The 138312-nt window shown below is 43.8% G+C and overlaps 13 protein-coding genes, 1 non-coding gene and 1 pseudogene across 28 annotated transcripts in view; 7 read left to right on the plus strand and 8 right to left on the minus strand.

Annotated features, from left to right (window-relative positions):
- Positions 1–3075: 3075 nt before the first annotated feature.
- On the plus strand, positions 3076–8114 carry cbx7a (chromobox homolog 7a). 2 transcript variants are annotated; one of them, XM_037477034.2, is made up of 7 exons: positions 3076–3227; positions 3337–3457; positions 4496–4539; positions 4712–4777; positions 4872–4938; positions 6097–6409; positions 6505–8114. In XM_037477034.2, exons 2-7 carry the CDS (start codon positions 3389–3391, stop codon positions 7071–7073), a joined length of 1128 nt encoding a protein of 375 aa, XP_037332931.1. In that variant the 5' UTR covers positions 3076–3227; positions 3337–3388; the 3' UTR covers positions 7074–8114. The 2 variants fall into 2 exon arrangements, with proteins under 2 accessions (XP_037332931.1, XP_037332932.1); XM_037477035.2 differs by having other exon boundaries at positions 3094–3457; positions 6097–6391.
- Positions 8115–8957: 843 nt separating this feature from the next.
- LOC119220793 (histone acetyltransferase p300) lies at positions 8958–39754 on the minus strand. 4 transcript variants are annotated; one of them, XM_062566109.1, is made up of 30 exons: positions 37611–39754; positions 35241–35830; positions 33501–33677; positions 32599–32896; positions 32070–32183; positions 31712–31954; positions 31149–31254; positions 30904–31032; positions 30265–30382; positions 28990–29173; positions 28648–28725; positions 28218–28297; positions 27945–28097; positions 26754–27770; positions 26220–26459; positions 25883–26072; positions 25254–25372; positions 23069–23308; positions 21846–21934; positions 20788–20868; positions 19726–19782; positions 19451–19528; positions 18938–19005; positions 18094–18244; positions 16825–17085; positions 16542–16707; positions 15238–15405; positions 14989–15150; positions 14221–14502; positions 8958–13998 (listed from the first exon to the last, which is right to left on the minus strand). In XM_062566109.1, the coding sequence occupies exons 1-30, from the start codon at positions 37702–37704 to the stop codon at positions 10597–10599; spliced, it is 9135 nt and encodes a 3044-aa protein (XP_062422093.1). In that variant the 5' UTR covers positions 37705–39754; the 3' UTR covers positions 8958–10596. The 4 variants fall into 4 exon arrangements, with proteins under 4 accessions (XP_062422093.1, XP_062422092.1, XP_062422091.1 ...); XM_062566108.1 differs by having other exon boundaries at positions 20788–20898; XM_062566107.1 differs by having other exon boundaries at positions 20788–20898; positions 23069–23311.
- A 1345-nt stretch (positions 39755–41099) lies between these two features.
- Positions 41100–50688, minus strand: xpnpep3 (X-prolyl aminopeptidase 3, mitochondrial). The gene is made up of 11 exons (XM_037475878.2): positions 50554–50688; positions 49932–50054; positions 47356–47543; positions 46962–47181; positions 45603–45787; positions 44971–45033; positions 44496–44609; positions 44277–44362; positions 43724–43907; positions 42531–42651; positions 41100–42250 (listed from the first exon to the last, which is right to left on the minus strand). Exons 1-11 carry the CDS (start codon positions 50621–50623, stop codon positions 42063–42065), a joined length of 1542 nt encoding a protein of 513 aa, XP_037331775.1. The 5' UTR covers positions 50624–50688; the 3' UTR covers positions 41100–42062.
- On the plus strand, positions 50609–56881 carry st13 (ST13 Hsp70 interacting protein). Of its 3 annotated transcripts, none has more exons than XM_037475880.2 (14): positions 50609–50745; positions 51409–51563; positions 51988–52132; positions 52608–52656; positions 52751–52841; positions 53455–53528; positions 53661–53727; positions 53820–53904; positions 54032–54142; positions 54406–54508; positions 54719–54835; positions 55194–55251; positions 55521–55609; positions 56234–56881. In XM_037475880.2, exons 3-14 carry the CDS (start codon positions 52023–52025, stop codon positions 56366–56368), a joined length of 1089 nt encoding a protein of 362 aa, XP_037331777.2. In that variant the 5' UTR covers positions 50609–50745; positions 51409–51563; positions 51988–52022; the 3' UTR covers positions 56369–56881. The 3 variants fall into 3 exon arrangements, with proteins under 3 accessions (XP_037331777.2, XP_037331779.2, XP_037331780.2); XM_037475883.2 differs by having other exon boundaries at positions 50628–50745; positions 51993–52132; XM_037475882.2 differs by lacking the exon at positions 51409–51563 and having other exon boundaries at positions 50610–50745.
- A 1260-nt stretch (positions 56882–58141) lies between these two features.
- On the minus strand, positions 58142–60238 carry rbx1 (ring-box 1, E3 ubiquitin protein ligase). The gene is made up of 5 exons (XM_037475884.2): positions 60119–60238; positions 59135–59213; positions 58882–58952; positions 58406–58491; positions 58142–58289 (listed from the first exon to the last, which is right to left on the minus strand). Exons 1-5 carry the CDS (start codon positions 60194–60196, stop codon positions 58277–58279), a joined length of 327 nt encoding a protein of 108 aa, XP_037331781.1. The 5' UTR covers positions 60197–60238; the 3' UTR covers positions 58142–58276.
- A 168-nt stretch (positions 60239–60406) lies between these two features.
- trnaq-cug (transfer RNA glutamine (anticodon CUG)) lies at positions 60407–60478 on the minus strand. The gene has a single exon. It is a non-coding gene; the product is annotated as a tRNA-Gln (tRNA).
- A 180-nt stretch (positions 60479–60658) lies between these two features.
- On the minus strand, positions 60659–63946 carry LOC119220559 (chondroadherin-like protein; annotated as a pseudogene).
- A 1033-nt stretch (positions 63947–64979) lies between these two features.
- rangap1a (RAN GTPase activating protein 1a) lies at positions 64980–72703 on the minus strand. 2 transcript variants are annotated; one of them, XM_037477145.2, is made up of 16 exons: positions 72593–72703; positions 71545–71656; positions 71307–71434; positions 70881–70940; positions 70499–70678; positions 70230–70364; positions 69986–70144; positions 69094–69207; positions 68873–68972; positions 68702–68786; positions 68307–68454; positions 67965–68081; positions 67325–67430; positions 66688–66776; positions 66383–66504; positions 64980–65767 (listed from the first exon to the last, which is right to left on the minus strand). In XM_037477145.2, exons 2-16 carry the CDS (start codon positions 71654–71656, stop codon positions 65686–65688), a joined length of 1737 nt encoding a protein of 578 aa, XP_037333042.2. In that variant the 5' UTR covers positions 72593–72703; the 3' UTR covers positions 64980–65685. The 2 variants fall into 2 exon arrangements, with proteins under 2 accessions (XP_037333042.2, XP_037333043.2); XM_037477146.2 differs by having other exon boundaries at positions 66340–66504.
- A 410-nt stretch (positions 72704–73113) lies between these two features.
- On the plus strand, positions 73114–84147 carry zc3h7ba (zinc finger CCCH-type containing 7Ba). 6 transcript variants are annotated; one of them, XM_037477129.2, is made up of 23 exons: positions 73114–73351; positions 73817–73884; positions 73980–74016; positions 74620–74817; positions 75446–75604; positions 76326–76406; positions 76763–76822; positions 76926–76980; positions 77138–77310; positions 77874–78435; positions 78694–78755; positions 78843–78936; positions 79256–79417; positions 80290–80504; positions 80849–80949; positions 81066–81247; positions 81384–81469; positions 81653–81810; positions 81956–82061; positions 82291–82399; positions 82616–82752; positions 82891–83060; positions 83354–84147. In XM_037477129.2, exons 2-23 carry the CDS (start codon positions 73826–73828, stop codon positions 83532–83534), a joined length of 3147 nt encoding a protein of 1048 aa, XP_037333026.2. In that variant the 5' UTR covers positions 73114–73351; positions 73817–73825; the 3' UTR covers positions 83535–84147. The 6 variants fall into 6 exon arrangements, with proteins under 6 accessions (XP_037333026.2, XP_037333025.2, XP_037333028.2 ...); XM_037477128.2 differs by having other exon boundaries at positions 73114–73347; XM_037477131.2 differs by having other exon boundaries at positions 73114–73347; positions 77180–77310.
- A 258-nt stretch (positions 84148–84405) lies between these two features.
- tefb (TEF transcription factor, PAR bZIP family member b) lies at positions 84406–92050 on the plus strand. Of its 3 annotated transcripts, none has more exons than XM_037475945.2 (4): positions 84406–84650; positions 88013–88606; positions 88916–89118; positions 89484–92050. In XM_037475945.2, the coding sequence occupies exons 1-4, from the start codon at positions 84548–84550 to the stop codon at positions 89697–89699; spliced, it is 1116 nt and encodes a 371-aa protein (XP_037331842.2). In that variant the 5' UTR covers positions 84406–84547; the 3' UTR covers positions 89700–92050. The 3 variants fall into 3 exon arrangements, with proteins under 3 accessions (XP_037331842.2, XP_037331840.2, XP_037331841.2); XM_037475943.2 differs by lacking the exon at positions 84406–84650 and adding an exon at positions 86684–87408; XM_037475944.2 differs by lacking the exon at positions 84406–84650 and adding an exon at positions 86685–87387.
- A 10795-nt stretch (positions 92051–102845) lies between these two features.
- LOC119220759 (protein Tob2) lies at positions 102846–108928 on the minus strand. The gene is made up of 3 exons (XM_037476988.2): positions 108664–108928; positions 106203–106277; positions 102846–106093 (listed from the first exon to the last, which is right to left on the minus strand). Exon 3 carries the CDS (start codon positions 106068–106070, stop codon positions 104853–104855), a length of 1218 nt encoding a protein of 405 aa, XP_037332885.2. The 5' UTR covers positions 106071–106093; positions 106203–106277; positions 108664–108928; the 3' UTR covers positions 102846–104852.
- A 1251-nt stretch (positions 108929–110179) lies between these two features.
- On the plus strand, positions 110180–125028 carry LOC119220655 (aconitate hydratase, mitochondrial-like). Its single transcript, XM_037476801.2, has 18 exons — positions 110180–110274; positions 114470–114612; positions 115012–115270; positions 115900–115992; positions 116184–116342; positions 116440–116590; positions 117566–117670; positions 118561–118652; positions 119211–119316; positions 119669–119826; positions 119993–120066; positions 120191–120302; positions 120450–120632; positions 120783–120878; positions 121456–121647; positions 123329–123461; positions 124223–124344; positions 124685–125028. The coding sequence occupies exons 1-18, from the start codon at positions 110203–110205 to the stop codon at positions 124814–124816; spliced, it is 2382 nt and encodes a 793-aa protein (XP_037332698.1). The 5' UTR covers positions 110180–110202; the 3' UTR covers positions 124817–125028.
- A 3041-nt stretch (positions 125029–128069) lies between these two features.
- Positions 128070–131392, plus strand: polr3h (polymerase (RNA) III (DNA directed) polypeptide H). The gene is made up of 6 exons (XM_037476803.2): positions 128070–128455; positions 129041–129137; positions 129526–129612; positions 129789–129852; positions 129950–130175; positions 130422–131392. Exons 1-6 carry the CDS (start codon positions 128345–128347, stop codon positions 130470–130472), a joined length of 636 nt encoding a protein of 211 aa, XP_037332700.1. The 5' UTR covers positions 128070–128344; the 3' UTR covers positions 130473–131392.
- Positions 131393–131438: 46 nt separating this feature from the next.
- csdc2b (cold shock domain containing C2, RNA binding b) lies at positions 131439–136490 on the plus strand. The gene is made up of 4 exons (XM_037476804.2): positions 131439–131843; positions 133272–133671; positions 134059–134181; positions 134833–136490. Exons 2-4 carry the CDS (start codon positions 133490–133492, stop codon positions 134993–134995), a joined length of 468 nt encoding a protein of 155 aa, XP_037332701.1. The 5' UTR covers positions 131439–131843; positions 133272–133489; the 3' UTR covers positions 134996–136490.
- A 323-nt stretch (positions 136491–136813) lies between these two features.
- The window catches only part of LOC119220656 (phosphomannomutase 1), a 7183-nt gene continuing 5684 nt past the window's right edge, over positions 136814–138312 (minus strand). The window contains exon 8 of the mRNA XM_037476802.2: positions 136814–137968. Within this exon, the coding sequence (XP_037332699.2) occupies positions 137846–137968 (123 nt within the window). The 3' untranslated portion in view covers positions 136814–137845. The remainder of the gene's footprint in view (positions 137969–138312) is intronic.

The following is a 138312-nucleotide window of genomic DNA, read 5'->3' on the forward strand; positions in this document are numbered from 1 at the left end:
TAATTGGTTCGCTGCTTATAAAGTATATGACAGTAGGTTGAATTGTATTCTGCAGTAACTACAGCTGTGTAGTGAGAGTAGTGGATTAATTCTACAATACTTCCGGGCTGAGTAGAATCTCTAAATTCTGCACCAGACCGAGCTGCACACTGGGAGAGTCAGTGAGAGGAAGCCTCCACTGAAAACCTGCTTAGTGATCATACATGTTGTCAGAAAAGAACCCTGTCGGACCCACGTGGTGCCGGGGATCTTTTTAATGTTTCCCTGCTGGATTTGGATGGTCTAATTTACCCAGATGTTGCACCTCTGTAACGCCAGGAAATGAACTGCGAGCCCGTCCGGGCAAGGGGCCCTAAATCAGAAACGCGCGGATTCCCGGTATGAGCCTGTACGTCTCCCCCTCTCCCTCTCTCTGTTATTATTCCGGGGAAGTGGCGCTGATCTTCTTACCGTCACGTTTAGTGAGTCACGCTTGAGTCATAGCACGTGGGTGGGAGTGAACGCGTTGATCCGGCCTGCAGTGTTGTTGTTTTTTTGCCGCTCCATCCACAGTTCGAATACTTTGCTACAGCAGTATCCGGGCAAATAACAAGTCATGTGATCGACGGGTTTCTTTTCCGAGTTGCTGCTATAACCTCCTCCTTACGGTAACAGTGCTGATCGCATCCCGCAATCCACGTTCAAAGGGGGCCCTGCTGGGGGGGATCTAACCATGGTTCAAACACTAAGCACAATGAGATCACATGTCTGCTTATAATTCACTGGAGCCGTGAGGTTGGGTTATTTTGAGCGTATTAAATAGCCACAGAGCACAGAAGTATCAATCAATTAATAATATAATACAACTCATGTAAGACTGTTAAGGGGGTAATATAGAATCAATTCATCAGGGGCATTTTATTTTTTAAGTCTACTCCGCATGAATAGTGTAGTGTTTGTGGAGTCCTATTCATCCTGGGAAAAATAACATTAGTATAATGTCTTCTCTGTATAGCTCGTCTGTAGTCTGACCCTGATCTCTTAGTGATGTCATCAGGGTTTATCTCGCTTTGGGCTTAAGGGGAGAAACTCTTAACTTAAAGTGTCTTACAAACTGGAGGTGTGAAGTTTGAGCGTAGGTGTTTGCCAGTTTATTTCATCTATCTCTACAAATCCAAGTTCATTCTGAATGTGACAGACTGAATCCCTTTGATTCCAGCACCAGTGAGGTGAATAAGCTGCTGAATATCCAGCTACACGGCGAGGCATTTATTTTAAGAATATTACAACATCACAGGAGATCAAACTGATTCCACCAACCATTTGCTTGGTTCTTCAGTAAAATTGACAGAAATAAACTAATTTCTGGTTGTCCACATTAGGAACTAAGTGAACTGATAATTTGGGGGGTTTGGACTGATGCAAGGGCCATTTTAATAGGTTTTGGATCATTTGAGGGGAATTGTATACAAGACAATTATCCAATAATTGAAAGATTAATTGAAGATTGAAGTAGTCCTTACTGGCCACGAATTATATCAATGTTAACAACTATACACACCTAAAAATAGATTTGTTTTGTTTTGTTTTAAAGCTTTTAATTAATCTAAAATTACTTTACTGACTGTAATACAACAGATTCTATATGTCGCTGTAAAAATATTGTCGGATCAATCGACTTTCTTTGTTTTAGTTGTTTACATAATCTCTGGATTTGGAGGTCAAAGGTCACAGCTTGGCCATAGCAGGCATATTCAGCCATGATCTGCTTGTTAAATTTTCTTTTTGTCTTATCATCATCAACATGCAGCTTTTCTGCCGTTGCCTTAGATACTGTTGCCATGACACCCAATGCCCGTAAGTGATGCAAGTGTTCCAGGTGCAGAGAGAAAGTGGACAACGTAAGTGTGTGTGTTTGGAGTCACAGCGCGTTTTACTGTAAACTGATCCACATCACCCTCAATGGACAATAATGGGAGACTAGCTCCGGGCCTTTTCTCCTTCTTTCCACAGCAGTCAAATTACCTTCATGAGCTGTCCCCACCTGGGGGGAATAGTACACTTTCAGGTGTGGGTTGGTGGATTAGTGTGTGTAATCAGTCGGTGTGAATAAACCACTGGGCAGGGGTTTTAAGAATCAGTCATCTCTAATAAATGTTGGCTGCAACATCTCAGCGGCCATTATCTTCACTGAGGTCTTTATCTGTGTTGCACTAGATCGTATTTCTTGTGCAGAGATTACTTAGCGTTTAGGATGTAAAATGTAGCTTACCAGTCAGTCTTCAGCTGTTTATTTCCATATTTAGACCGAACATGGGTGCAGTTGTGATCCTCTCCATCAAAGTGAAGCGAGGCTTTCATTTCCATTACAGATTCTGATCTTTCCAGCCTTTACCACTGTTACATAAAACTACACAAGCTCACACACGCATTCTCAGGCTGAAGTTTTGTGCTTTCAATGAACAAACTCACTTTACTGTATCTTACTTTTGAAATAGCAGAGAGTTGATCAAACAGAATAGTCCATAAAGCTGTGGTTGAATTGATGTGGCATTTTTGTTTTTTAATATCCCAATGGAATAGTTGGACATTTTGGGTAATGATTGTATTTGATTTCTCGTGGACTTTTAAGTCTACAACCCATTGATGGTTAGCTTAGTTTAGCATTATCACTGGAAACAGGGAAAGAAGTTCAATCGTCATGCCAAGCTAGGCTAACCAGCTGTCTGCTTCAGCTTTATACTGACTATAGACGTGAGAATGAGGTTCTAATCGGATTCTGAATTTCTCCAAATAAGCATATTTCCCAATAACACATTTTAGGGGTTGTAAAAGTTTGACAATTAATCAAATGAAAAATTGAGTCACTTTGGATCTTCCTGAATAGACGTATTTTTTTTTTACTTTGGCCCCGAAATCAAACCTGAGTTGGCTTTTCTTCCTCTGAACTTGTTTAATAGCAATAGTTTTAATAATGAAAACTCCCTCCCCCTGATTTCAACGTCACATAATAACCTTGACGCTTTGACCCGCCCCCTCCTCCTCCTCCTCTGCACTCTGCTCCAATTTGCCCGCGGGGCCGCGCACGCACAACGGGGCCCCGGCTCTACGCAATGGAAAGGCGGCGCGCTCCACTTAAAGGAGCCCGTTGTCCTGCGCTGTGATGTTGTGTCGCAGATTTTAAAAAGTGGGGGAGGCAGGCAGCTGGAGTTTAGAGTGAGGGAGGCGCAGAGACTCAGCGTTTCCAAGCAAGTGTTCTCACCTGGAGCAAAAAAAACAAGCTGGAACATAAGAGTTTTCGTTTTTGTTTTTGTCTTTCCGTCCCCTTAGATCAAGGCTATTTTTTTTCCTGTACAGCTGCAGGGACACAATTCGCGTCTTCTTTGGAGCGTGTGGAGCAGCGTGCGTGATGGAGCTGTCTTCAGTGGGAGACCAAGTGTTCGCTGTGGAGTCTATCACCAAGAAGAGAGTGAGAAAGGTAGAGAGCGATCACTAATACTAATATACTATATTATACTGATATAACTTATAACTTATTTACTAATGTTTGTTTGGGTCAATGCTGATGGACATTAACCAGAACCGGGTTTCTCACTTTCCTTATAGCTTCACACTAATCGGTGCTGTAAATGAACCGCATAGTTTAACAGTGTTTCGCAGCCCGGGTCTCGTCCTGTAACCTTCCCGTGCAGAAGCTGAGATGTTGCAGCAGTAAACGCGTTTTAAAGGGGACCTTTAGGCAGATGTAGTAGTATGAAAAGGGGGTGTGTTCCCTCAAAGCGGGATACGGATACGGCCAGTGTGCGCTGTGGATGGAGCGTTAAGAGTATCGCTGGGAAACTGCAGCGTAATGTCCCCGAATGCTGCCTTATGGTGACCACATTATTTATTTATTTTTATTTTGGATGTTTTCACAGTGGAGGGGGGATTTCGCCTCCCAGTAACTGAGTGGCACATTGTTGTTATTGACGCAGCATGTGCACACACAGCGCAGGCTGTTGTGCAATAGGAGATGACTTAGCGCGACACCCCTCTGGTGTGATCGCCGCTTCACGTGCCGTTATATAAAGTTCGGTTTTATATAATGACAAAATAAGGCGATAATTGTACGCACTAAACCGGGGAACGCAGTTTATTTTCTGTGATGATCATTCCAGCGCTCGCTGGTTGAACGTTGCGCAACTCCACGTTGTTTACATGTCCCCGTGGCCCCACCTATCGCAGCCCCCGGTGCAACGCGTTCTACAGAGGGCTCGTACATTCTGGAAAACCGGAAGGCGGAGCCATGTGTGGCTACGTCACCGCGATGCCAGAGAGAGAGAAAAAAGAGCCGCTGTCCCGCTGTCATTGACGTCATCTGGACATGTTTGAAAGAGAGAAGAATGTCCACGAGCCTCCCTCCTCACGCCGCACTTCCTTTCCCGCATCACACTGAACCAGGTTTAACATGTAGGTTGTGTCATTGAATTCGGCTGCATCTCCTCTAATCGTCCTCTCTCTCTTTGTGATTCTTCAGGGTAATGTGGAGTATCTCCTGAAATGGCAGGGATGGTCCCCAAAGTGAGTAAGCCTTGAGTCATCCTCCAGTGATCTCATCCTTCCAGCACAAACTTAACCGCCTTTTCAAAATATCCTCAATGATACTTGAGCACCATGACCGCTGAAGATGGACAGACAGACAGATGTATGGGTCCATAGATAGACTTATTTGAATTAATATTCATATTGGCAGGTACAGTACTTGGGAACCAGAGGACAACATTTTGGACCCGCGCCTGGTCCTGGCCTATGAAGAGAAGTGAGTATACATTTTTTTATGCTTGCAAAGCACTTTTTGTGTTATTCTTTGAGTTCCTCGGCTCACAGTCTGTTTCTTCTTCTCTCTCTTCCAGTCAGGAGAAGATCAGAGCGCTGGCCTACCGGCGGAAAGGTCTCCGTCCCAGGAGGCTTGTCCTGCGGGTAGCGACACTTTGCCTCTCTCCTTCGTCTCACGAGTTGTCACCAATGCTGTTTGCTCAGCAAGAAGTTTGTTTATTTCGAAAAAAGTCTCCGTCCTGATTGCTAGGCAGAAATGTCGTCTTTCAGGAACATCTCAGACCGGTGTCTTTTTGAGTTGAGGCATTTTGATTGCATTCAGAATGAGTCCAAATTAAAGCAGCAAAGGTTGAAAGGTCAGGCTAATTTACTGTGATGCAACTATATTGTATTTCACTTGACCCCAACCCTGCCTTCCCAACACCACATCAACTGTTTGTAATACAGGTTTTCTTTTTCAAAATCAACATCATTAAAGTCTAAAGCCTAAGATGAGGAAACCTGACACCATGAGAGTAAAATCCAGATCCTCAGGAGACATTATACTTATGAACTGTATTCATTAGTTGAGTGGCGCTCCCTGCAGCACAGGCCGCCGATGCTTGTTTCGGCAATAACAAGTGCTTTAATCGACTGAAATGAAATGAAGTGATGGGAGTGGAAGAAATAAAACTAAAACCGTTCTCAAACTGCTTAAGTTGTTGCAGACTATTTTTAGCGGATTACTACACTTTTTTTATGTTGGTGCGCAGCGGCACGGCAGTGTATGTGGGACGACCCAAAATAAACCACAGTGTTCATCTTCCTCAAGGAGCATTTCACCCAGTTAAACATTGAGGTCCAATCATGTGAATTTTCAAGTTTCTACTCTGATTTATGAACAAAATAATATGGAAAATGTGGCAAATATTAACAGACAAATATCAGCACGTCAACATCATCACTGTGAGCACGTTAACACACAACATTAGAAGGGAAGCTCAAAGGACAGTCGTGCTTGAGGACAGTCACACGAGCCGCTAGCACGACTCCTGTGGAGCTCCATGGCACAAAAGACTCGGCTAATCAGGCTTTTAGAAACACAGTCAGCAGCCAGTAGGATCAGTCCATTGTTGGTTTTGGTCCTTTTAATGGGATTTCCCGACAGTATAAACAATAGAATGTTACAAGATGCATATTTGAAGACTCCCCATAAAGGACCTGTGTGTCACAGTTGTCCATCCAACACATTTTGATGACAGACTTGTACTTGAACACATTTTGTGTGTTAACACTTTGCTCTTCACCTTCGCCTTCCCCCAGAACATTTTCGCCATGGACCTCCGCAGTGCAAACAAGGTCTCGGAGAAGCCCCCGCCTCGATTGCGTCTCTCCCTCACTCGCGCCATGAGTACGGACGTGGACCAGGGCGAGCGGGGCAGCCTGTACCGCCGTCTAGCCAGAAGGAAGATCAAGCAGAGGCTGTCCAAACGAGGCCAGCAGGGCCCCACCAACAAAACCCTCTTTCCGCGGAGGAAGAAAGAGGAGCCCATGGAGGAGGACTGGGGCACCAGTGAAGAAGAAAAACAGGAATCTGAGAGCACCGCCGAGGAGATACGTGAGGATAGTTTATACGGTTGGTGTCAAGTTGATCACCTCAAGAGCGATAGCTTGGTTGTGCCCTTTAACCTTAACAGATAAACTAAGTGTTTTTCGTTTTTGGACTTTAAGGTCTGTCCGAGTGCAGCTCCCCACCCTTGCTGGAGCGACAGGACTTGGTGATGGAGTTGGAGGAGAAGGCGGACGCCGACCTGACAGTGGTAGGTGCACAAACATGGACAGACAGACCAGGCGGGGGGACATCTGAAACCATACAGAACCAAATGTTTGCGCGCGACCAATCAGAAGCCAGTGCCTCAGCACCAGAGGCCGTACCGAAGGATGAGGTTTCCGCGGGCGACGGGTCGGATTGGGACAGAGAGGAGGAGGAGGATGTGGAGTCAGGGTCGGAGTGTCACATGATAGGGAGTGGTGTTTCTCAGAGCAACGACATGACCTCGGTGATAGTGAGCGCTGAGAAGAGCAGCGAGACCGCAGGTGACTGCGGCGCTACAGAGGAGACGAAGGTGGAAGTTAGGGGCGGCAATCAGGGTGTCACCATGACAACACCAGGTGGTCAGAGGTCTCCTGTTGCAGTACCACATCCCAAGAACGTGATATCCACAGACGTGACTGTCAACTTTCTGACAGTGACTTTTAAAGAAGCCTCGGTGGCTGAAGGCTTCTTTAAAGGCTATTGAATGATGAGAAAGAGAGATCGAAATAACCATGATTAGACTTGCCACTCATTTTGTACATGTAAATAGTTGTGTATGTTAGGTAATTTCTCATGTTTACAAAGCTACACTCATAACCTACTGAGTTCAGTGAAGACATTGTTGCCTTTTAAACAAAAAAACGAGTGGTCATTTTATCATTGTGGCTCATTTAGTTAAGGGTGAGAGGAAGCCAGAGGCCCCACATGAAAGTCCTCAAATGATCCATTCAATCCAGCAGACTAAAGGGTTTGTCAGGGGCAGGTTTTTATTCCCCCGGGGTCACTGGGTTCACTGAGAGCAGGAGACTCATGCTGACCCAGCAAACGTAACACTCCACATTATTACTTCCATGCAGCTATTTTCTCCAGACGTCCTCAGTGCTTTCCAGCCACAGATCGGTCACACACTCAAAACTGTTCTCGGGGCCTGTTTCAGTTGCTCCTCTTTCTTACGAATAATGTTTTGTAAAAATGTCGCTCTTTTTTCAGTATTTGCACAGAGATAGCTGCATGCCCTGTCAGTCTATGCCACACATGCACAAAGCCCTGTCCTGTAGTTTGTTGAAGAGGTTTATTTCTGTCACAAAAGAAAAGGAGCAAAGAGAAAGAATTCATGCCTTCCTGCTTAGATGAAGTTCTGTATTTCAAGGAGGCTGGATGCACAAAAAGAAATACACAGTTGTGTTTGCCGTCTGTCTGTCCTTTTACTTTTCAAGTATGAAATGCTACCTGGTTCTATTTTTGTATTACCAATTGATAGTCCGCTCTTTTCACTAGCCTTTGTGCGTTTCAAAAGACAATATCAGTTTACAGCGCTGCTGTTCTGCTTTGTACAAATGGAAGCAAATGTAACTTCGGTCAAACTGTAGTGAGCGATTATTTATTGCATGTCATATGTACGTATAAGCTAAAGTAATTTATGTCACTTATGTCTTTTTCTGAATAAGAAACTGTCAAACATGTCTTCTCTCTAAAAATGGATTTTTATTTTGACTGCATTTCCAATAAATATGTACAAAAATAACTGTCTCCTGGAGAATATTTATCGTGTTGGAAGTACTTTTAATACACATTGAATATGAAATAGTAGTTTGAGGAGACCTCACAGCACCACAAAGGCAGTTTTTCTTTTAAAATATGTTTCTAGTGTATTTATAATACAATGTATAAAGTGTATTGAAGAGCTGGAGGCAGTCCTGATATACAAATCCAGACATGTTTTCCTTTTAATGCATCCCACTTGCACTTGTTTCAAACAGTCACTGACTTTGTTTTATGGTCAACAGCGCCCCCAAATCCAGAAGTTACCAGTTGACCGTGTTAAGACCACATAAACCAAGACCAGGTTGTGACCAAGACCAGAGTGCCCCAAGACTGAGACAAGACCGTGACTTTGGGGAGGTTTCATGATATACTTTTATATATCAAACAGGTATCAGAAGTTTTTATGCTTTTTTTAGAAAAGAATACTATATATATATATACATATACATATACTTTTACACTAACAATTTAATTATGAATTCAAAGTCAATCATTAATGTGACTCAAGGAGGACAAAGAACTAGCATCTGAGCTCCAAGAGGGTTGTTAAGCGAGAGCATGGGGGGGGGGGCACAGGGCTGCTCCACATGAAACAGGTGTGGCCATCTTACTGTGACCCTCAGTCACGCCCACCTCCAGTACCTGTTGGAAAAGCCATTTACTCCAATAGTTCACAATGTGTTATGCGACTACTATTGACCATGTCTTAACTGCCGTGTGTCACCACTAGACAGGATGCTCTCAGGAAAGTGAAATTACTTTAAGTGACGCCATCAAGTGTAAGCTAATGGTCTCTGAATGCCTGCTGAATCATAGGCTCTATATGTCTGGATTAAAGTGGTGGTATTGCGAGGGAGGGTTTCACACTAACAAACATAATTTACAAGGCATTAAGCCATCAACAGGACCCTTTGGTAAACTAGCCCTACGTTTGTTAGTATTTGAAACCCTGCGTGGAGACGTGCGCAGAAAGTCATTTTTACTCATCCCCTTATTGTTCAATATGGGTGTCCCTTATGTGTGCAGCATAGGTTTCCATGGTGATGGAGCTAAATTAAAAGTGAGCCAGAATTTAGGTCTTGGAAATGCAGAGCCATGGTCTCTATAAAACTAGTTGTACTAGTCATTCATCAAATACTCAACATGCAGGACTCCTTGCTGTTCGTAATTTATTTTATTATAAAAAAACCTTTAAAAAAAACAGTATGAGTCCACAGTTTGTGTTTCCTTTGTACAGTAAAAAATATTAAATTAAAATCCCAAAGTTTATGCAGAAAGAGGATGGAGAAACTTCTCCCAGGAGAAGAGTAGGGAGGATATAAAGTCCAAGGAGAGCAGCAAAGGAGACGAGGCAGAAAGAGACGGAGTGCTCACAGCTCCTACTTTTCTCCTAATTTCTGTGCAACACAGTTCATTTGGATCAAAATCCTCTGTTTACTCCAAAACAGAAGAATCCTAAAAACACTAAAAAGGAGCCCATCCAACCCATTTTCTTCACATCCCAGCCCATGTACTCTAAATGTTTCAGGCACACAGGTATGCATTCCCCCTCCCCAAGCCTCCACTGCTCCATATGAAGTGTCTTTAAAGGAAGGAGTGCACACACATTCGAGGGAGAGGGCTAGCACGTTAGCGAGGGAGGAGTCCCTTCCAGCATGGTCCACGTCCGATTCAGAAGCTGGCCATGGCGTCACAATAAGTCCGTTCAACATCTCAATTCACAGCAGAGCCCCAACCACTGCAATACAATACTGACAATTCATTGTTCCCACCTGGACGGACCCAACTAAAGACATCTAACGTGAAATGAAATATTCACTACCCCAGTCAATAACAAAAATATATTTCTATACGAATTATAGCAGTCTCGGTGCACATAAACCCCCCCCCCCCCCAAGAGAAAATAAATAAGTAAACCCAAACATTTAACAAAAAAACCCATAAGGATATGCATCATGTTTGGATTTACATTAATAATAATCCACATTAATTTGCCAAATAAAAATATTTACTGACTCACGGGGAAACAATAGTTATTTGCATTAAATCATTTCCACTTTAATCCATGACCACTTTTTTATTCCTAAAAACATTTCTTAAAAAAAAAGGCAAGAACTCCTATTTACCCCCCAAAAATATCACCTTCGTAGTATTCAGCGAGAGGTGGAGGTGAGGGAGTGAAACCGCCCCCCTATGTCCACAATTGGCAAAAAAAAAATATATTAACAGCAATAACTTACATTTAATTTATTCTAATTTATTTAAGGACTGCTTGATTTATTGTTCATCTCCCATAGGAAGTTCAGTTCAATGCATCTTTATTGAAAACATTTTAAATAACATTTAATAATGGTATAAAAAAGAAAGGCTAAGTAATAACAATAACACTGTCCTGGGTGAGTGCAGTTCGTGTGAAGAATCACTGAGCCTTTCAGCTCCACTCAACACGCTAAGTAGAATTCCTACATGATGTCTAAAGGATTGTGATTCATATTCTGGCTCAACTGGTCCTGACCGTTGCCCCCCGGCCCATGTAGACCTGCCATGCCACTCAGCTGGGACAGCATGGCGCTCGGGTCCGACCCAAACTGCTCCATAGAGTTCTGTTGCTGCTGGGTCGTTGGCTGCTGTTGTTGAGGAACTACCATGCCCGGGTGGTGCTGGTTTAGGTGGCCTGGGTGTGGGGACCCCGTCTGCATCTGGGGGGAGATGTGATGTGGAGAGGGCTGGGGCTGCATGCGCGGGGAGGGGCTGGAGTGTGGCGGCTGGGACTGGGGTCTGGGTGAAGGCTGTGGGGATCGCACCTGGTTGGCCAGCGATGTGGACAGCGCCTGGCCCTGCAGGTGTGGGGATTGTGCCATCTGCTGCGGGCTCATGGGATTGCTGTGCTGGGCTGGTGAACCCCCAGGGCCCAGATGCTGATGCTGCTGCTGCTGCTGCTGCTGCTGCTGATGATGATGCTGGTGTTGTTGTTGCTGTTGCTGTTGCTGCTGGAGCAGCCTCTGGTGGAGGGCCTGTTGGAGCATGGCCTGAGGTTGGGGTCCACTTTGAGTGGGCTGAGGGCCCTGAGGTGGCTGCTGAGGACCTCCTACACCCCCTCCGCCTGGCCCAGCATCACCCCCTGGCAGGCCAGCCATGGTATTCTGCTGCTGCATCTGAAGATGGTGCTGGAGCCTCTGCTGGATTGCTGCCTGCTGTTGGGCCACCGACCCTGGGTAACCTTGGCCCTGCTGGCCTGGGGGACCACCAGGCTGCGGAGGGCCAAGAGGCAGACCTCCAGGTGGGCCCTGTCCCACTGAGGGAGGCTGCATCCCTGGCTGTGCCATGTAGCCCTGCCCCTGTGTTAGCTGTGGTTGCTGGAACTGAACGTGATTTACTCCCATTTGTTGATGCTGCTGTTGCTGCTGCTGCTGCTGCTGGAGATGTCGTCTCATGAGCAGGTCTCTGAACTGGGGACTGTTGAGATTCCCCATCTGTGACCCCTGGCCCTGTACACCTCTTACGCCACCTTGCTGTTGTTGTTGCACCTGCTGTTGTTGTTGTTGTTGTTGCATCTGTTGTTGTTGGAGAGCTGCCACTTGCTGCTGTTGCAAGCCGGTGAGCATCGGCCTCTGCTGCTGCTGCTGTAACTGCTGTTGTTGTAACTGCTGCTGCTGCTGTAGCTGCTGTAGCTGTTGTTGCTGTTGTTGTTGCTGCTGTAGCTGTTGTTGCTGCTGCTGTAGCTGGGCCATGGTTGCCATTTTAACATTTGCCCCTCCCTGACCCCCCATATGCATCCCTGGTTGGCCACCACCTGCAGTATTCATGTTCATCTGTGGGCCTCCTCCAGCCAGAGCATTTGCAACAGCACCTCCCGTGGAACCAGGAAGTCCAGGGACTCCACCTGCCCCCCCCTGGGCTCCCTTATATTTTGAGGCCCGTTGCTTGATAAAAGCAGCCATGAGCTGTGGGTTTGACCGCAAGATGTTGAGGACTTGCTGCTGCTGGAGTGGTGAGCTGGGCGACCGGAGAGTTCTTAAAAGCTCCTGAAGAGCAGCCTGTGGGATGTTCCCACCTGCAATACCAGCTCCTGGGACTCCCCCAGGGATCCCACCACCAGCACCTTGTTGCTGTGCCATATTCATCAAGGCAGCGTGGTTCTGAGCCTGCTGCTGCTGCTGCTGCTGTTGTTGCTGCTGCTGTTGTTGCTGTTGTTGCTGCTGCTGCTGTTGTTGCTGTTGCTGCTGTTGTTGCTGCTGCTGCTGCTGTTGCTGCTGTTGCTGCTGTTGCTGCTGTTGCTGCTGTTGCTGCTGCTGTTGCTGCTGTTGCTGCTGTTGCTGCTGTTGCTGCTGTTGCTGCTGCTGCTGCTGAGCTGCCACCATGGCTGGATGGCTCATTTGGTTCATCATAGCTTGCCTCTGCTGAGGTGGCATCCCCTGGCCAGCCCACTGCTGCTGTTGTAGGTTTTGATGTGCAGCACCCATCCGCTGCTGTTGAAGCTGTACCTGAGGGGGCAGCTGACCCTGCTGAGAGGGTTGCTGTATGGGGCCACCAGCAGCAACCATCATACCTGGTGGAGCACTTTGTTGTTGATCCATGTGGGCCCGAACTGCTGCTGCTTGGCTCTGTGGTGTCATACCCTGGTTTCCAACCATCCCTCCGGCCCCTGGGTGTCCCATGCCCATCTGTTGACCCTGACCCTGTTGATGATGAGGGTGAAGAGGCATCAAGCCCGCAGCTGCTTGTCTTTGCAGACCCATCTTCCTCTGAGCATCGGCTACCTGTTGGATCTTCATGGCAATTTCTACTGCTGCTGGTGGCGGACCAGAAGGGGGCTGTTGTTGATGCTGTGGCAGGGAAGGCTGGCCCTGGGACTGGCCAGGAGGTTGCTGGCCACCAACATTTCCAGCCATGACAGCGCCACCAAGCTGCTGTTGGGGAGGCGTTGCAGAGCCATGGATTGGTTTGCCCTGGGATTGATGTATTGGCGATGAGCCCGGGGGTCTGTTGGCATATTGAGGCAAATTGTTGGGGTGCTGTTGGAGCTGTTGAGGCTTGGACCCTGCTCCACTATGCTGCTGGACCTGAGAAAGCATCTGCTGCTGATGTTGTGGAGAACCCATCATCCCCCCAGGCCCGCCTCCTCCAACCGCCATCTGCGGGAACTGGTGGTGAAGAGGGTGTTGAGAAGTCATGCCACTTTGTGGAGGCATTCCACCTTGCTGCGGTTGATGTTGCTGCTGCTGCTGCTGAACCCCAGGTCCAGGACACATTCCTTGCTGTGCGCCTGAAGGCATGGTCTGCGTGGGTGTCTGGGGTGTTGGGGGCTGTGTTCCACCAGATGTTGGGGTACTGGGTGCTGTGGTAACATTGTTCCCTGGCGAAGGAAGTCCTACCATATTTCCCCCTGGCGGCCCTACAGCTGGCTGCCCCACCCTCTGCATGCTGGCCATCCTCCTTCTTAACATCTGGGCCTGCTGGAGGCGGTGCTGCAGCTGCTGCTGCCGGAGCTTCTGCTTGATGTTCAGGCAGAACGGGACGGGACATTTGTTCTCCTGACAGTGTTTGGCATGGTAGCAGCATAGAGCAATGAGCTGCTTGCAGATAGGACAGCCGCCATTTGTCTTGCGCTTGCAGCCTTTGGTGTGCTGAACAACACGCTTCATCTTCTGGCAGGACGGCAGGGAGCAGTTGGCGTTGCGACACTGGCAGGCGTGGACCAGTGACTGGATGCAACGTTGGATGCTGAGGCGGCGAGAATCTCCAGGGCTCTGGGTGGCTGCCGCCGCCTGGTTGTTGCTGTCGTCGTCCAGTCCGAGCCCCAGCTTATCCATCTTGTGCTCATGACCTTTAGTGTTGTAACAGGTGATGCACAAGTCATAGTCCTAAGGAAGGGAAGGAAAAAGAGGGATGGGGAATTAAACCTGAATCCAAGTGCAGGATTAAATTACTGTGCAACTAAATGCTTCAAATTAGTTTTATGTACCGACTTGGGTGCAGATCGACATGCAATTGATAAGCAAAAAAAACCTTCCGGTTGACATCATGCTGACCATTTCACAAAAAAAAAGGAGAAAAACAAGGCAGAAATGGGTCCGGATTCTCACCTCACACACAGTGCAGTGGAAGCGGGTCTCCACATGGTGTTTACACTCATTGCAGGTGTAGACAAAGCGGTCCTGACTCTGGTTGTGCAGCTCCACCAACATACACATGGAGCTCCACTTGGACCTCCTGAGAGAGCTGAACTCCAGATGCTTGTCTCTGGCCAGAGTTAAGAAGGCATCTCGTCCGTCCATCAGGTCACAGGCCATGAGAGGGTCTGGGTCAGTGATGGGGGGCAGCGAGTTGGCGGTGGGGCCAGCGATGAGTCGGATGACAAAGAAGACCTAGGGATTTGAGTGTAGAGGGTCAGCTTTAAGAAGTCTATGCTCGCATAGAGTAAATGTTTTGTGCGGGAACATAGTTTCAACGATACCATAAATAATATTGGCTTTTCATTTTAGTGCAGACTAGTAGGTTGTTTTTATACTGTAGTGAGGAAGAGCTGGCGAATCTCTGAGAAACAACTTTCACGCACAAAAGTGATGCAACTCTTTGTACATTTTAAAATACAGAGTAATCATCTTAAATTATTTGTCCGCAGTCCATAAAGGACGTCCAGTTAACATAGCATAAGCTGTACCTGCTCAACAATAAAACAGCAGCTACTGAGATTTAGCACTGACGGCCGCTAATTAACTCAACTTCAATAACCTGGATTCACTGAGTTGAAGTCGATGTAATAACTGACTACAGGTCAGCTTAATGTTCTTGCCATATAATGCAATACAAGAGAAAGCAGCTATTCCTAAAACCACATTAGACCTGCATACCTCCTTATGTTTCTCCATGGTGGCGTAGAGTTTCTGGGAAAGGTCATTGGAAACATTGGGCATCCCTGGTTTCTTCTTATTGGCTCGGCTCATGCTGCTCTTGTTCTTGCTTGTCTTTTTATTGTTCTTTTTTTTGGCATTCTTGCTGTCACCTTTTGTGATCTGAAAGGTTTAAAAAAACATAAATATCTTGTTACCCAAAAAAGAGCCTGGAAGTGATAACGAGATCTAGACTCCTACTCTTCTCACATCTGTGCTCTCATTGGAGGTGCTGTTCTCCTCCCTTTTCCGCTCCTCCTCCTCCTGCTCCAGCTCCTTGATGCTCTCCTCCAGCACGTTGGGCCAGAAGTCGCCCTCGAAGTATGGCAGCTCCTTGGCACTGGTCAGCCGGTCCTCTGTGGCTTGCTTGAAGACGTCCTGAGGGGACGCAGAGACGAGTAGTCAATTGCTTGGAGAACACTGGTTCAGTTTATTCTTGACCATAGAAAACTATGGATGGTAAAAACGCCACCACTTGTTCAGTTTAGTAGCTTTTCTGAGTCTTCTGAATGCATCACATGATATTCATTGTTTGCCCAGTGGTCATATAGTTGTGCATCCATTTTGTTATTTAAAAAAAAAAAAAAAACTAAAGAACTAATGGATTTGTTGTGAAATTATATTCTGAAAGAATAACACCAGTCTCCTGACCTGGACAGTTTTTAGCTAACTATGCAGTAAAACTATTAAGTAAAATAATTGTGTAATGTTTTCAGGTGAGTCAACGGTGTTAAAGTAGGCGTTAGCTGCTTACCTTTCAAGCCAAATACTGTATAAATTATGAAAGTAAAAAATGTCTTAACTAGTCAGTAAAATGACTTATTAGCCGTGCGCCGCTGTAGGCATGACCCGGACAGAGATTAAACATTGGTTAAAGGGTCGCCAAAATTACCATCAATGCTGACAACATATTCAGGAACCCAATTTTGGCCTTTCACAATAAGATATCCCGCTTCAACACCTCCAAATAGCGCAATAAAAGCTCTTTGATCGTTGCCCCAGCGGGTCTGAGAACCGTAGCACTAACATATGGTAGCACTTAAATTGTACTTATAATGGCACTTTCTATAACATGTTTTGAAACTGCTTATTTGATGGAAATTGTACTTTCTTGTTACTCGTTCTCCTGAGTTTGTATCTATGTGGAAATGCACTTATTGTAAGTCGATTTGGATAAAAGAGTCAGCTAAATGACATGTTATGTAATGTGTCTTACTACTTTCTCTCATCAAAGTAACTTTCCTGCAGTAGTTCGACGTGTAAATCTTTATATATATTTAGGATATTTGACTTTCCGGGCGTCAAATTACCGAGTCATAGTGTCCGGGTCATACTAATTTTAGCTTTTGCTGTCCGTGTTTGGAGACAGTCACCTTAGTGTTTAAAAAAATGAGATGGACAACGGTCTTCAAAAGTTTGACATTGTAATATATTGATATTGTGGAAGAGTCAAGATCTCGAGGGGCATTTACTGATATTATTTGTACGATGACTAAAGTGAAATCATGGGTCACCTTGTAATCGTGGACAATGCGCTCAGCAACCGCCTTGTCCAGCATCTTCTTGTACCATTCCTGCAATCGTTTAGGCTTGGGGATCTTCTGATCCATTGGGTGACAATGGAAGATGTAATCATCCCCTTCACTGGGTGGACAGGCCCAGATATGACCCGTTGTGTATCTGAAACAGAGAGACACGTCTCAATTATTAGAAACAGAAGTAAATTGCTTCCCTTTATTCTGTCTGGAGCAGCGCATGGAACACACACCCCGATGAACACACAGCCTCGTCTCTTACCCCTGCCTCCTGACATACTCCAGGTAACCGATCAGGATCTCGTGGTAGACTCCAGTTCTGATTTGTCGTGGTTGGAAGAAGTGTACGCTGTCCAAGTAAGAGATGTACACTCGTCTCTGATTGGGCGGCGGGCAGTCCGAGCCGTACTCTTGAACGTGCATGCCAAAAAAACACACATCCGCTCCGTCGATGTCCTCGAAAGCGAACAGGGCTTTCATCCGGTAGGGGAAGGAGGCACACATCTCTCCACTATCAACAAACCTGGAGGGAAATGAGACAAAAACACCTTGAGTGAAGTGAACCGCTATGAAATCCAAGAAACGTCATCAACAACTCTCTGCTACCTCGGCCATAATGTTTGATCTTCTGAACTGTCGATAAAACTAGATCACAAATGTGTGAACAGCAACAACTACAACTCCCCACATTTGAATGCTTTTAATGCACGAGTTCATAATAATTTAAATAATCAAGTCGCAAGAGTCAAACACAGAGATGTTGACTAAATGTGTTGCACACATATCCACTAGAGCTCAGTCCGACACTGCAGCACTGAATGCATTTGGAAATTAGTGTAGCAGTGGAAGGATTTATGAATATTTAACGCATTTTATGTCCAAATTAAACACAGGACATCAGATGAGCAGTTCTCCAGATATGCCACAGAAGGTGAGCGAGATGTTTAATGGGCAACACCAACTGGTGGGTTATTGCAAATGCATAATGATTTAATAATATTGCCATATTTTAAAATTAATTAAAACACAAGCATTATTTTACTGTTGTAGCAATGGTTGGTTTCAAACTCAGTGAGATGTTGATCTGAATCAGATTGATGCCTCTGAAATAAAACGTGTCCTGTTGCTATTATGCGTTTATGTGTTAACAGTGTTTAAAATATTAATAAACACTGCATTCAGCTACTTGTCAGACTTGAGCGTTACTTGCTCTACGGTGCACCGTGGTCAGCCAGCTGTTACCTGGCAACAAAAAACATGTGCATTTGTTTTTGGAGTGGAGGACCTTACTCTAGTGCCCACCCAGGTCCGATAACAGCATCAACATCAATGTAGCAAATAGAAGATGGTGTGAACAGAAAGTCATTGCTTTTTGCAACCCGGAGCTTTATAAAGTCTCATCAGTATTTCCCCAGCCACAGCAGATATCCACTGTTTTTTCCTCCAAATACAGTTTACGCCGGCGGACTACTGAGGAGTGTAACTCGAGGCTGTGGAAGAGTTACTCTGCTGCATGAGTGACATTGATTACCTGGACTTCATGCCCGGCTTGACCTCGACCACCTTGTCTGACACATGGACCACGCGGATGGTGACGTCGCCAGAATCCGGGATGTTCTGCCGCTTGATGTAATCGTTGACTCGCGTCTCCAAATAGCACCCCAACTTGGTATGAGGAAGTCCTGCAAAAAACAGTAACGACTATGAGTAAGAGAGATGGGGAATATAAATAAGGCAGAAAAAAGACAGACGTGAGAGCCACGGAGTCTGTGCGTCCATGGTCACTAAACGTGACCATTTTATAAACCTCACCGCCCTCTTCAAGACCGCTACGGGTGGAGTACATGTCTGACTGTATGCAATAAGGATTTAAAAAGGAATAGGAATCTAGCCTTGCTCTGTGCAAAAACCGACTAGCAGCATCTCAATAGCTCACAAGTTAACATGCTGTTATAAACTGCATAAAATCTGAACATGTTGTGGTGTTTGAGAGGTTATGGACCAGAACCTTTCTAGGCCAGGCTACTCAATGGTAGCTCTGCTGTTTGCCCGGCAAGATTAATTAGCGTAAAAACATTGTGAGTGGTTGGAATTTTATCACCAAGCTGTTGGCAGAAACAAAGGAATAGGTTTTTTCCCCCCAATATGTTAAAGTACTACATTTTATATACTATACACTATACATGGCTCTTAGTTGAATGCACAATAACGTACTGCTTCATCACCATTGTAGTAAGGAGGGGAGTGACTATCAACAGAGTTGATGTCTGAAATGCTGTCAATAAAGAAAAAAGAAAGAAGGATGACAGCAAAATGACAAACTCCGGAAAACACGGACGAGAAATGAGCCGGTAGATTAGAGACGCTCCACTTACTTTTGGATGCGTATTTGTTCTCTTTCCGCGTCTTGTTAGCCTTCTTGAGGCAGTTGTCACAAACAAAGCTGTGTTAGTGAGAAAACAGAGTAGATGGTTAAACTAGCAGGTTACCATCCGCACCAATGAGTTATTAAGTGGCTTTAATCAAGAGATTACTGTCGTTCACGCCAGTCTTTTTCTTAAACAGTGACAATGACTGCTTTTAATATTATACAGACCACACATGAAGGGAGATAAATCCTGTACATACATTACTTTGTGTCTATTTTCGTAATGATCCAGACTCCAACAATACTCTCAAAACAATATTCAGATTCAACATGTTGAAAGGTTTGCGCTCTTTACGATCTTAAACTGGCAGCCTTTATACAGCTGGAGGAGTTTACGGCTTACAGCATCATTATCTACGTTTTGGATGATTCAAAGCTTTTCAAGGAAAACAAAAAGGCTACATTTATTTTCAGGAGGCAACCACGCAACAGAATGTACAGAGTGTGAAAGCTGACTCACCCTAACGGCCATATGGTATCATGATGCAAGACACAGATCTGGTGCATTTTACGACCGCAGTCACCACATTCCACAAGTCTAAGTAAAGGGAAGACAGGAGACAAAAGATGTTGAAACAGCAAAATTAAAGAGTTAATAATTTTAAAAAAGTAGGATCTTGTAAAATCTTGTGTCTATAATCCATATACAATTACATAAGCCACTTATCTATTTCAGCTTCACAGAAATGGTGCAAATCAAGGTCTATATATGAGAATATGAAAAGGGGCACGTACAACTCTGGGTCGAGTGTGTCGTTCTTCTTTCGTTGAAACTGGTCTTTGTTGATGGACCTGTGGGAAATATCAAGTCACAACAAGGTGATTACCTTTACACTGCAGGCTGTGTGCAGAATACAATATCCTCAATTCAGAAAATGAATATAGGAATTGATGCCCACTGGCTAAATAGTTATATAATAGCTAAATATTGTTATTTTGGTTGTTAATTACACTCATTAAATAAGGGATACGAACTTGTCTTTAAATAGAACATGGTTACTATGAGACGGTGATGTGAAATACTGAAAGGGCGCAACTATGTTATTAAGCAATTAACCAATAGGAAGTGATGACTTCAACACGCGCCCCCCCCCACCCCCCTCCTCTCTATGGGCCAAACCGTTCAACAGACTACTACAAAGCCCTTTGAAGTTGTAAAGCTAAGGGAAAGGAAACTGAAACATAGAATGGCACAGAACGTCAGATGCAATAAATAATATAATATATAATATAAAAATGTATTTAAAAAGTAATACATTTCCATCACAATTTCACAAAACAAGGTGATGTGATCAAAATATAGGTAATCGTTACATGTACAAGTCCACTACAATCTAAATAAGCTGGTTCCAAATACATGCGCGTCACACAAGAGGAAATTAGTTTGAGGGAAAATGAAAAGAAGGGTCAAACCAGATGTTAAAGGGTTAATGCCACTGTTGCTTTAAATTGTAATGTTTGTTCCCCAATGAAGTTATTGATAAAGAAGTCAAATGAGAATCAGATTAAAAACGTACTGCTGCTAGTTATCTGTGGTTATACCTCTGTGATAACCAAAAGGTTGTCTTTTGAATGAATAAAGCTGTGTTTATCTTAACCGTTAATTTATGTTTTGTGGTCTTTTTAAATAACTTCTTTGGGGTTTGACAGCCGTTACACCTTTCAAGCTTCTAATAACAGAATTGCATAAAATCTCGACAAGCATTACTCAACACTATCAAAGTTTTGATGGGAGCGCCGTTGTATGTGCGTTGTGGGTGTGAGAGAGAAGAAGAAGAAGGGTGTCGTGGTACTCACGTCTGAGGCTGCGAGGGGTCGTCCCCCAAGGAAACACTCTCGCTCTGGATTTCGTTGAAACACTTCTCACAGAAGTGGTACCTGTCAGCAAGAAGCCCATATTTTGGTGAACTACACCGTTCGTCATCAGCACAGCCAATCACAGAGCGGGGACGAAGAAGCAGCCGCCAATCAGGGCAGGGCAGGAGAGGCCAGGGGCGGACACACAGGAGGAGGCAGTGGGCAAGGTGGGTCGTCGCCAGGAGGAAGCAGCCAATCGTGATGCAGGGTTTTTGTGTGGGCGGGTGTTTTGATTTTGCGCATAAATTGTGGAGTGGATGATTGGTCACACCAAAACAGGCCAATGCAGACATCACAAGCGTTAAAAAAGGAGGGAGAGAAGGGGAGAAGGGAAGTCAAAATAAACATTTAAAAAAAGCGTGAAATAATTTGTCACATGTCAGACGGAGACAATGGAGGGTACAGAGAGGGAGGGGGTAAACATGGAGGGTCGGACAAGATGTGAACAACAACCAACAGAGGACAGAGAGCCAAGGCAAAGCAAAGATTAGCGTCAGACGTTCAGTGGTAAACAACAACAACAACAACATTACAGCAACATGAGACCACTAGGAGCTGTGGAGGAGGAAGGGGGGGGGTGGTGGGGGATACGAGTCTCCGAACATGAAAGGGTGGACGAGAAAATGGCAAAGTAACAGAGACCCGTCATCCTTTTAGTTCATTTATAAAGTGGGAACCTGCCTTCTCTTTATTTGTGCAATCAGGTGTTTGGGCGTGTACATTTACTCAGAGGGAACAATGTGATGACAAATAAAGAGCAAACACTGAAGAAGACAGGAGCCCACTTTATGAATGAGCACATAATGAATATAAAAAACGGTGAGCTATGAGGATGGTGCCAGGGTAACCATTTGTAGACAAAACTCATCTGTGATTTCACAAAGGAAATATAATCAATGCGCAAACTACAACACATAAGCTGCTTTAGCAATATGTCCATAATACTATGACGTGTGTGGGTGTGTGCGCTTGTGTGGCAATGTGCCGAAAGCCCTTACCTGTTCTGGTAGCTAAAATAGGCAGCGTCACGTTGGATGGTGCATAATTGTTTTCCATAGCAGCACAAAGTTTGCGGGGAAAACTCAAACTGCAACAATAAAGAGATCAAAAGAAAAGTTGTTTTTTTAGACTCGTTACAGAAGATCCACACACACACACAAGCACACAATACAAGATACCAAAAGACATACAGATAGCTCAAAACACGTCTTTGATGACTTCATTGACTCACGTGTGGTCCCACCATGTCTAAACATTGCCCTACTCTTACTTTCTAAAGTAACAGTTCAGAAAATAGGCGGTGCATTGAATATTGATGCCTACTCCATTGATCCATCCTCACACTCAATTACTCTTTTTTTTTTGTTGCCAGGCAACAAAATTGTCTATTAATGGTGCGTTTCCACCGAGCGGTACGGTACGGTACGGGTCGGGACCCTTTTATTTGTGTCTCCACTGAGAAAAGTACCAAAAATCCGCACCGTACCACTTTTTGAGTACCCTTCCGTTGGGGTACCTGGCACAGTTGTTTGGTACTAAAGGGTGGAGCTAGTCTCACTGCAGAACGTTGATTGGTTGAAAGAGTGTCGTCATTTGCGCATGCCGCAAGGGGAAAGACAACACACGAAGCGCCATTTTTAAACTACAACACCGTCGCAACAATGTCGCCGCGCAGCATTACTTTAACGTGCCACATATCCAGAAGCAAGAACAGGATCGGCTGGATGTCCTCCATTGTTGTTTGCGGTTAGCTTTCAGTTTTCGCGCGATCGAATGACTACTGAATCTACTTTATGTCCAAAACCACGCCTATCAAGTGACGTTACCACTACAAGTAAGGGTACTGTTGGCGGTGGAAACGCTCGCCAAATCATGGTTAACAGACCAGACCCGTACCGTACTGCTCGGTGGAAACGCCCCATTAGTGTCTGAATCTCTAGAGTTTACTCTAGAGATTCAGACACTAAATAGACATTTCAGTTTTTGCACAGATTCAACAAACAATATACAATGTGATACCGAATGAGCTCTGAAGGTGCTAGTGGGCGGATGATGTGACATTTGGACAGAGCCAGAATAGCAGTGTCCAGTCATTATGCTAAGCTAAACAGCTAACGCTCAAACAGAAAGTAGCCCTGCAATCATCATGTATTTACAAAACAATTATTTTAAACTAGAAGCTAACCAGAGATTGGCTTAATGAAATAAGATCCCTTCTCACCTTCCTCCCACAACAGTATCCCAGGCCCTGCATGACGGGGTCAATCTCCGACTCAAACACCTCTGCCAGCTTGGAGCAGTACTTGTAGACGCGGGACGTCTTGCGGTTGTACAGCCAGGCATTGTTAAACATCAGCCAGATATCCTCCACGTACTGCCAGGGCTCTTGGTACTGTCCCGTGTCCAGCTTCCGCTTGATGGTCGACAGGTCCATGGGGTTCTTCACTATGTCAAAGTAGTCCTGCTTAGGGATCACCGTCGTCGGGATCAGAGTAGCGGGCCGAGGTGAAGTCGTAAACGTTCGGAGAGGAAAGCCAGCGATGGGGCAGGAGGGTCCAGTCGTCCGAGGCACCAAGGTTTGAAAGGTGGGGAAGAAGAGTATGACAGTCATCATCAAAGTTGTGGTGAGCAGGTGAAGGTATGACGAGTCAACCAGGTGGGACCAGAGCGCGGAGAGAAGTGGGTGCAGGGAGACAACAGGGAGTTGAGCGCTGCAGAGAAGACGATCGCGCAAACACAGAGACGTGACAACTTCTGCCCTCCAGCTCTCCACTTCTAAATGTATTTACAAATCTATTATTTTAAACTGGAAGCTAATCTCTGGTTAGCTTCTAGTTTAAAGTTCAGCGACTATGTGTGAACAATGACCAGGTGATCGCTGATGCTCAGTTTAGATTTTTTTTAGATATACTGTTCCATCCAATGGAATCCGAATCCAATAAAATCCATTTCTCTTAGAACGCAACTTAATTTGAAAATTTGAAAGCACAAAAAAGCTTTCAGCCACAGAAAGCGGTTTGGGTGAAAAACCAGGAGGAAAAGAGCAGTGGCAACGGCAGACAGAAATTTTTACGCCTGTTTTTAAGCAGCGCCGACAGCCTGCGTGGTGATGTGAGGGCGGAGTTAAAGCCAACAGCACTGAGGGGAAGCAAATGTACGAGGACTGGATGAGTCTCCAGGTCGTTTTTCTTTTTCTGTTGCCTGCCTTCCGCTTCTTCTCTCAAACTGAAGCGGCGTTTGAGAAAGCTAGGGGATAAAGTGGTAAAGGAAAAGAAGGCATTTTTTGGAGATTCAACCAAAAACAAACGACGAGGTGGTGTGAGTTTCAAAGAGCAGGGTTCATCTCAGTGTCACATGGCAACCACTGTTCTATCCCAGATCTCTGAATCCCAGGTGATGCATACTACTAGGTCTACCTACAGCAACACGCACATCACCGCAAACCCCACCGCTTTGTTAGAAACTTACATTGTCATTGAGAGTATCTGAAAAACTGAGTTGTTAAATTAAACAGCAGTGGAAAGTCGCATCACTTGACTGTGGTGGTTCCTGTACAGAGGTGAGCCAATAGCCTGGTGTTCGCTCATCAATGCTCTGAAAATGGCATAATTTTTCTCTCTTGACTAATGAGGAGTGGAGCTGTGTGCAAGAGAGTCTTATTCTGAATCAAGTCCTCTTTGACCCCCTAATTTGGACGCAATGATTGTAAAAGTTATTGTCCCACCTCTACACACCGCCCACCAACACTACTACTGGTGAGGAACTGAACTAGAAAGCTAGCAATGAAACACTGGGATGAGACTACAAAAAAAGAAAGAAAACATGATTTCAAATTAAAACCTAAAATGTGATGTCAGAAAGCAAAGTCCACGTAAATTAAAGTGATGAATGAAAGCAATTATCTCAACAACTGTTTGCTTGAAGCAATTCATCTCTTTCCTTTGCTTACGAAATGCAGTTCTGACATCAACTATTGTCTCCTTGTTGTAGTTGGAGAATTACTCTGATGGATGCTTAGGTCATGCAATACTGTATCTTTCTACAAATCAGGTGAATCAATGACAAATAATGTCAATTTGATTATATTGTTTACTTTTTGCCACTTCCATCAAAGTAAAAAGCAAATGTCCAAAAGAGTCGAAAAGAAATTTAAAAAAAAGATAAAAAACACACAATGTTTGGGGTCATTTTTCTTAACTTTTGACATGCAATGGTAGAAAAATAAACTCAAGAATTAAAGAAACTGGAAGCAGATGTATAAAATAAATATACTATGCAACTATGACAAAAAGGAGACAAAATAGAAAAGATGAAAAAAAAAAAAATGTTGTCAGAGGAGTTGAAGCAAAATGGCAGCCAGTGCAGTCCCTTACCAGGTTAGTTTTGTTACTAGTTCGAATACGTACGGGTATTCCCAGTAACTGGGGGTCCACCGGCTGACGGAAGGGAAGGGACTCTGGGTCCTGCCGGTACAAAGCTTCCAGGGTGGGCATCAGAGCCTGACGCAGCTCCTCCGGCTTAAAGACTGGGGAAAACGAAAGAGAGGAAAACAAATGAGGAATGAGAAGAGATTTGGAGGTGGAGGTTTAAAAGGGAGGAGATGCAGCGGAACAAATAGGCTTCTTGTGAATTCAAAGAAGGATGGCGGTAAAACTACACTGACCCTGTCATGAAAGATTTCATCTACACTTCGATTGTCAGTTTAGTTAACACCGACATTTTGTTCATATTTCCAATTTGAAATCAATAAATATGCACTGTAGAGGGACAATAACGTTTAACTGCAGATTGCTGATTAATGTGTCACAACACGTACATATTTTATACAAAAGCTACATTTGTACAAACTTCAAACGGTTCAAACCACTTCACAAAAGAGTGAACGGTTTCAACTCCGACAGAAGAGGTCAGGTGCACGATGGTTAAATGAGCCACGTCGGCTTGCAACTTAGTTCAGTAAAATTCGTGCTACTCTACACACACGTCTATGGATGTTCAGGCATCGACGACCATTAGAAATAACGACAGAACTTACTTTTCTTCTTGCTCTGAGCGCTGGCTGGGGAGCTGCTGTTGGATGCTGATCCTGCCCCATCCTCTTCGGGCTCTTGCTTCACATCCGGCTTCTTTTCTTCCCCCGTTGCTACCGACGATGAAGCCGAGAATGAAGACGTATCCATAGGCTCACCTTTACACCCGTCTCCTGACGGCTTCTCTTTCTTTATCTGACAGAACGATTGAAGTGTCACTACCAGTATTTCCTTATTAATGGGGTTTTGATAAATGTGAAGACATCATTTCAGACATTTCCATAACCAGGATTTTAAATTGCCAAGATACAAATGTAGGTGAGTGGAGGAGGATATTCTTACCTCTGGTTTCTCCTCTGTCTTCACGTCATGCTGACCCTTGCCCATCTTCCCCTTGCCCTCTCCTTCAGTGTCAGCTCCTTCGTCCTCATCTTCCTGCTTCTTCACCTCCACATTGGAGTCTTCCTGGCTGGGAGCAGGGCCGTCCACCTGGGTTAGCTGGGAGCTGGGATTGGCGCTGCTGCTGACTGAGCTGGGAGAGGACACCGGACCATCTGCTGTCAGAGAAGGCTTCGGTGACAGCTGTGACAAAAAGACAGATGGAGTGAGGTTTAGAAATGGCAAGTTAGATGCTTTATAAAAAAGGGCATTTTGTTGTTGTTTTGTAAGCAAATTAAAAAATGGACTTGGTCATGTAATTCTTTCTCAAACTCCAAATGAAGTAGTTTAAAGCCCTCCCATTTGTTTATAAAGCATAAACCTTACCATACCCTTTTCTTGTATATTAAAAATTATCTTTGCGATTCTTATTCAATGAGAGTACAAGGACAGAAAAAACTAGACGTGCAAGTGGAATGAGGCTGGCGATCTACTCACTGGGGTCTGCGGCCGTTGCGATGGCACATGAGCATTCTGGGTAGGCTTCGAAGAACCATGACCTCCCTGAAGGCCCGAGGATGCCGAACTGCCGAGCGTCTGCTGTGGTAGCTGCATAGCCTTCTCAGAGTTCACCTCTTGCCCTGATTGCTGCTGCTGTGAAGCTTGTTGTTGTGGTGGTTGTTGTTGTAAAGCTTGTTGCTGCTGTTGTTGTTGTTTTGAAGCCTGTTGTTGTAAAGCCTGTTGCTGTTGCTGATGTTGTTGTAAAGCATGTTGTTGCTGCTGCTGTTGTTGTTGTAAAGCATGTTGTTGCTGCTGCTGTTGTTGTAAAGCATGTTGTTGCTGCTGCTGTTGTTGTTGTAAAGCATGTTGTTGCTGCTGCTGTTGTTGTAAAGCATGTTGTTGCTGCTGTTGTTGTTTTGAAGCCTGTTGTTGTAAAGCTTGTTGCTGCTGCTGCTGCTGCTGCTGTTGTTGTTGTTGTAAAGCCTGCTGCTGTAGATGCTGATGCTGCTGTTGTTGTTGTTGTTGTGAAGCCTGTTGTTGTTGCAATGCCTGTTGCTGCTGTTGCAATGCCTGTTGTTGCTGCTGCTGCTGCTGCTGCTGCTGCTGCTGCTGCGACGCTTGTTGCTGTTGTAGCTGCTGTTGGTGGTGGTGTTGTTGTTGTTGTAGCTGCTGTTGGTGGTGTTGCTGCTGTAGTTGTTTCTGTTGCTGTTGCTGCTGCGTGCTGGGAGTCTGTGGCTGTGGTGTCTGAGATCGAGGTAATGTTGGGGGTGTTTGATGCGGTTGAGGCGTTAAGCTGCGTGCCGGTGATGGGGAGTTTGTTCGGATGGGTGGGCAGTGAGGGTAGGAGTTGTTCTGGGTGGAGGCCGAGGATGGAGGCATGTTTGGTAGAGACCCAGCACCACTGGCACTAACAGAACCCATGGGGCCGACAGCCGTAGCGGAGCCTGGAGCAGAAGAGGCGGACTGTGCTGCTGGGCTGCTGGCTGGGAGCGAAGGCGGCGTCGACATTTGTTTCTGTAGCAGAGGAGTTTTTTTTACAGAAACAATGAGGAGCAACATCGGTATGACTAATTGAAGCCCAATGTTTTTCCAAGTAGATGACTAACTCTTCATCAACTGCTTTTGCAAATACCCAAGTCCCCCATTGCCATCAAGCTCATCTATACGTCACAAGACAGCGTCACTTACCGGAGGCACAGCAGTCTGTGCTCCTTGTTGATTCATGCCAATAGGACTGGAGCCATGTCCAGGACTCGATGCAGGAAACTGTCCCGAAGGGAAGTACTGGTTCTGTAGCTGTGTTGCATTAGGCTGACCCATCCTTGCCGCTCCCATACCCATCTGGCAACAAGAGGCGTGTGAAATCTCAAATGAATAAGGGCATCATTTCAACCAGCGTTCATAAGATGTTCTTGTAAGCACAAAGTAATCTGTGCTTGAGATGGTGACAGTGATACCAACCTGATTCATTGGCGAATTATTAGGAAGAGGAGACCTCTGACCCATCGACTGCATCCCCATCTGAGCAAACTGATTCATTCCTAGAAGTCAAGGCGGATAAAAATAATGCAAATGAGAGGTGATGGGGTGCTTTCCCGTGAGGGCGGTCGCATTTATTGAGAAAGGCAGTTTGAATGTTGGTAAAAGTATTGTTTGATAATTGTTAAATATGGTAAACCTAGTCACTGACTTTGTAAACATTAGTAAAACAAACATGGCATGTCTGACACGTGGCAAAATTCTATTGTAAACATAACTTGCGATGTGTAGTGTGGCTGGCAGGCTGACATATTCGGAGACAAACTTTGTCATTATCCTCTACTAAAATACATTAATCCAAGTCGGCTGCCTTCATAATACTGCCATTTACACTAATCAGAGAGATAGGTACCTGGTGGGTTCTGCATCCTGTTGACCATCTGATTGGGTCCAGACGGTCTGACCATGGACGGATCAGCGTGAGGACCATCTGACCGGATGAAAGAGTTACAGGAATCACAATAAACAAACCAAGAGAGAGCGGTCTAAAAGATGACAGTGAGCAAATGTGCGTGATCTCTTCCACTTAAAAGGTGATCACTTTCCCATGGTGCATATAGTCAAATGCCAGGGAACAGCACAGACCTAAAAAGGTGAGTTACTACTTGTATGGCAGCTGTATGTGTGCATGCATTCATGTGTGGCTACATGCACACTGTAAATGTGCAAAGGAAGAAAATAAAGGTTTACTTACTTGGGGGTTGCCCAGGAGTCATGGACAGCTGTCCCATGCTGGGAGGCACCTGCGGGGGGCCTGGGGAGCCCATGCCACCTTGGCCAGGCATGATGCCCTGCTTCTGGAGTCGTGTCCTTCTCTTCTCCTCCAGCTCCTTTTGGATCTTGTAGATCTTCTCTGCCAGCAGATGGTAGTATTCCGCCTAGAAAGGATAAAACGTCACGAGTGACAGAGGACGTTACAGGAGGATAATCACAACCGTTGCAAAAGTGCTTTTATTTCCTCATCCTTCAACTGGAAACTGACAGGGTTCATACACATTTTGACCAATGGATTTCGATGACGTCTCCATGACCAACATTTTTTTTTTAAATCTCTGTATACATAAAAAGTGAGAAAATATTTAAACAATGAGAATTCAAAAGGTATACACAATATTTCCCCTACATTCAATTAGGCCCCAAGAAATGTTTTTTATGTTTACCATATGCGTAAAATAAAGACCAAACGAAAATAATCAAACGATCTTCTGTCATTCACGTAAGAAAATAAAGTCACGTGTCTGCAGCTCAATGACAACACCGAAGGAACAACGTCACATCCCCGGTTTACAACTTCGAACTGCCGCCAGCAGACGGGCAGTGCGTCGGAAAATGCCGGTGTCTCGTACAGAGGCGGTGGCCGAAGAGAGACGTGCTGCTCGGCGTGTAGCCTCGTTAGCAGTCACCCTCTGATGGGGTTCCTGTAGTAGCTTCCCTCGCAGCGGAGCACTGATCTACTTACGTTAGCACGGCTTGTTTATGGCGCTCCCATGTTTGAAATATCTAACCGCCCTGCCTCCACTTTACTTACATTCTGGTCATCCCGGGGCTTTGTTTGTCGTAACTCATGACATGCACTTTTCCAATATGTAGCCAACCACGGTTAGAGCTACACTTCCCTGGCACAGTGGATGATTCCTGAGGTGCTGTTTTTATGGCCATCAAACTTTTCACTTAAGTTGCGTTCACAAAACCACGGCGCAAACTATTTGCGCTGCAAGTATGAGAGCGTCCTGCTCATATTTTAGGCATCTCTTTAAAACCATATTAATTATTATAAATGTATCTTAAATGAACAAAGTGAAAATATAAATAACAAATTTCCATGACTTTGGGGATTTTATTTTGTTCCATGACTTTTCCACGCCTGGAAATGAGCATTTTAAAATTCCATGACTTTTCCAGGTTTTTCATGACCGTACAAACCCTGAACTGATGAAAGCTCAATATTCTGGCTGCATTGGTTTCTTACCCTACTGTTGGCCGACTCGTACATGTCTCCCTCTACTTTTCGAGCGTAGGCCACCAGATTCTCCATCCGCCGGTCCTTCAGAGCCGCTGGATCAGGAGTGGGGAAGATGGCCTGCACACTACTCTCACACATGCACAAACAAGAAGGACACACAGGTACAATTAACTTGAGGAAAGAGGACCCCAAATTACATCCAGCACAAAGAGAATCTGATGCCACCACCTATACTGCATATATCTAACACACCCCGTATTCCTACAAAGCCTGTTGCGCTTAATTCTATAGGTTATTTTTAGTGGTACACAACCCAATTTACATCTTCCTTCTACCTCACTGTGTACTGAAACTGCTGCTTGTTTTGTACAGCTCAAAATGTACTTGCAGTATTTCTCTACCCCCCACTGTTTATTTCACATTCTCCTTAGGATATGGTTTTCTGTGTATATAAATACATTTAAGCATCAATACCATTTTTTCACTAATGGTTAAAAGCTAAACTGCATTTCGGTGTCTCGGTTTATGATGTAAGTCACACCATAATGAAGTGGAGTCCAATTTAAACTTATCGAAAACCATTAAAAAAACATTATTTCAAAAGTAAGATATCGTGTGGGCCCCTGCAAGACACAGCAAACTCACAGCTTGTGGACAAGGTGGTTGCGGAGATCCTGCGTAATGTCTTCATGCCAAGACTTCCTCATGCCAGCAGCAGAAGGTGGAGTTGCAGTGGGCATGGAGCCTAGGTTCCCTAGTCCATCATTCAGTAAACTGGGAAAACAATGACAGTGCCAATGACGAAAGGGGAAAGTGAGACTTCAGCCAATAGGACTCTAAGTCCGTTACATGACAGCACCTAACACCTAAACAGTGAAAAGCCCTCCTACCTCTGTGCATTCATGTTGCCGTGCAACAGGGCGTTTGGCAGTAGACTGGACTGCTGGTTGGGCGATTGCACTCCCACTCCACCATTCACTCCCATAGAGTTTCCACCTGAAAGAGTTACAGGGTTGTAGTTAGAGATTCAAGGGAATGGTGTTGATTATTAAATACTGACAACGATACCTTGTGCTAACATAAGGCACATCTTCAAAACTAAACATTTCCAAGCAGTGTCTCACAATACAGCTGGAGATTATCTTCCCTAGCATTACATGGGAAAAAGTTTAGTGAGTCTGTGCACAGCTGGAAGAGATCAAACACGCCATTCACTTTCTGACTATAAATCAAGCTTGTAAAGAACGGTTATCACATTACTTAAGTTCTACGAAACGATCCTCTAATGACACCACAGCCAGCCCTATTCACTGAACAAAACAAAACATCATGGCCATTAAAGAGCCCAAATATCTGCACACCTTTGGTTTTGAGATTATTTATGAACCTCCATGAATTGTCCTCGTAGTGTACCAAATCATTAGAGACACGCACAATGACATTAGAAACTAACCCATGGTGTTTAGATTCCTCATTCCAGGCTGACCCTGCAGCCCCTGGCTGGACATGTTGGCCTGTGATGGCTGTTGTGGTATTGCGTTGCCCTGGTAAGTGAGGCCTAGTGCAGCATAGGCCCTTTCTATGGAGCTGGGGTCAATCTGGTTGGGAGGGTTCAAGTTTGGCGTGTTGGACGGTCCACCAGGAACCCCTGAGCCTAAAGAGTTCACCAAGCCAACTCCTGCACTGTTAACAAGAGCTGTAAAGAGAGGAGGCAGGAGAGGATTATGGGAGAGAAAAAGCAGTAAGATGAACACATTTCATGCAATAATAAGACAATATCACTTTACTTCACACACACACGAAACACTCACACTGCTGATTCCGCTTGTCTCCAGCGTTTTTCAGTGGCAGGCATACAGGACAGTCATGTCGTGTGCAATTCTTCCAATGAGAGATGATCTGTCTGGATGAGGCACAGTGTGCCACTGGGGGTAGAAGACACAAATGGAGAAGTTTGAGAAAAGGAAAGAAATGGATAAAAGACAAGAGAAATGAGAAATTGTAACAGGTTGAAGATGAATAATGAGACAAGAATGAGAGGAAGGGGATAAAACTGTCAAAAGTTAGAGAAGCCAGAGACTGAAGTTATTGTATTAGTGAGTCAGTTAAATGAAACTACATGCACATGTGATAAAACTTAAAGTAGAACAGGCTGCTTAATAGAGAATAACTCATTTAGATATGATGAAGAAAACTGAGGCAAACCAAGAAGGAAATCAATATAAAGAAAAATAAGAAGAAATGAATTGCAGATACATGACAACTTTAAACACCGCCTAGTATTTATGATACAAACCACACACCATTAAATCAGCAATCAGTGTAATTCAACAGACTCACCCTGGCAGGACTTGCCAGCTTGGCAATGAGTCATGTGGTTGAGCACGTTCTTCATGGTGCGGCAGTGGGGCAGGTTGCACTGCCGCACTTCCCCATTGGCCTGCTCCCGCCGCTGGCACTTGTGCGCGTGGAGCAAAAGGACCAACTGCTGTTGAATCAGCTTACGTTTCTCGGGGTCTGCTGTGGGGGGCGCTGTGCCGGGACCAGCCCCGACAGCACTGAGCCCAACCTGGGCGCCTCCCACTGCCGCCACTCCGCTGCCGGAGACACCGCCGACTGGTCCAGGCTGCTGCTGCTGCTGCAAAAGAGGTCTCTAGTTTCACTACCCGTTCCATTCTGCTTATGGACAAGTTTAGAAAAAACATTGAAAAATATATAAAAACAAGTATGTCACACAAATGTATTAAGAGTCGTAAGTGAGTCAAAATAAATACCTACATTTGTGACGCTGTCATCACAGAGTTGTAATGGAAAGAAAGAGGGTGCGAGTTGCGTCAGGTGAGACAGAGGATGATCACTCGGAAGGCAATTTGCATTGGGCCACCAACGGGCCAGGAAAATTGTTTTTTTTATTATTTCTTCACTTTGTTCACATGACTTGTGGCTTGCACGTTACATTACATCGAAAAGGCCTCAGAACATTTTCTGCCTTGATTTACGCCACAAAACATGCAGCCAACCACTGTGTTAAGCGGGCAGGATTGTAAACAGTCATGGCTAGGTTACTCAACTGCAATGACATAAATTATGCTTTTAAGCCAAATTTCTGGCCAGAAAAAGCATCAAACGTTAAAACTTTGATTTGGTTCCATTAAGAACGTAAAAAGAAGCTAAATCTACAGAAGGACAAGTGGCCTCTATGCAGGTCGTCCACCTGTGGACTAAAACAAAACGCATCTCACCATTCCAGGCATGCCCTGACCCGGCGGGGCCTTCTTGTCCATGCTGAACGGGGAGGCCATGGTGTTGGGCAGGCCCACCTTGTTCTGGAGCTGTGGGCCCAGCCCTGCTCCTGGGAGCCCCTGACCCGACTGGCCATACGGACCGCCATAGGGGCCCGCGTTGGCCATCATACTCATCTAGGGAGCGTGTGTGAACACAAGTAGGAGAGAAGGAAACTCATGGTTTAGAAATCAAATTAATTTTAAATGCCTATGAAGGGAGTATTATAATATACACTTGAATATCTTTAAAAAAATTCATATAACAATCTACATCAAATTACTTTGGACAGCTCCACTTTGCACGTGGAATCACTTTTTAAATATAAATTGTAATCACTCATTCATAATGAGTTCCCACTGAGACTGTTCAGTGACAATATCACTTCCATATAAAAAAGACTCATTAAAATATCTCCGATCCAGAGCGAGGTCTACAGTGTTCTCTAACTTTGTATTGGGCCAAACTATTCTTTAATTCAACAGCAAATGTCAAGCTAGTTGTTGCTGGGAGACTAAATAGAGCTTAAACTGCATAGTTTCCTCTGCATTGAACATGGGTAACACTTTACTGATATTCTAAAACGAGGAACATTACTAAAAAGTCCTGCATTTGCTGGTTAAACAGTTATGTCAAAGAATTCAACACTGTTGTTTTTAATACCGTTTTCACACCTACAAACAAGAATATCCTGTAGCAAATTGACATCCAATGCGGTTAACCATCAATACCATGGAGAGAACGGTGATGCGGCTGCCAGTCCGACACATAACCACACAAATCCCCAGCAGCCGCACACAAGCAGATACTGTTGTCTGAAAAGATGCATCTGCTTTTTATGACTACAACCAACTCAAGAAATGCCATACAGAGTATTCACATAATCCAGCTATTTTTCAAATGTATTTTATACAGTTATTCAATTGAATGAGAAGGTGTGTCCAAACTTTTGATTGGTACTTTACATACGAATCAGTGTGCTGTAAAAAGGCAAATCTCTGCAATAGTCTCAGATGTGTGTCATACGACATACTGACATCGTGATTTTGCTTAATAATAATAATAATAATAATGCATGGCCCACAACTTATCCGATTTCAAAGAAAGAGCAGTCTTATGTTTGTTTAGTGACTATGTGTAGGATTCAGCAGGACAATAAAATTTAATAAGATTTTCGGGAGGGGCTTTGAAATTCAGGAGTTCCGGAAATATTGGGAGGGTTGACATGTCTGGTCATCGCAGCCCTGGACCATCAGGAGCACAAACTCGTTTTGCCAACTGCAGCAGAGTGGGATAAACTACAGAGGCTCGAGACCCTTCTAGAGCCATGCAGGGAAATCAGTCTGGAACTTATCAAATAGCATTGATTTGATTATTTTCTGGAATGAATTAAAGTCAAATATCAATAACCTGTATTTATGTAAAAAATAATAATGATAATAATTATGATAATTATGTATCTGTGTACTGTTATTTATCTTTAGTATGCATTTCAGAAAGAAAAAATGGTTAGGATTAAGGTGTAATTGCAAATAGTGATTAATCATGATTAATCCACTGAAAATTCTGATTAATTTGATTAAAATTTGTAATCATTTGACAGCCCTAATATATATATGTAGTGGCATATTGAACCCCGTAGCTTCAGTTTAAAACCTTTAACACACCCCAACTCACAATCTGCGGTTGAGAGTGCTTACCTTGTTCAGTCCTCCGGGCTGTTGCGGTCTCATTCCTGCCGGACCCCCGTGCCCCATTTGCTGACTGCTCTGGTGCTGTAGGGTTTCCGCCAACATATTACTACTGTTACCCATGCCTGCACTGCCAGGGTAACCCATTCTTGGCGAGCCATTCATCACCTGGCCTCCCATCAGGCCTTGCTGCTGTCCAGTGTTACCCTTCTGGGCACCCATCATGGCAGCTGCCCGATTGAGGGCTCCCGCCCCTCCAACCATCCCAATCTGCTGCATTAATCCAGCTTGCTGCGGCTGCTGGCCCTGAGGTCCACCATGGGAGGCGCCGACACCCCCCATCATCCCCATGGAAGCCCCGGGTGCCGTGCTGTTAGAATTTGGACCACCCTGATGTCCTGGTGCTCCAGCTCGCAAGAGCTCGGACAGCTGTTTGTGTTTCGTGGCGGCATCCTGGCCTCCCAAAGCAAGCCCTCTCCCGAGTCCACCCAGACTGGTATGGAGCTGGCTGACATCCCCTCCGTTGGTCAGACCCAGGTCCGAGGAATTGATGAGTTCATCTGGGAGGTCTTGTTCCAGGTCAAAGAGCGAACCAAAATCTAGGAAGGGAAGAATACAACAAAAATAATGGCGATACGCTTCTCAGCTCTGGTTCCGTGCATTAAAACTATTAGCCAATAGTCTGGAGCCCAAAGCGGGACACTCGTTGCAGCAGTAGTTTCCTCTCACAGAATCTGTCTCACAGGCATCAGTTTGTGGTTTGACAGGGGGCCAAACATGGAGGGTGGACGCAGAAGGATTGGGGCGAGAAGCCGCAGGAGTAAACACTACCAGGGTAGGTATGTAATAAGGGCAAGCTGGCTTTATACTAATATATTGAAATTATTTTTCTCATTTTTATTCCAGTATGGTATGCAAATATGAATTGCTCATGACCGTCCCTTCAGTTGGACCCAAAGAAATATAACCTGAATGTTATACGATATGTGTGTGTCAACATCTGACTGAAATAATTCAGTATTAATTTGTTGAATTTTTACGCTGTGCATTAGGGGAAATTCACACTGACTTAATTATGTGCTGACACAGTTTGAGGGTTATATGGCCACCCATCTTTGCACAGTTAATATAGCTAGGTACTATCGTTATAAGAAATACTAGATACAGATGTTTTAGTTGAAACAGAACACTGCATATGGAAATCACAGCGGTTTTCTACCGTCGCGATACAAGAGGATGCAACAAGAGGGGATGTAGAGGGTCTAGAGTTTATTGCTCATTACGTGTAAAACAAAATTCGTATGCGACAAAAGTGTCATTGGGTATGAGAGTGATTGTGACTGAAACTCCTTTGGCGTTGAACCATTTTGATAATCAAAGTGCATCGCGGTGTCACCGTGCAGCCCATCAATGGAGGGTTGTAAAAAAAAACGGGCTTTCCAGCGGTACAACCAAGAAGCCGAAAGTATTTGAACAAAAGAGTTCAAAGGAAGACGTTTCAGAGACGTCGGGTGATTTCGCCCTTTGGCTGAAACGTTAAAACGCGCTTTAAAAATCGACTATCGGCTTCTTGTTCGACAGAGCCGCGTTTCACAACTTTAATTACGAGTCGAACAATGGCTAGCTGGTGTACCACAATGGACCACTAAAAACAAGAGTGTCGGCTAACAACACGTGAAGCCCACGGTATCCACAGCCCCGCGCGCTGTTACCACAGCCGTGAAACGGGCTAGTGCACGCGAGAAAATGTGTCTTGTGGACGAAACGGTTGAGCTGATAGACAAATCACTGAATTGATTTGCAAGCCGCCTATCGGTCTCAGCTGAGTCGGAGCGGTTATCTACGCGGCTAGCTAGCTAGCTAGCCCACTCGGTTACCGTTACTTTCTCCTAAAGCTACTCGGGAAACAGCACTTTGTCTCGGCGTTCACGCGGTGCTCGCGACGCGTTTTGTTTAATGTGTGTGCGCCCGCGTGCTTGCATTCGGACAACTTATGCACGAGCGAGACAACTTGAAGCAAACTGGGGTGACTCGACTCTTCCATTGTTTGGAGGTGGATAGTTAGAAGCTAACTCGTTAGCTTGTTGAGGCTAACGCATCAAAACATCCCTGCGGGAAAGTTTCCCCCCGTCAGCAGCAATACATCACGTTTTCTCTGCAGCAATCTAACTCCCGAGACATTCTACTCATTTACTAAACAGCGTGACACACATGTGCGTTTAAAAAGCATGGATTTAGTTGAGGTGTAGCTGTGTGAGACCAACTAAGTTGCTGTGCAGCTCTACGGGGACTCCAGGGACGAGCCAGCACTTAAAACCCCAACAGCGACTTCGTGTTTTATCTCGAGCTAACGTTAAGTAAAGCATGCAATATATTTACCATTCCCATCACTGGCAGACACGGAGAGAGCCGGGGAGGACAGCTTGGGCCTCTTGGCTGAAGGCGGGCCGGACTCCAGGACATTATCGGCCATATTTTTGACTAATTACCGAAAAAATAAAAAGTAGATTCCACGAAAGGAAAACGTATTTCCTTTACTCGCGTCTCCGGATCCCTTTTAAAAACACTTCTGGTCGTTCCCCCACCGCTTGGGGGACGGTAGGGGAGAAGAGAGCAATGCTGGACTCCTTCCCTCGGAGTTCTCCCTCTCTCTCTGGGTTTATTCCCCTCTGTGGATATCAGCCCCCCTCCCCTGCCGCAGATGGAATTTCTTCTCAGATTTGAACAGGAGGAGGTGGGAAGGTGGAGTCGGCAAAAGGGGCAAGCGTGCGGCCCTCTGACAACCTCATGCAGCCTCGTCTGCGACACGAGAATTGTCCCGAGATCCGTCCTCCGTGCTGCACTCGGTCCTGTCCGCCATAGCCGGCGGAGAAAAATCCCGTATTTCAAGTCTGAAAGCGATCCGGTGGGGAGTCTCGGGTCAGGGGCAAGGAATATGATAACTGTGAATGTAGATCCCCGGGGTTAACTCCTGGAGGCCTTTCTCTCATGCAACAGTTACGAGAGCCTCGGTTGCTTTCACCATTTCCCTCACCTGAATAGACATCTCACTGATGTCGACCCCACGGAGTCCATTCGCGTTGCCACACCGAGGAGGCGGTCGTCGGGTGATAGGAGACTACCGGTAGTGGTTCTCAATACGATTAAAGCGTGGGTTGTACTTTCAGATTCAATACCCACAGGGGGGGGAAACAACTTCATTGGCGTAGCAGTCCTGCTGAAAGATGAAAAGCACCGGATCCAGTCTCACACTCGCAGTTTACTCAAATTAAAGGGTCGTACACTGCGGATGTGTGTTTCCATGCATGACTACTCGGTTGCACGTGCATGCTTGACTAAAATGTGCACTTTGAGTGTTCAACCACGCAAGGCACTGGGTCAGAAAGAGACACACTCGTATTTGCACATTCGGTTGTTTGCGGCCGGTTTCCGCGCGAGTTCGCCGCTCGCGTTCGGCGATGATTGGAAAAGGTTGTAAATAGATGAAAAAAAGTCTTTATCAAAAAACTCTGCAATCGATTATGATGCCGGCTTGGTTTACGGTACAGTTCTGGGGGGCAATCACGGCGTCAATTGGCAATCAGCAGACAGTCAGATTGATCCAATTAGTTTGATTTTGCAGAGGTTACTTATCTTGCGCTCCGCGCGAGGTTCCTCCCCCGGTGTTCGCTCGGTTGAAGCACTTGAAATCTCAGATAAGGAAAAGAAAGATGCATATTCCAACGACAACAACAAAAAGACACCCGTTACTCAGTGGTTGTGCGGTGTCTTGGCCATGCCGGCGAAGAGCAAAAGAAAAGACACACGGACACCGTCGGACCACAGCCAAAGAGCCACAGGCGAAAATGGGATTTAAAAAAAATGACGGTGGGTCGCGAAGAAATTATGGCTATTTCGCGGAAAGCTTCTGATCGGCACACTAATATTGACACCCCCTTAAAATATTTTTGGGCTGACAAAATCCTCTCATTGACTCTTTGTGATGGAGAATGCCCCCCCCCCCTTCGCGTTTATCCTGGCAATTTCCCTCTTCTCTTTTGACCAGTCTTTCTTTCCACCTCTCCCTTCTGCCCGGCAGCAATTTATTTATATAATTGTCTATGCGGATTCTTTCCTTCCTCCGCGATGGACACATAATGATTTTTCATGTTGATGTTTCCCACCCCCCCTTTTCGCAGGTTTTTCCTCGTTGTGGTAATGTAGAGCCCTCTTCCGCCTCTCCTCCGACGGCGCTCCGCAAAACACCCCCTTCCTTGAATTACTCCGAGTCTTTCCTTCTCATGCATTCATATATATATATATAAATATATATATATATATATATGGATGGATAAATGTATACATATATATTTATTTATCACCGACTCGGTCTTCCCTCGACTGACTTCTTATCGTTCAGGTGATGCTTTCTCTCTTGGAAATGAGGACTGGTTTTGGCCACTCTTTCCTCCGGAGTGGCTCCTTCTCTCGGTTATCTCCTCCGTTTCTGACGGTCTGTCCGAACAAACAAAATGGCGGCTTGTTGTTTCTACTCCTCTGATACGGGGGGAGGGTTGGAGGTACAGCAACATTAGGCGTGGGGGGGGGAAGACGAGGGGGGCGGGTGGATGTCTTCGTAAGAGTTCGGGATTGTCCGGAAAGCGGTTCGGCTCTCTTTCGGCGTTAGCCGGTTCCAGTCTGTAGGGGACAGTGGCGCTGCGTGTCGTCCTCTCAAACACAGCCGCCATCAGTGTGACAGAGACATTCACCACATTGCGCTAGTACTATACCGAAAAGTACAACCTGGTACGCTACTATTTACTCAACGTTTTAGTAGGAAGTATTCACGTTCCTCGTATATGTTAAAGCACTACTAGTTATTGCAGATTATAATTTTCCATTTAAAAACATCTGATGCGTTATTGCAATATTTTTGTTCAATCCAGGTATACATCAGAGCTCCCATCACATGCAAAGTATTTTCCTGCCAATGCTTTAATGTAAACACTTAAATAAAATAACACTGTAAAATGATCAATTCTACCTGAGTACATCTTGCTCCATCAGCAGGGATGTTATTCAGATCCTTGACCACCGTCTAAAAACAATCCCTAACTGCATTAGATGTTACTCATGATACAATATGCAAGGATTATCAGCTGAAGCCCAAAATGCACTTAAAAATACTTCGGAAAGAGAAATGGCTCCTGAGTGTTGCAAGTGCTCTTAATGTGTCGCGCGGATGGATAAATTAAGTCAAGCGTATCCAGTCAAGTGTTTCCTTATCTCCTACGAGGGTTCAAGAGAGGGTTGTGTATGCTGTACAGGTTTGAAGAAAAACCCTGATACTAATGATATGGGCTTCAAATTACTGACACCAAAATATGAGCAAGAAACTATTGTCATTTAACGTCTCACACAAGATGTGTTATTCTTCACTGAAAGTCCCTTCTCACGGCTTGTGACCTGGAAGTTTCCACATCAGTGTTGCAGCTTCACGCCCAACATTTGAAATCCAAACTAGTTGTGATATCGCAAAGTCGTGTTTCATGTGGGCACGTCTTTAGATGGTTTGAAGTTGAGCGCAAAGAAACTCACTGACTTGAGACTAACTCAATGCAACACGGCCTGAGTTGAAGATAAAACTTACCATAACATTTGTACTTCATTACATCAACTATGGATTTATGAACGTTCCATGTTTGTAAAAAATATTTTAAGTATGAATTAGTTATTTCCAAATAATGGAGTGCACCTAATAAGGCAAATCGTGTCAAGAAATAACACATTGCATTCGCTTTGGCTTCAGAGTCCCTTTTACATAGTTTGCAAATACAGTCCCCGTAAGTATTTACACACACACTTGGTTTTACACCCTCTAAGTCGCTATTCAACATAATACAGCTCTTTAATGCTAGATGCAAAACTTGTCTGACCAGTCACTTGTTTACGCTAAGCGCACGTTCATTTCGTGAAGGATGCAGTTCAGTCTTTGTTTGCTGGAAAGGGTTGCACACAGTTGTCTTTTGGGTGTTGGTGAGAGCCATGGCTGGTCTTTACAAAGAAGCCAAAGCAGGAAACTGCCTCAAGCATCTAAAACACCAGAGCCATTGTATTCAACTCTAACATTAAAAAAGGATAATTTTAACATAGCTTTAGCAGACAATAAAGGAGGGAAACAAGAACTGTTGCTTCAGAGACAGGCAGTCTGTGCACTGATGTTAAAAGGGTCATTTCCATGCACCTTTAGGACAGGTTTGATATTTATTTATCACTTGTGTGTTTCATCACGTTGTATTCATTTGACATGTTCTGGTCCTTACTGCAGCTTAGTGAGTGAAGGTTCAACATTTGAGATATAAAGAAATGTTTGTACGTAATTATATCCTGTTGGGCCACGATTGGGGCAATTCTAAAAAAAAAAACTGTTGTGGAGCAAATAGGTTACAATGTTTGTTGCTTCTAACCGTTCAGCTAGATATATACTTGATTCTGGTTCAACGTTATACTTCATCTGCACCATCTCAGCAGTCTGCACGTGAATGTGTAGTAAAGGACATTGTTGTGGAGGACTACGTCAGTTACTGGGGAGAATAGGCGCGTTAGCTCCAAAAGCTACGCCGTACCCCTCAACAAACAACCAAATCCATTTTTTATTGTCAAGCCTTTCACCATTATTCACTGTCGCAAACATGTAAGTGGTTTCTTTGAACATTTAGTTAGATCACAAACTAAATTCTTGTCCTGCAATGTTCTCCCACCTTTCATGCCCCTGGGCCCTGAGCCTGATGACCTCATCACCCTGAAACAGTTGGAATAACACAGCACTCAGCCTGCCATCGAGGCGGCAGCTCACTTGTCCGTCTCCCTTCCCGATCTTTGGGCGCAGGCCTTCTCTACGTCGGCGATGGTCTTTGGTGTGTCGCGGGACAGAATCAGAGGGTTTCCCTTGTCCCGAATCACCACATCGTCCTCAATCCTGACGCCCAGGCCACGGAAGCGCTCTGGCACCTGATCATTGTTCTCACAGATGTACAACCCTGCCACAGCAGGAGGAGGAAAGTGGAAAACTGATGAAGGCAGGCACAACGTGAAACACAAACGAGAATGCAGAATAGAGGATGTGTAATGAGCGGCTGCTACTGTCCGCCACGGTCAATGGGAGGGATGCATTTTGTATTTTCTTTCTTAAAACCTGATGTCAATCTGACTCGGGTGCAATCAGGTACAAATAAACCCAACTCATGACTAACGCAGTTGTACATCTTGTGGGGAAAAAGCAAAGAGTAACCATGATTGAAGAGGCCAGTTGGTCCCTACCTGGTTCTACAGTGATGGCCATTCCTGGCTGTAGAGGCAGTGAGCGTGACAGCTCTGGAGTGTCGTGGACATCCATACCCAGGTAATGACCGACATGGTGGGGGCAGTACCGCCGTGCAGCCTGGGATGAGCACATTGACAGGTTCAAGCAGTTGTGTAGAAGTTTAATCTTTCCAGAGCAGCCAAACACGAAAACATGACATGAAATCGAGGTGCAACTGACTGCGGCTCACTGAATGAGACTCATCTGATAACGATCTAAAACACCTAAATGAAAAGGAGAAGAAAAATTCCAAAAGGCAATTCTGACAAATCCTTCATATATGAAATTGTTGTGCACATTATATACGTTATGTTTGCATCCAAAAAGCATAAAAGAAGCACCGTTTGATGCTCCAAGCCCTCAGATGCCTCATGGGTGTAAAAACTACTTTTTTCAGGCTAATAAACCAATAAAGTACAGTTGAAGGATGCTGATGGAAATTTCATTGTTTGCGAATGAACCAAAGTTTGAGACAAACAGAAATGATGATCTACAGGATGCACTTTTTAAAAGATTATGCTGCTAACATGGCCTAAAATCATACACCTAAAAAGGGTTGATAACCATGAAACTATGTATGCAACTTCTCTCTCGGGGAATCCCATTAAGCCAAGGCAACTGGGAATTTTCTTCTGTTTTTTTAAAGAGAAATAACCTAAATTTACCTTCAATTTTGGTTGGCTTGCTTTTTTTATTCCCCAGCAAACGAATAATAACACAAGCCTCTGTTTTACAACGTTTACATAGGATATTGTGTTTCATGGAGGCTGTAAGGAGGTCATTTCATAATTCACATTGGCCAAAAGAAGCTTATGACCAGTTCTAGACCACAAACCACTAGTGAGGACATAAATAAACCAAAGATGTTTTAAGTCAATGCTCCAAGGTATTTGATGCTGCCAGGACCTCCTCTGGTGTGGATAATTGATATCAGTTGGGAGAGTGTTGAATTTACATTATTTTTAAACACTATTACTAAGCAAAAACACAAAGTGAAAAATTATCAAGGGCTTCACAGTTTATCAAAAACGCTTTGTTCCCTTACCTTAAGGGGACTATTTGTATGTGAGAAACACAACTTTCTAGTACAATGCATCTTTTAAATGTTGTTACTGGCAGCATATTTGTTTTCTACCCCTCTCATTAATACCTTTAGTACATCTGCATCACTGGTCCCGGCCTTCACAATGCCTAGCTGCCGTAGCTGTCGCCCCAACAGAGCCAGCATGGTACTGTAGATGTGATCCAGACTGACGCCTGGGGAGCATAGAGACAAACAGGAGCGCTGGACCTCCAGGACGGCCTCGTACAGCTCCACCTGGGCCGGGCTGAATCTGGTACGAAGGAGATGAGGGCAGAATGCAGATCAGGTGTTTTGTTTGTTCCTAACATCTAGAAACATGGGAGATTTTTTTTTGTTAAATAAAAATAATGTAGAAAGCTAATATGAAGAATAAGTCCTGTATCAGAATCAGAAGCCATTTATCTAAAGAGGAAAATATATAAAACATTAAGGGCACATTAGATAAACATAAGGTCCAAACTATTGCTAAGAAAAGATGGATTTTCATTTACAGTGTGCATTTAGAAATCAATCAGAATAATTTGTTACACGCTTTTCAAGTTTCTACACCAGATATTAGGTACCAACATTATGTAACTTTTGGGGCAGAACTTAATATTTACAATTATCTTGTACATACTTTCCATTCACTGGCCACGTTCGAGTCACATCACTGACGTAACCAAAGTATTCACAACCACCATCAAGCAGCACCATTTCCCCATCCTGATGGAGAGAAAGACAGGGAGGTACGATGGGTCAGTCATTACTTCACATACAACACTTCAGCACAATGTGAATGTTTATTGTATCCTTTTGGATAGAACGGACCTTTAGCTTATTCGACCCCATCCTTTACCTTGATAATCTGGTTGTTGTTTATATAGTGCAGAGTATTGGCTCGATTCCCACCAGCAACAACAGGGGGGTAGGCCAGGAAGTTGGCGCCATGGAGACGATTCTCAAAATCAAACTGAAAGATAAACAATAGACATCATTTTAAAGTGCCTTCTGAGAAAAATTACCTTTAGTGTCCAATTTCTGTGAAAAAAAAGTGTTTCAAATTTATAGTAACTTCCAAATGGAGCTATAACAAAAGAAAAACTCTGGAACTTGTATCGGATTTGAAAATCTCTAAACTCTTAAATCTGTTGTCCAGGAGAAACGGCTAAATAGACAGCCAAAACAACTAAATTACTGATTTGCCTCTAGTTATACATAAATAAAATATATAATTTGATAAACAATAATATTGGTTAACTATTGTAAATGTTGTCATGAAGAAAGATGACCACAAAAAGCTTGGCGGATAGTGGTGAAATATTTGTAGTTACCTTAGCAAAGAGCACAGCCTCATCCACGTCTCCTTGAGACAGACCCATCGTCCTTCGAAAAGCCTGAAAGACAAGGACTTGACTAGAGTTGTCTTAAAAACCATTTATCATCGTGGTTCACCTGTTCTGGTCAGTTTCGGAATAAAAATGAATAAATACAAAAGTAATTTGTAGAGCAAAAAAAGGTCTCTAAAATTGTTTTATTCTGCATTTGCAGACAAGTCTAGGACACGTCTGGAGACGAGGGAGTTGACTCTGACCAGAAACCTTTCCCCCGGCGTCACACCCTCAGCCTTTAGAGGGAATGTTCCCGATTGGTCTGTAGTCTTGGAGCCGCTGTTACAAGAGGAAACTTAAAATAATTAAATAACAAATACCAACTGTAGCCAACGACAGAGATGCTAAAGTCTCAACTGACACATGTAGGAATATAGGGAGTGAACTAAAGTTCACTCCCTATATTCCTACATGAGGTCAGTACCGAATCCTTGTTCATTTCTCAGGGCATTGTAGTGTGCAGTGTTTCTCATACGTTTTAAATAATGTAATGAAATTACAGGAGATCTAACCCTGCCCTCAACAAATGGTAAACTATTACGAAGTAGACACTTTTAGGCAATTTAAACACTGACCTGAGCTGTGATGTGACCTGCTTCTTGCATGAGCGCCACCTCAGCTGAGCTCTTGACGGCCCTGAGAGAGTGTGTGAGGGGCCTAAGAGAGTGCGGCGCCGGTCCCGCCTCCAGCACGGGAGCCACGTGGGCCTGGTGGAGCTGAGGGTGGGTGGGATGGGAGCTGTCGTACCACAGCACAGTGCCTGTGAGCAGATCGGAGTTCACACAAAATGGTAACAATGAAGTTAAAAAAGCCCCAATTACCGCAGTTAGCAGTCAAATGTCAGCTCTTGTTTTTATCTTTTTAAGAATCCGTTTGAAGATGTTCATGAAAATATGAACTTTGTGCAGAACTTCAAGTTATTTTTGTTAACTCAAGACAAACCTGTATAAGGTAAAAGTTGCACAAATGTGTTTTTTCAGTTTGTTTTGTCCTGTAAAGGTGAGACACGCTGTTTGAAAATACTAAAATAAAAGCATAAATCTAAACTCAGTTGCTGTGAAAATACATTCTGTGGCAGCTGCAGTAGCTTCAGGGACGGACTTTTGAAAAAACTGAAGTTGTGTTATTTGGGTCTGTTTCATATCTCGTTTCATAAACTTTGTACAACTTCTCTCTCAGAGAGAATAGCTCTGACTGGCTATAACTCTACCTAGTTGCGAGAAAGGAAAGACCGCACAAAGAATGACCACCAACTTGTTGTTTCTTAGTAACGACGTTGCGTCAAATCGAGGGTACAGAAGCCCCAAAGATCCAAATGTCAGTGCTTCACAACACAGACAAGGTGAATTAATGAATGAAAGTGAGAATGTTCTGTCACAACGATGTTGTTATGTATCATCGCGCTTTTTTTAGTGGGTATATGGAAATCCTTGACATTTCCTAGTGGGTATACAGCGTATACCTGCATATCGCGTAGACTACACCACTGGGGTCAGCTTACTTTAGCTAGCTATAGCTCATCAAATCTGCCAATTTAACCAATAAAACCCATGGATGTTGGCAAGCAACTTGAAATCTGCTGTATAATTGTGTGAAATTAACTACCATATTTGTTTAAAAGAATAGTGGAAATGTTGAGTGGTAAATCTGCCACTGTTCTCATTCTAAGCAGAATGTATGTTTACATTATGTGTTTAAAAAAATATTTGAAAAACTATTAATAACCTAGTCACAAGATGTAGGAATATTTTAGATAAGATAAATAGTGTGTGCCAAGAAGAGGAGCACAGCTGGTAACTGTGCATTAAAATAGTTTTTAAAATTCAGTATTGGTAGTTTGTTATTCTGACAACACAAATGATGGAATAGAAAGCCAAGAAGAGCGTAGCAACAGTAACCAAGAGGCGAGGGACCAAACAAACATTCCCACCCACCTTTAAGGCTCTTGAGCACAACACCCAGTTCCTCTGTGCAGTGAACTCTCTCGATGCCGGTCAAAGCCGCCGCCCCATCCTTCCCTGACCGGGGCCCGTCCCACAGCTCTCTCCCTGGGTCTCTGCGGGGGACGAATAAGATGGCCTGGTCTGGTCGACCTTTCCCATAAAGAACGAGTGCACTGTCGGGCTCGAGGATGCCACTGAGGTAGAGGAAATCCTGGGGAGCATTGGCTAAGTTAATTGACCGAAGCCGTGCTAAAATTTTAAACAGTGTTCCTGTTAACTACCCGACGTTCTAGATATCACAAAATATAAGATAAGAGGTTTCTGTTGTGTCGTTTGTTGTTACAATAAAACATAATATAAAAGAAACACCAATCAAAACATGCACCTGGTTCTGGTGGAAGGGATAAGGGATGTCATTGGTCATGTAGCGGGTTGGATGGGACAACACAATGACCACATGGGTGCTGGAGGAGCCAGAGGGTCCCAGCCTGTCTGAATGGGCCTCGATCAGCGAGGTCAGCCTGTGTCTGCGTAGCTCGTATTCGCTTTGGCTCAGGCCTGGGGTCACCTCACCTGAGGAGCAGAGGTCACACGTATAGTGCTTCCGTGTTAAACAACAGCTGATCGACCTACACTTTTTCAGATTAGATTCAACTTTATTGTCATTGTACAGGGTACAAGTACTGAGGCAACGAAATGCAGTTTAACATCCAACCAGAAGTGCAAAATATAAAAAAGAGTATGTGCATATGTAAAGTGTAATAGTGAATAAATAGATATGTACAGTAAGAAATAGTGTGCAACAACAGTGCAAGTGTTCAGTGGCTGGAGGAAGGTGTGTGGCAGTCAAGCCAGGGTGGACGGGGGAAGTACAGTCACTGAGGGAGATGTGTGTGGGGTGAGGGGCAGAGTTCAGAGTTCAGGGGGGGCAGAGTTCATTTGAATGACAGCCGCAGGGATGAAGCCGTTCCTGAACCTGCTGGTCCGAGAACGGAGCACCCTGTAGCGCCTCCCAGGGAGGGAGGGAGAGCTGTCCTTCTCGATGCTGCGTGCCCTCCGCAGACATCTCTTTCTCTGGACAGCCTCAATGGTGGGGAGTGAGGAACCGGTGATGCGTTGGGCAGTTTTCACCACCCTCTGCAGTGATTTACGATCCGCGACAGAGCAGCGGCCATACCATACAGAGATGCAGTTTGTAAGGATGCTCTCTATGGTACAGCGGTAGAAATTCTCTAGAAACTGAGGAGACAGATGGGCCTTCTTCAGTCTCCTCAGGAAGAAGAGACGCTGGTGGGCTTTCTTTACCAGGGATAAGGCGTTGAGGGTCCAAGAGAGGTTCTCAGAGATGTGGACACCCAGGAACTTGAAGCTGGCGACACGCTCAACCTCCGTCCCGTTGATATGGATGGGGATGTGTGTGCCAGTTTTCTTCCGGAAGTCCACAATTAGCTCTTTGGTCTTCTTGGTGTTGAGGGCCAGGTTGTTGTCGGTGCACCACACCACCAGGTGCTGGACCTCCTCTCTGTAGGCCGACTCATCGTTGTCACTGATGAGGCCAATCTTCCACTACACGGTACTATTAGTCTGCTTGATGTATTCTTGTAAATTATTGATGTAAATTTACATATATTCATGTCCCATTCAATGTAGAATAATGAATGAACTGTACACAGTACAGTACTCGTCAGTGATAAACAATAGCTGAACTGCTACTAGAAGGCAAATTATATACACTCACCGGCCACTTTATTAGGTACCCCATGCTAGTAACGGGTTGGACCCCCTTTTGCCTTCAGAACTGCCTCAATTCTTCGTGGCATAGATTCAACAAGGTGCTGGAAGCATTCCTCAGGGAGTTTGGTCCATATTGACATGATGGCATCACACAGTTGCCGCAGATTTGTCGGCTGCACATCCATGATGCGAATCTCCCGTTCCACCACATCCCAAAGATGCTCTATTGGATTGAGATCTGGTGATTGTGGAGGCCATTTGAGTACAGCGAACTCATTGTCATGTTCAAGAAACCAGTCTGAGATGATTCCAGCTTTATGACATGGCGCATTATCCTGCTGAAAGTAGCCATCAGAAGTTGGGTACATTGTGGTCATAAAGGGATGGACATGGTCAGCAACAATACTCAGGTAGGCTGTGGCGTTGCAACGATGCTCAATTGGTACCAAGGGGCCCAAAGAGTGCCAAGAAAATATTCCCCACACCATGACACCACCACCACCAGCCTGAACCGTTGATACAAGGCAGGATGGATCCATGCTTTCATGTTGTAGACGCCAAATTCTGACCCTACCATCCGAATGTCGCAGCAGAAATCGAGACTCATCAGACCAGGCAACGTTTTTCCAATCTTCTATTGTCCAATTTCGATGAGCTTGTGCAAATTGTAGCCTCAGTTTCCTGTTCTTAGCTGAAAGGAGTGGCACCCGGTGTGGTCTTCTGCTGCTGTAGCCCATCTGCCTCAAAGTTCAACGTACTGTGCGTTCAGAGATGCTCTTATGCCCACCTTGGTTGTAACGGGTGGTTATTTGAGTCACTGTTGCCCTTCTATCAGCTCGAACCAGTCTGGCCATTCTCCTCTGACCTCTGGCATCAACAAGGCATTTCCGCCCACAGAACTGCCGCTCACTGGATGTTTTTTCTTTTTCGGACCATTCTCTGTAAACCCTAGAGATGGTTGTGCGTGAAAATCCCAGTAGATTAGCAGTTTCTGAAATACTCAGACCAGCCCTTCTGGCACCAACAATCATGCCACGTTCAAAGTCACTCAAATCACCTTTCTTCCCCATACTGATGCTCGGTTTGAACTGCAGGAGATTGTCTTGACAATGTCTACATGCCTAAATGCACTGAGTTGCCGCCATGTGATTGGCTGCTTAGAAATTAAGTGTTAACGAGCAGTCAGATAACAAACCAAACCAAGTATTGGGTGTTCACTATATTTACCATGTTTGATGAGGTGTGGATGGGTGAAAGGGCTGGGCTGGCCCAGGTACCGAGGTGGAACAGTCTTTGGCTTTAAACCTCCTAGTTTCACAGAAACGTTTCTGTACGGGCACCAGACACATCCTGCAGACAGAAACACAACACAGCAAATACTCTTAAACTGGCCTCCTACACCGCCATTAACAATGTTTCTGCTGTCAGCAGAGGTTTTACAGAGCAGAACCTCACAGTATTGTAACAGTGTATGTCAGCTGAAAAGGGAAAATAACTTGTCCAGTAAGTGAAGTAGCGGTATAATGTTCGAGTAAAGTAGCTCAAAGTTGTAACTTAAGTAACGTTACAGTCTAAACGTAACTCCACAACTGCGGTCAGGCTGACCATGTTTCAAAATTATGTGCACCTCTATTCATGGCGTTACGGTGCGGGGGCTTGTACTATTCATCATTCCACTTGATTCTTGTTGGAGAACGTCCCCCAGACCCCACCTCGGCCCCCGCAGCGTGAGGGGAATGTGCGCCCGAGGAGGAAGACAAGCCTTAGTACCGTAACGCCATGAAAAGAGGTGCATTTCATTTTGAAATTTGGTCCACATGACCACAGCACCTCACCGGACTGGGCTCACCTGGACGCCAGTTCCGCGGTGGCAGCAGCTTAACAGCAGACCGGACCAAAGTGCTGCTTAGGGGCAACATAGCTGCTGCAACTGGAGGACACCTTTCAGTCACAACATGTCTCCCTACTGTGGACACGAGGCTGCAGTCAGTGAAGGACAGAAGTCGCTTGATAGATAAGGAGCTAATATCGCTGTGTTGGTGTGAGTTCGAATCTTCATAAACAACAAACGTCTCTCTGGTTGGCAGTTAGCTCGATGACCCCCTGGTTGCTAATGTCGTTTAGGGCAGGAATTGGTGCCCCGAGTATTTCTTCCCAGGCAGAGGTGCTTAATGCTGCCTCATTTGCTACAGTAGTTGTAGTAGTAGTTTCTTCTTCTTTTTAAATATGGCTTAAAAAGCCGCAACTTTCCTTCAGATCGTGTATCAATTATACATGTTTTATATAACTATACATATATCGTTTTTTTTTACAAAAATATTAATTTTTCGAAGATTGCATTTCTTGTCAGACTGTTCGAAATCAATAATTTTAAAGTCTAAATTCTAATAATAAACAAGTCGGATGCCATTCTGTAGAAATTGGAATTACCTCAAATTAGTCTTAGTCACGTGGTTTTAACTGTTGCATTGCCTTAATTATTTTAGAAATATCCCTCTTAATTAAGGCTTCCTACTATTACATTTTTGAAGGAATTAGGAATAATTCATAGTATTGTTCCTAATTAAGTAAATTACCTGCATTCGTCACCCTGCAAAACAATGCCTAGTGTGTATTTGTTTCCTCTGTAATAATCTGATAAACATCTATCACGGATTCAGATAAAGTTGCCTGAAAGACTAAACTCAGGACAACACAATTTCAGGACCTCAGTCGCGTTTGTCCGGGAATTTGCCTGAATGAAAACACGGGAGCGACGCCACTGTCACTACCAGTGAAGGGCACATTTGGCGTTATAAATCCTCTGCAAGCTCTCTGCGGGTTCACCTATCGGGTGTCGACGGTATTCATTCCTATCAAGTGAGTTTCCCGCCGATTGCAAACATTCGTGACTCTAGATATCAAGTGTTTTTCATTAATCACGGCCCGTATTGCGGCTGGCTAGCAGCGCTATCATGCGTCAAACGGTTAACGCGTCACACACGGATTCGCATTTCCAGAAACTTCTGGCTTGCGACCGTTGAAATCGCCGTTACGGTAGTTTGTGGATGGTGGCTCTACGTTGCCCCTCCCCCCGAATTACACGTGTTATTGGGGTGAAGCGAGTAGTGAAGTGAAGTGGAAAGCTCACGCTCGTGCAACTCGATAGCATACTTAATGACGGTAGCATTAGCAGCATAAACTGCTGTTAATGCTAGCTTTGAGTTGCTTTTGGCACGTCGGACTCTGCTAAGTTGTTAGCATCATTCTTTTGTCTTTCTGGTTTCTCCCCCCACACACACAGCGCAGCCCGCTGCGTGCCGGACGTGACCGAGCAGCATGGACCCGCGTAAAGTGACGGAGTTAAAGGTCTTCGTGGAGATGTGCGAGGCCAGTCCCGAGATCTTGCACCTTCCAGAGCTGAGCTTCTTCCGGACCTGGTTGCTGGGGTCAGTATCCATCTGAGCGTAACCCCTTTGTTTAGGGATCCCGTTTGTGGTGTGAAATATTCATAAGGGATGCATTGTGTTACTATCGCAGGTTATCTAAATGCAACCCCGAACCCACTGCAACAGTCTCACGTGTTCAGTCCCGCCCACATGGACCTCATGCTGGTTCCGTGTGGGTGTAAAAAATGTTCAAATACATTTTAAGTCAAGCAATTGCCATGTCCCTAATTTAACTAACAAACGTTTACATATCTTTTGGAGAGCAGCTCTTTGCTATTATCAATAACCCGGACCCTGTCGCATATCTATTTTGATGTAATGTATTTTAGCGATTTAAAAGTGCATTTTCTGGGGAACTTTAGTGAGGAAATTGTTAATAAGTAAACAAAACTTCTTTTTGGTACTTGCATTACATAAAAGGCCTGAACTGACATGTATTCCTTACTCAATTATTCATTCTAATTTTGTATTGCAGGATGGGTGCAACAATCCCTTCACTTCCCAAGACAGGGAAGTCATGCCAGGTGACTCAGAACCCTTACAGTGATATTATTTATAATACACTTTTGATGTTTGTTATTGACAACTTGTTTTAACAGAGTGCTCTCTGACTTGTAGGGTGGCTGTCCTTGTGGTCCTTCTTCTAAATCGGCTCCCCCTCCTGAGGCGGAAGCTCCCGTCCTGTCTGAGAATGAGGAGAGTGACATAGGTACACAAAGCTTTGTCAATCGCAGCCCTGGCCTCAAGGGACAAGAGTATATAGGTCCAACATGAGAACCCTGGCAAAAGAATTAACTTGGCTTTTAAAAAAAAAAAAAAAACTTTTTGTCATTATCTTGGATGAGATTGGCCAGCCTGTTCCAATCTCAAATAAAGCAGTATTCATATTTACTGAATAGACATGAGAGTGCTATTAATCTTCTCAATCAAATAAGCATCTTTCCTCTGCTGGACTCCAGCTCATGGCCGTCATTTTGGAAATTGTGCAACCCTTAATAAATGAAGGCTCTGCATACAAACTGTAGGTGCATTTATGCATTTAATAAAACGTGTGGATCTGTGCAGCTTGCAAATATGTTTCCTACATTGCTCTAATTTATTATTCTAACTGGCCGGGTAGGAGTTGGTATATCTGAATGAGTTTTGAGCCTGTAACACTTATTTTTTTAACATTTAAATGTTATGTGACAAATTACATATTGATATTTGACAAATGGTTCAAGCATGTGTATAATTACTGTGAATACTTCACCATGTTCTCAAAATATTGGGTATTTGTGTTTAGCAACAAGAATTCCCAATAAATGTTGGCTCCTTTTCAGAAATGGACATGGAGGGAGTGATCGAACCAGACACTGATGAGCCGCAGGAGATGGGCGAGTTGGATATTATTGAGGTCAATTTTATTTCTATATTCTATTGATCATGCATCCAGTTACTTACGATATATCCAGTATTTATTTACTGTTATTCCAGGCCTGGAAAAATAACTAAACATTGACCTCTTTGTGTGCATACAACTACTCAGGTCACAGAGGAGATGATGGACGAGGCCGATGAGAAGAAGATGGCGGCCATTACCGCTCTAGGAGAAGGTAGGAGGACATTCTGTTCAGAAAGTGTATGCATACTTGTAATTAATATTTCTGATCTTTAAATCCCCGTTTACATGTCAATTCCGGTCCAGGTGATCTGCCGAAAGCTCTGGATCTTTTTACTGAAGCCATCAAGCGGAACCCCCGCGTGGCCATCATGTACGCCAAGAGGGCAAGGTGAGAGTCCTTGGGCACTTTTCATTCCAGTTATCTCAAGCAGAGCATTTAAGTGTCATTCAGCTATTAATTGGATCTTTAAGCATTATGAAGGAAGTGCAAAACTGTTGTCGTCTTTTGTGTTTAGTGTCTTTATTCAGATGCAGAAACCCAACGCAGCCATAAGAGACTGTGACCGAGCCATCAGCATCAACCCAGACTCTGCACAGCCTTACAAGTGGAGGGGAAAAGCTCACAGGTACATTTGTATTTTACACCCCCACAGACACGTTGCATAACCACCACACAGCTAACTGTGGTTTGCAGCAGGGCCAGGGATGTAGACTAAACCCATTTCAGGGTTCCTATAGTGTGATATCATTAAGTTGTTCAGTTATTTAATGTCTTTGTGTACAAACATTTTTAACCATTTTAACAAGGGTTAGCCACCATTTTGATTTGAGTATCAACCAGTATTGCACAGTTGTGATAGTTTTCATTGATCTTTGATTCAAAATGCAGGCTGCTGGGCCACTGGGAGGAGGCGGCCAAGGACCTGGCCACAGCCTGTAAACTGGACTATGATGAGGACACCAGTGCAATGCTAAAGGAGGTCCAGCCAAAGGTTAAAGCAGTTTTTTTTTTAAAAGTTTGTCATGAATGCAGATATACATTACGTAACGAATGAATGTACGTGGGCTTAGAGAGAAAGTGGCTGATCTTGACGCTGATAAATCATAGTAGGGCTCCTGATGTCACACAGGGACTCCAACATGATGCAGCTGTAAGTTTGTTCTTGATCGTTGTCATTAATCCCCCTTTTCTGTTTTTTCAGGCTCAGAAAATCATTGAGCACAGACGCAAATACGAGCGTAAGAGAGAAGAGAAGGAGGTCAAGCAGAAACAAGAGCGGGTAAAGAAGGCCAGAGAGGAGCATGCACGCGCTCAGAGGGTGAGTTGTGGCGACTGTTTTTACACTCACAAAATTCTAATTGTTCTTCATCCGTGGTTAATTGTAACGGTATACTAATGTACTATTTGGTTAATAAAAGCTGCACAATTTGAGGATTTAGGTTTACTGTAGACAGTGAGCTAGTTAGCCGGACCAGCTATTTGCGGCTTGCATTTGAACAAACACAAAAACACAACTGTATCATCAACATTCCTGCATTCATCATTTTGAAATCAAACCGAACGCCATTGACACATTTCATATTGAGTTTTTTTTTTAATATGCCTCAAAAAGGAGAACCAACTTCTCATAAACCTTCGGACACTTGATAACATGTGAATTCTTTGCAATTCATCAGGAGGAGGATGCACGGCCGTTCGGAGGAGGAGGAGGAGGTGGTGGAGGATTCTTTCCGGGTAGGGAAAAAAAACCACAGTCCATTACATCATGGGATGAGCAAAGCACTACAAACTAAACAATAGGAGACTTTAATCAAAAGATGATACCCTGTGGATAAATAATTCACTTTGTATAGATGGATCATTTTACTGATACAGAATTCTTTCCGACTGTATTTACAACCCTTTCTAGCAAAAAGTACATCTCTGTGCAGTTTTGATTCATGATAAATTCATCAGACGGATGTGATCGCCTCATAAGTGCATTAACCAATAATTTTCTGTAGGTGCGGGTGGATTTCCAGAAGGAGCCCCTGCTGGCATGCCCGGTTTCAGTGATCTCCTGAAGGATCCTGAGCTGCTCAATGCCATGAAGGTGACACCATCAGTCCACTGCCACATGACTGTTGTGCGGTTTAAAAGGAATAGGCAGATTTTTGGAAACACGCTTACTTGTAGAAAGTTCTAGATCGATACTATTCAAGTTTGAACGTTAATGACACCTGTTAGCTTAGCATAAAACTTCTGGCCAAGGGGATACTGCTAGCCCGGCTCTCTTCAAACCTAAAGTCTTCATCCCCACAGAGGGGAAGAGGGGATGATGAGGGTACAGATATGAGTATTTGAGCCTTTTAGTAGTTCCACATACAGAGGGACTTCGATGCATCATCCTGTAGATCAGATTAAAAAGCGGGTTCCTGTCTACACTGATGGTACACATTTTCCTGTCAAAGTCACAAAGTACCCTTGTGAACAGGGCTGAGATTTTTTTCAACCACAATTGCACTCAGCAGTGTTTGGTTCAGGCTAGTTTATGCAAAAATAATATGAAAAAGGGATTGATGATCACATCTGATCAGAAGTTTGCATCAACAAAATATACTCTAATTTCAAAGTATTATAAGTGAAAAGGGAACCAGTTATTTGTAAACATCAGTTTGTTGGGCATAGTATTTGTGGATAAAGGTGACTCTGTTTGCACTCCCTGTTTTTACTGCAGGACCCGGAGGTGATGACAGCCTTCCAGGATGTGGCACAGAACCCGGCCAACATCTCAAAGTACCAGAACAACCCTAAAATCATGGCACTGGTCACCAAGCTCAGCTCCAAGTTTGGAGCGCCTCCACAGCCGTAGAGGAGAGAGAACCAAAGCGTGGATGGATGGTGAATCTATCTGGAGAGCCGCAATGCTTTTCAACTATTAATCCACTGTGTGCAGATCCAATGGGGGAGTAGGTGACGGGCAGAGAAAGTGAGGCTACTTTTTAAAATGTTCTTAATCAGCCTGTTGGTTCTTAACGTCCAAATGAGTTTAGGAGGCAGGTCTGACAACTTCCGCCTCGTCCCAGCTGGGACTTCACTCAGCCACAGGTTGACATTTCCCAACGTGCATCTGGAAAAGCTAAACTTGGAGCTCCCGCATTAAGACGCTCGCTCAAACATTTTTACAGGCATTTATTACATGGTTGTGGTTTAGCTTACGGTCTTTCCTTTCTCCGAACGGAGCCAAACTCCCACACATAACCGGTTGGTTTTTGTTGTCAGATCTGTTATTATAAAATGCTCAAAAAAATGTCACTGTTAATGTCTGACCTTGTTGCAAAATTATTCCCAATAAAATTTTTGCTGTTGCAGTAAAATAAGTGACTATTTTTAGTTCTGTTGTTTACAATAATTGATACTTTGTTGCTGTTTCTTACATCAACTAGAAAAAAGTGATTGAGATCATTTCATGACACTTGAATCCTGTTTGTTTTTTTTGCTGTAGCCACTCGTGTGGATTTACAATTCAATCTATTGTTTTGATTTTAGGCATAATGGATAAATTATTTTTCTGATATCCTAACTGCATTTTAAAGTTGGTGAAAACTGGGCAAGACCAATGGAAGAATTGGAAACATTTCCAGACCGGTTTCAAAGCAAAAACCATCAGTCAGACGAAACAAGCAATATGAAAATGCTACGATGGAGAATTGTGATGGTCGATTTTTTTATTTATTTTTTATTACGCTGCATGAATTCAATTGCACTTCTGATAACGACAGTCTGTATGTTTGATGTGGCTGGAACAAACCGGTGCACTAGAGGAGCAACAGTGAGACAACCCCCCCCCCCCCCCCTAAACAGGACTGGTCTTGCATTTGGAGGCAAATTTAAGTTTGTCTTTAGCCAGAGTCATTATCACCCTTCTTAACTAGATTCTCCAACGCCTCCATGTGTGTCGTGGCAGGGTGATTCGAGGAGACAGTCAATCTTGGTGAGTTGGTTGAGGATATAGGGGCATTGTAAGATCCTCTGACCACACAACCCTACGCTTGTGGAGTAGGTCCTGGGCTCCTCCTGATGCCCAACAATGTCTGGCCTTTTGTGGCAAGAGTATGCAGGCAGTACCTGGAAGATGAAGGAATTGCCTTGACCTGAACCTCTGGGACATTGGGAGTCGGTCCCTCAGACTTAAGAAGCACACGAATGCCCTTAGACAGATCTGGGTGGACATCAGGAGCATGGCGCAAACTTGTCAAGCATGCATACAAGCACGTGGGGGCCACACAAGATATGGAAAAGCATTGAAAACCTTCAACCTCTTTTTTCATTAAAAGATGTGTGATCCTTTCATTCCAACCAACAGGCAGATTGAAGGGAGTCCTTACAGGTGTTGCAGTATGATTTAGGCCCAGATGGAGAACAGATTAGAAATCCGTGCAGGGGATCCATCTTACCAGTGAGGATTACTGCTCCATAAACACGTGACTGCCCCAAAGCTGATCTGTCAACCATGCGGTTTAAATATTGACCGAGTCCCAAACAGGTCTTTCCACACAACCGAAGCAGATGTTGAACAGTTGTTTCTCAGCAACTGCCATTCCAGTCTTATAGCACACTGATCCCTCACAAGTAATACAAGACCTTGGTGTGACAATATTCATGTTTATTTTTGTATTAACAACATACCAAAACAAAAGACATGGGCATAAAATAACTTGTTTACAAGCAGGAGGGAACAGAAGTAGCAGGAGATGCTTGTAATGACGCAGTAATGCAGCTAGTGTCCGTATCTGTAAAAAAAAAAAACAGGACATCCTGTCAATATAGATTCACTTCAAGTAATATTCAGAACTTTAGACTGTCCACATAAAGAAATCAGTAAAAACAAAAAAGTAATGACACTCACTTCTGAAACTCCCACTCCCTATTGTCCAGAGGACACACCTGTCTGGTTTTCAGCCAACGGGAAATACAGTGGAAGTGGAAGGCATGCTGGGGAAGAGGGTAGAAATACACATGAGTATATGCACTTGAGACAGTCAAGTTAACAGTTTCCAATTTGGTATCACAACACAATAGAAAGCGGTTAGAACGTATAAAATGCTGTTCCATTGTAAATACGGACTACAAAGACTTGGGGCAAGTCAAAATCAGTTTGAACATAAACTATGGATACATTAATATATTTACAACTGGGCAATAACTTTAAAATGAAGAACCTCATACACAGTCCAACTCGGCTCACTGTTCCACATTTTCAATACAATTGTGTGTAAGCAGCCTAATAAAATGTTTTGGGTTGTGACCGTGTGGAGCCGTCACATGGCACCATTTTTGCACTGAAGTCCTCATAGACCTACTAGATGAGAGGTGCGTACTCACGTTGCAAACACCCCAGGCCACAGTGCACTCCTCAGAGGTCGCAGAAGCTTGGTTGGCCTGGCACTCTATACCTGAGGGAGGAGGAGGATGTGGATGTGCCAACAATGCAATTTCACAGTGACATGTCACATGTCTGATGATGAATGACAGATCTGACAAACACCGAGGCTGCTGCCCATGACTATTTTTTTCTTCTTTTAATATTCACATATCAAAAAGGAGTGAACTTAAAACTGCGCCAGAGTAAACTCACAGAGATCCATGATGTGGTTCCGACAGATGGCACAGTTATCCACCACAATGTCCCAGGCCCACAGCGCCACAGCATTCCACTGGTGGGGGATCACAAACCAACATTGATCTACCGTCACTATGGGTTGTCTTGTTGATAATGAGAAATGTAATGACGGCTTCATATTGGCATCTTCTCATATAGAAGTAGTTTAATGTATGAAAAAAACTACATATGATCTGCTTCATTCTCACCTCCCAAAATAAACTTTAGAATATGACTGAAATTATCTGCGGCACTGTCATCCCATTGCTTCCACTGTTATACCCGACTTGTTGTCGTTGTATGTCATACACTTGAGGATAAAGCCAACGGTAACGGCTTTTGGCTTACGTTGGCTAACGTTGATGAACGTAACGTTACGCTTGAAAGCAGGGATGTCAAAAATATTATTAAAACGATTAATGCTAATATTAGCTCCTAACGCTGCTACCATGGAAATAAAACCATACAATTGCATCACAACTTTTAAAAGTTGTCCAACTGTTTCATTATGACTTTAGATGAGGATCACAACACGTCTTGTCCCAGCAGTTTTTGGATCTTTGTGACGGCTACGAGGCTCCCGGAAATGCGGCTTAGCTATCGTTAGCCCAGTTTAGCTCGGCGAATTAAGAGCTTACTTTTTTAACCGTAACTAAAATTTACCGTGAACGGGAGGTCTTTCTATTTATGTGACCACGTCGTGATTTAGGCAGACGAGAGCAGATTGCTAGTTAATACACCCGTTCTGCTATTCTCCCATAAATAATTGCATATTCATGCCGCTTGAGTCAGGCTAACAGCTAGCTAGCGCCTGCTCCAACAGTAAATACTCAAGACCGATTTAGCGCTAGGATGCAAACACTTTCAGTGAGCTCTATGAGCAGTCATTTGTATCTGATGGGAGACTAACGTTTAACATTTCTTAACACCATGACTGTAAGCTACTTCATGTAATCTTACCTTTTTAACTTCAAATCGCTTTTTGCTAGCTCCACTGCTTGCGCCACTCGGCGTATCAACATCCATAGCTGCTGCCATCTTGAAAGGAGAAGGTTGGCCTGATGAGCTAAAGACCCGGAACAAAACATGTAATTTCCGGTGCCGTATCACCGTGTTTCTTCGGGATAAACGATATATAAAACGTCATTTTGTGTGACATTGTTAGGTGTAGGAGTAACTTTGATACTATTAGGTCATCTAAAACCTTATGAAGAATTTGTTATAATCGCATCCAACTAAATAAAAATCAGGTTCTACCGAGATTTGAACTCGGATCGCTGGATTCAGAGTCCAGAGTGCTAACCATTACACCATAGAACCCCGATGTACTTTAACAGAATATATACACTATAAAAAGAATACTATATATTTACATATCAATAAGGTATATATGCATACAGTATATAAACCAATATCTTTTTTATTCTCATTTGATTGTGAATGGTGATTGCTATAATCTAAACCACTTAAAGAAAAAACAGGTCTCATTTTCGTATTCATTTATTTTGGTTTCTTATTCCTGGTCACTTTTGGTGCCCCAGGTTTCCTCTGTAGCTTATTTTTGGTTGGTTTGAGAACTTTAGGCTTTGCAGGCCTAGCTTTCTCTCCAGTGGTCTTCGAGAGGCTTGTTTTGTGTTTCTTCACTTTTGGAGGTCCGGTGGCCATTAGAACCATCCTAACTGGAGGAGAGCTGCTTTCTGGACAGGACTTGAACACATGGACGTCCCTGACCTTCTGACCTCTAATCTCGGGTGGGTGGCCGCAGGTGGCGATAACCTCCAAAGTATTGTTCTCTATCCACCTGAGGGACATAGAAAGTTATATGGTTATGGCCAATAATGTAGCTTTTAATAACAGCAGAGCCAAACTGATTTCAATGCGCCCTTGATCCCTGTAGCAGCACTAATTTGTTTCAATCTTTCCTTTGGCTCAGATAATCAGTAGCCCCCATGCATTTTATTGAGATTGAATGTTTTGCTCAATTCACAACCTCTCTACCAACCGAGCCAACCTGCTGCATAACCAACAGAAAAAAATGCTTCTTCTGTAGAAACCTGCGTAGTTGCAGCAGAGGACAGTCACACATCAGAGGGTTGTCCTGCAGGTCGACCACTTCGAGTCCGGTGAGTGGGCTGAGGTCAGGAAGTTCCTCGAGCTGGTTCCCTCTCACAGTAAGAACCCTCAGCCCCGGGCCCAGCCCTGCAAGGGCATACCTGGACGTCTGGACAGGGGTACAATTAAACAAATTGTTATAAATCCTGTTTTTTGAGCTGTTAGCTCCGGGCCAGAATGTTTCTTATTCTCATTCACATATAGTAACATCCATAAGACGTTCTGGGGGCATTAACTCATTTCACTTGTTTGGGAGTAAAGACTTATGTTGTTTTGGGGTCCCATTCCATTCCACTCCTTATCCCTTATTTGTACTTTCTGACTCCAACAACTAGCAGAAGTACATTAAGCATTCATTCAAAATCCATGCCTCAAAATGTTGTCCTTTCAGCAGTCACAACCTCCAGCTATTTCAAAAATTCATAACAACTCGATAGAAATTTAAAGTGAAAGAAAGTGCAGGATGCACAGAGCGATTAAGATAAACAAAAAGCCAACATTTTGGATTTATAATGGTCTCTCGAACCTTCCTCATGCCCATCTGATCCATGTAAAGCCTCTTCAGACTTGGGGACATGGGCTTGAATGCGTTTGGCCCCACCCAGTGAATTGAATTCCGAGACAGGTTGATCTCCTCTAGGTTAGGGGCCTTGGACAGAGCGTGGGTGGGCATCTCAGTCAGGCTAGTTGAATCCAGGTGAAGTGTATCGAGGAAAGCAGAGTCCAGAGCACCTTCAGCAATAGTATTTATAGTGTTGTTGGTCACACATCAGAGGGTTGTCCTGCAGGTCGACCACTGGTCAGGTAAAGTTCCCTGAGGTCAGGGGCTACTGAGGACAGCAATCCACTGGGCTCTAGTTTGGAGATGGCATTTCTCTCCAGGTGCAACACAAACAGACTTGGTAGGAGTGCGGTTCTTGCGGAGGTCAAGCAGCTGCAATTTGTGGGTGAAGCCTCGTGGGACTTTGGTGTGACCCTGGCTCTCACATGTGGCGTGCTTAGATTCAATCTGGGCGCGTTTTGAAAATGACAATTTTTACATTTTAACAACATGTAAACATTGGCAGACATTTTGTATTTTGATGTTCATTGGGTCGCTCAATATAGCACCAAGTGGCTGAATCGATCTCTCTGCAGTTTTGTGCTGAGTACAGTGAGGCTTCTGAATCTGACACTCTGATATCATACTATTGATGGAATTGCGCTGTCAAACACTCACATCACAGTCACTGTGTCTAACTGGACACTTGACTTTCTGCTTGGGCTCGCCTGTGGGCAGGCTTCCTGGGCTCTCATCGGCCTTCTCAAACTCGTCCTTCAGAGCTTCCGCTCTGCTGCGGCAGATCCGGGGGAGCCACGGCCTGCAGCGGCTCACCTGAGAGGTGAGGAGGTCCGGCGCAGGACCCCAGCAGCTTCACTCCACCGACACCCGCCCACTCCCTCAGGGGCCGCATGTAGCAGTTACAGTACACCGGGTTTCCTTTGAGGGCAAATGAGTGATGATTGTCATGCAATGCAGAGGAAATGTGTTATGTCTAAATGTGTGTACCGCACAAATGTCAGCTGTACTTGTCAGGTTGAGGGCAGCCAGCTTCTTGGGGCCCGAGAGGGGCTCCAGGTAGCGAAGCTGATTGTGGCTGAGGTCCAAGTGGGAGAGGAGGGGGGCGCGGGACAGAGCCTGATCTGACAGGTCCTGAAGCGACATGTGGTCCAGGTAGAGGTGCGTAAGCTTCGCCATGGAGACAGATTTTTCACCGACGTAGGTCATGGAGTTGTGGCTCATGTCTAGGCGCGTGACCTCAGGAAGCCTTGGTGAGGAGAAGAAGAGTAAAAAGAGTTTGTTTACCGATAACCCTTTTCAACATGTTGAGGAAACCGAGCTGCGTGAAGGCTCCTGGCTGGATCTCCTCCACGCGGTTGTGGTCCAGGTGCAGCTCCTTCAGGGACGAGAGGCCGTCAAAGGACTCCTGCAACAGTCAGGTCAAAGTTTAGGGGGGCGGAGGGAAGGGAAATTAGACATCCTGACAGTAAGTCAAAAGTTTTAAACCAAATGTCTCGACTCTTCAGTGTCATGATATCTGGAAACCACTTGCGGTTTCCTCTTACCTGATATAGGATGTCAATTTTGTTGTAGGCCAGGTTGAGGGAAACCAGGTGGCCCAGGGTCCGGACAGCGCCCTCTCTCACCTGGTTAATGTTGCAGCGCTGCAGGTTGAGGTGCGTGAGGTAGGGCGTGAGGATGAACGCCCCCCTGGACAGAACCTGCAGGTTGTTGTTCCTCAAGTCGAGCTTCGCTGTTATCTGCAAAGGGCATTGAACAGAATATACAGAATATAAGGACGGTGCTGTTGCAGTAGAGCCCATGAGCAAGACTCGTCTCCTTGGCTGCAGGACACCCTACATTTCACTGATTTCTCTTAAATGCGCCAAAGAGCTGCCAGCTGCCATTCAGTGTTTCTTCCTCTAACACTGTGTGTAAAGTAAAAGTGAAGCATCACCCTTTACCTTTGAATTCCTCACCTCGTCTATAGTCGGGGGAATCTCTGTTATGTTCTTGCTAACGCAGGTGACGGTGAGTTTGCTGTCACAGCTGCACACTGTGGGACATTTGCCTGCTTCTACGCGTAAACTCAGTGCTAAAACCAGCAAAAAGGCCTCAGCCGGGGAGAAAAGCATCTGAAGCGGGAAAACATGAGAAAAACATTTGAAAGGTGCCTTCATTCAAACTCAAGTGCTTAGAGAAGTAACAAGACTGTTTACGAATGTATTCAGTCTTATTTGGGTTTTTCCATTGGAACACATTATGTGCTGCTTTGTTCTTTCTAGAATATTTTGTGATTAAGAACATTTACATTTATATATATACACACACATATACACACAATCACATCATCAACACTAGAAGTCAGCGCAGCTGGGGGAAAACTACCAAGAAAACCCTCTTATAAAAACTGATAAAACAAGGTCTTTGAAGAAAAAGCAGAAACCTGGCTTACCTTCAGGCTGAACGTCCCGTCACAGCCGGCTTGGTCGCACAAACTAAAATGCAGTTTTTGTGTGAATCTGCCAGGTAAGGCTTCGGTTATCTGCGGTTGACTTGTGTCCAGCGCATACTGTCAGCGGTCCAGTGGGCTAATAAGCAAACCTTTGGTAAATTCTTTTACAATGACCCCTGATCTCTGAATCTGATCTTAAATTGTACTTATAATGGCACTTTTCTATAACATGTTTTCAAACTGCTTATTTGATGAAAAATGTACTTTCTTGTTACTTGTTCTTCTGAGTTTGTATCTCTATGTGGAAATGCACTTATTGTACGTCGCTTTGGATAAAAGCGTCAGCTAAATAACATGTAATGAAGTCTTTCAATGCAAATTAACACCGTGGCTTTACAATTTCTGTCTGAAACACAAGGAGCAACTGTATTTGTTGGTTAGACTGAGCTTATTTGTTTGTATATATTTAAAAATACCATTCATAGATTTGTGACAACTGAATTTCTTTCAGCCCAGTGACACAAAAAAAAACAATTCAGGAAAAAAAAAACAATGAACAAAAATCAGCTTCTTCCAGAAAACCTTGGTTAATTAAAATGAAACTTTTGAGCTGTTGTTGCTCAGTTTCCATGGAGTTGTAGAAGTTTGTTACATTCTCATGAAAGTTCATATTTCATTTTATTATAAAACAATGCAATAAAAAGATGGCGATAGACATTGAAAAATCACACAAGCTTTATTTCGCAACACAAATCTCCAACTTTGCAACGTCTCCCCCATTTAAAGGCAGAAAATACATTTAAACAAACGTTATCCCCTTTGATGGATTAGATTGTATTTTACAGTGTTATCACATTGATCGTCGATGCTTATTTGTAACAATGTTTGACCATATCAATGAACTGTATAAACATTGAATATAAAACCACAGAATATTCAAAATGCATGAAATATAAAATAACATTTGGAGTGACTGACACTTTGAGCATAGATCCTTTGTGTTTAGAGCTTTACACCAAAGTATAAAGCGTAATCTGTGCGTCGGTCAGTCAGATGTCTCTAGACAGGAGACACATGTCTATGTTTCAGTGGGGAGTGAGGTCCTATTTGCCAAAGTACACAGGCCAAGTTGTCAGTGCTGTCCTGTGGTCGTACGTGTGTACACAAAGCACTTAAATTATTTTGACAACATAAGGGCATACTTTACGCAGACACACAAAGCATTCAAGCCCAGTCCGGAGTCCAGGAAGAGGTTTGTTGCTGAACTTATGAAGGACAGTGGTGATGATGGAGTGAGTCTGTTTGACCCGGGTGCTGCGCAGCCTTCTTGTCCTTAAAAGTTAAGCTTGTGTGTGCTGGTTTCCGAAGGTCAATCGGTAATAATTCAAAGTTCAGTCTGTGTGTCTGTATCCACAGTCCTCAGCCCTCACATCTGACTCTCTGCAGTGTGGACTGGAGGCTGTTTCTGGCATTGCCACATGAATCCAGAGCTTTGTTGTTTCTGTGAAGGAGAACACAGACAGTTGGAGGATGAAGTCTAAACATAATATTTTAAATGTATATTTATCTGCGGTTAAAGCCCAGTTCAGCACTGAGAGGAAACTATATATTAGACTAGAGTCGCAGACAGTCTAGTGGAGTCAGAAAGCTTTAAGAAATGAACCCGTGATCGGCTTAAGTCCTTTCCTGGGATATTAGCAGGAAAGTTTGCTACTTCAGAATTTTCATAAAATCTGCATTGTTGTTGATGTGGGGAAAGATATGATAAGATTTACAAAGCAAATGCGAGTTTGTTTGGCTGTAAACAGATTTGTGTTCTGGTGTTTCTAGCAAAACACAGCTACTCAAAGACTGTTTGCTGCAGGGTTTGAAGCTTAGGTAACTTGAAGGATAAATCACTAAGAATCCTTAATGTACTGCTTGTCATGGTGGCAGAAAGTTAAATATTATCCCAAACTAAACATATCCAATAAACCCACTCCAACACACTAATGAGCAATCACCAGAGTCCCCCAGCGCAAAACATTCATTATGTGCTTCATTCCTGAAGATAGTTATTGTGGTATTTTGTACCTGCAAGCTGCCAGCTGATTGGCTCATTCGGTCACGCCCTTACCGGGACAGGAAGGCCTGCAGCACGGCCACGTTCTCTTTGGGGAAGTAGTCCTGTCTAACAACGTGCTCCAAGGCGTTGAGGTGGCCGGGGACCACAAGCACAGGCTTCACCTTGTCCTCGCTCTGAGCCGCCAAGAGGACGGAGGGATGGATGGTGAGAAGGAGAAGACAGCAATGGAATGTAGTGGGAAGACAAACGTGAGATAGGCAGAGGAGAGGAATTGAAGGAAACTAAAAATGTATCTAAAGAGACAGTGATGAAATAGAGATTTCAAACTTTGCTGAATGAGGGCAGTTTAAACGTACCTTGAGAAGTCCAAGCAGCACTAACAAAGATGATACAAAGCTGTAGCCTTGGAAGGACGGAGTGGAAAAAGCTTTCTTCAGGAGGGCATCTGTTGGTAAAAATGTATTGTTTACTAGTAACACATGTCCAACAAAACTCACAAAAACTAAAAAATCAAAGAAAACAGGTGTGTCTTGTTAGCACAAACTATTCACAGATCAAGTGAAGCATTAAAAACAAATTAAGAATACTGTGCTGAAACAATTCAACTAGCCTCTCTCAGCACTTGTTGGTGCATTCGTACTGTAGCAGAGATTGACATAAAAAAACAAGGGAAAAAGCAGACATTTACAGACAACAATGCAATTCAACCACTAGAAATGTTTTACTTCTTGTTACAACTGGAGAGTGAGGAATTCTGAATATCTCGTTTTCTACCTTGATTCGCCAGCGTTTTAAGGCTGTCTAAATTAAAAATTGTGTGTCAACACTCATTCTCTGACATCATCAGAGATATATAAAAAATAAATACAAATCACAAAATGCCAGAGACAGAAAGGCAGGGATTTAATGTATTATGCTATCAGGTCAGTGTAGCCCTTGTGAGCGAGGGTATGTACAACAAACAATGAGATCGACTGATGCAGAGTGTCTCACCGATGCTGTCCAACACAGCGTTCTTAACGTCATTATTCTCCTCCTTGTACACAGATGCAATCTTGAGGAAGGCTTCCGCTGTTTTTGTAGGATCTGACACATCCACCTAGAGACAGAGAAAGGCAGAAATACTTACTGATGGCCCCTCGTTCGCTTCATGCACGTTTATAAAAAGGGATGCATGGTTTGTGCATTGAGTAAACATCATGCCTACAATCTGAACAAGAGGGGTGTGAGTGGAACTGCTTTGCACAGCGAGGAGTGGACAATTTGTTGTGGTTGGGGACCACTGATCCATTATATAAATTAGGCTGGGTGTAAACAAACAACCGTCACGTTGCGCAAACCGTGTTTGGCTGCCACACAACATCCACGTCTGATAAACCCTCAAGCTTTTATAACTACAGCCTTTTGATTGTTCTGAACAGAAGTCTAAACTGATCTGATTAAGATATTAGACTGCGCCGAAACACGTACAGTAACAAAAATAATCCAGTGTTGGCGGTAACTTTAATTTGGAGTGAAAGGATAAAACGTTGGAGGCGAAACGAAGACCCTTTAGAAATACCTTTTGCCTAAATCCAATCTCAGAAACCTGTAGGGAACACTCAAGCTAGTGTGTGTCTGTGTGAGTGTTTACCTGCTCCTCGATCAGCATCGCTCTCTTGGCCCCTAGTTTGAGCAGTTTGTCTGGGGACGGAAAGCTGAGGAAAGATGAGACGTCTGGCGGCCGGGATACAGATGAAGGGGTGGACACCTATGAGGAGAGGGGGGGGGGAATAGTGGTTAGAGCATATAGCAGTTAAATCCTCTTTATTCTGTATTCACACTGCACATACTAATTCATCCTCATAACTTATAGTTAGAGAATCTTTAAATCAACTTTGAATCATATTTAATCATGAATGCGTACCGAGATGTGCAGCAACATATTAGTTTGGGATAATTTTTTGCTTCGGTGCCACACATCATCACCACTGACCTTGATGCCAGTGCTTTCCTCTTCCTCCTCCTCCTCCTCCTCTTCTTCCTCCTCCTCCTCTATTTCCTCTTCGTCCACATCATCGTCTTCTTCCTCATCGTCCTCATCGTCCACGTCATCATCATCATCTGGCTCGCCCTCGTCGTCACTGAGACAAATTAAAAAGCACTTTAGTGAGAGTAGAATTATCTTTTCATGTGTCACAGCGGGCAGTTTGTGTCAGTTTTAGGCGCTGATGTGACACCTGAAGTAAATGTTTCAAACAGTAGAGAAGGAATCAAAACTCAGACTCGCGCTATTGGCCTCCATGAGCAAAAAAAAGATAGACGAGTAGAGAGGATGTACAAACTTCCATAAATTCACCACAGGAGTGTGTGTAAGCACGACGTGATTACCTGAGCGATCCTAGAAGCTGGCCCATCTTCATGGCCTCCATGGCATCTTTCAGAGTTTTGCATCCGTCCTCTCCTAGACTGTTACCTGAAAATGTAACCAGTCAGGGAAGATAAATTAAAACAAAAATGAAAAAAATCCAACATCATGTCTACAAATGAGGAGGTTTTTACCATTTAGATCCAGTTTCTCCAGCTTGTCTCTGCCCTTCACTGCTCGTGCTACAGCCAGAGCTGCATCTTCCGTAATCTCGCCAAATGACAGATTGAGTTCCTGTGAACAGAATATTTACTCAGTAGGAAAGACAAATGGGTGGGACAAGAGGTACAGAGAGATAGATATTTATTTCAAAATAAATGAGGACAGCAATGAAATGTTGTCCCCATTGACTAACCCGGAGGATTGGTAGTCCCTCTGAAACAGCTTCTGCAATAGCTATGGCTCCTGCTGGCCGCACCAGACAGTCTCCAAAGTTTATCACCTGGATGTTGCGTAGGTGTTTCAGCGCCTGAGGAGAATGCAGATATTATTTGCTACAGTTTTGAAGCCTAAAAAGGGTATTATTAGTAGAGCTGTAGTAAAAGTGATGAATGGTGATCGAGAAATTGGTGGATGATTTATTTTTAGGTAAAAGATACAAACTATAACTATATATATGGTAAATACGGTAGACTGTAATACAGATGATTATTAACTGTGTGTACAAGTCTATATATATATATATATATATATATATATATTAAATGTCAGCCCTGTAGTAGAATATGTTGGTGTAGAACCACACAGGTGTATATTAATACAATTACTAAGTCTTATATTCCAAATCTCTTTAAAACATTCCTGCAAAACGTGGGCTAAAATGATTGCAACTGCTTTATATTCACACAGGGGTATGAAAACTAAAACAATGATGACTACAAAATGTAACCTTGCAGCCCGTTTTGAAACCAGATTTGTGCGTATATCGTTTGTGAATGAGGGTCGCTGCCATAACATTGTATGAAAAATGACAAACTATTAATGTTTTTTTTTTTTAAACGGTGATTCCGCTATAACACTTGTTCGCATATTTCCGTATATGCGCACACGCGTACCAGTGGACATACATCCGGCCGGCCGTCAGCCATACCGTTAGCCGGTCAGCGCCACCCGCCCCTCCCCGTCAGCCTGTCGGATAATCAGCAGCATAGCAAGCCTCCCCCCGGGCAGTCGAACCATCTGCCCGACTCAACTACACCCCCCCGCCCGCCTGAAGTTGTAAACCATGGGGAAACAGTGTAATGCACCTGAGCCATGGCGATAGCCCCCTTCTCAGTGAAGGTGTTGTCGTTGAGGTTGAGGATGCGGAGGGCTGAGTTGTGTTGCATGGCTTTGGCCAGAGCCGTCACCCCAGGGTGATTGATGCCATTCTGAGGCATGTGAACCTCCTCCAGGCTGCCCATCAACTGAAAACATAAATTGTAATCATATAAATCAAATACGCAGTCAATCCGATGTTGTCGGAAGGTCACGGGGTTCTTTGTCCTGTACCTGGAAGGCTTGAGCGAGGGCAGTGGCTGCATCGTTCTCCAGGCGGTTCCTCCCTGCAACAAACACCTTGAGGCCGAGCGGGGTGCCTTCTGCACTGGATTTTTTATGGCACTGGATCAAAGAAGCAGCCAAGATCTGAGGAGTCCAACAACACAGATGGCAAATTTTACAGATGTTTTCTACAGCCATAATTGTAAACACTTTATGCAAATCAAATAGACTTTAGTGGAGCAGTGGATTTCTGTGGGTCGTCTCATTTTAAAAATGACCTTTCCCCCTCCGATGCCCATGCCACAGTTGTTGAGACGTAACTCCTGCAACGTGTAGCAGGCCGTGCTCTTGAGCAACTTCTCGATTCCCTTCACCCCATCAGGCCCAAAGGCGTTGTCACTGAGATCTAAAACGGTCAGCCGGGCCCCTGCCAGCATCACAGCGTCACCAAGGGAATTCTACAGCAGCAGGTGGGAAAGAAACAAGATAGAAACGACAGGACGTGTGGGGGCAATATACCAATAACAAAGACAACATAGTAACAACATTGTAATCATTCAGGAGTAGAGCCAGACATAGAAAGTAGTATGCAATATTTCAACCTGTTTTGACTGCAAGCCTAAACTTGCAACAAGGCCAATGATGTAAGAAGTGCATTACCAAGGCAGCTGGGATCTCAGAGCGCAGGCGCCCTGTAAACATGTCACTCCAATAACAGCGCTGAAAGAGAGACAGAGAGAAGAAACAATGTCAGTTGAGAGACACACCTTAAAAATACAAAAGTAACGATTCATTGCTCAAGACAAAGAATAATCTGCCTATATGTCAATGATTTAAGTCATTTTTACAAGCAAAAATTTCTTTCATGGTTTCAGATTATATAAGATTAACATGTGTTGCTTTTCATGGCGTACAAGTAATTACTAATGACAAAATAACGGCAATCTGTTGACACCCTGTTGGGTTTATGGGAGGGGAGTATTCCCCTATCTGCTGATACTCCATAGACCAGCGTAAGTTTATTAAGATAAGACATACATTCCCCAATTGAGAGTGATCACAAAGGTCAATAAAAACACTCTGAACCTTGAACATGCTCTTTGTCTCTAGGGCCTTGGCGATGGCCTTTGCTGCCTCCACCCCTACGGTGTTTCCCTCCAACCTCAGGGCTTGTAAATCATCAAATTCCTGGATCTCCTTAACCATGTCCGACACTGGAGGGCGGGAACAGAGTTGGGGGTTGAAAGTTGATGAAGAGGCGTTAAGGGAATCATAGGCAGGGTTCCTGACACGCCAACCATTCAAAGCGATGTCTGACACTCACCTGACTTGGCATCATCCAGCTTTCTTCCCTGTCCTTTGTAGCTCAGCTCTACCTCCACTACTCCTGTCTTAGCCAGAGAGTCGGTCAACTGGGCAACACTGTCTGCAGCCATCTGGACACCCGGGAATACACACAATGTAGCTTTATATTCTGCTTCATGATAACCCTGTTGTCCAGTTGCTTTACTCTGCAGTCATTACCGATCAGGAATCAAACCACAGCCCACATGGAGCAAACATACGGGTCTATTGGATAGGAATGTATGGACATTTGGTAAAGCAACTGCTTTGCGTTTCACTGGCATTTTCTACTGTAAGCGGTGTTTACTATTGGGTCAATCCACCCTAAAATAATATTTACAATTGCATTAAATACACTGCAGCTCTGGATAAATTGATGGATTTGAACATACCTCATACGTTGAATAATATACAAACGGTTAAGATGCAATCGTGCATTTTGGGACATATTACTCACCACCTCGTGTGAAATGTAACGTTAGCTCTCTGTATTAACACTGAAAGGAGTTGAACTTGTTGAAGCCAGCCACTAGTGCGAAATCCCCGTCTACATAACAATAACACGAGTTTAACTTCCTTCAACACACGAATACAGCCGCCGCGTTTTATACACGCCGACCAGAGCTAACGGTACATTCATGAGAACTGAATGTTGTTTTGGGGTAGATTTTCTTCTGTGCGCTGCCCGGCTAGCTTTAGCTTTAGCCGTTATGCTAACACACCAAAACGGTTTGAAGCCAGTTGAGCTTGAACATTGACAGCAATCGTTTTGAGAAAAAAAAATTACGTGGTTATTTGGTAGATAGATAACACACTTATTACTGTGGTTGCAGTATTATAAAATGTTTTATCGATGTGAGCTAACATTAGTTAGCTCGCACTGGTAACGGTACGTGGGACAGAGCATGGCTCTCACTCGGCCTCTCCAGTCGGCCACCTGAAAACCACTGACTAACGTTAAAGTTTGTATTAGTCACCCGTCGTTATTACGGAATCTCGAACCCAACAGAAAATGATCGCCCCATTACCGCAAATCAGCTGTACTGAATCCGGTCCTGTCACACACTCCCGCTCGCTCTCTGCGTTCAAAACCGAACCCAGTACTACACGAGCTTAGGGCCGGAGAGCCGGGACTTGTAGTTCAACTGAACTACAACACTGCGTGATGCTTTCACGTTCATCTCGTAATCTGACCGTGGGAACGATGGATGACGACGAGGCCAACATGTCAAATTCAATCATGCAGATAATAAAAAACATTGATTGCCAACAATGATTTACAGATGTATACATCAATTATATTTCTATGTGTGGTTTTTATAGTTGTTGCTTTTTATATTCTTTGATTAAGCTGAACTGCCCAGCACCACTTTGGTCTTTGTACCGTTAATAAACGTACGAGTGTTATAGTATCAAATAAATGACAAAGTGAAATGAAGAATGAAACCACGTTTTGAAGGGCTGACAGGTTGTGAGTAGATGGGCTATAGTGTACAAACAGGAAGCCTGACAGACTGAACCCAGGGCCTCCAAACACACTCGGCATTAAAGGGCCACGGTGGATGTTGGCAGCTGGCTGGTGGATGCGCTGGGGCTGCTGGGAATCGAAACTTAACCGGGAGTTGAAGTCAGAGGCGCAGAGCCTCGACGGGTCTCTTCCTCCTCGCCCCGCTGTTTATCACCGCGGCCGCTCGGCTGTAGAAAGCTACTCCGTTGTACCGCCATTGGACGCTAAATGACTTAAAAACTTCTATCCGGTTCAATGAACTCTTCTCTTCTACAAGTAGGTGAGTCTATTTGCGCCATGACAGCGAGGGAAACATACGGGAGTCAGGGGCTTGATTTTTATTAGGATGTGTGTAAATGTATTTAAAAAAAACGAGACGAACACGAAGCCGGATCCGGTGTCTGCACGAGGTGTCAAAGCCTTCCCAGTGAGCATTTTTGGTTGAAAAGACGTTGAAAAAACGTCTATGCCCGACGTTGAAAAGACGTTGCAAAATGGTTTAAAAGTGAAAGTTGTTTCAACGTCTATTCGTAGAAGTTGAAAAGACGTCTATGTTTAGACCTCATTTCAACCCGATTTCAACCATATTTCAACGTTGAAATAACGTCTTGTGGTCACTGGGTTTTGTTTCATGGTTTACTGCTGCCGAAGGAAGTGGCTTCACACCAGTTCCAGTTCACACCGAATATCAACAGCACATCGGGCCGTGTGGGCTACTAAATTCCGTCGTTTGTCTTCTCCCCAGATAACAGGCATGGACCCCGGCAGACAGAAACGCAAGCAGGAGATCAGGGACTCTCTGAAGTTTATACAGTGAGACTCACTTTTGGTTCTTTGAGTTCACCGAATAGAAAGTGAAACCAGCTGTCTCATGACTTTTCTGAGCAAGTTTTCCTCTGGTGTTCTAGGTCTTCGCTGGCTTATCCAGAGCCGGAGGGCTACCAGGTACAAACACACTGTTGTGTCTGTCTCTTCACTCTTAAGCTCTACAATCCGGTCTTGTCATTAGTTGTTGATGAAATCACACACCTCTCTCACTGTTGTTTCTCGCTGTCTTTTCTGTCCCAACACCCCTCTGTTCCCTCCTGGCTGCATGCACAATCTAGGACTAGGAACTTTCTCACATATTTTGCCTGTTCTCTTCGCGGTGACCGCATTGCTCGCATCTGTCCTGATGCTAACAATGCTCACAATACTCACTCTGAAATATAAACTGGTTGCTGTAATCATTCCTCTTGTCCACAACTGCTGCATTGTCCCCAGAGGATGAATCTTTCTGATGCTTCCTCTAGAGCCACCATAAATTCATATTCTTGTTTTTAAGTCTGTTTAAATGTCTATCTAATTAATGGATTGCCACACCTTTTGTGACCTGGTGTATGTTTAAACAATTTCCAAACCAATCACATTCCAATCGGGGATCGATTCAGGCCCAAAGTGAGCGGGACGAATGTTTAAATACATACAGTTTTTATTGGAATATACTCTATTCTGGATAGGGCCCAATGTTTTTGGGGCACACCACACATCTTTTGACCCCCTCCCCAGGACTTCCTTACCCGGTTAGTCTGCAACCTGCTGGATGAGGGCAACATTTCGTTCAGAGACAGTGACTGGGATCAAGCGCTGAGAGACTTCAGTGAAGGCTTGAATGTCTCCAGCTACGCTGCGGCGGAGGAGATCCAGATCCCCGACGCTTTGCTGGAGAGCCTGTACGTCAACCGGGCAGCCGCCTTCCACAGCGTGGTAAGATACATCTGGTACTCTGCCTTCCTGACACGCCGTGTCCGTTTGGCAGACTGATTGTTGCAGTGCGGCCCATACAGACACCTGAAGTCTGCTCCGTACCAAACTTGATCGGTGCATGAGTCAGTTCAGATCCAGCTAAAAGGGGATCTAATAATAATAATAATAACAGCAGGTAAAGTCTGTTTTCAACCCCCCACAACTTAATCTGTGAAATCCAGTAATATATCAGTGGTTAGTTCGATATAGATTGTGCTACATTTAAAAGACCCAATCAAATATTTCTCACTATAAATTATACGTAAGTTATTATAAAGCAGCGGAGGACAGCGGAGACATGATAACATGCAGAGGCTGAAGATGAAGCGCTGTGTAAAGCGGGGGAGACGCTCCGTCAATGAGATGAGAGTAGGTTGTTAGCGAGGGTTCAAGAGAAGGTCAAAGCGTGTTGGAGGGGGGGGGGGAAACTAGGTGTAAATCTTAAAGGAAAACGTTATTGTCAAAATAATTGAATCATAGATGGTGTTAATAAGGCAATAGCAATAAAGGTATTTATGAAACTGTCCACACACTTATAATTTGCTTGCTAGCTTGCATCTCCTCACCATCCGTCCCACTTTCACCACAGGGGGAATACGAGCGAGGCGTGATGGACTGCGACATGGCTCTGAAAGTGTGTAAGGAGAGCCGCAGGGCGCTGTACAGGAAGGCGCTTTGCTTGAAGGAGCTCGGGAAGTACAAGGAGGCCTACAACTGCACCACCAGCTGCATGCTCGATACCCGCCTGGTAAAGAAAAGACACACATGGGAGAGTTGGTGCTAATGGTTGTCAGGTCGTAGTTGAAGGCTACGATACCTGCAGATGACACCAGAGAGCAATTCACAGCACGAGAAACAAAGGCGCTCAGTCAACTTCGTCTTTTACTCGCTGCAAAGGGAGTCCAATCAAGATTCTGAGTACTAGACTCTTCACCTGATCACAGCCAACTCCGACCAGACTCTTCCTTCAGCCTCTTTTTATTTAGCAAGCAGGTTTCATGAGCATGACACTTCAGCATGTAAGTGTGGCGAGAAATGTTTTGTACATTTCTCCCAGATATGGAGTTGTTTTGCAATTCTAGTGTAATTGGAAAAATGCAGCAGCAGTTGGAAGGACGTTTTATACGTCAACCTGGTTATCCAAGTTCCCAATCAAAAAAGTTAAACAGTGATTACAAAGTAGAACATGATAAACGTTAACAATCGTTCCCAAGAAAATAACACAAATCAACAACAATTTTGTAATGACGTTCACATCAAGCTCGGCGCTACACATCATTGGTCTTGTGTGCTGTTTAGCTAAAGTGAACACAGCATTGGTTACATACAGTTAATGCAGGACACAATACAAGGACACTGCTGTGTGGAACAGTTCCACTAAATGGTTTTCGCTACATGGTACATGTCAGACCTGTACTGTAACTTGTGCAATGAATGAATCTGTTCTTTGTCTGTTAAACTCCTAACAGGACAAACGGGTCAATGAGCTTGCACTAGAGCTGGCCGTCCACCTGGGACTGAAAAATCGGAAGCCATATGTCTGCATAAAGGTTAGTAAATTAATGAGGTTGCCATGTCAAATTCCTTGTATGTCTAACATATTTTGGCAATAAATGTCCATAAATCCTGATATAATCTTGTACCAAGTCATTTCCCACTGATGCATGATCTATTTTTTATTCAATCCTTAAAATCACATGGATGCAATATAAAATAAATGGTTTACCAGGTTTTTTGGTTCAGGATTTTTGAAGCAGGATTTGGATATATATTCCAAACATTTTTCTAACACCAGTAAAGGCAATTCTCGACTATCTGAACGCATATATCGTATTTCCTAACTCCAATGAAGACATGGTGCAGATTTGTGTCACTCCTATTCAGTCTCTCATTGTGTCTCTCCCAGGAAGGAGTACTTTTCAGGACAGATGTTGCTAATGGAAACATGACTTCTGAAGCTATCAAAGCAAGTTTTATATTTTCTGTAGCTTTTAATACCTAAAGAATAAATCAAAATCCTAATATTTACGTAACTTGATGTTGTTTTGTTTTTTCCCTCTTCCTTCCAGGTGCCTGGTGCTCATGTAGGAAATGGCAGGAATCCTCTGAGTGGCGTTGCACCAGGTGTGAATTCTTGACTTTGACCTGTTCAGAATATTTTCCATACCAGTATTGGCAACATGTTTTTCCCCACATGTTTTTGATTGTCTTTCATGAAGGTCTTGAGATATGTGTTCAAAACTAGTAAAATAAGTCCAATATCCCTACTTCTTCTCTGCAGTTAGTTTTCCCAGCATGCCTCAGTGCTCCATTCCCTCCCCAGCTCCCTGTTCCCACCAACCCAATGTGTCTTCCACACCCGCCACGGTGGACAGTTTGCAGGACTCCGAGCTGATGGGAGATGATTTGGACAGCCTGCTCGACGGCTTCCCCAACGGGGCCGAGCCAACTGAGGTCTGCTGGATTTGTTTAATTGAAAATAAATGGTCATGTAATTTACAGTTGCTTTACGATTCAGAGATGAATTGTAAAGAAACCAAAACTATAAACTGAAAAAAAGGATACTGAGAGTCAGGTGATATTCCTTGATGTCCCCATAGTCAATCGATAAGTTTGTGTAATTGAATCGTCGTAAACGTAACAGAACCATGTTAATATGATAATATTTATTCCTGAATTCCCTCAGCTCCTTTAAAACCAGATTAAAGACTTTTCTGTCTGCTGCTCCCTTTAATCGACCATTTCTGCAATTCAGAATTCTTAAACTACACTGCAAATTTGATGTATTCTTTTTTTTTTTTTTTAATTTAATCTAATGACTTTTTTTTGTTTATGTTTCAATCAATGCTCTTAACTGTTTGTAAATCTCCCTGCTTTAAATTTGGATCTTTTTAAAGGTTTAATGTGAAGCACTTTGAAGTGCTTTGTTGATGAAATGTGCTATACAAATTAAATACCCTTGTCTTGATTGGAGGGTTTCGTCCATTTTCACGCGTTTCTTTCTGCATGTTTTCCAGGTAGCGCTCTCAGTCCCTCACAAGACTTCCACCTGCGAGTGCGCAGTCTCCTCTGTGCTGCCCGCCCCGACACCCCAGCTACCCCCGGCCTTCTTCAGCTCAGCCGTGAGCCAACTCAACTCGCTGGACTTCTTTTCAAGTGGTGCGCGCGGCGCTACGACTGGAACCCTGGACGCGCTGGACGACCTCTTGACTTCTGGCCCGGGAGGTGGCGCATGTGCTACAAACAAAGCGCTGAACACTGAGGCTCTGGATGGACTCGATTCCCTGGATGACTTCTTGGATACGATTCCAGGCCCGGCTGGAAGTGTGGCCGAACCAGAACTTGGTAACGTTGAAAAGTCCCTTGATGATTTGCTGGATGAACTCAACCCTCTGGAGGACGACTGTAGTCCGGGCGGTCAGAGTGAAGCCCACAAAACTGGTGCGAAAGCCTTGAACGCGCTTGACTCCCTTGATGCCCTGGACCCGTTTCCCTCAGTAGAAGGTGTTGGGGAAGCTTTGCCAGTGTTCTCCTTGGGGGGAACAGGCCTCGACTCGCTCTCTGATTTCAGCTCAACTGGTGATTATTTTTATCCATCAAAGTGGTTTTTGTTTTATTTGCTCATTTTTATTCATTAGTACCTTTTGAAATGAAAAATATCTGCTTATTTACACATCAACTTAATTATTTATGCCCAGTTACATTAAAAAATGTATGATTCATGTGTAGTGGGAATTGATAGTTAACTAAAGTGTACTTTACTGTAATTTGACTAAGTGCTCCCCCTTTTTTAAAAGGACCACATTTGTTTACATTTATTTCGGTTATGTTCCTCAGCTACCACAGACTCTCTGACTGCTGCAGCTCAAGTAATGCGATCTCCAAACAATAACTACAAGGTAGGACTCTATTGTCTGGCTTTTGTCCCAGCTCTGTTGTTGTTCGATGGCATTACCTGAAATCTCATTCTCACCTTGGACACAAAGGAGAAGAGCAACGCAGCGCTGGTTGCGACCTCTCACCCGCTGGCCTCCACTCATGAGTTCCTGCAGGCCTGCTCGGCCTGTTTCCCTCGGCTTGGTGAGGCATCAGTTCAACCCCGTCTTAAACTAACTGTAGAGTAGCAAGACACCACCATGGTCCTGATGCTGGTGAGGACTTCATTGTCCAGACTGGTTCATCCCTTTTTTAATATTCACTCTTGTGAGGACATTTAAAGATGGTTAAATCTTCATTCTGTGCCCTTCTCGTCGGGCAACACGCAAAGCCCTGATCAAAATATATGTATTAAGAAATTAGAATGTTCTTATGAAGTGGAGGTTGAAAAATTACTCCCACTACTACTTCTTTCTGCTCTTGAATATCCTAAACTTAACTTAAACCTGTTTTTTGTTTTCAGGTCAAGGCATATACACATTTGTTCACAAGCCAAACCTGGTGCACAGCTGTAGGAGGGACATTCTGTTATGTAGGCTCCTGAAGGGTTATCCTTCGGATTGGACCAGAGTTCGACCGATTCCTAACTGGAGCTCCTTCACTGGGCCGTTTGTACTTTGCAGAGGTAAGTAACTCTATATCGAATGGATGACGACGTTTTCTCATCGATGGTTTGTTTCTTGCTATTGTTGCTAAAAACCTATTTGTATGTGTCTGTGCGGTTGAAAGTAACCACTTTACGTAACGCTTGCACTGAACACTTTCATCAGGAGAGACCTTTTGAAAAACTGGCATTGCAAATGATTTGTGTCCAGATGTGGACCATAAATGAACATGAAATGAACTATGTTGAACTCTTGTAGCGGGGGGCCTTAAACATTCCTTCTACAGACCTTTCGTAAGGCAAAGAGAGGAGTTTACATCGAGTGTGTCAGACTCAAGGTGGAGGTCACGCATCCCTTTAGGGTTTTATGGCCTGTTAAACTGAAAGTCATTATTAATCATTCGTTGACAAGAAGCAAAAGGGAGAACTTCACAATTGTTCTTTGTGCTCTGCACACTCTTGGTGTCACTATAGTAGCATAAACCACGTTTATATCAGTAAAGTAATTTGGTTGATAAATACAAAAGATTAAAGTCATTCTAGCCACAATTCACCATCAACGGTAATAACCGTCTGACCCCCCAAGTCCCTTATTGTCGTTGGACCGCTTTGGTCCAGCATGAAACTTTTCTACCATCCTTGATTAATGATGTTCTCAGAAGTTGGATCCTAATGACTTCTGGGATCCTCTAATTTTTCATATAATGCCACTAGCGGGTCCAAGGTGTAACACAAACATTAGAACGTGGCAGAACGGTTGATGAGGCATTCACTCAACGAAACCATTTAAGAGGGAACTTATCGCAAGAATGACTGATAAACCTCAACTAATGATGTCAACCGTCACTGTAGACGTGTAACAGAGTGAGGTCTGAATTTTTCTTTCCTGTCAGAACTGATAAATTCTGGGGATTTGGGCCTGTGCAAGTATGGAGAAAATTGCACGTTTGCCTACAACCAGCTGGAGATTGACGTTTGGACGGAGGAGCGGAAGGGAAGGCTGGACAGAAACCTGCTGTTTGACACATCAGGTTTAAAACTGGACCCTGTAAACAGCGTAATTCACCTTCTGCATGAAGACAGGGGCATGTTCATGTTCCTCTGTCAGGTTAGAGCTCTTCAACTGATTTTAGAATGATGACCAAAATAACCATTATCGTTATACAAACATGATTTCAAATGTTGCGTCATGTTTCGCTTCTTTCATGCATTTAACTCTTTTTTTTTTTTTTTACTGAGCACAAACTCGTACACAGTTGTGTATATCACAAACTTTGGCATGTCAAGAAGTACAAGCTGCTGCTGTTTGTTCCGTCCATGAAGCGTGCACACTAGACGCTCCTCATTGTTTTTAATCTATATATGTTTTGAAAATTCACACATATGTGTTGTATCATACCAGATATATTTGTTGATCTTTGTTCCTTTCTGCCCTGTATTCTCTGTCTGTAGGAATGCTATGACAGTAAACCTAGAATCATCAGTAAGCGCTGTAGAGACGATCACACCATCTGCTCTAACCTGAATGCTCGCCACACCTTCGATGCAAATAGGTGAACACAACATACGTGAGAGTCTGAGAGTCCTTGTTTTTCCTCATTTTATTCTCATAGAGCAACTCTTTACATTGCGTCTATCTCTCCATCTTTCTCCCATCGCTGCCCGTAAGGTGCCTGGCGTTTGTAGTGCAGACCCAAAGCGTGAACTACAAAAAGGTGCGATCGCTGAGTGTCCTGTGCCACTTGGATTTGTGCCGCCAAGCCATCCGGTACGGCTGCAAGAGAGAGGACGATTGCTATTATGCTCACTCCGTCATAGAGCTCAAAACCTGGAGGGTGCAGCGCAACACAGGTGCAGTCTACATTAATATAGCAATTATAGAAATAATTGAATAAAAAGTGCCTGACTGCTATGTGTCCCCTTGAATAAAAGGTATGAATAGACTGCTGTTTCTATTATGATGAGTATGGGTTGGTGTTATTTTCAGGTATCAGCCCTGATGAGATTGTGAAAATATCGACAAAATATAACGAGAAGCAGGCGCAAAACTCAAGCAAACACAAAGGAAATAGAGTAAGAAAGCCCCTTTTTGATTATTCTTTCAATTATTCATTGAAACAATGCAATGTTTCCCTGCATACGAAGTGAGCTGCGTGATACCTTCTCCATGCTGGTCGTCTTACGGAATAACCAAAATGTTCTCTCCTATTGTAATTCGCAGAGCTTAATGTAATTAATATCAAATGTATTCTCCAGCTGTCTGCTAGGGGTGATTGCAGCAAACCAAGGGAAGGAGCAGCTGGGAAGAGTCTCAACATGAAGATGAAGTTTGCCTGTGCTCAGTGCCTGCGGGACGGCCTGATCAGTGAACCAAACAAAGCCCTGAAGCACTGCACTGCAAAGGCCAGGCACACGTGAGTCAAAATGAGTTTGGAAATATGTATTAATCCATAATCAATTAATCCTATTGTAGATGAGAAGTTAGATGTTAAACTGGTAAATCACAGGTGATCACAATGATCACTTTCCTGTGTCCTCTTCTTGTGTTGTTGCCTTCAGGTGGACTAAAGAGCGATGGGTATTGCTGGTCAAGTCCTTGGAGAGAAGTAAATGGGTTCAGGTCCGACCGCTGCCACATGCCAAGAACTTCCCTGTGCAGTATGATGTAAGTGTGCTGCATCTGCACGTACACGCTTTAATACAACGGGCAGTTTCAACCCAGGGCTTTGATCAATTGAAGACATTTTTACGTTGGTTAGCAAGTGTCTCCCCCAGTTATTTTCTTGTCCTTTTTATAGTTACTATAAATAAATGTAAATAAAACTGTTACCTGTTGTGGTGTTGAAAGTTTGTAGTACATCTGTGTTTAACAGCATTAAATTATCTCCTGGCAGATATGCACCCAGATGTTAAAGAAAAAGAAATGTAACTACTCGGGGAACTGCACCTTTGCTCATAGCCAAGAGGAGAAGGAGATGTGGATGTATATGAAGAATAACAACTGTGAGTTATTGGAATGGTGATGTAATATTGTAAAATGAATGTGTGTCACTGATTTAGCATTAAATGCATAGATCATTCAAGAAAATAAATCAAAATGAATGCTGATCCAATTTTCCTTGTCCAAACGTTGGACCTAAATTACCTATAATGCGCCTATCATGGATTTAGTTTGTTAGCACTGGTTAAGTCAAGACCGTTTGTATTTGTGCCTTTTAGTGTTCGAAATGCAGCAGATGTATGACATGTGGCTGTCATTAACCGCCCAAATCCGTCAAGCGGATGGAGCCATCCCCACCCAGCCCGTCCAAGAAGATAAATATATTGCCATGCCGACGGACTTTGCCGAGCCAATGGTGGGTGCCGTTTTATATTTCCCTTCATTGACGTTGAGGACCAAAAAAACGCTGCAGCAAACAAAAACATGCATAGTCAGGAAAGCAAATGTGCGACTGTAAAAATATGACCCCGACGCCGTTTTCTGTGTATTTTAGAATGGCTTTCACTGTCGTCTGTGCGGTAGGCACAGTAACAGTGAGCGGCAGTGGCAGCAGCACATCTCCACTGAGAAGCACAAGGACCGGGTGTTCAGCTGTGAGGGCGAGGACGAGGCCCTGACGTGGAGCTACCGGTTCCCTGGACCGTGCCTTGATCTCTGCCTGAAGTACGACCTTTTCCTGGATCCAGATTAGAAGTGTTTGAATCCCGGTGCCAGCTGGGGAAACCTGCTGAGTGACTCATCGCCCACTGAATTCTATATCAGTGGGTCACTTGTAAAGAAAAAAATAAAACTCAAGACAAAGAATGAATATCAAACTTTCATTCACCAATGAATACTAATTCATGCTTTGTGTCTACCAGATGTGTAAATAAGCGTTTTGCTTCAACACCATTTGATCTTTGAAAGGATTTGTCACATGTTTCCAGCTGTTTTTTCATCATGTTGCTGTTTGACAGGTTTGATGCCGGATGCCCTGACGGTGTGAGCTGTGACTACGCCCACAGCTTAGAGGAGCTGCAGGAGTGGACAGAGAGACGAGATTTCCTGAGACAGAAGCTGGCCAAAGCCAGGGAAGACATGCTCATCATGCCTGATGAGTTTGACTTTGGAAAGTTCAACTTTCTACTTCGGGATTGAGAATTTTTTACTTCAGTCGTTACGTCAGCCATTAACTGCCAAACTACCTTTTCAGTTAACTAAGAGCAAAATAAAGGCTAATCAAACTAGCAGTGTGCCTTCCAAATGATGACTAGATATAATTCGAAGCACATTCGAAGAAGCACAGGCCATTTACGCTGTTTTAATTTCCTGTTACTGTAGGGAAAGCTTTCGCTCATCAAATGTACAGCAGATTACAAAGACCCACCGCTATTTTTTTTTTCTTCACTTTGTGTTGTTTTAATAGGGACTTTAATTAGCATGTCTTTAATTTCAATGTTCCTTTTGAAAAGATTTAAGGCCTGACAAGTCATCTATATGTATATTTTAATTTTAATTCCCTATAGCTGTTCGGAACATTTTAAGAGCCACTTTTTGCTTATCTCTATTCAACTAAAACCTCAGGTCAAAATGTACAGCAGATACAAAGACACACCACCCATCACTGAATATGCATTATGAAGGCCATTTCAATGTTGTTCAATAGTTTTGTTCTCTACCCTTCTGTTGCGTAGTATATCTTTTGAGAGGATGTGAAAGGCCTCGATTAAGCATTACTCGCCACAAAATAATATTTAATAATAAATGGTTCACTTCTGATTTGTGTCTGGAGTCTATTTTTTTTAGGAGCATTTGGGGGATAATGTTTTCATCAGAGACTAGTGTTTCTCCTCCAGCAACCACCTTTTTAGCGCACTACTCAAACGGGTCAATAGATGGCGCTGGGCTTTGGAGAAATGTGTCCCACTGAACAGTCTTGTTGTGCTCGCTTTAGGAACCCGCCCTCTGCCTTCTCATTGGCTGCGCGGTGTGACTGACGGGCGGGCGACTCCCCTTGCTGATTACAATACAGGTTGTTTGGACAAACGCTGGCGTCGCCGTGAGAACACTTTCTGCATAGTTGGTAAAAAGTGAGAAGTCGGTGAGAGCGTTTCTCTCTCATTTGGACTCTACTTTCGGGCGTTGGTGGATACCTTCACAGGCTGCTCATCATGACAACTAACCACTTCATCTGTGTAGACAGGAGCGACGGTCCTGAGCTCCTCAAGTCTTTGGCTGAATACCCCTTTTCCTTCCCTGCCTTCAATGACACCGGTAAGAATATTACCTCTTGTTGTTCTTTCTTTCAAGCACGTTACGTAATTGTATGAACGGGTTGCTCTCATCTGTAATGTGATTTATGATTAGTGCACTTTGAATTCATTTTACTCTCATTAGCGTTATGTTTCTGGGCTACTTTACCTCTACCAATGTTGTAAATTACATTACTATTTAGAGCGGAAAACTACCCGACACGTAGTTCAAATTACCTTTGGCTCGATGACTTTTTATTTTCAGCAGGAATAATTATCCAACCACTGGTAATTATATTCCCTAATGGACGCGTTTACGTTTGATGCTCGAAGTAGTGCTGCTGTTAAAAGTAGTACTTCATACAAGTTTACATGTAGATATTGCCACAATAAGTAAATATGTAGCCTCCCATCATTGATGTAACAGTGTTTTAACCAGTGGAGAAGTTAAATTGCGTTTAAGGAACGGTAATGTACCTCAAAACTCTATAAACATGAACCGTTCCCCATCTCTGAAACATCGGTCCTGCAGCAATCAGCAACTCCTGATCATATTTATTGCTATTAATAAGTCATCAGTCATGACGTTCATTTGGTTGTGTGCGCGTGTGTGCGTGTGCGCAGTTTCTCCATGCAGAAACATTACATCATTCTGCAACTGATGCAACCACACTGACACAGTCCTCATTCACAGTTCCATCACATACAGTAATTAATCTATACATTCTTGCTTCTCGAATAGTAGTTGATTGAAAATAGTTGACAGTTTCCGAGAGGCAATACACGTCTTTCTCTCATGTCTTTCCAATGGTCTTCTTCAGTGAGGCTGAAATGGTTCTTCCAAGGTTTGGCTCCCTCAGCAGGATGCTGAGTCACCTTATCACCCCCCTTGGTAGCAGCAGGGGCCCCTCTTCAGCATCCATGCTTGTCCGAAACATGTCCGGCGTCTGAGTGCTGGACGGTGTCCGTTTTAGATATTCCCATTAGCCGACACCCCCGCCCTCCCCACCTGCTTCCCTCTGCTCATGATTCTAGTGGCCATGTCACTTTGACCTGGCTCACACAGCAGTCTGTGAGAAGACACTTTCAACAGCTTCCAAACCTAGTACTTTATTTTAACATAATCATCAGTGTTTCCCCAAGGTTAACAACTTTGAGGGGGGTTAGGGTGGGGGATGGATTACTTTTCTTTGCAATTTAAACCAAATGTTGTGCACAGTCTAAACAAAACAAAGGCTTGACCACAAGGCCACCTCAACTCTAAAGATCAAGGGCACTGACAACAGTTCATTCGAAGAATTGTTATTTTAAGCTAACAGCTGTTTGCATTTGTTGCACTGAAAAACTCAGCAGGCCTGAGAGTTTCTGTTTCAAGAGGCTCTGCAGGATATTTAGCAAGTGATGAGAAATGGGAACTCTGTATGCCTCTACACGTAGATACCCTGAATACTGACTGACAGGCTAGGTCAGGTACTACACAAAATTCCATTTTGACGTTTGTTTTTTGTGCCACACATGCGCACACACAGACCAAGTACACAAATAAGGTGTGAACGTTTGAACACTGTGTTCCAGAAACCAAACATCCTGCAGGGGAGCGCGACAGCCTCGCGCGTGCACGCGAACGGTTTTCTCTGGTTGTTGCGCTTCTGAAGATTTAAAAAGCGTAAAAATGGGCTTTATTTATGCTAACGGCGGTGTGAAATCATGTATAGTTCCATAAAACGACGTGTATCTCTACGAATACAATACACTTAAATAATACAAAGCTAAACATTCAGCGAAACTACTTGTGGTACGGTATTATCCGTAAACCGAGCAAAATATGTGCCCGCCGGCTGGGGAAGAGCGTGAACTCGGTCAACTTTGGCTCCTCCTGCCAGCTGTTCGAAGGCTGGGCGCGTGCCCGCTGCGGCTCGACAGCACGACGTGCTGAATATCTGAAGCCACGCCCCTTGACGGACTGTACCTTCACGTGAGTACGATAGGGGCGGGGGCACGTGTTCAGACACGAGATTCCGTGCCGAGGGGACATTGTGTCTTTTTTTTACGGGGTGTGTATGTGTTGATGCAGGCTTTTGATCTGTGGACATGATGGAAGTGTACAAGTGTGTTTATAATTTAGTCTGCTTCAGAGGGATGTGGCCTCAGTAGCTGGAGTAAGCGAGTAGGGACACTTGCTGCAGGAGACTCTGTGTTTTGATGTGGTCAACGTGCCATAGACTGTCAAAATAATTAAAGTCTGTAAGTACAGTTGGTCTTCATCTGGACAATTTGCGGCTAATGAGAAGCGCTCCGACCACGTTACAGACACACTGGTCGGACTGTAACACGGGCAGCACTCGCAGCCAATCAGCTTCTACTATTCTACGAGTGGGCGGGGCGTGTGGGTCATGAATATCCAACAAGCGCGCTTGCGGGACAGACAACAAGGGGCTTCTGTAGTGTTGTTTTGCAGCCTAAAAAGCGTTCATAAGAGCCCTGGACGCAGCACGCCCTCTTGAAAGGAAGTGACAATCTGCCTTCCGAGGTGTTGCTTTTGCTTCCCGGTGAAGGAGGCAGACGCCCGGCGAGCTTCAGGCCATCGCGCCGGTCTGATAAGAGTTAAACAGGAAACATGTCTGACAAAGCCGCGGTCACAGTGTCTCTTCAGCCCAGCGATAAGGTCGATACGACGGAACCGCCGAAGACCTTTCCCTTTGTTTTGAAGAAGATCATGGACATCCCACCTCCTAACATCCTGGAAGAGGGCGACGACGGTAAGAGCAGAATGCGAAAAGGTGCGCTCCGTTTCCCGGTTTGTTTACGTCATTTTTACCGACTCCATGTACATTACTAAATTGAATGTGCATACGTCTAATATCAACATCTCGGTCCATAAAATGTATTTGGATTTAACAAGGGCCGTCCATCAAACTCGTTTGTCAGAGACACGACTTGTGTTGCACGAACCCAGTCACCCTTTAGGCTGCGAGGAAACGAGAAAAGAACATGAAGTTCCAGCTCCTCTCTGCTGCTCTTCCAGCAGTGAGGACAGGAAAATAACGTGCACTTAAACATGGTCGACTCCCATCGACCGCATCGCTCTGGTGTTTTTTGGTACCGGGTTCGTGTGTCAGTGCACGTGAGTACTAAGCGCGGTCATTTCTCGTTCCCTTGTGCCTTCCTCGAATCCCCAGAATCCTCGTTCAGTTACGGATTGACAGGCTTTCTGGTTGGAACCCTCTGTTATTGTTTTGATCAGCGCTACCCCCCAGCTGATGAGAGTTTACTGTGTGTGTCATTGAAAGGTCCCTTGTTGTCATGTGTACACAGGGACACATTTCTCTCATATCCAGCAGCCATTTGTTTAACCACTCGCCTTTGTCTTGTTTTTGTGTGCAGAAATAGAGAAAGAGAAGCTTTGCTCCACTGAGAATGTGGGGGGAGGCGGGGCTGGAGCAGCCAGTGCTGGTGCAGGTTCTAGAGAAGGAGGAGGAGGAGGCGGCGGTGGCAGCGTATCAGCATCCTTAACCCCAGCCATTTGGGAGAAGACCATTCCCTACGATGGAGAGACCTTCCACCTGGAGTACATGGACCTGGATGAGTTCCTCCTGGAGAACGGGATCCCTGCGACCCTGGAGGAGGAGGAGCTCCAGAAGACTCTAGCCTCGGTGGGATTTAAAGGAAAATTTGTCCCCAAGGTTACTGCAAGAGCCACGGCTGCTGGCACCCCTGACCCCACCTCCGCATTAACGCCGTCCATCTCCGCCACATCTACGGTCACCTCTGATCCAGAAGAAGAGGCGACCGTCACTATGTTGCAACCAGCTAAGTTAGAGGAAGAAGAATTAGAGGAAGAAGAATTAGAGGAAGAAGAAGAGGAACAACAAGAAGAAGAAGAAGAAGAAGAGGAGGAGATGGAGGAGGAAGAAGAAAAAGAAAAAACGGAATCTTTGCCTCGGGTGGCAAAAACAGAAGTGCAAGAAAAGAAAACAGGTGAGAAATTGAAGTCTATTGTATTATCTGGGATGTGTTTTTTAGATAGACAGTTCCCACTAATGATATTCATGTAATGAGAACATGAACTATTATTGTACATTCATACACACAGACAAAAACCTGTCCTTTTCAGCTAATGCAATAGATTTAATGGATAAATTTATATAGAAGATGGCCGGCACGACACAAAAAACATGCTGCTCATTATATTATCTGTGGACCAAAACACCATCCAAACACAGAGTGCAAGCCCCCCCCCCCCCCCCCCTTGTATCCAAGCCGACCGTTGTCCCTTCATTCCCATAGATCGTAACACTCCCTCCCCCGTCGACCCAGAAGCCATCGAGGTGGACATTAACTTCCAGCCGGACCCCACAGATCTGGTCCTGTCCAGCGTCCCGGGGGGAGAGCTGTTCAACCCTCGCAAGCACAAGTTCTCCGACGAGGAGCTGAAACCGCAGCCGATGATCAAGAAAGCCAAGAAAGTGTTTGTTCCCGACGAGCAGAAGGTAGGCCAACTGGAATATTATGTGGAAGGTCTTTTGGGCACCAAAGACGGATTCAGAACTAATGAATGACATCAAAACACATAACTGAACAATATTCATATAATACAAGTTGCCTGAATGCGACAGAGAGCACAGCTAACACTGTAAAAATGGGATTGCAATTGACCTGTGTGTTCTGGTCAGTCCTTTTCACGATTAAGGCATTTGCAGAAATAAATAATAAAAAAGAGGCTTGTGGATTAAAGGTCAAAGACGGGTCAGGGGGGTGGGGATGTTTACACAACACAGATGTTCCTTTCAAATCCCCTGGTTGGTTGTGTTGAACCCTCCCGTTCTGTCTCTTCCCTCCGCTCTCGCTCCACCAGGATGACAAATACTGGTCCAGGAGGAAGAAGAACAACGTGGCAGCAAAGCGCTCCCGCGACGCGCGGCGGCTGAAGGAGAACCAGATCACGGTGCGCGCCTCCTTCCTGGAGCGGGAGAACGCGGCGCTGCGGCAGCAAGTGGCCGAGATGCGGAAGGACTGCGGCCGCTGCAAGAACATCCTGTCCCGATACGAGGCGAAGTACGGGCCACTGTAAAGAGCTCGCCCCCACCCCCCAGCCCCCGCCTTCCCCACACCCAAAAGTATCTATGATACGAAAAGCAGAACTCCCCTCCCCGCAGAATTCAACGCAGACCCGCACCACCAAGGAATTCCAAATTTCCACCGTGGTCTTTACTGACCTCCAGTCTTGGTTTTCGAGCTCCAGCTGCCGTTTCTAAAGCGACGCAGGAGTTTTGCATACACATTGGCAGGCAGTAAGGCATGATGGGAGCGGTGGGAAGGCCTGTGGAGAGCGCCTGGCTCCTACACTTAAGAGAGGAAAGGGGACGATTGTGGACTCTTTCCATGTGGTCAAACACACACGGCGAGTCCAGTCGGTCCTGAGGCGCTCTCAGGAAGTATGACAAGAGCCGAGTGGTACGAGAGAGTCACACAGATCAGTTTTTATCACTGCACTGCACTTCTTCTTCTTCGTGGACCAAAGCATGAGTCAGTATCAAGTCTCAGAAGGGTACACACTGTTCCGCCCCTCACATTTACATGTGTCGTGCTCACGTTTGTGTCTGTACTTTTATTTTTCAAAGAACCCGTGGCAGGGTAGGAGGTAGGATTGCACAGGGCCAATTCACCTTCACAGCGCTACTTCCAGCTCACAGAGAAAGAGAGCTTCAGGTCGGAGGAGGAGGAGGAGGAGGGGTTCAGTCACAGGCGTTCTGTCTCGTAGCCCACGTGCACGCACGCGGATAAAAACCGCTTGTACGTGTAATCCATTCTTGCGCTTTCTCTTCAAGAACACAATGTGTGGGTTTGAAGATTATAGTGGTGGCAGGTATCTTCTGTATTCACCTCCAGACAAGAGTAGCTCTTTTGGGGGAATAACACATGCATTACCTTCCATTTAAAGCTAATGTGATCCAATTTCCTTTCATACTAACCTCAGAACAGCTTGCAGGGCCTCCACACAATATTTTATATTGAAAGAAGAAAGACTTAAGCTTTCACTTAGAAGGTGATGTATATTTTACAAATGAAGACAGAGTTGCAGGGTTTTTTTCTGCAGGTAACTGGAAGGCGGTCGTCAGGTGATCTCCGTGGCCCTCACCGGTGGAGGGGTATGTCGATGCGTAGGGATGTTTATTTCACTGCTCACTGCAGATAGAGGGCGCTAGAGCTACTGCCTGCCGTGATGGCTGGATTGATTTAAAACAAAAATATTTAGACAGTCCCAAAGTTGACTGCGTCTAAACCTTGTAAATACATGTTTTTCTCATGGTTTGTATTTCCTTAGACAGGAAATATGGCCGCGTCCTTACCAACCCAATACTAGTCTGAGTGCTGTATTCATTCTGATGGTAATAACGCATCTGTTGATAGTGATGTTTAACATGTTGGATAATTCCTTTTGAAGAACAATTATTTTAATGAAACCAATGCAGGGATATCAAAGGGATAATTGTGCTTTGTTTTAAAAACAGATTAATATAGTTTTATGGGACCCCCTCCGTCTCTATACATACAGCATGTGTTTAAAAACACAAAGGACAGGACACACTCTTGTTTACCTCATCCAGCACTTCCTAGTTTCAATGGTGAAATGTGTAGTCAGGCTACAAAATGGTCGTACCTGAAGCAAAAAGCACATTAAAAAGCAGCTTTGATCCATTCGGCAAAACCTGGACTGAGTCGATTAAATTGAGTCTGTCATTTGTTGACTAATCTAGACACAGACTGTCATATGGGACTCTGTATCTCAGTGTCTTTGGCCGATGCACATTTAGTCATCTGTCAGTTTGTGTTTATAATCGCGGTGATTTTGTAATGTGGCAATAATACTGTCATGAAATGCTTGTTTAATTTCTATGATGTTGTTGTATGTTGTATGTTGAGTTGATGTACTAAATATGAAATGCCCCAAAAGTCATGTGTGCTTCCAGTTCAGATCCTCTAGTCTGGGATCTTAATGCATGAAACCCGGTAAACTTGTCTTTTGTTTGTTTTTCTCTTGAATATTTTACACCAAGTGTACTTATGTCTGCAAACTATTACTGAAAACTAGATATGTTTTGGAAGGGTATGTTGATGGTCTCTTGTACAGCTGTCAAAAGCAAACGCATATCATTAAAATAATGTTAGGTATTTATGACTCTTCATAGCATTATAGAACCAGCCGTCCAGCGCTTGACCTTGGGCCCAACATCTGCTAAAGACAGCATCTTTTAATCACTGTGTGGATTGTTGTTTAACGAAGATGAATCTATATCCAGATACACTGGATCAGTTTGTGATTCTGTTTCTTAGCAATGTGTTTTATTCTGCATTGACATTCAAACTTTGCTACATTATGCTGTTTATACATAAATATAGTTGATTGCAAACATTCAGTTTTTTTTAAAGTAAATTTAAATGTGCCGCGTCGAGCTGACTAAAGGCACTGGTCATGCAAGTATTTTAGACAGATGATTTATATCACAGCATACCGAACGTAGCAATTTTATTTACGGAGGACGCAAAGCACCTCTTGGAGCTTATTATCTTTTAGCAGGGTCTAAATGATCCAGTCCAACACATGACAAACAGTAGGAAGGGAAGATAATAGCAACAGTGGTTTATGCCTGCAGATGTCCGACCTCCCCCTACAGTCTAAGGAAGCAATGGCTGCCGCACCATCAGAACCACTATGTAGGAGCCACGAAGGTGATTATTATATATGTTCTGTCTAATATAAAATGATAGTGGATATGAGTTTAATGGTGTATATTTGGGACACTTGGGTTGTTATATTTGTTGGGTTTGTTAATTGCATATGACCGTAATTGGGGGCGGTAACTTTTGGACTGATTATAATAGCAGGCACAGACGGAAGTAGCGAGGGAGGAAAGAGAGGGTGAGTGACGGGGACGCCGTATTTTTGTTGACCGCTATCGCTATCGCTATCGCTATCGCTAACGCTTGTTGAACGCTATTGACATTGTTGCTTGCTGCTGCTGCGCCGCTGTTTGCTACGCTGCTACAGTTGTGATTTTTCTTTTACGTTGAGCACGTTATGCATATGTTGGACTAATACTTCAATAAACCTGTCAAAACGCATCATTGGATCGGAGCGGAATTTTTCTTTGGTACAGCGCGTCACAATCCGCTACACCCATAACTTAGCCTCTCAGCGACTGTTTATTTGAATACATGTCGCTACATTTTGTCAACAAAAACTACACGGCATTAGGAAGCAATTGCGGACGTTGAAAGGACCATCGGAGATAAAGGACGGCACTAACTTTCAATCCGGAGGAAGCACTCATGTGTGTTCATGTGCGTTAAGCTGTATATATTGGAAGGTATGCGGCGCATATGCTGTTGTTCGTCTATTGGGGACGTTATTGGATTGAACACCGTTTGAGTTGGTCGTACCGATTGCTGGCATTGATTGTGCGGATTCGGTGCTGTATATCTCCATACTGTCAGATGATGAATCTCCGCTTCATCTCTTTGGAAATTGCCGCTGCTATGCTAATGTGCGTGACGTTTCCGGATCTGTGGAAGTGTTTGGATGCACTGTAGCCGACCTCAATGCTACACTGAAACCCCGCTTTGGCTCTTTGAGATTGCTGTTGCTCTGCTATTGTACATGACGTGTTTGTACATGTTTGAATGTTGAAGTGGATGCACATTTATTGAGAAGTAACTGAAAAATAAAATGAGTCAAAAGGTTGGTTCTAGTTCTGAAATGGAGAAGGAGAAAAGGCAATCTAAGCCCACAGCAAAGGCTTTGGCAAACAAAATCGAAACGCTTCAAAATGAAAGGAGAAAGAGTGTGGATAAAATTAAAGGGTTCATACAACAAATTAAAACATTCCTGAAAAATAAGGAAAATGTTTCACAAGTACAATCTCTGTTGGAGAGTGTAATTGATCAGTGTGGAAAGGCCACCAAGTCACATGACCTGCTGATTCCTTTACTCCCTGAAGAGCAACAGAAGATCCAAAGTGAATGGTTTTCGGACATCGTGACCTATAACAACACATTTCAAAAACGTGTTAACCAATGGTTGATTGAGCCAGATGAATTGCTTGAGTTACATGAGCAAACTGATTATGGTGAAATGAAGGAACAGGAGTTGCCTCCAAAACCTGATGAAACTCAGCAACTGGCTGCCTTGATTGTTGATGCAGACGAGCTGCAAGATTATGTAAAACCAAATGACAGTGTGTCAAATGTGGGAAGCAGAGTGTCCAAATCACAAAGTTCTGCCACAGGAAGAGAGTCTGTTGATTCCAGGATTTCTTCTGCACGTCTCAAAACAGAGGCTGATTTGGCAGCTTTAAGGACAAGACAAAGATTATTAAAAAATAAACATGAATTGGAAGAGGAGGAGGAGCGGCTACGTAAAAGGAAGGAACAACTTAAGTTGGATGAAGAAATTGCAGCAAACATGGCAAGACTGGATGTGCTAAAGTCTGGGAGCATCTTGAGTGAGAGAACCTCAATATCGAAGCGCTCTGATGGAATGAACTCCTATCTGGTAAGAGAACAAAAACTGATCCTCAATGCTAAAGCAACGCCATTTGTACCACAAAGGTCAGATGAAATCAACTATGCTTACCTGGATGCAAGAACAAGACCTAATGAGAGAAATCCATCTCAGGTAATTAATTCACATGGACCCAATCTACATGCAGTGAATCACAGTACTCTAGAAGGGATGCAAGATGGAAATGCTTTAAACACTGGTCCAAATGAAGATCAAAACAATATGTTGGACATTATGAGGAAACAAAATGAAATAACATCACTGTTGGTGCAACAGCAGTGCCTTTCATCTTTGCCTAAGAGGGAGATACCAATCTTTGATGGTGATCCATTAAAATATCATGCATTTGTGAAGGCTTTCGAGAACGGTGTTGAGAGGAACACTACAAATCACAGTGACAGACTGTATTTCTTGGAACAGCACACAAGGGGTCACCCTAGAGAACTGATCAGGAGTTGCCAGCATATGGAGCCGGAGAGAGGATATGCTAAAGCAAAAGCATTGTTAAAGAAGCAGTTTGGAAATGAGCAGAGAATTTCATACGCATACATGGAAAAGGCTCTTTCATGGCCGCCAATCAAGAATGAAGATGCAAAGGCTCTTTGCGATTATAGCCTTTTTCTCAGAGGTTGCTGTAACGTTATGGAAGAGGTGCAATATATGCATGAACTGGACATACCTGCTAACATGCTAACCATCATAAAAAAGTTGCCTTACAAATTTCGAGACAAATGGCGTTCTACAGCCTGTGAACTACAGGATAGACGCAGCCAGAGAGCCACATTCATTGACCTCACCATTTTCATAGAGAAACAAGTGCGGATTCTAACTGACCCAGTGTTTGGAAGCATACAGGACGCTCCATCACTGACAACTAATAGAGGAGTGAACAAGCTAAATTCACAAACTCGTTCTGGAATAAAGGGAACCAGCTTTGCCACCACTGTAGCTCCTGTGATAGCCAAGACTCAGCCAGAAACTAGCCGAAAGGAGTGTGTGGAGTTTGCGAGGAGCACATGCATCTGCTGTGGAAAAGGACATGCTTTGGATTTGTGTCCGCAGTTGGGGAAGAAGGCACACAAAGAGAAGATAGGCTTCTTAAGAGAGAAGGGTGTCTGTTTTGGCTGTTTGTGCGTTGGACACATGAGCAGAGTTTGCAGAAAGCGGATTTCCTGTGGAAGATGTGGTCTTAAACACCCAACTGTTCTTCACATTCCACAAAAAGACAAGGATCCGGACGAAGCTGAGAGGAAAGCAGAGGTGTCCGTCGACAGCGCCCTGATGTCAAGTGGGCTTACAGGGGCTGGTGATCACGATTGCAAACTTCCAATAGTTCCAGTGCAAGTTAAGTCCAAGAAGGGCAATACGATTGTCACCACCTATGCTTTCTTGGACCCAGGAAGTACGGCCGTGTTCTGCACAGAAGCACTAAGGGAAAAACTTAATGTTCCAGGAAAGAGGGTCCGTATTCTCCTACGGACGATGGGCCAAGAGAAAGTGGTGAGCAGTTACATTGTGCCAGGACTTGAAGTTGCCGGCTTGACTGGGGAGCATTTCTGTGAGCTGCCCAAGGCTTACACTCAAACACACCTGCCTGTTCACAAAAGAAACATACCAAAACAAAGTGACATCCAGAAATGGTCTTATTTGAAACCTGTTCACTTGCCTGAAATTAATGCTGGGATTGAGCTGTTGATTGGGACAAATGTCTCCAAAGCCTTGGAACCCTTGGAAGTGATTCGCAGTGTAGGAGATGGACCCTATGCAATCAGGACAATGCTGGGCTGGACAGTGAATGGGCCTCTGGAGGAAGACTGTGGCAGTGAGCAGCCAGAGTTTACCGTGAACAGAGTGTCAGTTGTCACTTTGGATGAACTTTGGCAGCAGCAGTTTAAGACAGACTTCCCTGAGTGCAACATGGAGGAACAGCCTGCCATGTCAAGAGAGGAACAAAAGTTCATGGAGCTGGTTTCAAGTTCAGCAAAAAAGGTCAAGGGCCATTATCAGATCAACCTGCCATTGAGGAATAAGGACGTTAGTATGCCAAAGAATAGAAGGATCATTGAGCAGCGTGCTTTACATCTGAAGAAGAGGCTTCAGAAGGATCCCTCATTTCATGCTGACTATAAAACCTTCATGGAAGATCTGCTCGTCAAAGGTTATGCAGAAAGGGTGCCTGAAGAGGATTTGGAACGTAGTGATGGTAGGGTTTGGTACATCCCGCATCAAGGTGTTTACCATCCTACGAAAAGGAAGATAAGGATTGTCTTTGATTGTGGAGCTAGTTTCCAAGGAACATCACTTAATGCTCAACTCTTACAGGGCCCAGACCTCACAAGTTCACTGATTGGAGTGATGAGCAGGTTCAGGAAGGAACCAGTTGTCATCCTGGCGGACGTGGAGGCAATGTTTCACCAGGTCAGGGTACCACCTGAGGATGCTGACTTCTTAAGGTTCCTCTGGTGGCCTGCTGGAGACTTAAGTCAAGATTATGTGGACTTCAGGATGCTGGTGCATCTCTTTGGGGCAACGTCCTCTCCCAGTTGTGCCAATTTCGCCCTCAGGAAATGCGCAGAGGACAACAAAGGACAATTCAGCAAGGAAGCACTGGATAAAGTCCTACATAACTTTTACGTGGATGACTGCCTTGTATCCGTGGCTTCAGAGGAAAGAGCTGTATCTCTTTATCATGAGCTCATCGCAGTCTGTGCCAAAGGTGGGTTCCGACTCATGAAGTGGATAAGCAACAGGCGTGATGTCCTAAATGCAATACCTGAAGAGCACAGAGCCAAAGACGTGAAATTGTTGGACATGGACCAAGAGTCGCCACCCATTGAGAGAGTTCTTGGTGTGGAGTGGTGCATTCAGTCTGATACTTTTAAGTTCAAGATTGTTGTTAAGGACAGACCACTCACTAGGAGAGGAATCCTCTCAACGGTTAGCTCTATATATGATCCTCTTGGGAGCGTGAGTCCTGTTGTCTTGTCTGCCAAGAAGATCTTAAGGGATCTGTGTAGAAGAGCACTTGGCTGGGACGACGTCATACCCCAGACTGTGGCGCAGGAGTGGACAAGTTGGCTAGATGAACTCCGTCAGTTGGAGAAATGTAACGTCATGAGGTGTCTGAAACCATTAGATTTTGGTGAAGTGACTACAGCACAATTACATCATTTCTGTGATGCAAGCGAGGATGGCTATGGAGCGGTGACTTACCTGCTGTCACGAAATACACAATCACAGGTGCACAGTGCTTTTGTCATGGGAAAGGCGAGGGTGGCACCATTGAAACCGGCCACCATCCCCCGAATGGAGCTCATCGCTGCCACCATGGCCAGTCGCATGGACATACTGTGGAGGAGAGAGCTGCACATGCAACTTCAAAACTCTGTGTTTTGGACCGACAGCACCTCGGTGCTCAAATACATCAGAAATGAGACATCCAGGTTCAAAGTCTTTGTTGCCAACAGAGTCACAGAAATTCGCAAGGCTTCCCAACCATCTCAGTGGAGGTATGTTGGATCAGCTAGTAATCCAGCTGATGTTGCCTCCAGGGGTGTGAAAGGTGCTTTATTTGTCAAGGATGCAACATGGGTGTCAGGGCCTCGTTTTCTCCTTCAATCAGAGAGTGAGTGGCCTGTCAACCCCGAGGGTATTCAGCGACTAGCCACAGATGACCCTGAAGTCAAGGAGGAAACCACAGTGAATGCTGTACAGGCCAGTGAGGAGGCTGATGCAGTGTCTTGCATGATCCACCACTTCAGCTCTTGGATCCGTCTGAGAAAGTCTGTAGCCTGGATCTTGAGATTCAAAACTTTGCTCTTATCTTTCTGTCAGAAGAGGAAACAGTTGAATGTGGTTCTTGAAAAATCAGGATTGGATGAAGAACAGCAACGACTCTCATCGCAGAGGGATATGGAAACTTTCAAGAGGAAGACACTCTCAAGTTGTCTATCAGTGGAGGAGTTGGAGCAATCAGAGATGGAGATCATTAAATTCAGCCAAAGGAGAAGGTTTCCAGAGGAATTCGCCATGCTGGAAAAAGGCAAAAGTGTCAAAGCTCACAGTCACATCCACACGCTCTGCCCACTATTGGAAGATGGGGTTCTGAGAGTTGGTGGACGGCTCAGCAGGTCATCTATGCCAGCGGAAGCTAAGCATCCCGTAATACTGGCAAAAGATTTGCATATCTCAACCCTTCTGCTGAGACACGTCCATCAAGAAGTGGGACATTGCGGGCGAAACCACATGTTGTCCAAGCTGCGTGAGAAGTACTGGATCTCAGGAGCTAGTACAGCCATAAGGAGTGTTCTGTCCAAATGTGTGAGCTGTCGACGTCTGAATGCTCAGCCAGTGTCTCAGCTGATGGGAGATTTACCATCTGAAAGGGTGACTCCAGATGAACCCCCATTTACTCGGGTAGGAGTAGACTACTTTGGACCCTTCGAGGTGAGGAGCAGAAGAAGTGTAGTGAAGAGGTATGGAGTAATTTTTACTTGCATGGCCATAAGAGCAATCCACATTGAAGTGGCACCTTCACTCGACACCGATGCCTTCATAAATGCTCTCAGGCGCTTTATAGCAAGACGTGGTCAAGTACGGGAATTGCGCTCAGATAATGGGACGAATTTCAGAGGAGCAGAACAAGAACTGAAAGTATCCATTGACCAGTGGAATCAGAGGCAGATTAATGACGTACTACTTCAGAAAGGGATAAAATGGACCTTTAATCCTCCAACTGGCAGCCATCATGGTGGTTCTTGGGAGCGGTTGATTCGATCAGTCCGTAAAGTCCTCAACTCCACCTTGAATGTGCAAAATTTGGATGAAGAAGGACTTCACACAGTTCTCTGTGAGGCGGAAGCTATTATCAATGGTCGACCGATAACGAAAGCTTCCATGGATCCTCATGACCTGGAAGCGTTGACACCTAATCACCTGCTGCTTTTGAAGGCATTACCATCTTTGCCACCAGGAATCTTCCAGGAAGCAGACATGTATGCACGCAGGAGGTGGAAGCAGGTCCAGTACATGTCAGACTTGTTCTGGAAGAGATGGGTTAAGGAGTACTTACCTCAGTTGCAGGAGCGGCAGAGATGGTCAGGAGCGAAGCGAAACCTTGTTCCTGGGGATCTGGTGCTTGTAGTGGACAGTGCAGTACCTCGTAACTCCTGGGTTGTAGGACGAGTCCTACAAACCTTTCCGGACCGAAGGGGCTTTGTGCGTCAGGTGCGTGTCAAGACTAAGAGTAGCAGCCTGATCCGGCCTATAACCAAGGTATGCCTGCTGCAGGAGGCCGATCCTCGAGGTGAGGCAGATGACAAGGCCTAGACTTCTGAATAGACCTATGACTTTACTTTGACGTTTGACTAATAGTGACTGTGGTGAACACAGATCACAGGGCTATGTGCTGGCAACCTCTGGCCCTAATGACTGACCTCTCACAAAATAAGGAAGACCGGAAGAAGAAAAAGAAGAAGAATGTAATGGAGCTATGTATTCTGTTTATTTTAATTATTTCATGACTCCTATTGTGTGTAATTATTAAATAGTAGTTTAATAATTAGGGGCTGGTGTGTAGGAGCCACGAAGGTGATTATTATATATGTTCTGTCTAATATAAAATGATAGTGGATATGAGTTTAATGGTGTATATTTGGGACACTTGGGTTGTTATATTTGTTGGGTTTGTTAATTGCATATGACCGTAATTGGGGGCGGTAACTTTTGGACTGATTATAATAGCAGGCACAGACGGAAGTAGCGAGGGAGGAAAGGGAGGGTGAGTGACGGGGACGCCGTATTTTTGTTGACCGCTATCGCTATCGCTATCGCTAACGCTTGTTGAACGCTATTGACATTGTTGCTTGCTGCTGCTGCGCCGCTGTTTGCTACGCTGCTGCAGTTGTGATTTTTCTTTTACGTTGAGCACGTTATGCATATGTTGGACTAATACTTCAATAAACCTGTCAAAACGCATCATTGGATCGGAGCGGAATTTTTCTTTGGTACAGCGCGTCACAATCCGCTACACCCATAACTTAGCCTCTCAGTGTGTAGCGACATGTATTCAAATAAACAGTCGCTATGTGCCACCAGTAGGCAACTTTTCCCTGCATGAGGGTGCTGCAATTAGCATCTGCAGGTCCAAACTTCTGTTTTTGCTTCTGGTCGAACAGTTGGCACCAGCTCTGGGTTCTTCACACCGATGACATATCCTTGAAAGTCTAGCGATCTTTAAAGTGTTAATTTTTTTTTTTATATAAACATGTTTGTTGTTCTTTTGTCCTCAACATGTGTAGGATACATGCAACTCCAGTACCATGTTGTAACAATCTTATACCCTGCAATTGGAATAAATTGGCATTAAGTGAAATATGTTCTCTTTGTGTGACCTTGCCAACCAGCTGCAGCACCTCTAATGGGAAACACAAAGATACCAGAGGTAACCAAAGGAGGGGAGGACGGATGAAGACCCTCCTCCTCCTTGATGTTCACATGCACCATCACCCATCCAATCGGGATTGTTTCCCACAGCTTTGATGTTTTCCACTCTCCCTCCATCGTCTCTGCCCTGCTGCTCATCAGTATTCCAGAGGAGTCGGAGATGTTGCGTAACGAGCACATCGGCACACTAGGGAGCAACATTGCGTAACAGCAGCAGCCTCAAAGACTAGCGGGATGGGTGTGTGAGTTTGGAGAAAGGAGCATGAGGAAGCAAGGGAGGGGCTCTGTAAACTGGGTGGGTGGGGGGGAGAATCAGGTGACTGGAAGGATGGATGGAGGAGAGGAGAGGGAGGGAGGATGGGAGGGGGAAGCAAATAAGATCACAGAACTATGGAGAATGGGGATGCAGTTGAAAACATGTGAGTCAAGGGGAGGGAGGGAGGGAGTTGGGACGCAGAGAGTGGGCGCCAAGGAGGAGCCCAGACATGTTCACGTCACACCACTGCATGTCACTATACAGAGACCGCAGCCCAGTGCACTCATGACACACACACACACACACACACACACACACACACGATGACATTTCAAGTAATAACTTGTGGATGGGTCAGCTGAGGTGAGTGGGGAGTAATTCGGTTCCTCCGTGTTGAATTTCATATTCGCTTTGAATTATTGATCAAACACAACTGGAGTTTGTTTACCGAGATAAAAAGGTTTCTCGCAGGAACGCAGGGGCAGTCTTTCCTTTGCGTTTGATGTGAAATATGTACAACATCCATCTAACAGACACAGAGGTGAGCGGGAGCATCTGTAACCGAGTGAAGGATTTTTGCCATCTGGTCACATGACTAGTACCCAGAATCAACAATCAGCTTCTTTTCCGTGCTTCTTTTTGCCAATCTGTTTTTTTTTTTATTACAAACTTAGAAAATAATCTGATACAATAAGAAACTGCAGTAGTAACTCCCCATTCTTGGGGGCCGGGAGGGAGCACAGAAAACAGGTCATTGCATTTCAGAAGTGAAAGATTCAGGACAGATCTACAGGGTGTACAGATCAGATACAAAATAGGAAAAATAATAAAATACAAGCAGAAAGAAAACTATTACGTCTGGACTTAACTATTTTAATGTTAAATGTTGAACTTTACATAGAAAATAAACTTTTATGACAATGAACTATCCCAATGTGCAAAATAACTCACACATAGGCAAAAGGACAGGTTTTTCCCCCTCATTGACGGTTGACCCTGGTTGTGGCATGGCCTGCGTTTAGCATCAATTTGCTTTTTTTTCATGTGGAAAATTAATCAGCATTTGCTCTGAACTAAAAATAAAAAAGGGCAAAAAAACAGTAATCCCTCACATCCTCAGACACCTCACCAGCCACATTTGAACGGCAAAGGAATTTAACAGACCTTCTTTGGAATAATTGGACAAATATGGGAAGGAAAACAAAAAGTGGTCACGTTGACATTTGACACGTATCAGGCTAAAAAAGGTCTTTAAAAATACAAAACAAGAAGCAGTGTCGTTATTTATTTTCCACAGGCCATTCGAACCAGAGTTGACTAACTGATCACATTCACAGGACATTCATTGCCTCCATCTTTCTGAACCTGCTGGAACACAGTCTTCCTGAAGCGGAGAGTTGTTCATTTTTTTTCCTCCCAGGTGCAAAGAGGTAGAAACCCCATTGAAATCTTCAGGGTCATTTAAATTATGGCATTAGATTGCACTGGATAAGGTTGAGCGTCTGTAAGCAAAGTCTGGGATATGGCTATAGTATCATGACCAAAGGACTGGTGGACGACCCACTGCGCAATAAGCAGGAGGTCAAAATATCTGTGGGTCTAGGTACTCCGGAGACTAAAACAGGGGAGTTGTTCAGTTTGTCAAGATGTTAGTCGTTTTTTTTGTTAAACCCCCAGATTCATAATTCTTTAGAGGAGAAAATAAGGGATGACCCCAATATGCATTGAATTCCCATAAAAAGGGGAAATTAACATTGCACTGAAAAATATTTTTGGTTTAAATATACTGCCTATGGGAGTAGTGTTGTCAGGCTGCCCTGGGAGAAATAAGTGATATCAGCCATCTTTTCCTACACAAACCCACTGTAAACATTCAGAGCTTACGCTTCAAAACCACCTCGAAGAACAAATACATTTACCCGTCTTATTAGACAAATGCTGCACAAGGTACAATACACATTCAATACTTTATTCTGTACATCTTTATTTTGTCTCAATTTGCATATATTCATGTTATTTTCTGAAAAAATAACCTCAGCATGTAAGAAACTAAACAAAGAATCTGAACATAAACACTTTGTACATATTCCTGGACTTGTCTTACTCATACAAATGCAAGTGATCATTTTGCAAAAACAAATATAGAAATAAATTACAAAACATAAAACTATAAATTTTTCCCCTCTCGCAATGTGTACCTCACCACCCATTCCCCTTGGAAAAAAAAAAAAAAAAAAAAACCACAAACTTGCATGCGTATGACAAGCGGTCACCATCATGAGCACAGGTCAAGGGTCAGTGGGTCCTTTTATACAAAAACATTGCCTGGGAAACACTGAACTAAAAAAGAGACAAGACTAACTGCCCCTCGTCACCAGCGTGATGCCCTTGAATACAAATTAAGCTCCCGTTTAAATCTCTAAAGCATTTCATGAGAGCGGACTAAAATGAACCATTTCCAAACAGAGGGCAAAGGAATGGTGCCAGCGCTCGGGTCTGTGGGCGACACACGGCCTCAGGGGCCCAGTAATAAAGTGCTGGACAGCTCAAATGGACATCTGAGTGTTACACTTCCCTGCAGTGACTAACCGACAATCACGTGGACTCGGCTGGCAAATAAACCATTGTTACACAACAGCAGACTTCCAGAGATCTGACAAGCTATCAAGAAAAGCCAGTGAAGAGCATCCACTTTTGCATCTTTGTTCACATAACTGGGAAAACAACTTTATGAATTTGTTTGTTTTCTCCAGTTGTTAACAGCCACAGATCACTGAAGAATTACAAGGGGGTGGGCAGAGAATAGTGTGTGCCTCTGGCTTCAATAGCATTTAAACTCACCACAAACGTGTTCTGGGTTTCAAAGTGTCGCTCTCAGAGCCGATACAGCCCTGGAGCTGCTTCTCTCTCATCAGTTTTCTTCGGTCTTCCCTTCTCTCTCATCTCCGTCTCTCCCTTACTGCAGGGGAAAACCTCTCCTTCATAGTCATGCTTAGCCATTTATCACAATCCAACTGCTGCATCCCTTTCGACAAACACACACGCACGCACGACTGGAATTGTGCATTTTTGCTCGCATTCTGTCTCCCCATTTGTTAAACAAATGTTAAACGATCCCTTAGTAGTCTTAAAAAAAAAAAAAAATCTTTACTTGTTATTCACATTCACCAAGGTGTCCCAGACCTTCCCGGCTGCAGTTTCCCCAGAGGGATGCAACACATTTCATTACACCCTGATGCAGTCTTTCTACTCGCTCATCTGCTCTCACTTCATTTGAACTCCTGCCATGTGCTCATTCCGGCTGATAAACTGCCTCAAATATATCTATACACCCCAGCGATGACAGATTTTGCGGGTGTGACTGAAGGGGATTGGGCCCACGTACAAACAATGACTCTCCCCATCACTCTCAACCACAACTAACCAGAGCAGGACTACACACTCACAGCAAAGCCCCCCCCCCCACTGTATTTGTTGCAAGTAGGGCAGAGCAGATTGCAGAGCGCAGTGCTGAGCTTTTCCACCACCGTCGCTCCCTGCAGGACTTGGCGAGGTCCTTTTTCACAGCATGACAGTGCAGTGCAAAATGGAGCTACTCTAGATCCGGGTCCATTAAACAACAAGTCAAGAGAGGGAAAAAAAAAAAAAAAAAAAGTCCCTCACATTAACATTCAATGCAGAAAAAAAAGAAAGGAGATTGGCTACTAAAGGTAGAAAGGACCCCTCCCATCCATTCCTGACAAAGCAAACATACACAGAACATGAGGAGTAACAGAAAGGGCCTAGAGAGCAGGGTTGGGGGAGGAACAAAACCAATCACATGAATTATTCCGTGGACGGGGTTTTTCTAAATCTGTAGTTAAAACTTATATTGGTAACAATTTCTTAGAAAAAAATGAAAAACTCTGGAGCATCACTGATCAAATCCACCTACTACAATTTGTATTGTTACAAATGAAGGCTTAGTTGGCTAGCACAACGGGCTGGAAGGGCTGGCTCGGATATTGCAGGTTGTAGCTTCCTAAACCCTCAACAAATGGCGGCTTCTCTATATAGGGGATTCCTCCGTTGCTGCCAATGATGCCCACACTCTGGGCAGGGGAAGGGCTGGCGAATGGGTCGAAGGACAGATGGGTGTTGAGAGCGTGGGGGGGTTGGAACGGGCTAGCAAGCGGGTGCAAGGGCTGGGTGTCAGCGTCGAAGTAAAGGTGGCCCGGGGACCCTGGGTAGACAAACTCTTTGGCATTGGGGGAGAGCTGGCTGGCGATGGGACCCCCGAGGGAGTGCAGGGAGAGAGACAGGGGCTTGTGCTTGAGCAGCTCCGGTGCAGAGATGGTGGTGGGAGAGAGGGCGAGCATCCTCTGGGCCGGCGGCGCGACGGCACCCGAGCCCCCCGCCGACCCGGCGCCGCTGCACTTCTTCATCTTGGTCGAGCCGAACTTGGTGGCGGCGAAGCTAGCGGTGGTGAACGTGATGGGCTGAGGTCGGGCGGCGGGGAGAGCGGGGGCCGGCTGCTGAGCCGAGAGGTAGGGCAGCCCGCCGGTGGGAGGGGACGGGGTGGAGGTGTTTGAGGAGTGGGCAGTGGGGTCGGTGGGCGTGCTGGAGCCGGGGTAGGCGAAGAGCCCGGGGCCCGGCTGGGCCGGTAGAGGTGTGGGGGAGCTAGAGAGCGACGGCATGAGGGCGGGAGACACTTGGCTTCCAATTGGCACGAACACCTGAGCTTCAGGGTTGAAGCCCAGACTCTTGGCCTCCTCCGCCTCCGCCTCCGCCTCCCCTTTACAGTCTCTGACCAGCCCCTTGGCCGTCTCGCTGTCACAGCAGAGGCCTGGTGGGTCCTCCAGGTAGAGGACCTTCACGGCCCCCTTCTCCCCGATCTGGTAGGAGACCTCGTAAGGGTCAATCCACACGCTGAGCTCTGCAGGAACATTTGTGCGTACCTCCTCAGTGTCCAGGCCACTTCTCTTGGCGGCCAACTCCACCACAGGGTCCCTCTGGGCTCCCAGGTGGATGCAGCGGAAGGCAGAGCCCCTGAGAGGCGCTTCAGGGTACCAGTGACCCTGGAAACGAGACATCAGTATCTTCTCTAGCTCCTCGCCAAACAGGTCAGCTCGACGCCGGGGCAGCTTATTGTACAGGTAGGACACGATGAAGTTGAGGGCGACCTTCACTTCGAGATGCATGGCTGCACCGGGTTAGCACCGTCCTGGGAGCAAAGTGGTCAAAATAAAGCCCAGGCAACCAAACTGAACTGTTTTTTCCTCTGGCTTATTGTAAAGTGTGCGATTCTCTTAGTGTCACCATGGTAAAGGCACCTTGAAAGGTGGGGGCAGCACGTCGCAGGCCGTCTTTTGTGGTCACAATTATGCAACAATGTTGTCAGGTCCCAGCTGTGCAGGGAAAAAAAAGAAAACGAGAGGAAAGCAGTCATTTAAATGGTGATGGATCAAAAACCATAAAGGAGGAGCTGCTACCCGCCCGTGAACTAATCAGGTTTACAGACATGGGAAGCAGAGCAGACAAACCTCACTAAGTATTTGTAGCTCATCGTGTTTTACATGCAAGCAAATATTTACATTACATTCAACACTGCACTTAAATATACCAGAACTTGCATTTTAAAGCCATTTGCTTAGTTGTTTGATCTACTGCATTTTTTTGCATTAATAAAAAGGTACTTTTGGTCCCAATAAAAATAAGCTTTGGTAAATAAACATAAAAAAATTCACATCTGTACGAAAATGGTCCTGGATTAACATGCTACGGAAAGAGATTTCTGACCACTGAGGTGCAAACATTCAAATAAAAAGGACTGTTGTGAAGTGCCTTTTTGAAGTAGCCATAACTAGACTGAGCTCACAATAACAGTTTTGAACAAAGTTGTTGTTTTTTAGCAAAAACACCCTTTGTGAGATGTGTGATGAGGTGCAGATCTCTAATCTTTGTTTCACAGAGTCTACATGAAAGTCTTTTAAAGAAGAGCAACTATTTCAATTCAATAAAACGGCAAACGTGCAGGTTTTATATTTTGGTGTCATCGACTGTAGGATCTCCTGACGGATGCAACAGATGCCGTGTTGTGGGCTTCATAAATCCTTCATAATCTGAATCCCATCGAGTCCCTCCTGCTTAATGCTAGCACACAGTCACACAAATGAAACAATAAAACCACAAGACCCAAAGAAAGCGGTGTAAAATGGCAGGGCAGTATTTTGACCAGAACACCATTTCCCACCATGCAGTGCGTGCAATATCACACACACACACCCCCACCCCCCGCCAGATGGGGCTTTGGCAGCATAGATTAGGAAGACTGCTCTGAATAAAGACAATTCTAATGTTATTACAGATAAAGCTGCACAGGCTGGATGCCGCTGTGAGAGTGACGGTACAAGAGAAGATTTACATTTCCCCCGTTATATGAAAAAGGTGACATTGAGGCAAAGATGGGGATTGGTCTTAATGCACTATAAATAGGGCCCCATTTTGAATTGTCAATGGTGCACATTCCTTTCCAGTGGCAGAGTTAAAGAGGCGTAGAAGTGACTGTAGAATAAGGATCTTTGAGCACAGGTGAAATGGCAATCATCACTTAATGCTACCTACAGCGGTACTTCTCTCATAAAAAGGCAACAGCAGGATGCACAAGATGTCCAATGTCATCCAATGACATCAAAGAACCACCTCAGTTAATAAGCACAGATTTGATGCTTAGGGAGTGCAGTAAATTATCTAATTTGAACCACAGCTTTCCTTTTGAATGAAAAATAAAAACATCCAAATGTTACATGTTCATGAATCATATGCCCACTGCTATGGCCAGATTTGTATTAGTCACCTGCAGATTTGTGCTACAGCGACTAAAGGATCTAGATTCATGTTTACAGGGCTGATGTTGCAGGTCAGAGCAACAGCAGAACATATATAGTGCTATTTTTGTTTACGCCAACTCATGACTTAAAGTGTCCACTGCACATCAGGTGTCATCTATTAAGCAGCACATCCTCAGCGAGCTTTACAAGTGAATGTGCAATGATGGAACACAACAGATAGATGAAAAGCAAAAGGCCAATGGGATTAGAACTGAGGGTTAAGTACAACATGTAGATGCATGGCTGACAGGTCACATGCGCACACAACATCAACACAACGGCATATGTTACTATCAGGATTTTTCATTACCCAGATTGATATTTATTGACCCTGAATATGTTGGATGTATGAATATATGTAGGAGATGCCAAACAGTAGAGGTAAAACGAGTGGGAGAGACTGAAGATGCATCATCCAGGCTCGCCTGTGTGATGACAAGCTTGGATAACAAGGGAACAGGGTGCACCTGGGGATCACTGCCATATGTCTGTCAAAAGGCACCGGAGCAGAAAGGACACTGGTTCGGCAAACACTCGTGCAAAGCTTTCGCTATACATTCATTTATAAGGCTAATTAGGCGGGGACACATCCTATAGGACACTATGTGCTTACCGAGCATCTCCTCAGCTTTAACGTGCAAGAAAATAGCCGAGACAGCGAGACGGACATAGAGAATGGTCACTTCAGCAAACACATAACGGGGAAGGACGATAAACAAAAGCGGAGTCTTCAAGCAATGGCTGAACCAGTGAGGTCATTCATTCTAGGAAAAGTATTTCTGTCACGCAGGAAAACATCAACTCACATTAATATTGACAAAGAACACGCATGTGTATTTGATGTAGCCGTGTATTTAAATGACATTGATCCATTTCATGCACCAGTTGGTGTTGAATTACTCACCTACTGATGCACGAGCTTCACTTGTACTCCTGCGTTTCTCTTTTAATTCCGGTGCGTATTCCGAGGCGAATGTGTAGAGTCGTTAATTCAATTGCTGACCACTAGATGTTTCTTCTCCTTATTATTGTTGAATGGCATAACTCCTGCCCCAACTCTGAGATGGCCACAGGGTTTCCCAGTTTCTCTTCAGCTGACAGTTTGCATGGAAGGTCCAGAAAACTTTACTGTTTGACAACCCGGCGTATTTATACACGGTGACTCGCCCACACGTCCGTGACGGAGGGACTACTTTCTTCAAATTGTCGTAGCAGCTGCGTTATTGTCTCACAGGAAGAAAATAATGCATTATCTTCCCTTTTCAACAAACGAATGAACGTCATCTCTATTCACATTGCATGTAGTATTATTAACCTGCGCATATGGTTTGAACACGACAACCAAAATACACACAAAGGTAACTCACTCATCACATTGTAAATGTTTATTTATCGTCTTCCTCGAAAAAAATCAGAAAATTAGGCCGTTTTTCGCTCTATGTTTACCTTGCGAGGTCTAGTTTAATTTGCGGAGGGATATTTGTAGTTTTCTGTGGTGCTGAACAATTTGCTAAAAATAAAGGCGGTGATGGCAACAGAGTCTCTATTGGCTGAGACGGAGCAGGAACAGCAGATTATTGGACTGCATCGTCCACTCAGCAGCTAAACAGACTTGACTTTTACCAGGGGCTTGAGGGAAATGGTGTTCGTATTATTAAATGTAGTAATGAGAGAGTTAAATCATATAAAGTGCTTTAGGGTATTTGGAAGTATTGTTTGATGGATTCGTGGAAAAGGAAAATATACACGTACAAAGGGAACCACTTCAAAGGGTCCATAAAAATACCTGGATTCATTTTTTTTTAATTTGCTTACTTTGGTGTCCTCCAACCAAGGGTATCTTATGCCTTCATGCGTGTATTGTCCAATATTGCGTTAAACTATCAAACAATATTTACGATAATTACATATATTGATATCATGATATTTATATTACACATTGCATTATAAATTTCCAGAGATTCCTGGCGGAAGAAGTATTGAGAACTTACTAACAAACTTACTAACTACTTAGTAACAGTCACATAAATGTAGCAGATAAAATGAAATAATCTTCAGTAGGGGTATTACTGAATTCAAAGAGTTTTGTCTTACTTACTTAATCTTCTTAGTCTGTACATCTGGGGAAAATAGTAGATTCATATGAAATATGTTATGTTATCAGGATACTGCCACATAAAAGTCACATATAAGTTCTAATAATAATAATAACAATAATAAGTATTATTAGAAGAATAATATAGGAAGGCCATAAATCACATATTATAATAGACAATATAATACACATATTATAGTTATATAATTTGTTTGTATAATAATAATGGTATTAACAATATTATGTTTTAATGATAAAATGTGGACGTTATTATATTTACTAATGTTATGCATCTACATTAATTAACCCGATAATAAGGTAACGGGCTCCTTAAGCCAGTTACGTCACATGAGGGCGACACATTCATCTTTGTCAGTGAACAAAATGGCGTCTTACTGCTTAACTGTCACTAGGCTTCGGGTAAGAAAACGTTATTTTACGCTTTCGGAGTTTGTTAATATGTCACTGCTGAGTACATGTGTGATAACAGACATGTTGTGTCGTTTAGTAAAGTCGACATTGCTTAAATTTGACGGAGGACGGTTGAATGTGGGGTGGTGCGCGCACTGAGCCGCTCGAGCCAGGTCACGGCGTCCTCTTTGACTCGTGACAGCGACGCATTCTAACTGTTAGAAAGTATTTCCAACCTACCAGCGAACATTATCACCGCGTGTATTTGTTAATAGCAGTGACGGGTTCAGTCCACATCCCCTGAATGGTGGCTAAAACAGCTCTCGGTGCCATGGTGTTTGCAAGGTGATCGCAAGGTTACCGCGAAAGAAGACGAAAATGGTTGCCAGAGTAGCGCGCCTGTGTTGTCTTAGTTTGTGATTCTCCTTTAAGTTGCCTTCTTTACCCAACGTTTATGAGAGAATGCGGTTGTCTTGTTTTTCCCGTTTGAAGAGAATCAATTGACGATCTATAAAAGGCCATCGTCACAGTCTTCAGTCTTCCCTGGTTATCGAATCTTTAGTTCACAATTTGAGCCGTGGTATATTATTATATTGTGATTAAATAGAAACTATTCATTCAAACAGGTTATTTATGAACCACTTGCACTGGTCAAAGGAAGGGACTGAAACTGCTGCCCAGCAGTGTGTCAGGGTGGTATGATGTATTTACATTGCATTAAAGAGTCCCTTTTCAAGACTGTGACTGTTATCAACAGTACAGTTAGTCACTGCGGTCAACTCAGCCGACACTCGGATATCCGTGGTCAACTCAGCCGACGCTTGAATTTGTGTGCACGTGTATGCTGATATTTACGGTATTGAGCAAGTATCCGGAATAAAAGCTATTTAATCAAATATTCTGGATAATGACTGAAGTATGTGGGTTCGGGACCAGTCTCACTACTCTTGTACAATAAATGCAATATTTTTACTGTACACGTTCAAAAAGATCATTTCACCATATTTGAACTGCAATAAAAACAGATTTCTCAATAGTTCCAGAAAATGACTAATGCATGGGTGTTAAGGACCTCTCCGACTACGAGCATGATGAATGTGAAGCATTTTTACTCTGCAGATTTAAAGATTTCTGCAAACAAAAAGTCATATTTTTCCTCATTCAGAAACACCATGTACAGGATTGTATTGTTGCTGTACTGTTGGGAGACTGGGCTGTCAAGTGTCACATCGAGATTCCTAGTCAGAGAGGTTCTCAACCGATGTACATTGGTCTTTATGTGGAATTATTAAGAAGAATGTGTTTATTGCAGCTCAAATCTGGAGAAATTATCTTTTTGAACATGTACTTATGGGACTTTTACTTTGGAGATATCTCCAAATTTCCAAATTTAATGCCTTAAAATTACTAGTAGTCAGAGAGGTCCTTAACACCCATGTATTGGTCATTGTGTGGAACTATTGCTAAATTTGTTTTTATTGCAGTCCAAATGTGGAGAAATTGTGTTTTTGAACATGCAAAAATATGACGTTTTCTTTGCAGAAATCTCCAAATCTGTACAGTAAAAATACTTCATATTCATCATGATCGCAGTCACAGAGGTCCTTAACACCCATGCATTTGGTCTTTGTGTGAAACTATTGAGGAATCTGTTTTTATTGCAGCCTAAATATGTAGAAATGGTGTTTTTGAACTTGCAATTATAAGGCTTTTACTTTGGAGAAATCTCAATTTGTACAGTAAAATTATTTCATATTCATCATCCTAGTAGTACACGAGTAGTCAGAGTGGTCCTGTACATACACACTTCTATCATTGTCCGGAATTGACTATTTACAGTTTTTCTCGATTGCTAAAACACATTTCTTGAAAGCAGCTCACCTTTTCTCTTAAACTGTGAACACACAACTCAATTTTCAAGCTACATTTACAAAACCTCAGACACTTCTTGCAAAACCAAAGTTTCACCTCAAAACAGTTCAATCTCTGCTCAAAACTGAACTATGTTGTCAAATCGTGCCCTGAGTCAATCAAAATTTAAAAAACTACTGAACAGTCACTAAACACTACGTAGAAAAATAGAAAACACAATACTCAGGACATGAAGCTGGTGAAATAAATGTTTATTGTTCACTGTAGGCTAAATGCAAGTTGCAAAAAAAAAAAAGGGCATTTAGCACTTGTACAAAAAGACAAAACAGAAATCTTGTGCATTTACATGTACTGTATCACTTTTAAAAACAAACAGAAATCATACGTGCTTACCACTTGTGTACAGTAAGCCTATGTATACTGTAAATATAAAGTACAAAAAATACAAATAAGTGAATTATTCAGCCACAGCATCATGTCGCCGTACTGGGTCAGGCCACAGGACTTCATCCACATCACAGGCCACATTTTGTCTGGCCAGGCAATGGGGAAAAAACCCAGCTTCATCCATATAGATGTATTCATGGGGTCTTTCCATTGCATCCAGTTCAAAAACCCTCTGTAGAAATAGATATAGTTCTGTAAGTGATTTAGGCCACTACAGTAAATCACTACAGTAATCAACATTGAATATGTCTGGATGTATGCCAACCTCTACATACTGGAATCTTTGCTCCTTTACTCTGAGTTGCGGTCAAAAGGCACTCTGTATAGCTGTTTCATGCGCAGTCTGTTGCGCTTGAGGACACGATCAACAGTAGAGAGGCTGACACTGTTTATACCCTCAAAATTTACATGGTCCTCAATGATCTTCTGCTGAATTTCACGCAGTTTAATGGCATTGTTCTCACGGACCATATCAACAATTAGGGTCTCTTGGTGTGGGGAGAACATACCTGTCCTGCCACCCCCATGTGGCAGTCTTTCAATTCTACAAAAAGAGAACATGGAGTTACAAAAAATATACATGGAATACTAGGCCTACAAACAGTTAGACCAACCCTCCATTACAATACTACAGTACATTGGTACAGTGGTGTACTGGAACATATATTTACTTACAGTATACTGTGATACAGTATATAGTATGTCTTACAGTAATTGCTGTCAGCATTTACATACTAGGCTATAATTTAAAAAAAAAAGTTATTACCTGTTCTCTTCTCTAAATCTTCGGATTATGGTGGACACAGTGAATTTACTAAGGTTTGGTTGTACCCTTTGTCCAGCCTCCCTCATGCTCATACCATGGACAAGAACATGGTCAATCACAGTAGCTCTGATTTCATCAGATATTTCTGTTCTTTGTCTTTGCTGACCACATCGACCACCTTGACCACCTCTCACACGGACTCTTCCTCTCAGATTTCTATCCATTGTAAAACCTCACAAACCAGTGCTCTCTGAACTGGCTTATATGTTCCCTCACATCATTAGCCACAAGTGTGATCAATTTTGAGTTGTTGTGTTCAACTGGTGACACCTGTGCTTTCATTGTGTTTGACTTTTGTCACTTGTGCTCACCATTCTGCAGCAGAGGTGCATCACAATGAAAATGTGTATTTACGATGCACTAAAATTCATGCGTTGGCTGATTTGACCGCAGTAGGTAGTCTGACTAGATGAGGATTCTCCACATTTAGATTCAATCTAAGAGAGCATAGGCCTTTATATTGCACATTCAAAGGAAATCTTAAAAGTAAATATCTGAACATGACCAAACAGATTACATTTAATTGATTTTGAATCAGCATCTGGAGAAATGTTCCATTCTATCTAGTTTCTTTTGCAAAATCTTCTTGGTATTTAATAGTTTTCCTCCTTTGATTATCTCTGCCTGTTACCTCTACTGTGTGAACATACAACAACAGCCTTGCAGGCGAGGCTACCCACCGAAATATGAGCTCTTCAACTTTCACCCAGTTTTGTCTGTGCACAGGGACTTTTACCCCTGAATGACAGTTTATTGAAGTTTGGAAAGAATCATCTTGAAAGGCTTAATACAATTTGAAGACGTGCAAACTATTGGAACAACCTGTTCTCATTACTGGCACGAACACAAATCCTAACCTTCAAATTCAGTCCTTAGCTGTGTTTGGGCGAAGGGGTGAGTTCCAGTGGAGGGGGCAGCTATGGGGAATGCTCTTTGGTTTGAACTAATGGTCCAATTCTTGCATGCTTGAACTGCCTAGATTGTTTGTCCTAAACTGCACAGTAAAACATTGTTAATGGTGTTCCTGTTTAAAACAGTCTTCTGTTTCCTCTTGTCTAGCTGGCCCTTGGAACCGGGTCAAGGCGTTTTCATGTCTCCTCAGCCTTCAGTGCCAAGGCCAAGGTGGCCATGAGCCGCTTTGAGCCTGCCTCAAGCATAAACTATGAGAAGATGCATGAGAACATCAACATTGTGCGCAGAAGGTCAGCAGTTGTTCTTCTCAAAAATACACATGAACATGCAGTCCTTGTTGATTACAGTTTGGCTCACAAGTGTTGTTACAGCTTCTTAATTAATCCTAGTGGTAACCACAGTGTTGACTTGTGAGAGGCAGCAAGGCCCACAGAGCTAACTTTAGATGTTTTCATGTTCCTCTCTCACTATGCTCTTACCTTATGCTGTAATCCAGGTGTCCTGAGAAGTTTATTTTGGCGTTGAGGGTTTTTCCCCATGATTCTTGGCAAGATGGCAGGATGCTGCCAGAACATTTAAAAAAACATTTGTATAGATAATACATTCTATATATTTGGCTAAAATAATATTCTATCTACAATTCATTGCAGTAATTGTTTACCGCATGTCTCATTAATACATTCCACCAGGCTCAGCAGGCCTCTCACTCTGTCGGAGAAGATTGTATACGGTCACCTGGATGATCCAGCAGGCCAGGACATCGAAAGAGGACGCACCTATCTGCGCCTGCGTCCAGACCGCGTAGCGATGCAGGATGCCACCGCTCAAATGGCAATGCTTCAATTCATCAGCAGTGGTCTTCCTAGGGTGGCTGTCCCCTCCACCATCCACTGTGATCATCTGATTGAGGCTCAGATCGGAGGGCCGGAGGACCTGCAAAGGGCAAAGGTGAGGACAGATTGATGTAGTACTATATACGCTTTATTATACATACATTGTTATCGTCCATTTGTTTGCAAATTGCCATCTTAAGTATTGTGTATATTTACTTGTGGGTTGTGTGCAAAATTATAAACTCTTTAATTAGAATGCTCAATCAAACGTTGTATTAGCAAGTTAGCAAAAAATATCAGAAGTTACAAATTGTGTACTTTTACTTTAGGCTGCTTCTTCTGGTTGAATAAAAATACAAAATAAATCATCAAAAAACATAATTAATATGTTTACTCTGGTAAAAAAAACTCCAATCTTGCATCATGAAAGCATGATGTAATTTCATTCAGCCAACGCAGTAGTATTGGCTGCACTTTTGAGAATCCACTGTGCAAGCAGAGGGTTGCGAATTTTACTGGCAAATTATCTGTACATGTGATGGAAGAGTGGCTGTTGAGTGCGACTATTGTATTTGTTGTCTTGCATATTTATGTATTATTGTTTTTTTTGTGCTTAAAAGATTCTCTTTTGACATACACATCAAAGCATTATGTGTTGGAGCCAAGTTTATAATACTCTGGTTCCATTAAGGATACTCAAGGATCATGTATGAATATACCTATTTTTATTTTTTATTAACACAGGAAGTTAATGAGGAAGTGTACAACTTTCTTGCCACTGCTGCTGCCAAATATGGAGTAGGTTTCTGGAAACCTGGATCTGGAATCATTCATCAGGTACAGCACACTGTATGATGGCATGATTTGATAAGGATGCTATAAATACTACAAAAATGTGTTTGTCCTATTTTTGATTCTCTTGGGAGAAACACTTAGGAGAACGTGTCCCTCCAGAAAAGGACAATAGCAGGTTTTAAGTCCCAAAGGGAAAAGTGTGACTGAATGTGACTGCTCCTTTCCCTGGATAGATCATCCTGGAGAATTATGCCTATCCTGGAGTGATGTTGATTGGTACGGACTCCCACACTCCCAATGGCGGTGGCCTGGGGTCCATCTGTATTGGAGTAGGTGGAGCTGATGCCGTGGATGTCATGGCTGGAATCCCTTGGGAGCTCAAGTGTCCTAACGTAAGTTACTACATACATTTTCAATTCATGAGCAGTTTCAACCCTGTGCTCATCAACTGAAGTGCTCCACAAATTATTTTTTCTTCTTTCCTTTCAGGTGATTGGCGTGAAGCTGACCGGAGCCTTGTCAGGCTGGACCTCTCCGAAGGACGTCATCCTGAAGGTGGCTGGCATCCTGACTGTGAAGGGCGGTACTGGTGCCATAGTGGAGTATCACGGGCCTGGAGTTGACTCCATCTCCTGCACTGGTAAGGATGAGATACCACACGAGACCTGAAACGCTGGTTGAAGAACTTCTTTGTTTACATCTGATAGTCAAAGACAGCAGGCGACTTCGGCTCACATCCATATTCTGCTTGACTAGCTCATTTACACAGCAAAATGGACAGACTCAAATTAACACTATTGGATTTAATTTGAACACTTTTAAAGTGTCCCATGGGGTCCACACTCCACAGTGTCAATGTCATTTTAACACTGTTATAGAGTTAATTTTAACTCTTATATAGTTGAAATTTAACAATACTCAAGCGTTTGTTGTTTGTTTCTCAACACCAGTAGGTAGTGAGGTCAATTAACTCTGAGATTCAATGTTAACTCTAAGCTGGTGTTTATTTTGTCCCAATCTTGTCAGTGTTAAATCAACACTCAACGAAGTGTTAACAATTTAACTCGGAATAAGTGTCAAAATAAATCTGCTCAGTGTTGAATACCACACCATTTAGCTGATGCTTTTATCAAAAGCAACTTATGTTGCATTTTTAACACAAGGAGTTTACATTTTAGCCCAGGGAGCAATTCAGGGTTGGGTGTATTGCTCAGGGACACTTTGACATGGAACATGGGAAAGCCAGGGATTGATCCAACAACCCCGTGGTTCCTGGCGCACCATCACCAATCCATGCGCCACATTACATAGAGTTAAGCCTGATACCAAGAAGTGTGACACTGTACAGTTACATTTAAAACCTAAATCAAAGAGTTAATTTAACCCTACTAAGTGTTGCAAAAGAATCTGATCTTGACACTGGATAATGACTCCAACTCTTTTGTACAATTGACTCTGTAAGAGTTGATATCTTTTTGCAGTGTGATTTCAACTCTGCACTTCAACACTTTTGCCTAACACCGGAAATTAACTCTTAAGGATTTTGCTGTGTATCTATTCAAACATGGTGCACTGTATTTTCAGTCCAAGGGTGATGTGACACTCTATTTTTCAGGGATGGCGACTATCTGTAACATGGGTGCTGAGATTGGAGCCACCACGTCCATTTTCCCTTACAACCACCGCATGAAGACGTACATGGAGAAAACTGGCAGAGGAGGTCGGTCTCCTAATGTCGGCATTTGTCTGTTTAGTCTTTATTCACTGTGTTTTAGCTCTTCAATTCATTTTATTTTGTATAGCCCAAAATCGCAAATTACAAATTTGCCCCAGAGGGCTTTACAGTCTGTACACATGCAACATCCTCTGTCCTGAAACCCTCACATCGGCACAGGAAAAACTCCCCAAAATATGAAAAAACCCTTCAATGGGGAAAAAAGGGGAGAAACCTTAGGGAGAACGTCAGAGGAGGGATCCCTCTCCCGGGATGGACAGACCTCAATGGATGTCATGTGTACAGAATCAACAATGTAAAAGATGTACAATACATTCAATTTCTCTAACAGAAATGATACAAGTAATTGCAAGTAGCAGAACAAGTGTACGGCAGGACCACTGAGTTTAACATCAGGAAATTGCAGGTCATCCAAGTTTTGATGTCTCCAAGACAATCCTGAAGTCTAACAAGCTGGTTGGTGTCTTCTGGCTTGATCGATGGATACAGTTGAGTATCGTCTGCATAACAATAGAAGTTTATGCAGTGTTTTCTGATAACGTCGCCCAAAGGAAGCATGTACAGGGTAAATAGAATCGGTCCAAGCACAGAAACTTGTGGGACTCCGTGACCAACATTGGTGGTCCTCGATGATTCACCGTTCACAAACACAAACTGGGATCGATCCGATAAATAAGATTTAAACCAGCTGAGTGCAGTTCCTTTGATGCCAATCAAGTGTTCGAGTCTCTGCAGCAGGATATGGTGATCGATGGTGTCAAATGCAGCACTGAGGTCCAGCATGACAAGAAAAGAGACAAGTCCTTGGTCCGATGCAAGCAGAAGATCATTTGTAATTTTCACAATTTGCTCTTGTCCTCTTCATCCCCTCTCAGAGATTTCAGCTGTGGCTGATCAGTTCAAAGAGGACTTGGTCCCAGATAATGGCTGTGAATACGACCAGTTGATAGAGATTAACCTGAGCGAGGTGAGTCAAAACCATGGTAAGACATTGTACCATCCCACATACTAATTATTATGTTCTATTGTGCTAATATTCATAAAATAGTCTGGCTTTGGTAGTACACCATGAAATCACTATACTTTGCAATGGTCCAAAGCCAATCAAGATTTTCCGGAGTAGTCTTTCACAACCTCTCGCATACAATTGTATTGTGGAGTGTGGGAACAGGATGACTGTAGTTACAAAAAGGTTTATTACAAGTGATTAGGTTTTTTTGGAGCACCTTGCTCCTAGAATGTTTCTTCATGACAAACATTTAATTAGATATACCTGTTTATAAAAACATTGATTAGCTTAATGGACGACCTATGTACTGACAATGAGTAGTAAACAAAGTCATTACTGATCTACCATTGTTTTTAATGCTGTTGTCTTGTTTTTGCTTACATGACGTTGGTGCATTAGGATGCTTATTTATACTGCAGGGGTGTTCCTCTTTTAATATAACATATGTTTTTGTCCCACATTTAGTCAAATTGTGGCGTTGCTTCATTAAGCATAGTTTTCCTTTTTCTCTCACAGTTGAAGCCCCACATCAACGGACCATTTACGCCCGACTTGGCTCATCCTGTGTCTGAGATTGGAGCTACAGCCAAGAAGAACAACTGGCCCCTGGAGGTTAAAGTTGGTCAGTATTTGTGACACAGCTGTATCATCTTACAGCATTCCAGTTTTGTATGAAATCTCGAGAAATGGGATCATTCTTTCTTGTTCCAACAAAGTGGGTTGTTAACCAGATATGATCAGATCACATTACAGCCTGGTCATGTGGTCCCCTAGAGTGCAATATAATGATTTAATATAATTATTGACAGAATTACAACAATATGTGTAGAATGAATAACATTTGGAATTACAGACTTGCTTCTCTTTTGTGTGATATCCTGTTCAACAATTGGTACTTCCAATCTGCCACTAACTGAATACACATTCCCTTTAGTTTTCTTGTTCACCTCCTTTTAAAAACATGGAACTTGCAGGTTTGATCGGCAGCTGCACTAACTCGAGCTACGAGGACATGGGCCGTGCAGCCTCTCTGGCCAAGCAGGCTCTGGATAGAGGCATGAAGTGTAAGGCCCAGTTCACGGTCACCCCCGGCTCTGAGCAGATCCGTGCAACTATCGAGAGAGATGGATATGTGAGTCAGAATCTTACCAACATTAATTAAGCGAGTGACACATTTTGGCTGATCGTTTCTGGCCCTTTTCAGCATTTTCCTTTTCTTTTCATACATCAGACATTAATACAACCATGTGAGTTTGAAAATGCAATAAAGAACTTGAAATTCCTATCTCTCTTTTCAGGCCAAGATCCTGAGTGATGTTGGTGGAATCGTCCTCGCCAATGCGTGTGGACCCTGCATTGGACAATGGGACAGGTGTGAAGCTTGTTTGTAATCGTTTAATTCTAGCAAAAGATTATGTCGATTTTGATATCTGAAGTTCCAACAGAAGATTGATGTAGGTTAGACTAATGTCATCTGTGTTTTGACTTTTTTTCAGGAAGGATGTGAAAAAAGGAGAAAAGAATACGATTGTCACTTCATACAACAGGAACTTCACAGCTAGGAATGACGCTAACCCAGCAACTCATGCTTTTGTCACCTCTCCCGAGGTAAGACGTGCTTAATGTTGAACACTGAGCAAAAAAAAGCAGGCTTGGTTATTCCAATCTTGTGTGTGTGTCAATCAAATTTGTATTTTTCCTTCTCTTGCTTTGACATTTGACCACCTTAAAAGCCTTTTGTATCATTTAATGTAGATTGTCACTGCCATGGCGATCGCCGGCACCCTTGACTTCAACCCAGAGACAGACTACCTGACGGCCCCCAATGGAGAGAAGTTCATGCTGGAAGCCCCCACCGGTGACGAGCTCCCCTCAAAAGACTTCGACCCGGGCCAGGACACCTACCAGTACCCCCCCGCCGAGAGCAGCGCAGTAATGGTACTTATGTTTATACTTCATAAAACTTGTGTAACTGAACAGTTGTCTAGATAGAAAATACACTAACATTCTTTTGGTGTCTAAATAAAATCCAGTTTGTCTGTCCGACTATCCTTTGAAAATGTTCTTTTTAAAATGTATTTCGTTTAGGTGAACGTGAGCCCATCCAGCAACCGTCTGCAGCTTCTGGAGCCCTTTGACAAGTGGCAAGGAAAGGACTTGGAAGACATGAGGGTCCTCATCAAGGTGAGTTGGGAAATGAAAGGAAAGTTGTGCTGGACTAGTGCGGATTCAAAGTTTCAGGGTTTCAGACACCATATCTCTTTATTGTTAACAGTTTCCAAACATGCTCAAAATCTCAGTAGCCAGAAAAAGTTTCCCCTACCATTATAACAGCAACTTGAAAAAGGGAACTATATATCTTATATATAATTGGTTTTCACCTGCTATTTTTTTCTGATTCCACATTAGTCTCCGCTGCCCTGCAGTGACCTCTCACTTGGTAATCCAAAAAGGAACTTTTGAAGATTTATTTCCTCGATAGGAAAGAACAGGATTAGGTGATGTACAGATATGGTCAAGAAGTTTATAAATTTGGGGTTTTATTGGGAATTGCAAATGGTAAGAATTTTTTCCTTTTTAAAGTCGGAATTAAAACAATGTATTTCATAAGGGTCAGCATAGCTTTTTTTTCCATATTAAGGCTTAAGCTCATTTTTCAAAACGCTGTTTGAAACTAAATCCCATGGATGTTGTTGTTTATTACCTTCCACTTAACTTCCTTTCCACGTTGTCCTGCTCTATCTGCCTGCGCCTGCTGCAGGTGAAGGGGAAGTGCACCACCGACCACATCAGTGCTGCCGGGCCCTGGCTGAAATTCCGTGGTCACCTGGACAACATCTCCAACAACATGCTGATCGGCGCAGTCAACATTGACAATGACGCTGTCAACAAGGTCAAGAACCTCCTGACAGGGGAATTCGGAGGTGTTCCGGATGTGGCCCGGCACTACAAGGTGAGTTTGATGGGGCGTGTCCGTTGATGATCTAAACGTGATAACTGTGAGCATACACTCACCGGCCACTTTATTAGGTACCCCATGCTAGTAACGGGTTGGACCCCCTTTTGCCTTCAGAACTGCCTCAATTCTTCGTGGCATAGATTCAACAAGGTGCTGGAAGCATTCCTCAGGGAGTTTGGTCCATATTGACATGATGGCATCACACAGTTGCCGCAGATTTGTCGGCTGCACATCCATGATGCGAATCTCCCGTTCCACCACATCCCAAAGATGCTCTATTGGATTGAGATCTGGTGATTGTGGAGGCCATTTGAGTACAGCGAACTCATTGTCATGTTCAAGAAACCAGTCTGAGATGATTCCAGCTTTATGACATGGCGCATTATCCTGCTGAAAGTAGCCATCAGAAGTTGGGTACATTGTGGTCATAAAGGGATGGACATGGTCAGCAACAATACTCAGGTAGGCTGTGGCGTTGCAACGATGCTCAATTGGTACCAAGGGGCCCAAAGAGTGCCAAGAAAATATTCCCCACACCATGACACCACCACCACCAGCCTGAACCGTTGATACAAGGCAGGATGGATCCATGCTTTCATGTTGTAGACGCCAAATTCTGACCCTACCATCCGAATGTCGCAGCAGAAATCGAGACTCATCAGACCAGGCAACGTTTTTCCAATCTTCTATTGTCCAATTTCGATGAGCTTGTGCAAATTGTAGCCTCAGTTTCCTGTTCTTAGCTGAAAGGAGTGGCACCCGGTGTGGTCTTCTGCTGCTGTAGCCCATCTGCCTCAAAGTTCGACGTACTGTGCGTTCAATTCAATTCAATTCATTTTATTTTGTATAGCCCAAAATCGCAAATTACAAATTTGCCTCAGGGGGCTTTACAGTCTGTACACATGCAACATCCTCTGTCCCGAAACCCTCACATCGGCACAGGAAAAACTCCCCAAAATATGAAAAAACCCTTCAATGGGAAAAAAAGGGAAGAAACCTTAGGGAGAACAGAGTTCAGAGATGCTCTTATGCCCACCTTGGTTGTAACGGGTGGTTATTTGAGTCACTGTTGCCCTTCTATCAGCTCGAACCAGTCTGGCCATTCTCCTCTGGCATCAACAAGGCATTTCCGCCCACAGAACTGCCGCTCACTGGATGTTTTTTCTTTTTTGGACCATTCTCTGTAAACCCTAGAGATGGTTGTGCGTGAAAATCCCAGTAGATTAGCAGTTTCTGAAATACTCAGACCAGCCCTTCTGGCACCAACAATCATGCCACGTTCAAAGTCACTCAAATCACCTTTCTTCCCCATACTGATGCTCGGTTTGAACTGCAGGAGATTGTCTTGACAATGTCTACATGCCTAAATGCACTGAGTTGCCACCATGTGATTGGCTGCTTAGAAATTAAGTGTTAACGACCAGTTGGACAGGTGTACCTAATAAAGTGGCCGGTGAGTGTATATGAAAGCGGGATTGTACTTGACTGCGTTTTCGCTAGGTAAACCTAGTAAACTGGCAATTGTTTATTGTGTAGCTTGCTGTATACAAGTGCTGTTAAACAAAGCAAAAACTCCAGGCTGTATTCTTGTTTGTTTTGCATATTTGGGCCTTTAATGTCTTCTTTCCTTTTTCCTGACTGAAGTTCAACTGTATTCTTTAACTGTACAATCCAGGCCAATGGAGTGAATTGGGTGGTGGTTGGAGATGAGAACTATGGAGAGGGGTCCAGTAGAGAGCATGCTGCCCTGGAGCCACGCCACTTAGGAGGACGCGCCATTATCGTCAAGAGCTTTGCCAGAATCCACGGTGAGTTTCAGAGCACAGAGGCAAAATGCATGCAAACATCATCTGCATCACTGCAGCCATATGCAATTATTTTCAATAAAAGAATACATCCACTTCGACTTTTGGGTCATTGCTCAAGAATGTATGTTCTCATTATGACAATTTCACATGAACGTCTAAAAAGGATGAGGCAACAAAGTGATTTTGGGCTGACATGGATGTCAGCTGAAACTTGATCAGCTGACATCTGCTGAACTGCTCGATGGTGGCAAACAACTGCAAGGCAGCAAGTAGTATCTCAACCTGTATGGTTCGGTTCCAGCGCAAGCTGATGATTATTTGGTTTGGCATGTTTGCAGTCTGTCACAATAAGGAGTGTCTAAGAGTTATATTTAGAGTCCATTAGGGCCAGTTTATTACCTAATGCCCTAGAGGTGAGGAGAATGAATGAAGCCTGTCTGATCCAAGCAATGTTGTTTTCATTTGTGTGAAGTCAGTTCTTCACAACGCAATATCTGCTTTTGTAGTTGATGAGTCTTTATTCATGTGTAGGATTTCCAATCACATGAATTTTGTGTAAATGGAACAACTAATTCATAAGACAACATCAGGTAATTAATAGCAACAAGAGTCACATGCTTGCATGCTTTAATGACCTTCTATTACTGTGTACTTTGATATACTTCTGACAGTCAAGTCAAGACCCTGTCTGGCCCCTCTGGGGACTACAGTCTAAGCCTGTGTGTTGCCTGCTCATTTCTCCTTCTGTTTTACATCCTCAGAGACAAATCTAAAGAAGCAGGGCCTGCTGCCTTTGACTTTTGCCGACCCCCAAGACTACGACAAAATTCGCCCTGATGACAATATTTCAATCAGTGGGCTGAAATCCCTTGCTCCCGGCAAGGTGAGACATATTCTGCACTAATGAAACCTTGATCCTAAGGACAGCCGAGCTTCTCTTATGCTGCATTCACACCAAATGCGATGCAAATGTTTTGCGGTGCCTCAAATGCTCTAAACGAGCAGCAGGACTCTCTTCTCATTTCTGGTCAATTTGCATTGCGCCATTCACGATCAAACATGAAGTTGGCGTGGCTTATCACCCTGAAACAGTCAATTCTTCCGCCATTGTTTTTCCTCCACTCGCGCCACATTTGGTGTGAACGTCGAATTAGTTACGTTGAAGATGACCTGGATAAATGATTGACACGTGATCTTGTTTGCCTCCGATGTCTCTCCTCCAGCCCCTGACTGCAGTCATCACGCACAGCGATGGCAGCCAGGAGTCCTTCCCTCTTAACCACACCTTCAATGAGACGCAGATCGATTGGTTCAAGGCTGGCTCTGCTCTCAACAGGATGAAGGAACTCCAGTAAATGCTGGAAAGGACGGAGGTGGGGCCTGTAGGGGCCATTGAGAGGCCTTGGCGTGGGTTAGAAAGGGGAGAAATGTAGGCCTAGAGAGGTGTGGGCGGATGGTAACCAGACTTGTTGGTTTAGGAGGCAGCTCGATTGAAGACTACACACAAACATACACACAAGCTTGCACATGCACTGTCAGGGTAACTGTGAAAGCCCCCCCCCCCCCCCCCATAGACAAGCAAAATAACAGAAACACACTAAAAAAATCAGACCTAATCGAAGCATAATAGGCAACATTGTTTTTACCTGCAGTACTCCTCAATGCACTCTTTCACCCAGCAGTAAACACCCCTGATTCAGCCCCTGAATTGATGAAGTAATAAAGTTAGTTTGGCTCAATGGTTTCCATCCAAACAGCTCAATAAGCTCACTTCGACGGGTACAATTGTTCTTTTCCTTGGTTTCCTCCAGAACCTCTTTGCTACATGCTCTATCGTCACCATGCACCAAACGGTGATTAACTCCACTGGTCCTCCTTCATTTTCCACCTGTAGTAAGCTGCTACAATGCCAATTGTAGTTTGGAGCCACAGTGTAAACAATCATTTACTGTAATGAGCCCCTGCTCTGTCATTGGAGCCCAGTCTGCATCACTCAGTCTGACAACTTGTTTCCATGCTGCTGTTTTTGCTCTTCTTATTTTGTGCTTGCCCAGACCGCATGTGAATCTGCACTCGCTCCCCGCTGCTCCTCCATCGGTTGCTTGCTCGTTCTCTTGTATGATATAACAGCCCATTGTGTGAAAACATGTGACTAGGACACCCAACCACGACACATACAGCCATTGTGTTAGCGCTAGCCTTGCTATACTCTTTCCATCTATGTTTTGTTATGGGCTGTAATCTGATTTGTGTTGCTATAAATCAAAGTGTCATTTTAATGTACATTCTGGTGTAGCATATAGACACAGGAAATCTTTTGCGCCGATAGGAAATTGCATCATAACAGTTTCAGGAGAAGTCACCTGCGATGTCCAGAGAAAGCTCTTCTTTTTGATAGTAGATCTTTTGTCCAATTGTCCCAATGAGATCTTGTGTAACAAAGCTTCACAGATGTTATTGTGGTTTTCTGTGTTTAGTTTGTCCACAACATCATCTGGAGTTGCCAGCGTGTAAATTGCCACGCGCAGCTGCAATGGCAGATGACCTGAATGTTTTTCTTCAGGTTGAGGTCGGGTCTTCCATAGCATGAGGTGGCCTACTGTCTTCTTACACCAACCAACGCACAATCTAGTGTCCAGATGCCTGTACACTAGCACTTTGTAGAGTTAGGAAAGTAGTTTTAGGTGTGCTTTGCCACGCTTCCTTTCATTCTCTGCAAACATTTTACTCTTCAGCGCCCATCTCTGTTGTGTGTGTGAGTGACGCTGTAGGACTGACGTAGCACTTCTAATATTCATTATTGATGCAGATGTGCAACTAGAAATTATTCAAGACTAATAACACTCTTTCTTCTTTTAAGTCTTGACATGATGGAGACCCAGTACGCACCACTGAGGCTGGTCATATATTTTTGTGGGCTTTGGTATGTTTGGGGTCATTGTTTTGTGTGGGAATGTGCTGTTTAGCTCTCGTGACCATCTAGTAACTTCTTCATTGTTGAGTCTAGAAATCGCTTAGAATAATAATTACAGTAACTTAGTTAAATTAAAGGAATTTGGACCTGTATGTAAATGATGTGATATACATAACAGCACTGTATAGGGGTGTGTACATACATGATAAATTCATTCTACAGATATATATCAAAATAAAAAGAGGGCAAGTATCCTGCTGCCGTGTCTGAATGAGAGCTGTTAACTTTGTTTGACGACTCGTACCATAGTAACCCTCCTGTGATCATCATTGACCTCATGGTCTCCCAAAGCGGTTCTCAAAGCAGATACTAAATTGTAGCTGTCGGCTGCTGCTGTGTTTTGACGGTGCCGAAGAGGGATTTGCAAGTTCTGGGAAGGAGACTTTTGGTGGTGTTGTGCATATTTCTTAGTTGTTTTGTTTTAATCATTTTCAGTGACAAAGATGATCAGAATCAGCAGCAGCACCATTTTTTGGATATTGAGTTCATGAAGGGGTTATCTGTTCATAAACTCAACACCATCACATCTTCATGCGCTCTTTAAATACATCACACTGTTAAACACTCCTCACCACTGTATCAGATTTACTGCCAAAGATGCCTAATCAAAATACTGACATGTTGAGAAGTAATGCTTATCTACAAGTGCTGTTTGAGAAATCAACCATTGTTATGTGATTTTAAAAAATCACTGCATAATTATCTCATTAAGTTCAGGGTGTTGGTAACTACAGAGTTAACCAGGGTCAAAATACTGATTTGTTAATAATCCTTTGTCAGCACATTTTATTTAACAGCTGCTTGTGAAGCAGTTCTCATCCTGTGATTGTTTTACAAAGCGCTGCTGTAGAGTGTAAATCTAATGGTTTTGGTAATGGAGGTATACCTATTGTCATTTGTGCTTCGTTTGGTCAAGCTTCCTCTGATGTGTTTTAAGACAATTTTGCAACATGCTTCATCTGTTCAGATACAGCAAATAAATATGGAATATGAACAGTTGTTTTATGATAGGATTGTGATGGGAATCATTACTGTTTCAGCATTTTTTTAAATTAGATTTCAAAATGCCTGCAGTTGTATTTGATGACAATAACAAAATAACCAGTAAATTAGAAGACGAAATTGTGAAGTATTTGGTCAATGTAATAATGAATTAAAAATCAAGTGTGATTGTCCGTCATGTTACAATCAATGTACAGGATTCTAGGAGCTGAGGTTATGGTTGCTGCCCTTGTGTGCTCAAACAACTCCAACTAGCTGATCCTCATGTTTATTATATTGATTTATATATACATTGATCCTGAAGCTTGTGATTTTTCTCCATTCATGTATTTCTTTAATTTACAGAGTAAATATAGTTCTTCGTGATTCATAAATTATGTGATGGAAGTGTTCATTTCCTCGTTTTAATCTCATTTTGTTAAATAATTCAATAGGTGTGTCATAAAGGTCGCACCTTTTAAGAAACATCTGTAAAAATTACATAAACCAAATAGCACGTTAGTGTTAAACAAATCTGTAAAAAGTACATAAACCGAATAGCACAAATACTACATTCATTAACAATATACAGTAGACGGTATACGGTATATAGACTACTAGAGCTTTATAATTGTGCACTGTAGCTTTAAGTTTTGCGACATGTCGTAAAACATGTTGTCGTAAGCCATCACGTGGCGGCATCATGGATGCCTTTTGAGTTTTTAGTGGATTACTACACTGTCATTGGTGTCTTTAGCTAGATTGTGAACAATCATCGATATTTGTGTTGGATCGCATCTCTACGGTAAACCCGGAAATGGCTTCCCGCGAGTAGGAGACGTCTCGGCTCAACCGCTCGCTCGAGTCGTTTCCCCGCAGCAGCTTTCAGTCAGTGTGAGTGCGCGAGGACCTGCCCCCGGTCTGCAGCATGTTCGTGTTGGTGGAGATGATCGACACTGTCAGGATCCCGCCGTGGAACTTCCCGAGGCAACTGAATGAGGCCATAGCCGAGGAGCTCAACAAGAAGCTGGCCAACAAGGTGCGCGAGGTCCTCGCGTTGTATCGATGCCACAACAAATACAACTACTGCTATTTTTGGTTCAAAGTCTAACCAGGTCATGCAGAAATATATCTATTATTCATTTTTATTTGCTTTATTTAATCAAATAATGTCCTTGTGTAAATGCAGCAGGATAAATGAGCCCAATAATGGAGAGAACAAAAACTCTTTAATAGTCTTAACCGTAACACACAAACAGCAAGATTCACAGAACAAATTCCACAATGGAAAGTTCATCTTGTCTATGTTGGGTGTGTTTCATTATATTATTGGAATGTTTGACACAAAAATAAAAACAACACAACATTCTCCTCTAATCTGTAGTGTCCTCATTCTACATTGTTTTGAAGACGTCATTGTAGATGTTTACCTAATTTTAAACTGTAAAGGGTGTTCTGCAGTGTCCTTGCAGAAATGATATCTGGTTACTCAAAATAACCCAAAGGCCTTGTTTTGAGCCGTTAATGTCTCTGGATTGTTCATAAAAACATGCATTGTACTGAGCCTGTTAAAGTTGTCCTTTCAGCATGGCTGCATCCCTCTGACCTCCCTTCATTACTTCAGGTGGTCTACAACGTTGGCCTGTGCATCTGCTTGTACGACGTCACCAAGCTGGAGGATTCCTACATATTCCCCGGGGACGGAGCCTCACACACTAAAGGTATGATGAGGCTCTCTCGTTTCTTCTACTGTTTTTCTATAGAAATCTACATTTTGTCAACGCAAGTTCTTCCAATTTGTTTTGTGGTTTTATTTTGTTTATGACACTTTTGGTCTCGTGTTCTCCTGCTAAGCCTTGCAAAGAACCCCTCGTAGACATACTCGTATAGACCCAGAACACATGCTGCTGTTTTACTGTCCAACAATAAAACACCTGCACATGTTTGCACAGCAGTGGAGGGTTGGTCTGAGACGTCACAACCAAACGCCCCCACGGCTGCTCTTCAATCTCAAGTGGTTGTTAAAGGGAAGGTTGATGGACTGTATCGGCTGTGAACAACTCTCCCCTCGCTAAACGGTTCCCATCATCCTTTTGATTTTTCTTTCAGTTCACTTCAGGTATGTCGTCTTTCACCCTTTTCTTGATGAGATCCTGCTCGGCAAGATCAAGTACTGCAGTCAAGAGGGAGTTCATGGTAACTTCTGTCCGCCGCATGCCCTCTAAATGCCTTGTGAATTTTCAGCAAATATAACCTGAATGCATATAAGAACTGGTGGATATATTAAGGCACATTATGACCAGTCGGCCTCAAGGCTCACATGTCATGACACAGAAGTACTGTGGTAAAATCGTAACATTTCTGTTTCCCAGTGACGATGGGCTTCTTTGATGACATACTCATCCCACCGGAGTCTCTTCAGCAGCCCGCAAAATTGTATCCTGATGCATCACACACTACGTAGATTATAATCTAGCATTGATTGTGACCAACGTTTGTGTAGCAACCGAGGTGTCCTTAGCTCCAGCCTCAGTGACGAAGCAGAGCAGGTTTGGCTGTGGGAATACGAGACAGACGAGGGGGCTCATGACCTCTATATGGACCAAGGGGAGGAGATCCGTTTTCGGGTGACCGATGAGGTCTTTGTGGACACTTCGCCGACGGGCCCGGCTGCCGCTGTGACGGAGACGCCGGCTCAACCGGGGCAGCCGGCGGCTGAGGCCAGCGCGGAGAAGAAGGAGCCACCATACACCCTGATTGTAAGAACACACTGGGGTTTCTTATATGAAGCAAATTAGCTTTTACTAGTGTCAAATATCCGATTCGGCCCCTAAAGTGCAGCGTCTGTCTGGCTTCCGGTCTCCTGTGTACCTTAGTTTACACCCTGGTGGGGCAGGTTTATAAAAACACTAAACACACACTTACACCAAAAGGACTGAAGACGCCTGTGTGGTTTTAACGAGGGCTCCTGGTACATCTTGACCCCTTTGCCATTGTCGTTCCAGGGGACCATCTGTGACCCGGGGCTCGGGCTGCTGTCGTGGTGGAACAGTTAACAACAGCCGAGGAAGGAGGACATTTGGGGGGGCGTTACAAACTGATCGGCCGGCTGGAGACCCAGAAGCCACTAGCTTGGACACGGAAATAAAGGCACAAAGGGCCGCTCCCTGGACCAGGATGCTGTTGGTGTAAAGTGACAGGTGTGGTCGGCCACATTGAGACCGATTGGGTGGTAATAATGCTCTGAACGCACCAGCTCCGTATGAACATGTGAAATTCACCAGGTTTTTAAAACCACAATCATTTGATTGACATTTTTGTTAAATTATTGTATCGCACATAAAGTGAACCCTCCCCCCAATTCCAAAGTAAACATTTATTATTTTTTTGAATAGTGCTTTAGTGTCCAACATACACAGGTCACAATACTTAACTTAACGGGTCAAAGTTTGTGCTTTTGAACACCAAACAGCACAGTCCGGAATGAATAAAGTTGGTTACTTATTTTATTTTTTTTAATAGAAATTAGACCCATAGGGCAAATTTGTATTGCATTGATATCACGATCCAAACAAGGGTAACATTACCACAATTAAAAAAACAAACTTTTTCAACCTCCAAAATATAAACTTCTTGTTTCAAATGTTATGTTTCTCAGTAAAAAGGCGTATCATCAGTGAGTAGTTGTGATGTTTTGCGTGTGATTGTAGGATCCGAAAATGGATTTAGTGGCCTGAATTTGAATCCCACAGTTTGGAGGCCACAGTCCTGCATGTTGATGACAGATCTGCTCTGTACACTCTTAATGTCAGTCGGTGTTTGTTCAGCAACACACACACTTTTTGTTTCTTGTGCAATTAGACATGTGGTAGGGGGTTGTTCATGTGACAACTGCATGGCCAGAAGAATTTTGTTGTGTAACTGGGTCAGACTGTACAAAGTTCTTATCAACAAAAATACATTGCTTGCACGTGAACCTTGTTGCAGAAATTTCACCTGAACAGTAAGCTTAGCTTTTGTATTTTGTATCTCACTTCACACACATGCTGGCATTTGGTATTTACTCTTATTCTTATTTTTAATTTTTTCGGACTTTGCTGCGTTCAGACATGCATGTCATTCAAACGAACCATGGTAGATACAAATAATACCTCTAATCCCACTGTTCCCCTCAACACAGTATGCACATTAGGAACGGAAAAAGGTATTTTACAAACACGCACGCGCTCGTCGCCGCATCACGCCATCGGAATCTCCGCCAGCTGCGCAGACTCACCAGCAGTTCGCGTCGTCACATCAGGGTTCTCCGTTGGACTGCGCTGATTTAATCGACTTATTTATTTAATAACTCGTTATATAACACACCCCGACTTAAGACGCTCACTCACACGCGCGGATCGCCCTCCACCTACAGCGCACCCAATGCGGTAAGTCACGTTTCTGTGGGAATAGTCCGTGCGCGGGGGGAGTGAGTCGGTGTGGCTTTGTTTTGGGATCGGGGCATGTATTGTTTGCATGGCCGACAGAATGGAGGCAGCTGTGATCATGAGTAAGATTCATCGGAGGTTGTATGGAGCACTGCTTGGTGGAGCATCTCCATGTCTGCCCGTTAGCTGGTTTCAATGAACCTGCTTTTGTCAAGTTGTATTTTGTCAAATAGCCTCGACGGCTTTTCCCCCCATCTTTCACACGCCTGCTGCTGAAATCTACACGGCTGTCAATTTTGTTCTCATTCATTTAATTATCTCGATCGTGAGTCATGTGTGTTTCATTTGAACCTATTACATATATTATGGTAGTAGACGAGAAGTGAGCTCCACAAACCCACGCGGTCACTATACACACTTAAATACACTCCTATGTCTGAAATGAGACTCCGTCACGTTGGTATTGTACTAGGATACGCAAATGTTCGATGGGGAACGGGGCGCTGACGTCACGAACGAGCCACTGTAGGTGGTGGTCTGCAGCTGTTCTGACGTCACGAGCCCGGCCTGCATCATTCCTGGCGAGAGGAGTGGGCGTAAAAGACACGTAGGCTCGTAGACACGGACAACCACCCGGTGTCTATTTTTTTTATACGGGCCGTGTTAATGGTTTTTGGGGGTTTGAATTCGACCCTCAGTGCTGACAGGAGATCCGCCAGTTCTCTAATATCCCAACCTTGAAAATACCACGGATTACGAGCTATTGAAGGGCAAGGTCACCTGATTTAACGCAAAATGCGGCGGATTTTAGTATGAGGGGATGATGATCACAGATGGACAGATGAACCACTAATATATATATATATATATATATATATATATATATATATATATATATATATATATATAGCATTATATTAAATTTGGGACTGGATCAGATCAGAGAAAATAACGGTGTTGATGTCAGTGTGGGGTGTTCCCTCGAGATAAAAACATGCAATTGATCTTCATCATGGAGAGTGAGGCCTCTAACATTTCTGGAGCAGGTCTATGCATTTATAGTCAGTCATAGTTTGGTCTCTGCTGCATTTATTTAGATCCTTCTTATTAAATGCATCCGTAAGAAGTTCCCCAGCTTTAGGATACAAAATAATCACAGCAGTGCCCATTGAGACAGGACTTTATTCAAAGGACGTGACAATTCACCAAGAATAACGCAAGTTTGACATTAAGGGTATGACTATATATTCCTGAAGAAAGAACACTTCCACCTCACCGGTCCCTTATTTGTATGATGTTTTACACTTGAACAGACTTATTCTTGGCAGGATAACCCCTCCCGTCCCCCCTTAACCTCATCACATCTAAAGCCACATGACAACTCTCTGATCCTCATCCATTCTCTCCCTGGCGTCTTTCTGTCCACAGCCCGTAGTCCTGACAGACCTGAAGTGACAGCCCTGACCTGGATACCGTCTGTGCCTCCTGTCCCCCTCTGAGGCAGAAGAGCTCACAGACAGACCAGCGGACGCACGCCTGCATCAGCGCTCCATCGGCAGCCTGCGGCTTGAACAGTAGCGGCAGCCTCCGAACCGCACCCACGCGCCGCCTCCCCTCGACCCTACCTCGTCCCAGTCACTTCTGACATGGCAGACCCCGGCCTCACGTCGCCCTCCAGGACCCCGCTACGCTCCCCCAACGCCTCTCTCAGCCTCTCCTTCCCCTTCCTGAGGGAGGGTAGCCGCATATGGGAGGATGGGAAACAGCAGCCGCTGCCTCGGGACTTGCCCAGCCCGCTGCCAACTAAACGCAACCGCACCTACTCAGCGTGAGTTCGTTTATATTTAATGGACCAAAGCACCTTTGTGACGTCTAGCGTCAAACACCAACGCTTTATTGTGTGATACTGACGCACAAACCTTATGGAGTTTAAAGACAAAAACCAGTAGTGCAAGAGGTTGCAGATGAATAAAGACACAGGACTGTTTGTCACTGGTTTCCTACTTATGTTCTGATGTTTATGTTTTACGCATTCTTTGCAGCTATTTTAAGCCCAACCATGATGTTTTGTTGTGCTCCATCCAAGTGGTTTTGTTACCTAAACTAATCATCGACTTACTGCGACATTGCAACAACATCAGTAAATTGTAGATGAGATGAGTGATTTCATGCTTAATGTGAGAACTCTGTTGTTTTGCTCTCTGTTTGTCTGCAGTACGGTACGTGCTACCTCAGGTCCCGTGTTTAAGGGCGTGTGTAAGAACTTCTCCAGGTCACAAGGTCACGGCTTCCTCCGACCGTCCCACGGTGGAGAAGACATCTTTGTTCACATCTCAGAGTGAGTGGTAATAACACTCTGGAAGGACACAGCCAGACCGATTTCACCTCATATATAGACAGCAGACAAACACAATGTGCATCGGCACAATTACAAAAAGCAGCACAAAGCCGATGCACAACTACCGCGTAAACTCGTAGGAATGCAAGGACTCAGCAAACAGCGCTATTTATGTGTGCGTGTTTTTCAATGCTTCTTTCCAACCCTCCAAGGACTCTGGGACACCTACGATACTGGGAAATGCACCCAGAGTAAAGCCCTTTGTAGTGCTTTCATTCTATCTATTTATTCAGCACAAGCTGTAAGACAAATGTTACAACACTCTCAGAAAAAGAGATTTGTAAAGTTTCTCCCAATACATAACACAGGACAAAAATTCCAATCTTTATCTTCTCAAAACGACATAATTTAAAAAGCTGATACTCTAAGACGGAGGTTCAAATAACGCCTACTAGACCCGGTAATGAACACGTTGTATCCTGTTTGTTTGAGCTGGCTAATATGAGCGTGGCTATGTGGCTCCATGGAGTCTCACATGTTCTAAGCATGTTTACATTTGGTCTGTAGCCCAACGTTCATCCATAAACTCAGAATGAAGCAAGAGTCATTTTTTACTGATGGTTTAATCGCCCTACTTTTGCTCTATTTCAGCATCGAGGGGGAGTACGTCCCAGTAGAGGGCGACGAGGTCACGTACAAAGTCAGTCGAGTCCCTCCCAAGAACCTGAAAGTGCAGGCGGTGGAGGTGAAGATCATACATCTCAACCCAGGGACGAAACACGAGACCTGGTCTGGGCAGATCATGAGCTCGTAGACCTGAACTCAGGGCCCGGTGGGCCTCGCAGGGCAGGGTGGGGGAGGTTGGACATGTGGTCGGACCGATAACTTACAACTAGTGTTAAAATCCTTTCTTTAAAAGCATGTTTTACCTACGCAGCAAAGTGCCCGGGACGATTCGTGTGTCGTTGGTGTTTAACAGCTGTCCACTGCACTGAGGAATCCGCTGTGTATGTAAGACTGACTATTTATTCACCTTTAGGAAAGAATCATTTTTAAAATGTCGTTCTATTACTGTCATGATTTAAGTCCGATTTAAGATAACGGGGTGATAGGCAAAGGATCAAGCTGGAAAAGGCTTGAGGGCCTCATTCTTTCACAAGGATCAGCTGTGTTAAAGTATAAAAACTGTCGGTCATAACTATGGACTAAGGACAGAATTCCGTTTCCCTTTTTTGCGTCTGTTGTGCTTGTGTTTACTTCACCAGCGTTTCCAGGACGTCGGGTGCAAGTGTGAGTCAGATTATCACAGCCTACACACTTTAGACTTTGGTCGAGAAGAAGTTTTGAATTGAACAAAGATAAGTTCTAAAAGCAAGTAGTTGAGGGAATTGATGTTGAAAGGATTTGAAGGATTGTGACCTTGAGTGAAAAGCTGATGAAACGACAGGTAAACCATTCTTACAGAAGTAAATCCCTGCTACACAAATGAAATCAACCTAATGTCCCTAAATATGAACAGTTGTAGGTTTGCGCCCAGACAGAAAGTCTATTGAGCTCATGTTGGGTGTCAGGTCAAGTTCAATGTTATGAAGTTTGTATTGGGCATGAAGGGGGAGGGGGGGAGCGGGGGGCAGGAGTATCACAGGCAGATCGCATTAAACCGAGCATGAATAAAAAAGTATATATTTAAAAAAAAGACACTACTGTGAATGGAAAGGAGTATTTTCCTGGAAAACACATATCCTTGGTTGTGTGTCTTGTGTTTGGTTCTTTATTTTAATGATTTATTTGATGATTTAATCAGATTTGTGTTTGTCGTCAGATTTTAAGTACAGTGAAAACTTCCAAAATGGAAACTGCCAGAAGAACTGCTCCAGACGTAACTGTCGGGTTTTTCAGAATTTGTTTTGTTAAAAAATCTGTTTTGAAAATCTTTGGGTCCAGATATTGCTGATAAAAAAAACTATTTGTAAATCTCTTTTTCTATTATCAGAAAAACATGTATCTGCGTGGTTTATTAAATGTAGTCAGCGTGATGGTACACAACTTCATAGTTGGCGCCAGAAGAGGTCAACGTCACAACAGCGCTGTTCGTAGTTATTCAGGTTTTGCTCAGTGTGCTGTGGGTCATTTTCTATTACGTCTGTTCCATGGAGCATCTATGCATCTTGTCTGTATGTCAGTGCCACTGTCTGAACATTTTAGATTTATTTAAAGACACATTCTTCTGTGGACGAGCCACGGTGGTGGTGATCCCCATGATTACTTTTGCTGAGCCTTGAAAGAACATTAAAGCATTCTATGATTCACACGTCTGATGGAAGCTGTATTTCTTGCATGTGGGAGCGAATCTGGGTGATTTTTCTTTCAAACAGTGGGGATGAAAGTTTGCAATATAATACAATTAGCAATATTGTTTGAAAAATATAAACAAGTGCTATTTATATATTAGTTATTTATTGGGGGTTTTTTGTGAATAATCTGTAGCTCCTGAATGAGTAAATCTTAAAGTTAACAATTTATTTGAGGTCCAAACGAGGCAGGAAACACTTGAAAATGGAGGTTGGTGACACGTTTTGTTGCCATGAATTGAACAAAATTCATTTTTTATCCATAAATGACTGAAAAACGACAAGATTGATCTCTTTAATCAGTTGAAAGCTCATCTCTGCTGTGCATAGAAGTGTTGTCGACATAATCCTTTAAGTCTTTGTTGTTGAAGGAGTGTACACACAATCAGACACAGAACTGCAGCTGAGGATTCATCAAAAGCTTCATATTTACAACAAAGATCCAACCCGGGAGGCTTTCTTTTTTCTAAACCAAACTAAATTTCAGTATTTAAAATGTTAAAAGTTACTTTAAAAACCCTTCAAGCATCTGTTAAACATTGAAAAAGATTAGCAATGAGCATCGATACATACAGTCACCATACAGCGTGCAGGCCACGACCCCCCAGCTCGTAAAAATATTTTACATACAAAGCTGTCATATCAACTGACACAGGTTTGCAGAGTGACTTGGTCACAGTAGCTTAATTCACTGGTTAAGTTCTCTTCAGTGATTAATGTTGAGTTTTTAAAAAGAAATCTGAACTCAAAACAGAAATTTGATATTTAAGGGATTACACAGTAAATAAACATTAGGTCTCATCCGGCTCAGAGAGCTGCAGAGACACTGAAATACCTGGAGTCATTTTTATGTCGTTAACCGCAGAGGAAGAGTCCCAACACAAGCAAATACTTCTCACTTTTGTCACCTTCTTCAGCAGTGTTCAACAAGACCACACCAACGATCGGTGTGCAAAACATCATTCGACACTTCCAACACTGCTGAGTATTAAAGAATTTTAAAGCTTTTTTTTGGCTAGTCACATGCTTCACAGCGCAGTGCCCTTACACTTTAAACAGAATTTAAAACTTTCCCATACCACAACATTTAACACTTTTTAAAAAACAAAATACAAAAGCAGCTGGACTTATTGCTCACATTGAGTCAAATCACCCTGCTGCGGCCTATTGGTATGTAATCCTATTAGTAAAGTGGACATGATCAGTAGTACTTTTTAGCAGTTAGAATACGGGTTGGTGTTGCTTGTTGTCGTACCAGAAGACACCCGCAGGCGGTTAAAGAGGTCCGATGAGGGGGGGGGCATTCAAGGACATCAGGGCTCATGGGGTGGAGCATTAAAGAAAAGCTCCCGACAGAACCTGGCCGTGTCCTCCGGAGAGTAGACCGTGAAGCCGATGGTCCGTGGGTCGTTGAAGATCTCATAGTCGTTTCCCCCCTGAAGAGAGCATCGTCCAACATTATAAACCCATGTTGATACCCTTTAACCTCCGAGCCTGGACAGACTGTTTGATCTGAAGTATAGGGCCTCATTAAATGCTATCTCCAGTCAGTCAACCCATCTGTGAGATGCGTTTATGGTTGGCTTTGATCACAGGTTACAGTGGAATCTTGAAACTGAAGATCCTGAACTGAAGATAAACCATTTTTGCTGCTGATGTTGTCGACAGCAGTGTGAATGAGTGCAAATCTCTCAAGCCAGGTTGCTAAATTTGAGAAGCAACAAGTTACTTGCAACAGATTAGGTTTAGTAGAAAAGAGGTATTTAACCACTTTCGGCCA

This window comes from Pungitius pungitius, chromosome 12 (assembly GCF_949316345.1).
Source record: "Pungitius pungitius chromosome 12, fPunPun2.1, whole genome shotgun sequence".
Taxonomy (NCBI): domain Eukaryota; kingdom Metazoa; phylum Chordata; class Actinopteri; order Perciformes; family Gasterosteidae; genus Pungitius; species Pungitius pungitius.

Bases quoted from the DNA above. Each gene is read 5' to 3' on its own strand.
- cbx7a (XM_037477034.2), top strand. From the start codon at position 3,389: ATGGAGCTGTCTTCAGTGGGAGACCAAGTGTTCGCTGTGGAGTCTATC. The intron at 4,939-6,096 runs GTAGCGACACTT...GCCTTCCCCCAG, and splicing joins CCAGGAGGCTTGTCCTGCGG to AACATTTTCGCCATGGACCT. The intron at 6,410-6,504 runs GTTGGTGTCAAG...TTGGACTTTAAG, and splicing joins ACGTGAGGATAGTTTATACG to GTCTGTCCGAGTGCAGCTCC.
- LOC119220793 (XM_062566106.1), bottom strand. From the start codon at position 37,704: ATGGCCGATAATGTCCTGGAGTCCGGCCCGCCTTCAGCCAAGAGGCCC. The intron at 23,312-25,220 runs GTAAGGGACTGC...GTGATCCCTAAG, and splicing joins CTAGTAACAAAACTAACCTG to CAGGACTACTTTGACATAGT. The intron at 18,245-18,937 runs GTAAGTGGAGCG...TGTTTTTTGCAG, and splicing joins GAACAAATACGCATCCAAAA to GACTTCCTCATACCAAGTTG.
- xpnpep3 (XM_037475878.2), bottom strand. From the start codon at position 50,623: ATGTTGCCCCTAAGCAGCACTTTGGTCCGGTCTGCTGTTAAGCTGCTG. The intron at 44,610-44,970 runs GTAACTACAAAT...TTTATCTTTCAG, and splicing joins AGGCTGTGCTCTTTGCTAAG to TTTGATTTTGAGAATCGTCT. The intron at 42,652-43,723 runs GTATTAATGAGA...TGCTCATCCCAG, and splicing joins GTGATGCAGATGTACTAAAG to GCTGCACGGCGGTACTGCCC.
- st13 (XM_037475880.2), top strand. From the start codon at position 52,023: ATGGACCCGCGTAAAGTGACGGAGTTAAAGGTCTTCGTGGAGATGTGC. The intron at 53,728-53,819 runs GTAGGAGGACAT...ATTCCGGTCCAG, and splicing joins CATTACCGCTCTAGGAGAAG to GTGATCTGCCGAAAGCTCTG. The intron at 55,252-55,520 runs GTAGGGAAAAAA...AATTTTCTGTAG, and splicing joins TGGTGGAGGATTCTTTCCGG to GTGCGGGTGGATTTCCAGAA.
- rbx1 (XM_037475884.2), bottom strand. From the start codon at position 60,196: ATGGCAGCAGCTATGGATGTTGATACGCCGAGTGGCGCAAGCAGTGGA. The intron at 59,214-60,118 runs GTAAGATTACAT...ATCCCCCACCAG, and splicing joins AGCGATTTGAAGTTAAAAAG to TGGAATGCTGTGGCGCTGTG. The intron at 58,953-59,134 runs GTGAGTTTACTC...CTCCTCCCTCAG, and splicing joins GAACCACATCATGGATCTCT to GTATAGAGTGCCAGGCCAAC.
- rangap1a (XM_037477145.2), bottom strand. From the start codon at position 71,656: ATGGCTGCAGACAGTGTTGCCCAGTTGACCGACTCTCTGGCTAAGACA. The intron at 70,941-71,306 runs GTTCAGAGTGTT...TCTCTCTTTCAG, and splicing joins AGACAAAGAGCATGTTCAAG to CGCTGTTATTGGAGTGACAT. The intron at 65,768-66,382 runs GTAAGGGCGTGA...TCTCCTTCACAG, and splicing joins CTGCAGGCCTTCCTGTCCCG to AAACAACAAAGCTCTGGATT.
- zc3h7ba (XM_037477128.2), top strand. From the start codon at position 73,327: ATGAACTCTTCTCTTCTACAA. The intron at 75,605-76,325 runs GTAAAGAAAAGA...AACTCCTAACAG, and splicing joins GCATGCTCGATACCCGCCTG to GACAAACGGGTCAATGAGCT. The intron at 78,937-79,255 runs GTGAGGCATCAG...TTTTGTTTTCAG, and splicing joins GGCCTGTTTCCCTCGGCTTG to GTCAAGGCATATACACATTT.
- tefb (XM_037475943.2), top strand. From the start codon at position 87,246: ATGTCTGACAAAGCCGCGGTCACAGTGTCTCTTCAGCCCAGCGATAAG. The intron at 87,409-88,012 runs GTGCGCTCCGTT...TTTTGTGTGCAG, and splicing joins TAAGAGCAGAATGCGAAAAG to AAATAGAGAAAGAGAAGCTT. The intron at 89,119-89,483 runs GTAGGCCAACTG...TCGCTCCACCAG, and splicing joins TTGTTCCCGACGAGCAGAAG to GATGACAAATACTGGTCCAG.
- LOC119220759 (XM_037476988.2), bottom strand. From the start codon at position 106,070: ATGCATCTCGAAGTGAAGGTCGCCCTCAACTTCATCGTGTCCTACCTG.
- LOC119220655 (XM_037476801.2), top strand. From the start codon at position 110,203: ATGAGGGCGACACATTCATCTTTGTCAGTGAACAAAATGGCGTCTTAC. The intron at 118,653-119,210 runs GTGAGTCAAAAC...TTTCTCTCACAG, and splicing joins TAGAGATTAACCTGAGCGAG to TTGAAGCCCCACATCAACGG. The intron at 123,462-124,222 runs GTGAGTTTCAGA...TTACATCCTCAG, and splicing joins GAGCTTTGCCAGAATCCACG to AGACAAATCTAAAGAAGCAG.
- polr3h (XM_037476803.2), top strand. From the start codon at position 128,345: ATGTTCGTGTTGGTGGAGATGATCGACACTGTCAGGATCCCGCCGTGG. The intron at 129,613-129,788 runs GTAACTTCTGTC...TCTGTTTCCCAG, and splicing joins CAGTCAAGAGGGAGTTCATG to TGACGATGGGCTTCTTTGAT. The intron at 130,176-130,421 runs GTAAGAACACAC...TTGTCGTTCCAG, and splicing joins AGCCACCATACACCCTGATT to GGGACCATCTGTGACCCGGG.
- csdc2b (XM_037476804.2), top strand. From the start codon at position 133,490: ATGGCAGACCCCGGCCTCACGTCGCCCTCCAGGACCCCGCTACGCTCC. The intron at 133,672-134,058 runs GTGAGTTCGTTT...GTTTGTCTGCAG, and splicing joins CGCAACCGCACCTACTCAGC to TACGGTACGTGCTACCTCAG. The intron at 134,182-134,832 runs GTGAGTGGTAAT...GCTCTATTTCAG, and splicing joins ATCTTTGTTCACATCTCAGA to CATCGAGGGGGAGTACGTCC.